Source organism: Vidua chalybeata, chromosome 26, assembly GCF_026979565.1.
Source record: "Vidua chalybeata isolate OUT-0048 chromosome 26, bVidCha1 merged haplotype, whole genome shotgun sequence".
Taxonomy (NCBI): domain Eukaryota; kingdom Metazoa; phylum Chordata; class Aves; order Passeriformes; family Viduidae; genus Vidua; species Vidua chalybeata.
The window spans coordinates 3,335,673-3,440,440 of NC_071555.1; the positions used below are offsets into that span (position 1 = coordinate 3,335,673).

A 104,768-nucleotide genomic window follows, 5' to 3' on the forward strand; every position below is an offset into this window, starting at 1 on the left:
ATGGGCTGATCACACTGGGGACTGGCATGTGGGAAGCAGTACGTGCACTGGCAGGTCACAAACAAGTTACGCTGCTGTTACGGAGACGTGCAATTTCTTTAATTCTAGGTTAGCTTTAAGCTGCTGCAGGCTCCTTTTGGAGAGGGTACATGAACAATTCCATGGTGTGTGTGGCCCCCAAAGATCCCTCATTGCTTTTCAGCAGGCAGCTATTGACACAGGTTCTGGCTCTGCAGACTTAGTTAATTACTCTGCTTCCTGAAATTCCTGCTGCAAGATGAAGGTGGATTTAGGGCTGTTTTGCTTATTCTGAAACAGAGCTCTAAACCAGAGCTAGAAAAGTCCAGCAGAAACAGACAGTACTAAAAAACTTGGTGTCAGACAAGGCCTCCATGGCACAGACTCTGCAGTGGGGCAGAGGCAGTGCAGAGAGCTGCCGTCCTTATCCAGCAGCCCTGGGGTGTGTGCTGTGGTTGGTTTGTCATGGGGATGTCAGTACAGATTAGGGTTTCTCCTTCTTTCCAAGCCCCCAACATGCAGAGAGCCAGGAGTGTTCCCACAATCTATTTCTGGATCTCTCTCAGCCCAGCTGCAGGGTTGAGTTGTGATTTGTGGGGCAGGAAGGCCTGTGGAGTTTTCCTAAACTACTGCTGTGCTGCTTGGAAAGGGCCCTTCTGTAATTGCAGCCTGTGCCGTGGCTTTCAGGAACTGGAGATGCAAACCCAAGGGGCAAAGTCAAACCTGAACGATCTCTTTGTGTGCTTCTCAAAGGAAAGGTCCACACGAGCTTTGTTGTGCAGCCATGGAGGTTCTGCTGCAGTCTCACCTTGGCTGTGCTGGTGTGTGTGGCAGCAGAAACACTTGTCCCATTCCTGGGAGGCAGCAGGCATGTCCTGGCTGTACTCCAGACCTGACCCAGGACAGCAGTGCTGCTGCTCTGTGCTCCAAACCTGGACCAGGACAGCAGTGCTGCTGTTGTGTGCTCTGTGTGAAATGGGCACCATATTCCAGGCCAAAACCAAAAGGGAATTTTTCTTCCAAGCCTAACCCCAGGTAATCCTTGAAGCCTCACTGACTTCATGGATTGAAAGACTGACTTAGAAATCAGTGCTGCTTTGCCTTGTTTGGGATTACTCAGAGGCATTTGATTCTGCTGCTGGGAGCTGATGAGAGCAGGTACTTCTGCCACCTATGGCTGCTGTGTCCCATGCAGCCATGGCTCTGTGCTCTGTTCTGTGTGCTGTCCCTGCCCATTGCTGTGTCCGTGCTGCAGTGAGCCCCTTTGCTGGCACTGTGACTGTGGCAAGCGAGTGCTCTGGCTCTGAGGCTCTCCTGGCGTGTTGGCAGGCGAGGCAGAGCCCTGTGTGCTGGCACAGAGAGGACGAGTGTGTCCCTGGCCTCACAGCTGCAGCCTGCCCTGAAGAAGGCTGAGGCTGCCAGTGGTGGTGAGGATAATGGAGTGTGTCCCACGGCTACGTGGCCTTCTGCCTCCCAGCGTGGTGTCTGAGCACAGGGGAGCAGAGAGGGGCTGAGCCCCAGGCAGGATCTGCTGCAGAGGAAGAACCAGGGGTGGTGGGCGCTGTCTCCCATCAGGAAACTGATGCAAGGAGAGGAGAAGAGGAGGGTGAGGTGAGGTGAGGTGAGGTGAGGCTGGCAGCAGGAGTGGAAATATTGGGTTGAATCTCCAGCCCTGGTTCTCTTGGAAGCCTTGTTCTACTCAGCACCAGCTCCGGGACTGTAGCCAAGGTGGTGCGTCTTGTCTACCCCAAGCATCTGCTGCGTGGCAGGAGGGAGCACCAAGTCCTTCTGGCTGCCTTGCTCTGCCAGTGCCTGTGAGCAGCACTGCGAGGCCAGCAGGGACTGTCCTTGGGGTGGCAGAGAGCAGCTGTGGCTGCCCAGCCTGGGCACTGTGGCTTGGCAGCACTGATAGTGGGCACTGCCCTCGGTTGCTGCCAGGTGCAGGTTCAGGGTACTGTCCTTGAGGGAACCTCTTGGCAGCTGCACCTCAGTTTGTCTGTGAATTGGAGGCAGAGACAAAGGCTGGATGATCCTGTGGCAGTGCAGTGGATTAATTGACTCAGAGCTGTTCTGAGGTGCAAACTAAGAGCTGTTTGTTCACAGCACGTTGGGGCCTGATTCTCATCCTGAACTACATCTCCATCCCTGCCAATGTTTTTCTACTGCTACACAGAAGGATGTGTTTTCAGCAAAGGCTTCCATGTGGAAGACTGAAAAAAAATTAAATAAAAATCAACTCCAAGCTTGGAATGGTATTGCCAGGGAGAATGTTTACAAGGAAGCAGCCTGATAAACAAGGAAAATCGGTGAGTTGTAAAGAGGTGAAACTGTACAGTGTGGCAACAATTCCCAGCTTGTCAGAGCCTCACAGTGGTCACAGCCACCTCAGGCTGACTGCAGAATCTCCGTTTTTACAGGCAGCCTCAGGAAAGCAGGCTGGACTGAGAAAGTAACGGAATTATGTGGAACTTGTCTGAGTCACTGACCCTACATCTCCACAAATTCTTTCAGGGCACTGCCGTGAAGGAGGACAGAAGAGGCTGCAGCTGAGAGGCGATCTGCCCTTTCTGGTCACCAAGGGTTTCAGATCTCCTCCCCTAGCCTCTCCCAGTCTTTTGTACTTTCTGTGCTAATCCATCCAGTGCAGCATACACTGACAGAGGCAGGAGCTGGAGAGCCTGCTCTGAAAACCTCTGAATGCTGCTGGACCAGCCGCAGGCATGAACTTGAAAACTGTGCTCATCATCCTTGGTCTGGCGTTAGCCACGATCTTCACCTTGGTCTGTGTGTTGCTGACCAGAGAAAGGACCCCCAGAAGCTGCCAGCACCTGCCCCCAGAGCAGGAGAACACTGAGGATGGCCAGAGCCTGGTGTTTGCTGACCTGACACCTGAGGAGATGTCCCAGGTGGTGGGGTACCTGCAGGGACACCTCGGGGTGCCGCTGGTGGACGCCTCCCGTGCCAAACCCTCGGACAACTGCATCGCCTCCGTGGATCTGCAGGTCCCCGGCAAGGCAGAGGTGCTGCGGTTCCTGGACGGCGGGGGGGCTCGTCCCCCCCGGGAGGCTCTGGCTGTGCTGTACTTTGGGAAGCAGCCAGAGCCCAACATCACCGAGTACGTGGTGGGGCCGCTGCCGAGGCCAGCGTACCACCGAGACGTGACGGTGCAGAAGTACGGGGGGAAGGTGCCCTACCACCGCAGACCAACGCTGGCTGTTGAATACAAGCAGATCGGAGGTTTTCTGAAGAGCCAAGTGTTCCCCTCAGCTCCAGCTTTCATGCAACAAGTTATGGAGTATGATGGAACCAATCTTGCAGTTGTGACAGCTGCTCCCCGTGGATTCCAGTCTGGAGATCGTGTCACCTGGTTTGTCCTGTTTCAGAACGTGAGTGGGTTCTTTGTGCACCCGGTGGGGCTGGAGGTGCTGGTGGACCACAGCAGCCTGGACATCTCGCAGTGGGCGGTGAGCAGGGTGTTCTACAACGGGCAGTACTACAGGGACATGGTGCAGCTGGAGAGCGCCTACGTGCAGGGTCGGATCAGCGTGGAGAAGGTGAGGAAGGTGCCGTGGGACGGGGACTTCTCATCCATGAGGCCTCGAGCGCCTGCGGCCGCGCAGTTCCCGGTGCAGTTTGAGCCGCAGGGTCCCCGCTACAGCGTCAGGAACAACCATGTGCTGTTCCAGGGCTGGAGCTTTGCCTTTGGGATGAGCGTGAGCACAGGCCTGCGGCTGTTTGACATCCGACACAAGGGGGAGAGGGTTGCCTATGAGATCGGCGTGCAGGAGGCGCTGTCCGTGTACGGCTCCAACTGCCCGGGAGGGATGTCCACGCGCTACATGGACGGCAGCTTTGGCCTGGGGCGCTACACCTCCCCCCTGGTGCGAGGGCTGGACTGCCCCTACCTGGCCACCTACGTGGACACACACGCTCTGTCTGACAGCCTGAGGCCCGAGAAGAGGAAGGCTTCGCTCTGCATCTTTGAGCAGAACCTGGGCTCCCCTCTGAGGCGCCACTACTCCAACTTGCAGTCGCTCTACTACGGGGGGCTGGTCAACTCCGCTCTGGTCATTCGGTCCATTGCCACCGTGGGCAACTACGACTACGTGTGGGACTTCATCTTCTACCAGAACGGGGCCCTGGAGGGCAAGGTGCAGGCCACGGGGTACCCAAGCTCATCCTTTCTCCATGGGGATGGCCTGAGATACGGCAATAGGCTTTGGGAGCACACCCTGGGTACGATACACACCCATTTTGTCAACTATAAGGTGGACTTGGACGTGGGAGGTAGGTCTGGATCTCCTTTTAACGTCTGCCATTGTTCGGATAAGCCCCAGAGCTTTGAGGTTTGCCTCCTTGTCCTTACAGTCCCTAATAACTGACATCCCAACTCTGCTTCTTTATTCTCCTAACCTCTTCTTTCATTGCAAAATTATTTTTCGCTATATAAAACAGTCTGTCAAGGTCATAGAGTGGAAGGCAGTGGGAATTTCTGGGAGTTCTGTGTTCAGCTCAGGGAAAGTATGAAAGGTAGCAGCTGAAAAATGTTTGTGTTTCCTTGAGGCCTCACGTCTGGCATGGTGTGTGTTGCTATAGGCATGGGCGGGCAGACAGGGAGTTGGCCCTGTCTGAGCACAGACAGAGTGAGCCTGCTTTTGCAGGGCCTGGTCCTGCTCCTGGCACTCCTTCTCCCTTGGGAAAATCCTCCTAGTGTCTCACTGCCCCATGTAAAGAAGGGCAGCTGTCCTGGTGCTCCGTGGGGCTGGGCTCCTGCAGATCTCTCCCCTTTTTCTCTTGGGGACACACTTGGGCATTGGATCCTGAGTTGAGAAGCCGCTACAGTGACCCAGCGAGTTCCTGTAGTGAAGTCACAGTCTGGCACTGGATGTCTGCAGAGCGTTATTGGAGCCCAGGAGCAGCCCCCTGCTCACCGTGAAGTGCTGGCAGCCACCCTGGAAGTGCAGGGATGCTCAGCCTCAGGGGCACCTCTGAGTCCCCCGGAAGGCGATGGCAGCACCTGCAGTCTGGGGACAGTGGGGCCACACACGGTGCCTGTTATTGAAAACTGCCTCTATAAAACGCAGAGGGAAAATGTTTTACATCTGCACGGGACCAAAGAGGTCGCTGGAGGGCAGTGGCTACGTCTGAACCAGCCCAAAGAAAAACACAGCCCCAGGGATCCCGGCTGCCTCCTGGACTGTGGAAAGTAACTTCAGGGCTATGTTGGTCAAGCTGCAGCTAACCCCAGAGCAAGAATTTGGTCCCAGCATGTGTCCTCCTGTGATACAGGGGTTTGTGTGGCCTTGAAAGGTTGCTGCTGCTGTTGTTACGGTCAAAATCAGGGCTGATGCTGGTTCCCTCCTGCAAGCAAGGCTCGAGAATGTGCTAAAATACAGTTCCTGTTTGGGGCAAGGCCCCTTTCTGTGACTTCAGTGTCCCTCTGCTTACAGATCCTGAGCCCTGGCTGCTGTAAAGCACTCTGGAGCAGAGCTGTGTAAATCTCAGCCTTGTTCCCTGCGGTGACAGGGGAGCCGTGCTCAGGCAGGAGGGCTCGGGGCCGTGCAGGGAGCTCGGGCAGCTCCCACAGGAGCCGCTGGCTCAGCTGTGCCACAGCCAAAGTGGGTCATTGCCCACACAGGTTCTTGGATCCTGATCTGAGGCTGCTGTGGGGCTTGCAGGGAAAAGGGGCAATTATTGCCTAGTTGGACGTGAGAAGGAAATCCTAATTCGTGAATTAACACAAATGCAAATGGAGTAAATTGCAGCAGTGCTGTGGTGGTTCTGGCCCCTCCTGCCTGTGCCTCAGATTCTCCCCAGCAGGAGAGCCCTGATCTCCAAAAATCCACCCTGTTTGGTGGGCCCTGATCTCTAAAAATCCATCCTTGCTGTCCGTGTGTGTTGCTGCCTTGCGTGGGACCAGGAGCCATGGGGGAGCCTTGCAGGGGCTGGTGGCCCTGCGGGAGCAGCTGCCTCGCAGCATTTCTGTCCAGGGCAGCTCTTGTGCAAAGATCACCTCTGCTGGAATGGGACAGGAGTGGTTCAGCAAGTGCTGCCCTTTCTCACCACGGAGCTGCCTCTGGTCTGCCCACAGCCAGAACCAGGCTGGAGCTGCCAGGTCCCTTCCTTCAGGGCTGGGAAGGGCTTGGAGGCAACAGAGAATGGTGACAGGAAGAACTGGCATGTAGAGATGCTGGAGCCAGCAGGTCTCAGGCTGTGCCAGCATGGACTGGTCCCTCAGGGCAGTGGGGCTGGTCTGGGGGCAGTGGGTCCAGAAGGACCAGGCTGGCTGAGCCTTCTCCGTGGCATCACCATGATCCAAGAGGAGAGAGAGGTGGAGCATCCTGGGAGACAGTGAAAGAAACAAATGCCCCTAGGACAGATGAGACTAGGGCTCTTTGTGGTGTCACCCTGCAGCAGAGAAACCCATCAGTAGCTTGGTGAGTGAGCCAGGCACTGGCTCCCAGGCTGGCTCCTTTGGTGCATCTGGGGCGGGGAGGAAACAAGCCGAACTGGCTGGGACCTGTGATCTCCTCTCAGAAACCCATGGGACCTACAAGTTCCCTCCCCACCTCACAAGCGTTGCCATTACGCCCACAGTTGCAAATGAATAAAGAGCCTGGTCTGCAGGTGAGGGACGTGCTCTGGATCCTTCAGCAACGCTGCATGTGCTGCCACTGCACTCGGCGTGATGAACCCCAGACTTCCCTACGTTCTCCTGGCTGGGGCTGCAGTGATAATCTTCATTCTCTCCTGCATGCTGCTGAGCAGGGGTGGGCGATCGCCCAGCTGTGAATCCCAGCCCAGCGTTGTGGAGAAGACAGGATCCATGAGCCAGAGCCTGGTGTTTGCTGACCTGACACCTGAGGAGATGTCCCAGGTGGTGGGGTACCTGCAGGGACACCTCGGGGTGCCGCTGGTGGACGCCTCCCGTGCCAAACCCTCGGACAACTGCATCGCCTCCGTGGATCTGCAGGTCCCCGGCAAGGCAGAGGTGCTGCGGTTCCTGGACGGCGGGGGGGCTCGTCCCCCCCGGGAGGCTCTGGCTGTGCTGTACTTTGGGAAGCAGCCAGAGCCCAACATCACCGAGTACGTGGTGGGGCCGCTGCCGAGGCCAGCGTACCACCGAGACGTGACGGTGCAGAAGTACGGGGGGAAGGTGCCCTACCACCGCAGACCGATGCTGCGCGGTGAGTACGAGCAGCTGCGAGTGTTCCTGGAGACGAAGGCGTTTGCTGCAGCACCGACCTTCCTGCAAGAAGTCCTTGAGTACGACGGAACCAATGTGGCATTTCAGAGCACAGTCCCTCATGGATTCCAGTCTGGAGATCGTGCCACCTGGTTTGTCCTGTTTCAGAACGTGAGTGGGTTCTTTGTGCACCCGGTGGGGCTGGAGGTGCTGGTGGACCACAGCAGCCTGGACATCTCGCAGTGGGCGGTGAGCAGGGTGTTCTACAACGGGCAGTACTACAGGGACATGGTGCAGCTGGAGAGCGCCTACGTGCAGGGTCGGATCAGCGTGGAGAAGGTGAGGAAGGTGCCGTGGGACGGGGACTTCTCGTCCATGAAGCCTCGAGCGCCTGCGGCCGCGCAGTTCCCGGTGCAGTTTGAGCCGCAGGGTCCCCGCTACAGCGTCAGGAACAACCATGTGCTGTTCCAGGGCTGGAGCTTTGCCTTTGGGATGAGCGTGAGCACAGGCCTGCGGCTGTTTGACATCCGACACAAGGGGGAGAGGGTTGCCTATGAGATCGGCGTGCAGGAGGCGCTGTCCGTGTACGGCTCCAACTGCCCGGGAGGGATGTCCACGCGCTACATGGACGGCAGCTTTGGCCTGGGGCGCTACACCTCCCCCCTGGTGCGAGGGCTGGACTGCCCCTACCTGGCCACCTACGTGGACACACACGCTCTGTCTGACAGCCTGAGGCCCGAGAAGAGGAAGGCTTCGCTCTGCATCTTTGAGCAGAACCTGGGCTCCCCTCTGAGGCGCCACTACTCCAACTTGCAGTCGCTCTACTACGGGGGGCTGGTCAACTCCGCTCTGGTCATTCGGTCCATTGCCACCGTGGGCAACTACGACTACGTGTGGGACTTCATCTTCTACCAGAACGGGGCCCTGGAGGGCAAGGTGCAGGCCACGGGGTACCCAAGCTCATCCTTTCTCCATGGGGATGGCCTGAGATACGGCAATAGGCTTTGGGAGCACACCCTGGGTACGATACACACCCATTTTGTCAACTATAAGGTGGACTTGGACGTGGGAGGTAGGTCTGGCTCTTGTCTCTCCTATTTAAAAAGTACTCTCCAAATACTTTTAGACTCAAAGTACTTTACTTTTTTGGTGGTTATACAGGTTTTCCTTTCCACTTGTGGGGCAGGGTGATGTGCTTGCAGTGGGGCGGTGGCAAAACTGCAGGAACAGGGAGAAGGCAGATGAAATCAGACTGTCACTGTTTATGCTGCCCGGGGAGGTGTGGGCTTAGAAGTTTTGTTCATGTGAGAAAAAGAAAGGAAATCAGCTCAGCCATGTATGGATCTTCTGTGGGGCTCAAAGCTTCACAGATGGCCACAGGTTCAGCTCTGAAATGGCTTTTATGAAAGCTGAGAACTCACGTGTTAAAGGAACAGAACACAGAGGGGCTTCGTGGTGGGACAGGCAGGAGGTGCTGAGCAATAAGCCCTCTGCCAGACCTGCACAGGCACTGGCCATCAAAGGCTCTCAGCAGCCTTTTGCCACCTTGTCCCCAGACTGATTTGATCCCATGCTACTCCTATTGCTCCAAACCTTGGGCCCATGTCTCTTCTTTGTGGCAGGGCCTGAGAACAGCACAACACTGCTCTTGTCTGTGATGTGCAAATGTGTGCAGCACCCGGGCTGCTCCAGGTGCCTCACCGTGCAGGATGAGCAGAACAAAGCTCGTGCTCCAGTTAATTAGACTATGCCTGCATGGGAGACAAACCTGTTCTCCTGCCCTGGGGTGAGGCTCATCCCTTGTCCCCTCTCGCCTCTCATAGCATCTGCTGTGGAGTGGTGCTGCCCAGCTTGGACAAGTGTCCAGCCATAGATCTACACATGGGCTGTTGTGATGGCATGTGGAGCTGCAGAGGAGCAACTGCTCCTGGACAGGGTCGGTGCTCAGAGCCCAGGGTGCAGGGAGGAAGAACAGGGGGAGCAGGCACTCTGATGTCCTTGGGGAACAGGGCACTGTGGGGACTCTCCTCAGTGACTTTGTTTTGGCTTCGCAGGGGTGAAAAACTCCCTCGTGGCCCATGACATGGCATTTGAGATGGCACGGGCTCCCTGGAGCCCAGAGCAGCAGATAGAGCGGCCACGACTCACCAAGAAAGTCCTGGACACAGAAGACCAGGCTGCCTTCCGACTGCAGTCCAAGATGCCCAGATACATCTACTTCGCTGCCAACAGCAAAAACAAGTGGGGCCACCAGCGCGGTTACAGGATCCAGATCAGCAGTTTTGCAGGGGACCACATCCCTGAGGCCAGTTCCATGGAGAGGGCCATCAGCTGGGCAAGGTCAGGCTGTTCTGGCTGGCATGGCAGGTTCTCAGAGACCCCCTCAGCCCTGCCAGCTGGGAAGGCATTGCTGGATGTCCTTTGATGGGAGGCAAAGGGAAGCACTCTTCGGGCTTGCTCCATCCGAGCAGGCCTGTGCTCTGCAGACTTTCAGGAGTTGATTTAGCTCTGCCCTGCCTCGGGGGGGCTGCTCCCCTCTCTTTTCTTGTCCTCAGGTACCAGCTGGCCGTCACCCGGCGGAAGGAGGAGGAGCCCACCAGCACCAGCATCTACAACCAGAATGACCCCTGGACACCCACTGTGGCCTTTGCTGACTTCATCAACAACGAGACCATCACCAACGAGGTAAGCTGGGGTCCCTGGGATGGAATGTGACACCCAGCCCAGGCTCAACAGGAGCCCCAAGGAGCAGAGAGACTCCAGCACCAGCCCTGGGACAATGGGCCCAGATTTGAGAGCAGCAGCCCAGAGGAAAGAGGAAAGTGGGTTTGAGCATCCCCTTCTCTGTGTGTCTGCTTGGTACTTTGGTCAGAGAACATAGAGAGTGTGTGCAGAGCAGAGAGCAGAAGCTTGAGTGGAGAATTTCTCTATTTCAGTGGAGAAATGCTGGCAAAATGTCACAAAAATCTTTGTGAGGCCAGAGTGAGGCCATGGAGGTCAAGGCAAAGGCCCTTCCACTGGGTGGATATCTGCAGTCATGGCTGTGGCAGGTCTTTGGGGAAAAGAGGAGCTCTTTCCCAGGAGAGGGGGGCTTGGTGTGTGGGAATGCAGCCGGCTTGTGCCCATTGAGGTCCTCCTCCTTCTCTTCTGTCACTCCCCACTGCCCCACGTGTATTTTGGTCACTGCTGCTGCAACTTCTGAAGTAACCCTGGGCTTGTGGCTCTTCCCTGCCTAGGACCTCGTTGCCTGGATAACTGCTGGCTTCCTTCACATTCCACACTCTGAGGATATTCCCAACACTGTGACCGTGGGAAACTCGGTTGGTTTTCTCCTGAGGCCCTACAACTACTATGACCTGGACCCCTCTATATACTCCAATGATGGTGTGTTTTTCACCAGCGAGCAGGACTTTACAGCATGTGAAATCAACCCTCTTGCCTGCTTGCCCAAAACTGCCTCTTGTCTGCCAAACTTCCCCCCATTCACCTATGATGGTTTTCGAAACATGAGCAGGCTTTAATGCTACAGGATGGTGAGGAGATGTGGTCAGAGACACCAGGCTGACCGCTCTGTCTCAAATTTCCAGCTTTTTAGTGAAGTTGTCTACATTTTCAGTTGCCCAGTGACTTCACGTTTTATCATGGCTTTTGAAATAGTGCTCTCGAAAAGGGAAACATGATTTTCCTAGTATGATGTGAGATGGAAGTCTCTGTTATCTGTTAATTCCTGAATTTGAGTTTATCACCAGAGGAAAGTCAGGAGAGAATCCTGTTCCTCTGCTGTAGAAGCAAGTGCTGTGTAGTGCATATCTCAGGTTAAAATAATGAAAATGGTGCTGGTCCAATGCTCTCAAGTGTCTCTTTCTTACAACTTACAGCAGCATCTCCTGGGGGGTGATGCTGGCTTCTGCCATGTTCCCTGTGCCCACAAAGCAGCCCAGCAGCGTGGCTCTGGGTCTTGTCAGGGCACAGGGATGTCCAGCTGGAGGGCAGAATGGACAAGCTGGGGTGGAGGTGGGCACTGGCACCAAGCCCTGTGGCTGTTGAGGGGAGGCTTGTCATGGCTGGGTCATGGCCAGGACTGTGTGGGTTGTGGCTCTCAGGCCCTCAGTGCCGGACACAAGGGGGGATCTAAACAGGACCTTGCAGGAAGGGCTCTCATTGCTGCCACTGCCTGTTTGCCAGGATGCTGGCTGGGCTCTGGTGCCCCTGTTCCCCTCCTCACAGCCCCATCAGTGCTAGGCTGTAACTCAGGATCAGTGGGCACCTTTGCAAGGTGACAAACAGCTGTCCCCTCTCTGCCGGCTGTAGGACCATGGGGATGTTGGCATCAGCAGTCAGTGCTGCTTGGTGATGGCAGGGCTGTGTCAGGATGGGGCAGTGGTGCTGTGTTTAGCACTGCTCTGCACAGGGAAGGTTTCTCTCTACAGCCACTGCTGCCTGCCCAGCATCTGCGGGGTTAAGAGAAGGAGGAGAAGGGAGAATGTGCTTATTTCCCCTACGTGACTGGATCCATCCACTCCAAGCTCTGGGAGTAGGATCTGGGACCAGAGGGGAAGGACAGATGTACAGACATTGAGTTTACTTAAAATTATGGCCCTCTAGGGAAGCAGAGCAAAGTTGCCTTTTATAGTTCCCAGCAAATCCTGACAGTGTGTGAGAACAGCCCCTTGCACCCTCCCTGCGAGTAGCTCTGGGCTGTTCCCTGCTGAGGAAACAGGGGAGGAAAATAAACCCGAGCCAACCCAGCCCCTTGTTCTAGTGAGTGGCTGGGAGGATTCCACAGCTGGAAACGTGTCCTGCCAGACTGCGGGAGCGCTCAGTGCCCCAGCAGGCATGAGCCTGAAAACCGTGCTCGTCCTCCTTGGTCTGGCATTAGCCACGATCTTCGCCTTGGTCTGTGTGTTGCTGACCAGAGAAAGGACCCCCAGAAGCTGCCAGCACCTGCCCCCAGAGCAGGAGAACACTGAGGATGGCCAGAGCCTGGTGTTTGCTGACCTGACACCTGAGGAGATGTCCCAGGTGGTGGGGTACCTGCAGGGACACCTCGGGGTGCCGCTGGTGGACGCCTCCCGTGCCAAACCCTCGGACAACTGCATCGCCTCCGTGGATCTGCAGGTCCCCGGCAAGGCAGAGGTGCTGCGGTTCCTGGACAGCGGGGGGGCTCGTCCCCCCCGGGAGGCTCTGGCTGTGCTGTACTTTGGGAAGCAGCCAGAGCCCAACATCACCGAGTACGTGGTGGGGCCGCTGCCGAGGCCAGCGTACCACCGAGACGTGACGGTGCAGAAGTACGGGGGGAAGGTGCCCTACCACCGCAGACCCGTCACTGGCAAGGAGTACGCGGATATCAACGCCCTCATTCAGAGGGAGCTGAAAAAGGCGCCGCGCTTCCTCGCTGCATGCTGCGAGTCTGACGGGACCAACCTGGTCACCCTCACCACAGCCCCGCGGGGCTTCAAGACCGGTGACCGCGTGACCTGGTTTGTCCTTTTCCACAATGTGGCTGGCACCGGCTACTACCTGTCCCCAGTGGGGCTGGAGGTGCTGGTGGACCACGGGGACCTCCACGTCTCCCGGTGGCAGCTGCACAAAGTCTTCTACAGCGGCCGGTACTTTGCCGGCACAGGGGATCTGGAACGGGAGTTTGTGGCCGGTGCGCTGGAGGTTGTCAGACTCAAGCAGCCGCGGGCTGATGCAGTGCTGGGCTCAATGAAGCCCCGGCGCCCGCCCGGGTCCCCGGGCCCGCTGCAGTTTGAGCCGCAGGGTCCCCGCTACAGCGTCAGGAACAACCGCATCACCTTCCAGGACTGGAGCATCGCCTTCGGCATGAGCCCCAACACTGGCCCGCGCCTCTTTGACATCAGGTACCGTGGGGAGAGGATTGTCTATGAGCTGAGTCTCCAGGAAGCCTTAGCCCTGTACAGCTCCAACTGCCCTGGGGGCATGTCCACCCGCTACCTGGACGGCAGCTTTGGCATCGGCAGGTTTGCCTATGAGCTGCTCCAGGGCCTGGACTGCCCCTACACAGCGACCTACGTGGACCGGCACTACCTGGCAGAGACAGATACTCCCAAAACCAACCAAAACTCACTCTGCATTTTTGAGCATGACTCTGCCCTCCCTCTGAGGCGCCACTTCTCCGACTCACAGTCCTTCTACTACGGCGGGCTGCGGAAAAACACGCTGGTCATCCGTACCATCTCCACGCTCATTAACTATGACTACGTCTGGGACTTCATGTTCCATGCCAGCGGGGCCGTGGAGGTCCGGGTGCACGCCACTGGCTACATCAGCTCCTCCTTCTTCCACGGCCGAGGCATTGACTATGGCAACAGGGTTGGGCCCCACACGCTGGGGACGATGCACCTCCACCACATCCACTACAAGGTGGACCTGGATGTTGACGGTAGGTCTGGCCACCTTTGTGCACGGCTGTGGTTTACTGTGGCCTGGGGTGCAGAGCTTGAGAGGGTTTTCTCTTCTGTTTCACAGGGCAGCTGAACTCCCTGGAGACCCAGGATATGGAGTACGAGTTTGTCAAAGATCCCTGGAGCACACAGAATACCATTGAGCGGCCATACCTCCGCAGGGAAAGGCTGGAGAGGGAGGATGAGGCAGCATTCCCCCTCAATGTCCCCATGCCCCGCTACCTCTCCTTTGTCAGCCCCAATCCCAACAAGTGGGAGCACCCACGCAGCTACCGGATCCAGATCATCAGCTTTGCTGGGAAGCACCTGCCCACCAACAGCTCCATGGAGCGCTCCGTCAGCTGGGGCAGGTGGGTGCCAGGGCTCCAGAGCCTGAGGCCTCAGCTGCTTCTGCTCCTCGTGGAGGGAGGCTCTCAGCCCTGGGCAGGCCTGCACGAGGCTGCAGGGAAGGGTTAAACAGCAAACATGCATAGCTTTTGGCTCTGAAATTTCCTTGAGGTGTTGCTCAATAACATCTGCTAATGGTAGTTCACAGGCAGGAGTCTGAGGCCCTTGTTGTAGGGGGTTGTAGGCCCATTTGAGGGGAAGTAGGCTGCAGAATGAATTCCTAAGGGAAGCACTGGCATTGCCAGGTTGTGGTATCTTCCCAGGAGGACAGAATGCCTTTTGGAAAATGCTTGGGAAAAGCACAGACCAGTCTCACTGCCAGGGTGAACTGATGGAGCTCATGCTGGGGAAGTCTGTGTGGGGGAGAAGTAGCTGTGGCTTAAGGGAGTGCATTGGGCATTGAGTGGCAGTGTTTGCACCTGGATCCATCCATGGTTCCCAGCCATGCTGGGAAAGCCACAGGCAGTAAAGGATCCCCCACAAAGCTTGGAGATGCTGGGGCTGCTGCCCATTACTGCCCTCTTGGTCCTTTCCCTCCCCGCCCCAGGGCAGACCAGGGATGTCCAGCCCCAGTTTGGCAGTTCATCCCAGCAGGCAATGCTGGCACACCAGCTGGCTGCTGTGGACAAGCCCCTCTGCCCCCTGTGCTGGCAGGTACCAGCTGGCCGTCACCCGGCGGAAGGAGGAGGAGCCCACCAGCACCAGCATCTACAACCAGAATGACCCCTGGACGCCCACTGTGGCCTTTGCTGACTTCATCAACAACGAGACCATCACCAACGAGGTAAGCTGGGGTCCCTGGGATGGAGAGAAGCTGAACCTTGTGGGGGCCATCCTGGCTCCTGCCCTGGAGAGAAGCTGCACCCGTCCCAGAGCCAGACTGAGCAGCTGCTGGGCTGGCAGAGTCCTGCTCAGCCTGACGGATGCCTCGTTCCTCTTCTCGCAGGACTTGGTTGCCTGGATCACTGTGGGGTTCCTGCACGTCCCTCATGCTGAAGACATCCCCAACACAGTGACTGTGGGGAATGGTGTCGGCTTTTTCCTGAGGCCCTACAACTACTTCAACGAGGACCCCTCGGTGGATTCACCTGACAGTGTCTACTTCAGCAGTGAGCAGGATGTGGGGACATGTGGGGCCAATCCTCTTGCCTGCCTGTCCTCTGCTGCCACCTGTGCCCCCCGCCTGCCCCCCTTCCACTTTGGGGGCTTCCTCAACCTCAGCCTGGCACCGCCTCTTGGCGGGCTCTGATGGGCCAGGGGCTGCTGCTGGCTCTCGGGGGGGTGCTCAGAGAGGCTCTGTCCCACAGCAGGACCTGCCCTCCCCCTGCCCAGGCTGTCCTGTGCTCAGGGTCAGGTTTTGGGAGAAGCTCAGTTCTTGTTTCAGCACTGCCAAAGGAGGACCCAAAGCCTCTGGAAGACAGCCCCTGGGAGTGATTTTTAAATTTCATCCTGGATGTCACCCTGAGTACTGTGGGGTGCCCATAGCTGCTCCCCTCCTCTGGGATGGGGCATCCACCACCTGCCCATCATCGGTGCACACAGGGTGACAGTGCTGTGTGCCAAGGCTGCCCACAGCACAAAGCTGCAGCTGCCCTTGGAGCTGTGCTCCACCCGAGGTTTTGCCCACAGTGGCAGGACTGAGTGCTGTGGTGTAGTTGTGGAACAGCCTGTAGTTGCAGGATGCCCCAAACGCCCTCCCCAGCCGCGCAGCCATTGCAGCATCAAGGCCACTGGGCCCAGGCACCGCCAAGCCCTGGCTGCTGCTGCAGGGCCAGCTCTGCAGAGGGAGGGCACGGGGGCTGCCTGGGCACGCAGGTTCCCATTGCACTGGGCTCGCTGGGAGGCTGCTGGAGGAGCCCACGGCTGGGCCTCCGGATGGGCACTCCCCGGGCTGGGCTGCCCCGTGTCTGCCCTTCCCAATAAACAGGCACTTGAGTGCTTTTCCTGAACAAACTCATGGGTGCTGCTCTGTCTCCTGTGACCGGGGCTGGTGCCCAGCACGACTGAAGCTCTGTTAGGGATGGCCCTGGCTCAGCTCTGCGGGGCTCCAAGGGCCGTGGGGCCACCCCAGTGCCCGGCACAGTGCCCGGCACAGCTATGTGAATTGTCCTGGCGATGCTCCTGGACCCCGGTGCTGGCGAGAGGCTCCAGCCAGGGAATATGGAGCAAACAAGGGAGTTAATGTTTAACAGTTGTTCTGAGCTGTGTTAATCAGTTCTGGGCTTGGCTGCTGCCCAGCCTGCTCAGCCCCCCTGTGTGGGGACCCTTGATTCTACTCCCCTAGCTGCATGTGCAGCTCTGGGCTGCAGGATCCCACAGCCCACAGAGCCCTCCCCACCGTGCCAGGCTGGCATGGGGACACCAAGAAGCTTGGTGAGGCCAATGCCAGCCCTGGCCCATGGCTGCATATGCTAAACACTCACCAAAGTGTCCCTGGGGGCATGGTGGGTACCCATCCTCCCTGACCCCTCGCTGTAGTGGATGGGTCTGTCCAGAACACGCTGTGAAGGGCTTGAGCAGCCCTAATGGCTGTGGCATGTGCCCTGGGAGCCAGCTCAGCTTGCTGCAGCACATGGGACAGGTGATGGGAGGAGAGGGCAGCTCAGGCCACGGCTCAGTGTGAGGTTGCAGTGGTCCCTGGGGTGACAGCAGGGGCTGTGCCCAAAGGAGGAAGGTTGTGTCCAGCCAGCTCCCTGCCTACTGTGTGCCCACATGTGCAGTGCTGCCCAGACTCTGCTCTGACGCAGTGACCACGCTGCCACAGCCCAGCCTGGACCTTGCAGCTGTCAGGGAACATTCTGGACCAAACACGGGCACTCCACGTGGCACGTTACAGCCCCCACTGGCCAGAGCTGCATCCAGAACCTTGGGAATCACGGGCACACCGTGTCCCAGGGCCAGCTGCTGCCACTGCAGTCACACAGCTCCGGGGCTGCCAGCTGCTCCTGGGCCTGCTGTGCACAGACCCAGGGCAGAAATTGGGTTCCCCCAGGCTGGCCCCACTCCTTCCCTGGGAAGGCCAGCCAGCCCGTTTGCAGTGCACATCCCCAGCGGTGCTGCTGGCAGGGCTCACGGTGCAGGGGACGAGTGGGACCCTGAGCAATTGTCAGACCAGCCAGAGCACAGAACCCTGCATGCCCAGGCAGGTCCTGCTGCCCTGCCCTGCCCCACGTCCACACAGTGACTTTGGGGCTGGGGATTTATCCACAGGGCAGCGCATGGAGCAGCACTGGGACCGTGTGGACCCTGGCACCTCCGGCACAGTCCTGACCTCTGGCACTGCCCAAACACACTGGGGTACTGGGCTGAGCCACTCTGTCCTCTGCTGGGAGGGAGGAGGTGACTGCTTCCATCCTGCCTCCTGCCCTCTCCCCATTATGGCCCCAGTTTTCCCACAGTGACTTTTTCCTAGGGGACTGGAGTGCTAGTCCCCGTCGCCAACACTTTTTGCCCCAGTTTCCGCTGTGAAATCTCCTGTGAAGGATTTATTGCTGATAATTTCAAAATATTTTTGGAACAGAAGCCAAGTCTGTTGCATTCCTTCACGCCGGCCAAAGCCACTCTCAGTTGAAGACCCTGGAATGAGCTGTTGGAGAATTTGTTTTGCAGGAGTAATTCTGTTTCTGTGCAAACTTCTGTTTTGTTGGAATGTTTTGCAGGTCAGGAGCTCAGTCCAGAGTCTGGGACCACCTTCCTTGAGTGCAGCACGGCCAGGCTGGATAGGACATGCCTACAGCAGGGCTGAGTCTGTGGCCTTTGCCTGCTTTCCTCCCAGGCCATCCATGCCCATATCCCAGGGAGCAAGGTTTGCTGGTGTTTTGCCTGTCAGACCCCGTGGCTCCCTGGGCTCTGCATGGGCAGAGGGGCAGGATGAGGCCTGTAACTCCTGCTGTTTGTCAGCAGGACTCAGCACTGGACACAGCTCTCACAGAGACAAACAGCATAGGGCAGGGGTTCAAGGATCCTGACATGAATTTTCTCAGGAAGGAGATAAGTGATGCATTTCACTGGCTGTTGATCATTAATGCCTTGCTGTCTGCTCAGCTGTGCTGCTGCTGGCTGGGCACCCCGTGCTGCTGCCACAGGGCAGTGTCCAGGCACTAGCAGCTGTGGATGTTAAGGTTGCAGTGCCAGCACTGCTACCAGGGACAGCAGAGTGCAGCTGGGGTGGAGGGGCTGGCCATGGGCACCACAGGATGAGTTCTGTGTTTGGCTCTGTACCCACAGCTGGGGTCTGATGGGGCAGGAGGGATTAAACCAGTGGAGCAGTGCTGGGAGGAGAAGTGCAGTCCCTATTTGCAAAGGTCCTTCAGCCCCCCAGTAGAGATCAGAGGAACACGATTGGCAGCCAGGAGCATCCCAGGCCTGGCTGTCTGGGACTGCAGGGACCTCCGGGAATGGCTTTGAAAGTTTCCCATCATGCAAAGTCCTGGTTAAATTAGCCTGGCAAATGAGGAGGGGATGGGCAGTCTGCCCTCTGCTCCATGCACCCACTCCATGCTCCTGGGCATCCTCGCCATGCTCCGGTGGTGATTCACGGGGGGGATGGCAGAGAGACCAGAGCAATTGTCAGCCCTGGACATGGCAGCTCTGCAGGACTGTCACACACAGAGGGTGGCATAATGGAGCAAGGGCTGCGGGTCAGTCAGAGCAGCTGAGCTGTTGTACTGGGCAGCTGGAGGAGCCAGGGCTGCAGGATCCCTGAGCAAGGGGATGGTGAGGGGCAGGGGATGGGTGTTGGGGTTGGAGCACTGCACTCCACGTGCTCTCGAAACCTGTTTCCCCTTTTACGTAAGCTGTTCCAAACATGTTTGTTACAACCCCCTGGTGATGTACCTTTGGAAAGAGTGGTTTTGGGTCCAAAGATCAGTGCTGGGACAGTGACCTGCCTGCTGCAAACAAGACCCTGCAGAGTATAAAACCCCAGTGGCACAGTGGAGTACGGGACAGCCAGAGGCACGCCGAGGGCAGCAGAGGAGGATGGAGGCCAACATGAACCTCCTGCACGACATGGGCATCCGGACCACACACTGGCTGCAGCAGCACTTCCAGGGCTCCCAGGACTGGTTCCTCTTCATCTCTTATGCTGCTGATCTCAGGAATGCTTTTTTTGTCCTCTTCCCCATCTGGTTCCACTTCAGTGAAGCAGTGGGCATCAGGCTCATCTGGGTGGCTGTAATTGGAGACTGGCTCAACCTCGTCTTCAAGTGGTGAGTAGCCCCCAGCCAACACTCCCACCGTGTGTTGGCACACCTGGATTAATGTAGGCCTGATGGGTGCTCTCAGCCCCAGTGCTGGAGTAGAACAAAGACCAGAGCTCAGCCCCAGCTGGGCAATGACAATGGTCACACCTTCCCAAGCCATGCAGCAACAGCTCTCCCCCTGTGCTCCAAGCAGAGATGGAGCCTCCTGCAAACAGACCCTCCCATCAGCCAGGGCTGTGATGCTGAGTGGGGGGATCTTTACAGAGCCCCTCACCACAGGAGGTCATATTGACCTGCTCCCAGGAAGTTCTTGCTCTTCCCCCTCAGGGCTGGGGATGGGGACATGGACAGGCAGAGTCAGCTGTCAGAACCAAGCAATCAGCTGGGTGCTGTGTCTGTCAGGATGCCCTGGACCACTTGTGGGTCCTTTGCTTCTTCCATGTCCCAGGACAGATCTAAAGCTGCAGTTGTGCCCTGGACCTCCCCAGATCCTTTCTATTTTCTTTTCAGGATCCTCTTTGGGGAGAGACCATACTGGTGGGTCCTTGACACAGACTATTATGGCAACAACTCTGCACCAGAGATCCAGCAGTTCCCTCTCACCTGCGAGACTGGCCCCGGTAGGGTTCCCCAAGCCATGGAAGGGGCTTGCATCCAGGGGCAGGGGGTGCTTGCCCATGGTGACCTGCACACACAAGGAGGGGGGTGCTGGCCTGGCCAGGGCTGTGGCTGGCAGCCTGCAGGGAGCACATGCCCCTGGACAGCTCTGGAGAGAGGGCCCTTGCTGCTGTGCCTGCAGGGGAAGGAGGCAGAGCAGCCTCTGCAGACCTTCGCCCTTGGTGAAGCTGCGGTGGTTCGGCACAAACCCCTGCGGGTGCTCAGCTCTGGCCCATGCAGAGTCTGACCTGAGTCTCTCTTCTTGCCCAGGGAGCCCATCTGGCCATGCCATGGGTGCAGCAGGCGTGTACTATGTCATGGTGACAGCCCTCCTCTCTGCTGCTGGGGGAGAGAAGCAGTCAAGGACACTCAGATACTGGTAAGCTGTGTGCCAAAACCACCTGTGCCAGGCAGAGGCAGCTCCAGCACTGACAGGCACAGCCAAGCCCATCAAGGCACAAGGCTGTGGACTGACAGCTGGGGTCTGCATGGGGACAAGCTCAGCGACAGCCAGGCATTGTTTGGAGTACATGATGGCAGTGCCACGGGCAGTGCAAACTGGCCCTGGCACTGACATGGCCACCTGTCCCTCACAGGGCGCTGTGGACAGTGCTTTGGATTGGGTTCTGGGCAGTTCAGGTCTGTGTCTGCATGTCCCGAGTCTTCATTGCTGCTCACTTCCCCCACCAGGTGATTGCAGGGGTTTTCTCAGGTGAGTGTATCAGTCCCCCCATCCCTTTCCTACAGCAGCACTGTGCTGGACTGCAGTACCTGTGGCACTGACCAATGCTCCCACTTTGTCACTGGCAGGGATTGCTGTGGCCAAGACCTTCCAGCATGTCCGCTGCATCTACCAAGCCAGCTTCCATCGGTACCTGGGCATCACCTTCTTCCTCTTCAGCTTCACCCTGGGTTTCTACCTGCTGCTGTGGACATTCGGCGTGGACCTGCTCTGGACACTGGAGAAGGCACAGAAGTGGTGCAGCAACCCTGAGTGGGTCCACATTGACACCACCCCCTTTGCCAGCCTCCTCCGTAACCTGGGCATCCTCTTCGGGCTGGGGCTGGCCCTCAACTCCCACCTGTACAAGGAGAGCTCCCAGCTGAAGCAGAGCCAGCAGCTGCCCTTCCGCCTGGGCTGCATCGCTGCCTCCCTCCTCATCCTCCACGTCTTCGATGCCTTCAAGCCACCCTCCCACATGCAGCTGCTCTTCTACGCCCTCTCCTTCTGCAAGAGTGCGGCCGTGCCGCTGGCTACTGTCGGCCTCATCCCCTACTGCCTCTCCCAGCTCCTGGCCACGCAGGACAAAAAGGCTGCCTAAGGCAGGCAGACAGCCCAGGGGTGTCTCAGGGGCAGCTACCAGGCCCTGGGTGCACCTCAGCCACTGTTTGCTTCCCGCTGAATCTGCACAGGCTGATCCTGCACTGGGAGCAGACCACGGAGGCTGGGCTAGTGGTGCTGCTGGGTGGCTCCCACAACACGGACCCACAGTGCCAGTCACGCTGGGCTGGGGCTGGCTGATGGCACAGAGAGCCCTGCATGCCCAAGACTCCCCTGCTGTCCCTCCTGCACCCACAGGTGGGGGTCACCTGCCCAGGACCCAGCAGCAGCAGCGGGAGGTTCTGCACTCCCTTGCAGCCCATGGGGACAGGCCACCTCCACGCTGCAGAGCTGGGGACAGCACCACTGGCAGCAGGGCTCTCACCTCGGTGTGCCTGGGGTCTGCTGAAGAGGCAGCTCTGTGAAAGGAAGGGCAGACTGTGACACGGAGATCAAGTGCCAGTGTGAGGGAGCCCCAGCCCTGGGACGTTTGGTGTTCGCCTCAGTGTGATCAGTGTGGGGTGCACACACGGCCCTGTGTGTACTTGCATTACATGTCTCTGTGCACACATCACATGGGGTGGGTGGGGCTGTGCACAGGAGGTGTTTTATTAAAGCTGAAGGTTGTTTTGCTGGTGAGTTTGAGTGTCCCGCTGGCCAGCGCCATGGGATGGGGGATCAGCTCCTGGATGCAGGGTTGTGGCATGGCCTGCAGATGGTAGAGGAAGGACATTTCTCCTGGGGGCTGAAGACCCTCAACACCTGCAAGACATGTTCAAGCCACTGGGAAGGGCACTGCCTAGTGCCCTTCTTTTGCCCTGAGGTGCAGCTGAACACTGACAGCACAGGGGGGGGCAATGAGCTGCTTTTTGTGCTGTTTATCCAAGGTTTATGGGTGCACTTTGTGCCAGGAACAGGGACAAACTTGTGTCACCTCACTGCTTACAGAAACAAGCTCAGCTTTGGGGCCAACTGGCTCAGCTGGGGCTGTGCTGAGCCCTCAGGGTGTGGGGGACAGACCTGGCATTTCACCATGGTGTGGGGCTGGGGTCATGCCCCTCTCACCTCAGTACCCCAGCTCAGTGCTCACCCTGCAGCAGGAAGTCCTGCTGCCCTCCAAGCTGTGCAGGCTGTACAGCCCAGCTATCAACCTTTTCAGGAAACATCCTCGCTCAGTCTGAGATAGTCCAAAATACACAGGGAGGTGCAGATACTTTCTTCCTGCCAGACTCTGCGTGCATGTGTAGGATTGCTCCCAAAGCACCAGCCCCTGCAGCTCTGACCCCACACCCAGTTCCAGGCCTCAGTGGTGGTCCCTGTGTTCTGACACCATCCCAACAGCTCAGCCAAGGCTGTGGCCATGCAGCAGTCACAGCAGCCATGGCTGGGAACCCAATCTGCTGGGGCTGCTCCCATCCCCATGTTCATGACAGATGAATTTCCTTAGGATAGAGGTTTCTTTTATTCTGTTTCTCTGTTTATTACCAACACCTGGGGTAAACCTGTTACACCATTTCTAGCAAGAAAGGGAAGGGTAAATTCTCAAATTACCTGTTGAGCCCCTTGTGGCTCCAGAGCGCCCATAAGTTCCTCCAGAGGAGACTGCAGCAGCTCCAGGGCCTGCCTGGGCAGGAAAGGTGAGCTGAGGGAACACCAGGGACAGCTCTGCCTGATCCTGAGGGAGTTTACAGCTGCATCAGCTGAAGAAATCACCGATGGTCAAAAAACGACCAGTAACAACTGCACCCCACCAAGGGAAAGGACTTGGTACGTGGTGAGGAATGATCTCCTGCCTGTGGGGTACCTGCTCTGCCTTCCAGCTGCTCTCTGCCCTTGCCCAGCCCAGCTGCCTCTTGCTTGAGTGTTCGTGCCAAGCAACTCCTCCTCAGCAACTGGCACAAAGCAAAATGCCCCAAAGTACTGCCAGCGGGAGGCCCCTCCTGGGTTTGGGAACCCTACAAAGTCGTTAACTAAGGACTACTTTATTCCCTGCACCATTTGTCCTGAGAAATGAGCCCTTGCAGCAAAGCCCTGATGGCAGATCCCCTCCCCATTTCCGTGAGCAGCCCACGCAGAGCATGTGCACACCAGCTGTTGGGTTCAGGTCTTTATTCTCTGGTAGAGAAGCTAGTGGAGTCTATGCAAACAAATATATGACAAACCTACTTTGAGAATTGTTTCTTATGCTCCTGGGTTTTGATGGCTAATGAATTCCTGGAGCAGAGCTTGCACTTCTCCTCGCCGGCTCATCTTGGCTGCCTTGCCCTGGAAGCGGCCGCGCTTCCCAGCTCCTTTCCCACCCAGCAGTTCTGCCACCCTGCAGCAACAACAGCACAGGCTGGAGCCCAGCCTGCTCCAGACAGCACACACGCATCTGTGCCTGCAGCACACTGTGCAGCTGCTCAGTCTGCAACATCAGAATTCTTACTTCAGTTAAACAAATCACAAAACATGTTACCTGGGACCTAAATTTTCAACTGTTTCAACAGGTCCAGCTAGAAGGAAGAGTCCTGCTTCTTTTTCATCTCCCACGGTCAGGAATAGCAGGGTTTCCTGTGGACAAAGATGGGCCTTGCTCCAGATAAGTCAGTGCTCTCCTCATTCAAGAAGAGGACAGGCACTGGCCAGAAGACAAACAGCAAACTGACAATTTGGAAGTCTAGGTACTTGAGACTGAGACTTGACACTTGAGACTGCTTGAAAAAAGTAAAAGGGAAGTGGTATCTGAGCCTTTTGTGCCCAGTCATGTGCTGTTGGGATGGAACAGTACTGGGGTATCCCAAGTTAAAAGGATACAGTTGGCAGTTGAACTAGGTGATTGTGACTGAAACCTTCTTTCTATTGTACTCCTACCTAATCCTATCCTAACCTATGAGCCAATGAGGCTCTGTACAGCTCTTGGGGGCTAAGGCTCTTCTCCAGTGCTCTGAATTCTCACTGTTGAGGACCGCCCTACAGGCTGAGGTTGCTGGGGACAGGTAACCTCAGGTACCTGTCAAAGGAATGAGATCTGCAGATCATGACTGTGGCAGGAAGAGCAGCCTGGCCAGCCCCTGTCCGTGTAAAACTGGGGTGAAAAAACAGTGGTGCCAGTTTAGTCTTCATCAGTGACTCACCTCTGTCCCAATCTCATTAGCGATGATGTTCATAAATTCAGAATCGCCCTCTTTCCTGTATGGATGGATTTAAAAAAAAAACACTTCAGAAAGAAGCAAAACCCCCCACTAGAGTACAAAATCTCAATCAGAAACCAAGTGCCTGATCAGGATTTTGGCCTTTTGCTCTTATTTGTCTATATATGTAAATCCTCGCTGGGCACTCCTGTGGACACTTTAGGAATTATGCAAGTGTTATTTTTAAGAAATAGAGCTCCCTGGTTTTATTTGAAAATATCAAGTGCAGAGGGAATTGGATGGACACAGTAATTTCTCAGCTCCAGCACCAGAAGAATTCAGTGACTGAATTACAGATTCCTTTAATTGCACAACTTTGCAGCAGGCCAAGGCTGTTTAATATTCTATTTACTTTGTTTCATTCTTCCTTGAGAAAACAAGCTGCACATGTGTGAGAGATCCAACTGCCATAAAACGTGTGGGATACTGTTGGCCCCTCTTGCCTGAGCTCCCCCATACCTGTGCAATACAAACAGCTGCTTTGGAGCAGGTTTGCTCTTGAAGTCCCGGGCTATCAAAACAGCAATGTCTCTAAGCAGGTTCAGGTTATTCTGAAAGAAAAGGAAATGAATGTACTGCAGCAGGAGAAGTCAGTGTGAGCACAGCTGTGTTCCCAGTTTCACAATATCCACAAAAACTGAAGCCAATGATTTGACTCCCAGTTACCACAACTAATGGTCTACAGGGAATAGTGACAACCCACTTTTCCCAGCTGTTCTTGTACCTTCTGGAGCAGTTTCACAGAGCTCTGCAGTCTCTTCACAGCCTCTACGTGCTCACCTGGTCCATTTCTGAAAGAAATGGGAGACTTTGGATCACTACTCTGAAAGACAAAAGAAGGATTTCCTAAAGGAGCAAAACAGGCAACATCATACACAGCCCCACAACATGTACCCTGAGGCATATGTGGTATCTCTCAGGAGGAAGAGTGAAGATGAAATAACAGAAGTGGAAAAAGCATTACTTGAGCAGGGAGGTTAGAGCCTTCTCAGTACTGTGACTTTGTTCAATTGACTTCAGCACTCTGTTTCCCACCAAGAAGACCAAGTTGGTTTTGTTCTTTTTCCCTTTTTCCACGCCAAGGAGTTTAATAACCTTAAAAAGAAAATCAACCTGGTCAGAACAGTATTTTGGTAATTCACATAGGTGGTCAGTTCCTGCCAATTATGCCCTGTGGTGAATTTTGACTCTCTGCTAGTGAAAATAAATAGATCAAAATCAGCCATAAGGTCAACGTACAAAAAAAAAGGGATGGTGGTACAGTGGAATTTATGCCATCTTCTAACCATGGGATGTACTCTACAGGCATCTGGATGTATCTGCTGGGAAACAGACTCCAACCAATGACTGAGAAAGTACAAATGCTTAAAAGCAGGTCTAGGATTTTATCACCATTTCCCTGCACAGAATGATTTCTCATCCATGATGAACACTCAAAAATATCAGAACTTTAAGCAGAGGGAACATGGCCAACACCCCTGGCAATGCAAAAACGTCATTGCTGCACACTGGGCTGAGTTCTGCACCAAGGAAACAAAAGCACCCGTGGTGCCCAGCCCATGTGTGACCCTCCTGGGGCTCCCTCAGCCTGGGGCTGCTGCCACCCCCTTCCCCATCAGCACAGTCTGGAGCAGCCTGTGGATCCCAGGGACTCTGGCTGTACTTCACGTGGAGTGTGGCTCCCAGAGGCAGCCCAGCTGCAGCAGCCCACCTGGAGGTCACTCAGGTTGGAGACGTGAGTCCCACAGCACAGGTTGGAGTCGATGTCTTTGATGTCCACCACGCGCACTGGCCCTACGTGGTCATCGGGCAGCCCCCGGCTCCTCACCTGGCAGAGGAGAAGGGTGACAAAGAAGGTGACATCTGTGCTCGGTTATTCCGGTCCCACGAGTACCATCAGTTCTGTCCCACCACTCACTGTTTCAACTTCAGGGTCATCTGCAGCCAGTTCCCTCACTGTTACAGGGACCCTGTCCCGGATTTTCTCGTTCACGCTCTTCTCCAGGGCCTCGACCTGCTCTGCTGTGACCAAGGGGGTGTCCAGCTCAATGACACTTCGCTGACGGCCCAGCTCCCTGCACCAAGGAAGAACATCTGCTGCTGTAGCTGAGACCAGCTGGGAGATCCCTTTGTGCAGCACCAGCATCCCACTGCTGGGAATGTGGTGACTGAAACAAAACAGACTTCCCTCCTCTCCCTGTTATGTTCAAAGTACCAGGTGTAAACCAAACACTTAAGGAGGACAAGACAGAGCAAACACTTTGTACAGCTTCTCTCCAGGTCAGTCACCTCTCCTGCAATGTCTGAGATCAAATGAAATATCTAAATTGCTTATGGTGTTTCAGTGTTCAGGCTCTGTACAGGGTAGCATGGTGGCACATGCCAAATGGGTCAAAAGGAACCTTTATCCTGCTCACCATGAAGTCGTCTTGAATCCAAACATCTGTTCTGCAATGGCACTGATGAGATGCTGTCCTGGAAGAGATGTGCAAGCACTAGCTCTGAGTGCCACTGGTATTTTCAGTCAGGCCGTGTCTTTCCTGTTGACGTTCTCCACGACAGGCATGTGCTGGGCACTGAGGGGCTCCTGCCAGTGCTCAGGAGAAGCAAGGCGACAGCTCTGGCCTCGTGAGCCTCGGCTCCTGGCACTGCAGCACACGCTGGGGCTGCAAAGCAGGTTGAACTTTCTCTTCCAAACCTGTTTTCAGTGCGTTTGTTTACAAGACAAGGAGAGCTCGCAGAAGGGCACCTGCTGCCCTCAGTAGTCCCGGGAACAGACTGTGCACACAGCTGTCGGGTTTCTCTCTACCCTGACCAGGGTGCGGACACGCTGGGCACTGACCGCCCCTGTGCCCCATCGGCACGCCCCGCGGGGTGTTACCGGGCTCCCCCCGGTACCGGCACGGACCTGAATGCTGCTGCATGTGGTCGAAGCGGCGCTCCCAGTCCAGCGACAGCTGCACTTCGGTGCCCGGTTCCAGCGCGGCCGGCACGAAATGCACGGCCTCGGCGCCCCGCCGTGTCACGCGCAGCACCGGCACGTCCCCGATGAGGCCGCGATCATCCGGCTGCGGACACGGGACGTCAGTGCCGCCGGCCCGGCCCGGCCCCGGCCCCGGCCCCGGCCCCGGCCCCGGCCCGGCCCGGCCCGTACCTGCCCGCCGCCCTCGGGGAAGAGGATTGTGTCCTCCAGCACCACCTGGAACCCGCGCACCGGCTCCCCGCCGCCCTCGGGCCGCAGCTCCGCCGCCCGGCACGACACCACCCTGGTGGTGAACTGAGACAGAGACAGCGGCACCGTGAGGGCCCGCCCGGGCCTGCCCCGCGCCCCGGGCCCGGCCCCGGCCCGACGCTACCTGCCGGGCCCAGCTGTCCCGCTGGCACCGGAACACCATCACGACCGTTCGGCACGAGCGAGCGGGACTGGCGGCGAGGGCGGCCGCGGAGGAACGGGGACCGGCGGTGGCGGCCGCCGTGCCGCGAGTGGGCGGGGCCTGCACGGTGACGCGCGGGCGCGCTCCCGCCGGCGGCGCGCTCTGCCGGGGCCGGTGCGGGTGAGCGGCTCCCGGTGCCCGGCACGGCGGCGGCCCGAGCGCACGGCACACGGCTGCGGCAGTTCACGTTTATTGCCCCGTGCCGTGCCAGGGTAACGGGCTACGGGAGACCGGACCGCGTCCGCCGCTCAGGGTCGGGAGCGCTGCCCGCGGCGACGCACGAGCTGAGGCGGCCCCGCTTCCTCGGAGAAGCCTGCCCGCGCTGCTCCCCGGTGCGTGCTACCGCTGCACCGGCTGGCCTCCTGCGGCCGCGGCGTCCCCAGGGCCCTGGGCGTCAGTCATCCTGCGGGAGGGAGGAGCGAGGTGCCAGGGACTGGGCCGAGACCGCGCCAGCCCCGGTCGCAGCGGGTGGCGCCAGCCGGTTGTCCCGGGGAGCGTTCCCTCGCTGCCTCCAGGACAGGCTGCCCGAGGGGTGCAGCAGGAAGTGCTGCCGGTGCCTCGGAGCCGGCGGAAGGCTGAGGCTGGGTCGTGCTCGGCAGGGCATCAGGAAGCAGCTGGCAGGTGGTACTTACATCCAGGTCATCCATGGCTGGTGGGGGGCCTTTGTCTGTCACCTTCTCCAGCATCTGGACGGGAAACAAACATCTGGATCCCCAAATGCCCGGCGTCCCCCCATCCCACACACCCGATACGGTGTGTCCCACGATCCTGAGGCTGGTGGCCCAGCTCACCTCTGCGTACTGTTCCACCATGGCCCTCTCCACCTCCTCGTCCCCTTCCCAGTCTCGCCAGTTGTCAAAGTCCACGGAGAGCCAGGCTGGCTGTGGGCACAGAGAGCATTTCCTGAGTGGGGGGAGCAGCACTGCAGGAACCTGCAGCCCAGGGGCAGCTCCTGCACAGTCAAGAAGCCTTATCAGACTGGGCAGGAAGGAGGAGTCCCTTTGCCTGCAGGCACTGGTCCTGATCCTGAGAGTGTCAAGGAAAAGGGGTGCCACATCCTGGAGGGCAGAAGTCTGTGGACTAATGGTGATTATCAGGTAGGGCTTTTTGGGAGCTCTGTCTTAGGTCCCCTGTGGGGGCTTCTGTGTCTGTCCTGGGGGCAGGGTGGTTCCTAGGAGCCTCGAGGTGCTGAGTGGGGATAGCACATGCACTGAGGCACCAGGCACCACACACACCTTGATGTTCTCCTTGGTGATGCGTGGCCAGGCCACTTTCTCCTTCCACTTCCTCATAAAGCACGTAATGGAGCGGTCAGAGCGCTTCTCCCGTGAGTCCTGCCAAGAGATCAGGGGTGCCTCAGTGTCTGCCAGACTCTTCTCTGCACAGGGTTAAAGCTCAGCCCTGTGCACGCTGTGGGGTCACAGACCCACAGAGACAGGTTGTTTCTGGCCAAGGCAGCAGTGTATCAGCCCCCAGGGCTGGGGCTCTCAGGCTCACCCCACTGACACCCTCAGGATGGGCAGCATTCAGTGTTAAGCACTGTTGCTCAAGACTGCAGAGATTGGCTCTAACTCTGAGCCTCACAGGCTGTCAGAGAACAGTTTGTTGGCAGCAAACCTCACCTTGGAGTTGACTCTGGCGTACAGGTCGATCTCGTTGTAGAACTCCACACCGTCTGCATTTTTGCAACTGCCAAAACATCGTAACAACCGGGCTTAGGAGAGAGCTGAGGCCACGCGTGCTCTCCTGTCACAGAGTCCTCCCGGTCCTCTGAACCACCCCCAGAGCAGGGCCGTGTCGGTCGGCAGGGCAGCGGCAGCTCACCTGAACACCAGCCGGTGGTCCTCGATGACGACCTTCACGTCCCTGCTGTCCTCGACACAGAACTCCAGGTACACGTACCGCGGCCGGTCGTACCACAGTGTCTTTGCGGGTTGCCTTGGGGAAGAGCAGAGCAGTGGCTATCAGCAACGGGCATTTCCCGGTGTCCAGCAGTGCTCAGCAGGGCCCGCCCAGGGCATGGGGCCGGGGGCGAGGAAGGGGCCCCGGACACGGGCTGGGCCGAGCCCCAGGACGGGCAGTGGGAGCCGGGCGGGTGCCGACCGGCCCGTGGGTAGCGGACACTGGCCCCGTGACTCTCCCCTCTGCCGTCCCGCACGGCCCTGGCCGGGCAGGCGGCGGGGCCCGGCTGGCCTGTGTCCGCTCCCCTCTGCCTGGCCCGGCGCCGCTCCCCGCTGCTCCAGGTCGGAGGGTCCTGTCGAGCGGTGCATGGGCGCCGTGCATGGGTTCCGGGCGCCGCCTGTCCCGTCCAGCCGTGCTCACCTCGCCATGGCGGTGCCGACCCCGCCCCGCGCTATTTCGGGCCGGGGGCGCGGCTGCCGGGCGCGGGCACCGGGCAGGCCGGGCCGGGCCCGGGGCAGCCAACCCGCGGCCCCGTCACCGCCCCCCGGCCCCGTGCGCGCCCCCGGGGCCGCCGCCGCGCCGGGCCGCGAGGGGGCGCGCTGGCCCCGCCCATGGCCCCGCCCAGCCCCGCCCCGCAGCGCCAAGATGGCCGCGGCGTCGCGGCGCCGGTAGCGGTAGCTATGGAGGGAGAGAGCGGCTCGCTAGGCCCCGGCGAGCGCTGGGCGCCGGTGGGCGCCGTGTCGGCGGAAGAGGACGAGGACGAGGAGGACGAAGAGGCGGCGGCCACAGGGGGAGAGTCGCCGGAGTCGGTGCCGCGGCTGCGGGCCGAGCGGCGCCGGCTGCACGGGGCGCTGCTGGCGCTCGCCTCGCACTTCGCTCAGGTGCAGTTCCGGCTGCGGCAGGTGGCCCGGGCCGGCCCGGCCGAGCAGCAGCGCCTGCTCCGCGACCTCGAGGACTTCGCCTTCCGCGGCTGCCCCGCGCCGCTGCCCCACGGCCTCGGCGCCGCTCCGGTGAGTGCCCGCGCCGGGCTGAGGGGAGCCTTTGCTGGGCATAGCCCCGAGGTCGGTGCGTGGCCTTAACCCCGCCTGAAGCCCATTAGCGGCTGCGATCCCGCTGCCGGGAGGGGCTCGGCGGCTGCACTGCCCGCGGTGCTCGGGTTTACACAGGGCTCAGCACCAGACGTGCACAGGCTCCTGGTGACTCGGAGCCAGCTCGCAGGGATGTGCCCTAGAGCCCCGAGTGGCGTGTCACCGCTCCACGCCCTGGTACAGCACGGCTGACTCAGAGGATCTGCGATATGTACATGTTATTTGGCCACTTTCTTCCTGGATCCTGGCCTTGTGGGACAGGACATGGGTGCAAGTGGTCTGGAGAGATGCTTCCCCTCCCTTATCAGATGAGGTGATGTAGCTGGTACCTCTGCTTGGTGCTCACATTTCTCTCTGACTGGTTTGCAGTGCTGATTAGTGTACGTGAGTACATGAGCTGCAGGAGGTACTCCTCACGTCATAATCCTGTTCCCTGTGGCTTGGGTATGACAATAAGTCTTCAATTTTATTTACTGATAACTTTTTTTCAGGGTGAGCGAGAGAAGCAGGAGCAAATTGAGGTCCAGAAGGAGAAGCAGAGAGAGCTGATCCTGCAGCTCAAGACACAGCTGGATGACCTAGAGACCTTTGCTTACCAAGAGGGCAGCTATGATTCTCTGCCACAGTCTGTGGTTATGGAAAGACAACGGGTAAGGCTCACGAATCCTCCTGCTGTATTTCCTAGCCCTTGTGAGTGTCTTACAGACTGTCATCAGTCTATTTCTCAACAGCAAGTACAATAGAGTGTCAGGAGTTTGTCTACACGTGGGAACCTGTCATGTGTCTTTTGCAGTTATTTCTGTGCAGCAAAGGTATCTTGTTTCTGAGGGAACCTCTGGGAAAGGAGTACTTGAAGCTCCCAGGCAGCAGTGCCACATGGTGAAGTCACACTGCTCACTTGTGTTTTGCAGATGATTATAAATGAGTTGATAAAGAAGCTGGACATGGACTTGAGCGAAGATTTTGCAACGCTCTCTCCAGAGGAACTGCGGCAGCGGGTGGATGCTGCCATAGCACAGATTGTGAATCCAGCCAGGGTGAAGGAGCAGCTGGTGGAACAACTGAAGACCCAGATAAGGGACCTCGAAATGTTCATCAACTTCATTCAGGGTCAGTGATGAGTTTTTGAATGAGCAGACTGAATTGATTTGTAATTCCGTGATGTAGTCATGAGGAGGAAGGTCACGGATGTCAGGAGATGCAGGAACAGCTTCTGGGTCACAGGAAAGTAAAAATATTTCTACCTCTCTACACTGATGGTGAGGAAAAGTATTGATAGAGTGACAAAAGAGGTCCAGAGGGGTCTGAGGAATGTTGACCTTAACACTGGGGATATGCAGCTGAAATTCACAAATGTGAAATATTGATGTGAAATCCTTTTTGTAGATGAAGTTGGAAGCTCTGGCAAGGCAGAAGATGGCCACTGTGACTGTGGAGGCTCCTACAAACCCAGCACCCGGCCTTCTGGGAACAGAGGTGGGCACTGCTGGGCTGAGCACTGTCAGCAAAGCTCCAGCTCCTCCCTGGAGCTCTGATGAGCACGAACCAGTCATTGTGTGCTTTTTCCTGGCAGCTGGTTTCTGTGCTTTGGCACTCCCTCTGCTGAAGGCCTGTGTCCTGTTCCTTTACCCTCCTTCTATGGGATCCTCAGAGTAGTCACAGAGCCTGAGCATGTGGCATGGAGGGTGGGCTCTGTCCTCAGTGGGGGTCACGAAGAGACTGCTGATACTTGGTACAAAACACACTGTAATTTGTGCTCTTCAGGCTCTGAGCTCTGTGAGCAGGTACAGTGAGCTGGGGGGGATCCAGTGTTCTTTAGAGTCTGAGACCTCCCTACTTATCCCTTGAACCTGCTGTGAATAAAATAATGTAGCATGAGGCATCTGCTGCTAGTCAGAATGCTACCCTGAAGGGATTTTCAAATATTTGCTCTCTCTTTGTGTGAATGAACAAGCAGAGTTGTTGACTCCCTAATGAGAATATGTTTTTCTCTTTTCTAACCTGGTCAGTGAACCCAGAAGATGCCAGAAGGATGCAAGAAACGGGCCTGCAGCTCATGCGCCGTGTGCTGGCCGTGCTGCAGATCTTTGCTGTCAGCCAGTTTGGCTGCGCCACGGGTCAGATCCCTCGCACCCTCTGGCAGAAGGACCAAGACAACCAGGACTTCTCCCCCTTAATAGAGAAACTGGAGCTGTCGGTGGAGCGGGTGAGGCAGCTTGCCCTGAAACACCAGCAGGCAGAGCATGTTATCTGCTCCTCTGAGCTGCAGGACGTTCCCCTGGGAGGCAGAGACGAGCTGACTCTGGCTGTGCGCAGGGAGCTGACGGTTGCTCTGCGGGACCTGCTGGCCCACGGGCTCTACGCCTCTTCCCCAGGCATGAGCCTGGTGTTGGCCCCCATCGCATGCTTGATTCCCGCGTTCACGCCCTCGCCGCGGACCATGCACCCCTGGGAACTCTTTGTCAAGTATTACAATGCTAAGAACGGACAAGCCTTCGTGGAATCCCCAGCTCGCAAGCTGTCCCAGTCCTTCGCCTTGCCCGTGACAGGAGCAGTGGTGGCTACCCCCAAGCAGAGCCTGCTGGCAGCCATCCACACGGTGCTCACGGAGCACGGCCCCTTCAAGCGCAGCGCGGACTCGGAGCTGAAGGCGCTGGTGTGCATGGCGCTGAACGAGCAGCGCCTGGTCTCGTGGCTCAACCTCATCTGCAAGTCTGGAGCTCTGGTTCAGTCTCACTACCAGCCCTGGAGCTACATGGCCAACACCGGCTTCGAAAGCGCGCTCACCCTCCTCAGCCGCCTGAGCAACTTGAAGTTCAACCTCCCGGTGGACCTGGCTGTTCGGCAGCTGAAAAACATCAAAGATGCGTTTTGATGTGTTTTTATTGCAATTCATCCATTTTTTCCACTAGTAGGCAGCTGTTGGGCTCAAGAAGCCTGGCTTTTGTAAGACCAAGTTTGTCTGTCTGGGATTTGCTTTTAGGGAAATCGTAGGGTGTCATGGTGTTGGCAGTGTGTTGTCTGACGCTGCCCCTGCAGAGCGGCTGGAGGCCGCAGGTTGGGCAGCACCTCGCCCTGCCCACTCCCCGCTGCTCTTGGGCCAAACTGCCCTGCCCAGTGGCCAGTGACCGTTCAAGGGTGGGGGGCAGAGGCCTGGCCACGGGACCTGCGGGTGGGGGGAGGCCCGTGGGATGTGCAACCGAGCTCCTTTGTGGTTGTTTCTCAGTCTCTGCTCTACACCTTGCACACACGATCCCTCATGGAGGAGGGAGCTGGCAGGTGTTGAGGCACCCTGGAGGCTGCCCGGTCACATGGGACTTGTCCTCCTCCGCTAGGAGATGGGGGCCGGTGCCCGGCGGGGCAGTCTGTGTCTTTTGGGCTGCCGGGCCGCTTCGTCCATCGGTTCCAGCTCTTTGTTCCTTTTGTGGGGGGTCAGCGCAGCCCGGTGTCCCGCGGGGTGTATTAAATACCGCTGTACTACCTGTGGGCTGAACCCGCCGCCGTCCCGTGTGCTCTGTGCTGTGACGTGGTGCCCGCCGTGCCCGGGGGGGGCGGACACCGGCACCGTCGTGCCCGGGGAGGGGGCGGGTGAGGCGGGCACGGCACCGTCGTGCCCGGGGAGGGGGCGGGTGAGGCGGGCACCGGTACCGCCGGGGCGGGGGTGGCTGAGGCGGACTCGGCACCGCCGGGGCGAGGAGGGGGCGGGTGAGGCGGGCACCGGCACCGCCGTGCCCGGGGAGGGGGCGGGTGAGGCGGGCACCGGCACCGCCGTGCCCGGGGAGGGGGCGGGTGAGGCGGACACGGCACCGCCGGGGCGGGGGTGGCTGAGGCGGACTCGGCACCGCCGCACGGTGCCGGCAGCCGCTCCCGGCGACGCGGCGGAAGTGACGCAGGGGAGCCGAGTAAAACCCGGGCGCAGCGTTGCCTTTGCCTTCCGGCCCAGCGCCATCGCCGCGGAGCCTCGGTGGGTGCGGGCGGGCGCGGGATCCGCCGCCATCCGCGGGGGTGGCGGCCGGGGCGAGGGTGGCGGGCACGGTCTGACTGCCGGCTGCTGTCTCCGCAGAGATGGGGAAGTTCATGAAGCCGGGGAAGGTGGTGCTGGTGCTGGCCGGCCGCTATTCGGGGCGCAAGGCCGTCATCGTGAAGGTGAGCGTTGGGCTGGGCCGGCGGGGTCGCGCCGTCCTGCCGGGGCGAGCGGGAGCCCGGGGGGCGGTACGGGTGCGGGGCCCGCGGGGCCCCGGCTCCTCGGTGCTACCGCCGCCGCGGCCGGTTTGTTTCAGAACATCGACGATGGCACCTCGGACCGGCCGTACAGCCATGCCTTGGTGGCCGGCATCGACCGCTACCCGCGTAAGGTGACTGCTGCCATGGGCAAGAAAAAGATCGCTAAAAGGTCCAAGATCAAGTCCTTTGTGAAGGTTTACAACTACAACCACCTGATGCCCACCCGGTGAGTGCTGCTGCCGGCAGGGGTCTTGGCTGCTTTCGTGGTTCTTGTATTCTCTGCTGAACACTGAGAGTTACCAAGGCTGTTAGTGCCGTGGTATTTGTGCCGTGAGTGAATGTGAGGCTCAGGCTCTGCAAAAACAGGGAGTTGGGGTCTGAGGCTGAGTGGAAATATTAATGAACTTTTGGGATGAGGCAGCTGGCTCTTATTTCAGCCACACTGATCCTCCCTTTGCTCAGGGGGTGTTACAGCAGGTGAGCAGTTTGAGACAGCTGCGAGGGTCTGGAGCCGGCAGAGCCATTTCTTACTGTGCCTCAGAGCTCCCAGAGCGGCTCCCAGGCACCACATGGAACAGAGCTGCATATCCCTCAGAAAGGATGTGGCTGTTTCTTTTATAGGCTGAACTGAGACTGCTTTAGTGGTTTGGTGATTCCTGAACTGAGGAGACTTAACGAGCTGTAACTCCTTGACCGAGCACTAGAATGAGTGTTTGACAGATCCTGGCTCCGCTTGGTTTTCAGCCCTGTGCCAGGTACCATGTCCCTTTTGAACTGTTCTGCTCTCTCCCAGGTATTCTGTGGATATTCCCCTGGACAAAACAGTGGTCAATAAGGACGTGTTCAGGGATCCCGCTCTGAAACGCAAAGCAAGACGTGAAGCCAAGGTGAAATTTGAGGAGAGGTGAGTTGGGAGTTTGTCTCTTCAGTGGTGTTGGTGCTCTTAGCCAGTATGAAAGGTTGGTGTCGCTGTGCTGCAGTCTGCATTTCCAAGTTGGCACTTCCAACCCGGCTTCTTTTTGTGTGTGTTTGTTGAGTGTGTTCTTTTTATCTCTGTGTGTGTGTGCACCATCGTGCCACAGGATGATGTGACAGGATGCTGCCAATTCATCCTCTCTCTTACCACTGGGCTGGGTGGGCCAGGGTGGTGCTGACGCTTTGTGTGGGAGTGCTTGGGTTTCTGCTCTTTCTTTATGGTTTTCTGTTCAGAAGCTCCTTCAGAGGAAGGAGCTGTGTGGCCTCAGTGGGACGCAGTGTCTCAGGCAGCCCCTGAGCTGTTCTCCAGGGGCATCTCCCCCTGCCACACAAGGTGTCCAGTGGGATGGCCGTGTCCTGTGCTTGTGCCCACTGAGGTGGAAATTGCCACAGTGCAGGTGTCCTTCATGAGAAATCTGGACCCTGAAATCTGACTTTTGCTGCCCTTGGAATTTCAATATTTAAAGTGGATTTAGTTGTAGCCCAGGCCATAGAGCAGGTGAGTTGCCTCTGGGTGAGTTAGGTGCTACATTCTGTCTGTCTGGGGCAGCTCAGGTACAGGTTTGGTGCTGTTACCTGCTAGTGCACGTCCTGTAACCTGTGTGTTCTCTTTCAGGTACAAAACTGGCAAGAATAAGTGGTTCTTCCAGAAGCTGCGATTCTAAGGGTGTAACGAGGTTGCATCAATAAATGTTTATTAAAAATCGTGTATTTTTTTGTTATTTAAAAACAAGCACTGGCCTTTGTGGTGTGGTCATGCTTGCTCTGTGTCTCTAAGAGCTGAGAAGGCCATTTCAGTCCAGGTGAGCGTCAATACGTTTGTGAAGCCTTGTGCAGCCCGAGCCATGGGTGCAGGTGTCACCTCTGGGACTGCTCCAGGTGTGGCCAGGGCTGTGCTTCCCTTCTGCAGCTGCAGGGTGCTTGATGTTCCTGCCACAGCGCAAATCTCTTATTCCCAAAACTGGGGTGATCCCTGTGAAAAAAAGGATGAGAGAGGGAAGGCAAATGGGTGATTCCGGGTTAGGGCTGAGTGTTGAGTGACCTTTGTGTGTTGGATTTCAGCTTCCCAAAGGGCGATGCTGGCTGCTGCCCGCCCGGGGAGCAGGGGCTGGGTCGAGTTTGTTTCTATATTTAGTAGCTGGTCCTTTCGGAAGAGCTTATTTCCGTGTTTAGTAGCTGGTCCGTTGCTGGCAGGCCAGGTGGGTGCTCACGGAAGGCGAGTTAGGCGGGGCGGAGATGGGGGAAGAGAGGGTGATGAGGTAGGTATCGGACGGGGCTGGGCGGGCCCGGCCTTCCACCGCCGGCGGGGCTGCGCTCGGAGGGGCCGGGGCGGGGCGAGTTCGCGAGAACGAAAGCGAAAGGCGAGAGCGGACGCGGGGTACCCGGTAGCACGGTCCCGGCGGCCAGGGCAGGACGGGGCTCCCCGCGGGACCGGGGCTCCGGGCCGTGCTGCCGCCAGCGCCGCGGGGATGGATTCGGAGGAGGTGAGGAAGAGCCGAGCCACGGGGACCGGCGGGCGGGGCGCGGCGCGGCGCGGCTGAGACCCCTCCTGTCTTTAGGAGTCCTTCGTCCGGTTGCAGGACGTCGGCTCGGAGAGCCCCGAGCAGCTCCGGCAGGAGATCGAGCGGTGCAAGGTGGGTCTGGCTGCGCCCGAGAGGGGTTGGCCGGCAGCATTCCAGCTGGCCGGGTTCCCCCCGGTCGGCCCTGGCCAGGAGCTCGAGTGTCTTCTCCAGGACTACGAGTCAGAGGCGGCAGAGAGGAGCAATCCCATGGAGAGGGGAGCCTGTTCGAGGGTCCAGGCTCATTCCCACAGGCACAGCCTGTGCCGGGTTGGGTGGCTGGTGGGGGTGACACAATGTTGTCAGGGTCTTGCTCTTTGATGGTGCTTCTCACAGGAGCTTTACAGTGTTCTGGAGCAAGAGCGTGCAAAGCTACAAATGGCCAAGGAAGCTGCACAGCAAAGGACACAAGAGCTAAAGAAAGAAGGAGAACTTCATAAATTTTTTGAGCAACAACTGTCTTTAAATGGAGATGAAGAAAGAGCTCACCAGGTCAGTGTTCAGTGGATATCTTAGGTTTGGAAGAGTGGCAGGGGCTGCATGATGCAGGTCACTGCTCTGAGATCACTTGCTTGAGATCCAGTGGAGATTTCATGGGAAGCATAAGGCCTTTGCCGAGAAGTGAGACAGTGCTGCAGCGAGGGGAGGGCAGTCCTCAAAGGAGAGGAACCAGGGCAGAGCTGCAGGCAGTCAAGAGCCAGAGAATGGGCTGGAGCTGTGTGCCCAAGAACAGTGCTGTGCTCAGAACAGAAGTGTACTGCAGCCCCTTCTGTCCTGGTGTTCCCTACTTCCCACTCTTTCCTTCTTTCCTTCCTACCAGATTTTTGCAATAAAGGAGGAGAACAACAGACTGAGGCAGGAGAAGGAGGTTCTGAAAAATAAACTGGAAGAATTGAAGAAGAGGGCCCTCTGGAATGATCCTGTGATGGTAACAGAGTGTGTGTGGGCACTTGGGTCTGCTGGCAAGGGTGCAAGCCTGGCTGGAGAAGCTGCAGGTGAATGCAGCTGGGCACTGTGTGATGACTGGGACAGCTCCTCTGCCAGGGCCAGGAGCTCTGCTCATGGCTTTGGGATTTCAGGCACAGCTAGGAGAGACTGCTGAGGTTCTCCAGCTGTTAATTTGAGCCATGAGTTTATTTCTAATCCGTGGATTGGCAGGGACATGCCCTGTGCAGGGTCCGGTCTCCTCCAGGTGCTGTCTGCCTTGCCGGAAAAGAAAATGATCTTTAAAGGACTCACAGCAAACAAGGAGGACATGAACAAGCTGATGCTCACCCCCTTGATCCACTACCCTCTGCCAGGGGGCTCAGCTCTCATCACCTTTGAGGAGGCAGAGGGTAAGTGTGAGAAGAGCACTGCTCCGGCCAGGTGTCCTCGATCATTTTGGGGCCTGTCCTTTGTTCCCTCCCTGTGCCAGAGTTTGGCACTGCCCCTCTCCCTGCCTTGTGTGGGGCTGTGCCGTGTCCTGTCCTGGAAAGTGCTGGGAGTGGGCAGTCACTCCCCTGTGCTGGGGGCTCTCCCTGCCTGCAGTGGCCCAGAGGATCATGGAGATGAGGGAGCACACGGTGGAGCTGAGCTGTGGGGAGCTGGAGGAGCTCGACCAGTGCAGAGTACGAGTGCAGGCAGTGCCAGTGGACATCCTGCTGCCATCTACCCTGGAGGTAGGGCCCGCAGGTCCCCATGCCATGGGGCTGCCCTCACACACTGCTTCCCCCTCTGAGCCTGCCTCGACCGGGGCACTGCTACCGGCCACACCCAGCACTGCTCCCCTGAGCTCTGGGGCCAGTCCTGCCCTGGCACTGACTGGCTGGTGCCACCCACAGATCAGGCTGACTCAGAGCAGCAGGAGCATCCTTGTGTCTGACTTGCCCAGCCTGGACATCTCCAAGGAGGCACTGCTGGACAAGCTGGAGCTCTTCTTCAGCAAGACAAAGAATGGGGGCAGCGAGGTGGAGAGCAGGGAGTTCCTGCAGGACTCTCACCAGGTGGTGCTGACCTTCACACAGGATGGAGGTGCGGAGGGTGTGCTGAGCTTGGGTGGCTGGCAAGGGTGAAGCAGCCTGACCTGCTCTGGGGGAAATCTCCTGAGAGCAGATGAAGCTGTATTTGAGGAACAGGGAAGGTAGAGTGAGCCTCAGGCTGTCCTGCCTCCCCCAAAGTGCTGGTGTGGGTGAGCTGAGCAGTGAGCTTGGCTGTATCAGCCTTGGTGCCTATGCCAGGGACAGAACCTCCCCTGGAGCTTACCTGGGAGCTGGGCAGCTCAGGCCTTTCCTCTCCATATGCAGTGGCAGAGCCGCTAATTGAAAGAGGACATATCCAGGTGCCCATCGGGAAAGGGAAATACACAATCAAAATATCACCATGCATGAGTGGAGACATCTCTAACCTGCAGGTAAGGACGTGAACCCTGTGCAAGCAGCACCTACCAGCCTGGCTGGGGGCAGCACAGGTCGGGGGGCTCCTGAAGCCCCTCTCCCTGCGCTGCTCTGCACCTCACCCCCTGCTCTGCCCAGCTGCAGCCTTCCCGCTGCCCCAGGACCGTCCTGCTCCTGGGCATCCCGGATGTGCTGAGCGAGGAGTCCATGAGAGACGCCCTGGAGATCCACTTCCAGAAGGCCAGCCGCGGCGGCGGGGAGGTGGATGCCCTCGCCTACGTCCCAGCGGGGCGGACAGGGGTGGCCGTGTTCGTGGAGAGCACGGGCTAGTCCTGGCCAGCCCCGTCAGCCCGAGGCCGAGGAGCTCCGTGCGTCCGTTGATCCGCGGGCACGGGGGAAATTAAAGTGTTCGTTGGGAGCACCCACCGTGTCTGTTGTGTTGGGCCCGGGCGCTGCCTGCAGAGGCCGGGGGAGGCCGGGCGCTCTGAGGGGCCGGGGCGGGGCAGCCCCGCTTTCGCTTTCGTTTCCTCGCGGCGGCGGGGCCGGGGCGGAGGCCGGAGCGGAGCCGAGGCCGCAGAGCCGCAGTGGGAGCGGGCAGCGAGGGCCCGGTGTGGCGAGGCGCGGCAGCCGCCGCCGGGGCTCCCGGGAGGCCCTGCCGGTGTGGCGGGGCCCGGGCAGCCGCCGCCGCGGGCATGGCGGGCCGCACGGTGCGGGTGCAGGGCTTCCCCGCCGAGCTGCCTCCCGACAGGGCGGCCGACAAGCTGACCATTCACTTCCTGCGCTCCCGCAACGGCGGCGGGGACATTGCCAACGTCCGGGTGCTGCCCGGCTCCCTGCCCTGCGCCCTCATCACCTTCGAGGCGCCGGAAGGTAACGCTCGGGGCCTGGCCTGTCCCACCATCCCCAGTCCCACTGTTCCCTCTCCCACCATCCCCAGCCCCCCCTTCCCTGCCCCACCATCCCCAGTCCCACTATTCCCTCTCCCACCATCCCCAGCCTCACTGTTCCCTGTCCCATCATCGCCAGGCCCCCCTTCCTTGTCCCACCATCCCCAGCCTCACTGTTCCCTGTCCCACCATCCCTAGTCCCACTGTTCCCTGTCCCACCATCCCCAGCCCCCCCTTCCCTGTCCCATCATCGCCAGGCCCCCCTTCCCTGTCCCACCATCCCCAGCCCCATGTTACCTCTCCTGCTGTCCCCTGTCCCACCATCCCCAACCCTGACATCGCCTTGCCCACCATCCCCTGTCCCACCATCCCCTGTCCCACCATCCCCTGTCCTGCTGTCCCCAGCCCCACCCTCCCCTGTCCCACTGTCCCCGGCCCCTCCGCTGTCCCTTGGCTGGGCTGACACAGGTCCGCGTGGCTTTTCCCACCAGTGGCCCAGAGGATCCTGAAGGTGAAAAACCACGTGCTGGCAATCGGAAAGACACGGTACCCGCTGGAGGTGACACCACACGCTGCAGAGCTGAGCCCCAATGAGGTACTGAGGGGACATGGCAGCCCCAGCTGCTCCCACACAGACACTGTGCCTGGCAGACAGCTTGAGAAGGGGGACCTCACTGTCTCCTTTCATCTTAATTACACTTAAATCCACTTTCATTCATATTCAAATGAAGATTTTTTTTTTCTGTGCTAATAGCACAGGGACAGGCAGGCAGCTCAGTCATCTGGCATTTGTGCCTGTCAAATAGAGGGTAGTCAGGCTGGAAGAGAACAGGCACTTTTCCCCAGTCCATCTGGTGCCACATGGGGGATCCTGTTAATGCCTCTGCTGTGTCATCAGCTGGACTTACAGTGAATTGTTCCTCTTTCCTTCTCAGGAAAGCTTAGCGTACAGACATGCTGGTGTCTAGGGAGCACTGGAGAGTTCTTGTCTCTTCCTCCAGTCTCAAGAGACTGTGGCTGTAGCCATGTGTCATGTTTTCATGTCTGAGCCCCAAAAACAAGGGCGTGGGAATTAGCCTGGCCTTGCAGACCTTTTTGCAAGCCTGTGGTGCCAAAACTGCTTGAAGATCTGGAGCTGAAGGTCTGCAAAGGCAAGAAAGCAACTTCATTTCAGATGCAGAAACAATAGTGAATTTCTTGGGTTTGGGCTTTTTGAAGAGCTCCCAGTGTGTAGAAATGTGGCCCTATCTCTGTGCATTTTCACCCTTGATTCCTTGTTTGCAGAAAGCTTTTTACAAGTGCACAAGGTCAAGGAGTTACTTAGTCTGGGTCTTTTGGTCCTGTCTGTGTCAGGGTCCATCTCTCTTGAAAGCAGGATGCTGAGGGAGAGAGGTGGAAGAGTGTGTCATCTCTTCTGTCACAGTGATGCAGGGGCCACTTGCCTTCTGTGCCTTTGAAAGGGGTTGGTTTTGGTCCTTGCTCTCTCACTCCCTTGCTATCTACTTGCAGATCTTCATACATGTGAACATGACAATTGACTATGGCAAGCTGCCCACGGGCAAAACCCTCCTGAAGGACTTGCACAAAGAGTACAGCAATATACAGTTCAGCTTCGACTCACAGAATATGCAGTGCATAGTCCAGGGACCATTCACTGAGCTGCAGACCTTCAGCAGAGACCTGCTGGGCAGCCTGAACCTCAAGAGAGATGCCACTGGCCAGATCCTCCTGCCAGCTTCCAGCTGTGAGGCCAAAGGGATGGGAAAGCATGATCACCAGCAAGTGCCTGACTCCACTGAGTCAGCACAAGAGACAGCAAAGCTGCCAAACTGGGACCAGGTGCATGAAATGGCAGCTAAAGCCCCATCACCTCCGAGCTCACTGGGTGGGAAAGCTGTGGAACTTTCGGGGAAGCTGGAGGACTTTTCCCTGTCAATGGACTCGGACATTTACATGTACATGCAGAGGTTCTGTGCTGCTGAGTACCAGGGTGTGCTGCACCAACATCGCGTGGATGTGGTGGATGTCAGTGGCGATGGCATTGCTGTATTGTACCTCCACCCATCTGGAGGTGTGTCTGGGGACACGGATGCCTTGCGACAGGCCCGCCTGGCCCTGCAGCAGCTCTACCAGCAGCTGGAGGTGAGCCTGCGCAAGGAGAAGATTGCTAAGGAAGGGCTGGGAATGGACAGCCAGGCACTCAGGGCTCTGACATGTGAGCTGCAGAAGCTGTATCCCCAGCTGCTCTGCCACGAGGATGTGAAGCAGCTTTATCTTGTCGGAAGCCTTGTTGATGTGTCCAAGGCCAAGGAGTTCCTTGAGGATTCTTTCACCAGGAGAGGTGCTGCACACACAGTTGACATGCTGAGCAACTCCCAGCCCTCTGGCACCACAGAGGCTGCACTAGACCTGGCCAAAGCTCCTGTGCATACTTCAGCCACAAGGCTTAGCCCAAGCAGACCGGAGCTGAAAGGTGAGTTCAAACTAGCTGCCAACTTCAGCACCCTGAAAGCTGACAGGTCTCAGGCTGGCCAGGGCCTCCTGATAAATCAGGACTCTCCACCAGTGGGACAGGTGCAGCTTTCTGGGAAGCATTCATCAGAGATAGATGCTCCTGGTCAGAGTGACCCAAGGGCAGTGACCCAGCAGTCTCAGCCTCCCACCCCTATGACAGATAAAGTTCTGGGGTCAGCAGCAGAGCCTCAGCAGAACGACCCCACAGAAAGGGGCCATGTGGAAGGAGGTGCCAGACTCTCAGGAGAAAAGGTGCTCTTGCCCTTTTCAGGCAAAGAAAACAGCACTTTTCAGCATCCTGAATTCTCTAAAGGCTTAGGTCCCATTGGGTACGACTCCCTCGCTGGCATCAACAGCAACTGTGATGTGACATGGACCTCTTTTGTTTTAGGCTGCAAACCCTCTGCATCCAGCCCTGTGCTGCGACGGTCCAACAGCTTCTCCCTACCAAGGTTAAAGGAAAGCAACAACTCTGAAGACATCAGCAGCAGGTTGAGTGAGGAGATGAGCCTGGACACTCTGCAGTGGTTTTACCTGAAAGATGTCTGCCAAGCCACTATTGATGAGCTGTGCAGGGCTGGAGGGGTGCACATCTTGGAGCGCTACTCTGGGGACTGCACAGTGCTGACGCTGCAGGCAGAAGACAGGAGAAGGCTGCTCCGGGCTAAATGGAAGGTGGAAGATCTTGTGCAGAAGTGCCCTGACTTGGTGTGTCAGAGTGTGAGCTACTCAGAGCTTGCTGTCAGTGGTCCAGATGACAGTGACCTGAATGAACTGTGCAGCCTCTTGCGAGGAAAATCCTTCCAGGTTGGACTCAGCAAAGACAAGTACAAGCTCTATCTTGCCTGCCCCAAGGAAATGCTTCCAGGAGTGGCTGAGGCCTTCCACATGTTTTCTTCTAGGAGGCTCTGTGCCATGAAATCTTCATCCATGTCTCCTGGACCAGAGAGTACAGGGAAATCAAGTGTTATCCAGCCAAGCAGAAGCCAGGACCCAGTGCTGGATGCGGCCCTTCCTGGCAGCCTGAATTCCTTACAGCACCTGAACATCATTGATAAAGTAGACTCTAAACCTGTGCTCAGGGTTTCCTGGTTGCCAGAGGCTGAGGAAAAGAGGTCCCCCAGTCCTTGGAGGTTCCAGCAGGCTTGGGGGCAGGAGGAGGCCAGGGGCTATATTGATTCTGGGTCTGGGAGAGGAGGAAGCAGCATTCTGAGCCTTGGTACATGGGATAAGCCAAGTCCTCCTGGCCTGAGGGAGTTCCAGGAACAGCGGAAGATAAAACTGTCTCTGGGGGAGCCTGACAGCACCCGGCTAAAACAACTCTTGCCAGACAGATTCCAGTTTGCAAGAGACAAGAGCAGAGGAGGCCATGATGAAGCAGTGGGACAGCAGCACTGTCCAGTCCCTGCAGCTGACGAAGCTCCTCACTCTCTGCCCACCTGGCTATCTAGGGCCGTGGCTGCTGAGCCACCCCCAGCTGTGGCCCAACAGGCACCTGCAGCAGAGCCCACAGATCAGGGAAGGACCCAGCTCCCAGGGGGCAGGAGCAATGAGCAGGAGGAGCCTGACCTCCCATCACAGCAGAGAAGAGACCCCAGCCTTGGACAGAAAAGCAGCACGATCCCTCTGGACCAGTGTGATGTTTGCCAGGGCTCAGGTGTGACCTGCCAGGGCTCCTGTGGTGACGCCTTGTGCAGGACATGTTTTGCAGCAGACAGTATGCAGCCAGCTTGCTGTGGATCCTCCTCAGCTGCCCCAGGCTGCAATATCCTGGGGACACTGAAGATCTCCTCCCTGTCTCAGAGCCTGCCTGGATACTATCAGGACCCAACACTTCAGCTTGCTTACAGCATCCCTGATGGCGTGCAGGGGGTAGGTACCACCACAGAGCTTCCCCATCCCGCTGCAGCCCACACGGGGAGATACCTGTCAGGATTGTTGGGGGGAAAAGAGCAGCCACAGCTCCCTGCCCCTCAGGCAAAACAGCAGAGATATTAACCTATGAAAGGCAAAAAGCTCCACAGCAGGTTTTGGAGCAGCTTCCTGCTTCTCAAGAGCATGTGTGACCTCTGGTTTTAGTTGACAGTGACTATCAGCCCATGGGGATCATGGTCATCAGTGTAGTTTTCAAGCTAGACAAACCTTAGAACTCCCCTCTGGAGTCAAAGCACTCCAGCCATTGTTTAAAATGTCTTATTCCTGTTCTAAGGTTGGGCACCCTCGCCCAGGACACCCTTACAAAGGGGGGAATTTTTCTGCCTTCCTGCCTGCTAACAAGGAAGGGCGGAAGACAGCAAAGCTGCTGAAGAGAGCATTTGAATGTGGGCTGACATTCCAGATCAAGTCCTGCAATGGAGAGGAAAGAGTAACATGGGGCCTTATCCCCCACAAAACCTCCTGGGATGGAGGCAAAGCCAGGTATAGCCCAGCTCATTCTAAGCTTCTGGGTGTGGTTGTGGGTTCTTTAGCAGTGGGAGGAGGAGAACCATGGGCTCCAGCTCAACAAATCCTGGCAGGGATGGGTCTTCCACCCTCCTACAGTGGCAGAGTTGGTGCTTCCCTTTGCTTCAGCTTGCAGGGCAGCTATGGCATGGCAAACCAGCCCTGGCACTCTCCAGCTGGAGCAAAAGCCCTTGCCCATCCCACATCCATAAGTGGTGTGGAAACCTGTAATTCCCCATGGACAAGAACTGTGGGCCCTGTTCACTTACAGCCTTTCCCATGCCAGTGCTGGGTATGAGCTGTGCCTGCAGGCAGCAGGACTTCCCCTCTCAGCCCCTGCTGAAAGGGTGGGACAAAAAGAAAAGGCTGCTTCCCACTGTGGTTTTGGCACATCAGCAGGATTTACAGTGCTTCCTCTCTGTCCCACAGGAATGGCTACCCGGATGCCCAGTACCTCCATGAGGTTGGCACAGTTCTCAATAAACTGGGCCTTGTGTGATTCTCCCACAGCCACAACCTGTGGATTCCCTTTGCCTTCTTTTCCTGCTGAGAAAACTGCAGGACAGAGAGAGCTCAGGAAAAAGCAGGTGTTTGTCAAAGGAGCTCCTGCTTTCCCCAGATGTAGCCAGAACTCTGCACATTAGCAAAGAGCAGCACCTCCATCCCTGCTCAGCATGGATCCGTGCTTCCCAGAAACTCCAGCTCCTCTTGGATGCATGTCCTGAAATCACAGAGCTGGTTGCAGGCTGAGCCGCCTTTGCCTTTCAGCAGCAGACACAAACCTGGGCAGGAGTCTGCACCTAGTCCAGCCCCAGCTTCTGGAAGTCTCTTCCACCTCCTGCCACTACAGAGAGGTTCCAGCTCAGCTGCTGCCAGAGCTGGGTCGGAGATGAACTGTCTTTACTGTCAGCTCTTCACACTGACAGCTCAGGCCCCAGCAGACAGCCCCATGCTCCAGCCCCTCCCCAGCACCTGCTCTGAGGCCAGCAGGTGACCTGGTGCTCTCTTGAGGAGAGCATGAACAGCTTTCAGCACCCACAGCAGTTGCCTCCAAGGGACAGTCTCTGTGCTGACAAATAAACAGGATTTATTCTCATGTTTGGTAGTGGCTGTTCATGCTGTGTCTACCCTCAGCCCAGGCACCCACTTCAGTCCCACCTGGCTACTGACACACCCAGATATGAAGTGCAGAGCCCAGCTAAAGGCTTCACAAACAAAACCCCCCATGGCTGCCCTCCAGGACGAGTGTCAGGAACAACACTCAAGCCAGCAATTAACAGTTGTCACTGAGAGCAGAGGCATCTCCTCCTGCTGGGAGCATTACACTTTGTCAACTGAATCTGCTGCGGGCAGAGGGTTCATGACAACAGAAACCTGAGCAGCATACTGTGGAAGGTTTTGTTATGCTTTTAATTAACATTTGAAACACATAAGGCATATGGTAACATTTGACAGAGGAGCAGTACACATTGTAGTCATGTAAACAGCAGTGGCACAGTTGTCTTCTGTCCAACTTGGTTACACGCACAAAGCGAAATACATTTTTTTAAACAAAAGATTTGCTATGTGTCTGTAGGATGAGCATCACTCATATCACAAATCTGCAAATCAACACAATTCAGACAGTACAGACCAGACCATATGCTGTAAGAGGCTCACTCAGAGTCTAACACATTTCACATCATGCTCATGTACTACTTGCCAATAACACTTTGCCATCACAAGGGCTCAGCACACCAGAGACTTCAGGCAACCCGAGTGGTTTAACACCTATGATAGCAGCTGTCAGCAGGCCAGGATCCTGCACCAGCTGAAGCCTCACACATACAGTGCTTCTTACTTCTCCCTGGCCAATCAATTCTAGTTTAATACAGGTATCTGAAACAAAACATAGAGCTGAACTCCTTCCCAGAACACTTGGCAGGGGCCACACTCCTCTGTGCAAGCAGAGGCCACCTCTGTTCCCTTCCCCTCCTGCAGTCAGCTTGCAACACAAGAGAGCTTCAGAGAGTCAAAAAATGTGGCAACTGCTGCCTGGTGATAGCAAAGGAGTTGCACTTTGTGCAAGACCAGCAGCACCAGGCTGGGAGGCCACTACAGCAATGACAGGAGAGGCACTGGCACCAAGCCCCCTGCAGCAGGCAGGGCCCTGGGTGCCTCCTCCACTCATCAACTCCTTACACTTCCACTTGGACTCCTCATGGCACAACCTTTAAGTCAAGACAATCAGTAAAATAAACATTAAATTGCACTTCTGGAATGGCACACATGATTAAGTACAGGAATCTCCCAGTTCCTCAGTAGCACAACTTTGCCCTAAACAAGCAACATTGAAAGGAATGATTTTTATCCTAGGGTTTTGTTTTGGTTTTTTTGCTTTGGTCCTTAGTATACAAACTGGCTGGTTAACTGGATTAAGACACTTGAAGTTGTTTTACATAGGTTCTATACTTACTGGCCCATAAAAAAGAAAAGTAAAAAACCAAAACACAACCACCACACCCACCTAGAGCAGAACTTTGAGTAGGGGCAGAGGATTGCAAGGTTACATTTAATCTTCATCTTCCTGTAGAAAACACTGTTGCTACCAAGAGACACAAAATAGTCAGTGCTGACCTCGAACAGGCAGTAACTGCTTGGCGTTCCTGCCTTGATAAGGACTTCAGGAATTTCTACGTAGAAGACATGTGAGAAGACAAAAAGAGCCAGGATTGTTTCTAAAGAGCCAAGGCTGGAGCAGCTGATCAAGCTTCACTCTGGAGCCAAACAGCTGCCCTGGGAAAGACAAGGGCTTTACAACAGGTCTTATGGACTGGGGGGTACAGAACCACCAGGTCAGCCCCAGAAAGGCTGGAACACCTGGGGAGAGAATAGCTAATTAGTGGAAAGTCCAACAACATCACCAGAGTTCACAAAACAGAGCTAATAAGAGTCAAAACAGTGTTTTGGCAATACTTTGAAAGTCCAGAATGTAAAAGGCCCCAGTGACTTCCTAGTCATGTAGCAGAAGGCACCGAGATGCTGTTTCCTGTGGCACACAGGAGGCAGCAGGGCAGAGGGGTCTGATGGGGAGCTGTGAGAGCCCTGCCACACTGCCTGACCCAAGGCCATCCAGGTAAGGCACTGAGCACGAGACTGGCTCAGAATAAAGCAGGGAGAGAGAGGATGTTACTATGAAACACACCGTAACAGCTTTCCCTTTTACAATCATGCAGAGCCAGAAGATGTGCAGAGTTGTGTGCCTTTTGATCAAGCTGCCCTGGCCTCAAGGTGAAGTCCAGTTTCTCAGAGGAACAGGTCCAGACCTTCCGTTTCAGCAATTTAGACAGTCCTTCTGTTTTCACACCTGGTAAAGCAGCATTAGACACTGTTGGATTCAATCTAAATTAGCACAACAGGGCAGGTTGAAAGAAGCAGCAAGATTTTGGATTCAGAAAGGTAAAAAGTTGTGCTTGAGAGTTCCATCAGCCTGTGTTTATGAAGTTCAAGAGATGAGCTGACAAGGATCTGTGAGAGGACTCCAGCACTCCTCTGAGGTTGTAGGGAACAGGATTGTTGCAATGTTTAAAGTTAGCCAGGGCAAGACCCCAGGAAGCTGTGCCAGTGCATTTCTAAAGAACTCTGGACTGAGCCTAAGCACCTGAACCACAAGCTGCACTGGCAAACACGAGTCCCACTGGAGCAGGCTAAGGGAGAAGCCAGAGAGGAACTCCAGCCCTGTGTGGCATGGGCTCTCTTGGGTGGTGATGGGGCTGCGTGCCCAGCCCTGTGCCTGGCGGGTACCTGCCCTCCTTGGGCCCTGGGCCCTCCCTGTGGGCTAGTTAAGCAGGATTCTAGTCTCAAGGTTTTGCTTGTGAAGCACAAGTTCTTCCATGATGGGCAGCTCTTCTTAGTGCCCTTGGGTTTACCATTTCAAATCCAAAATGAAGCCCAAAAGCCCACCACACCTACAATCCATGCCAAGTAAGCACTGACAGCACCAGTGCTGCAGGCAGGGTCCAGTGGGAAGGACAGCATCACCCAGGGCTCAAGGTGCTCACAGAGCTGGGCTTGGGTCTCTACACACAGCTCTGTTTCCAAATGCACACAAGGAAAGAAAAGTAGAAGAGGAAACAGTTCTGGTATAGGGAGGAGCATCCCAGGCAGCTCCTGAACCCTCAGCACTGGAGCCCCCAGACACAGATTCAGGGGAAGAAGAGTCAAGCCCTGCTGCAGCAAATGAGCTAGGACACAATGGGAAACTGCTCAGAATGTGCAGCTCGAGAGGCTTGACACACAGCTGGGCTGTTTACCATCTAACTGCTACCCTGGCAACAGCTTTACTAACCCGTGTGCCACAGCCAGAGCCAGCCCAGGCTACTGGGCAGCCAGCCCACAGGAGTGGCTCTTGAAAGTTATTTCCCAAACTGCAACACCTCCTCAGTGCACAGGGCACTGCACAAAGCATTAACAGGGGATTATTTTGTTTCCATCTCAGCGAAGTCCAATTCAATACTGCAGCCCTTGGAAATACAAAGACAAGGGTGAAGCCCTAACAATACCAACTTGGAGCCCAACATAATAAAGCACAGAGCCAACATCAATTGTTCCAGTCGTTTGAGACACAGTCGTTAGAGTCCTTACGGTCTCTAAGAATCAGACACTGCTCAGATCTCTCTATACAATTTGGAAATAGAAAATGGACAGCATCAGGTTATCTAACTGAAACTTTTCTTCTGTAGTCAGACATATCCCAGCCCAGCCTGTCTGGGTATTTACAGACTGCACAGAGAAGTGACTGCAAATGAAGTAAGATCTGCCACAGACTCCAAATTGCCAGGATGGTCAAGGCAAAAACAACATGAGCTGTTACTATCTGGCTGTGTTAGTGGCCTACAAAAAGCAGAAGGCATAGAGCCAGGTTAGTGTGAACAGAAGAGAAACCTCTGCTTGAATTAAACTAGGCCAGCTGTGGTTTTCCTTTGGCTGTGGAGGAAACAGCCTACATTTGGCCAATCCTCTGCTGAACAGGCTTCCCAAAGCTGACAGTGCAAATGCTTCAGCAGGGCTCAGTTTCTGCAGAGACACTTGGCAGTTGTTACAGTACATTGTGCCGTGACTTTACAGTGACAGGCTGTGCAGTTGTTAGTCACCAACTGCTTGGGAAGCTTCAGCCTCACTGCCAGAGAAAAAGAAGGTTAGTCTGGAAATTCAGTGGAGAAACGAGTGGTTAGAAAACAGGATGAAATAAACGGGCTTCAAAAGAGAGAGCAGGAGGCATATCTGGCAAAGGGTCAGTCACAACAAGAGCATGCAAACCTCGTCTGAATGATAACCATGATGTTCTTGTACTGGTGAAAGATGGAAGATACTGATCTGTCCATTTCCAGGTCCCAAAGAGATCAGGGAGTTAAACCATGAATTCATAATCTATGCAGATTATGAATTGCATAATGTATACACATCTCTTCTCCTTAGTTCTCTGCTTTTTTAGATTCTTCCTTGGGTGCTTCAGGAACCAGGATGACTTTTCCAACATTCTTCTTTTCTTGCATCTGCTTCATAGCCTCTGCCACCTGGAAGCAAAAGGAATCTGGTAAGACCTCCACCCACTGCAGAGGGCATCCATGCCCTTCCTGGGCCCCTCAGCACCCACAGACCAGTCTGGTAACTGGGAGGCAGCTTTCCTGCCAGTTCAAGCAAGTCCCAAGCATTCAGGTGCCTCTGCACAGCTGTGTTTTGAACAGACCTGGGTCACTACCCCAGAAGGCCTATAGGAAACTACCCTCAAGAATTCACACAGCCCAACCTTAACACATACAAGGAGGCTCTGCTCACACGAATGTGGAAGTGCAGTGTGTGCCACCACAGCTTCCTCTCCAAATGGAGGAATCCAGCCACCTGCCAGCAGGACAAAGCCTCCACCAGCTACACAAAACAATATATTCACAGAATTGTATCATTATTATAATAATTTTTAAGCACCTGGGCCAGGCCTGGAATCAAAGCTTTCCTTAAGCCTTTGCATCAGACTAGTTCTCAGGTATGAACACTGACTATCATCACTAAGTTCTTTACTCCCCTGCAGCAGGTCCTGCCCAGCACAGGATTCTCAAGGGAAGAGCCTGACTCTGCCTGGACACATCAATGCAATAACCCCGAGCAGAGCAGAGCTGCTGGAAAACCTGCTGCTCCCTTCTAATATCCTCATTCTGCTTCACTGCCTGGGCTCTTTTGCACTCTTGGAAGGGCAGCAACAACCTCCCCATCTGTCTGCTTAATTACAGGGTACAGACTACTCAGGGCAAGCTGCAGTCTGATGTATAACCCAGCCCCCCTCCTGGCTGCTGCTGCCCATGGAGCACAGCTGAGCACCTGCCCTGCTCCACAGGGACACTGTCTGGCATTGCCCAGCCCTGTGCATTGGAGCACAATAGCCCAGCCACTTTACTCAGCCTTAATATTTTAAAAGGAATAAGGCACTGACTGTCTGAGGACAGATGGTTATTAGACATTTTCAACAGTTCAGGCCCCATGCACAAGGTGCTCACTCTGTACCACTGCCTGTATGTTAGCTCAGACTCACCTGATCAAAGGGCCACACAGAGTCTATTTTAGGCTTGATTTTGCCTTGACCATACAGGTTAACCAGCTTGGCTACAACGCTTCTGAGAAGCTCAACTTCTTCATCCATATATCCAAGATGGTAGCCACACACAGCCTTGTTCTGGTGTAGGAGCTGCAAGGCAGTGATGCTGAACTGGTTCCACCAGGTTTTAGCCATAGCCATGAGGTTCTTCTTCTGCCCAGTGAGCAGGTTTGCTACACCTGAAAAGAAGGCAAGCCACAGGTAAGCAGGAACACAACACAAGAGGCAATGGGCATCCATGCAACAGCTCAGACCAGGCACAGGGGAACAGCCACTGAGCATAGTGAGGGACAGCACTATAGTGACCACAGCAGAACCTGCCCAGTCGACCTTCAATGGAAACAGGCACCTGCCTCAGCCTCAAGATACACAGAATCTGGATTATCAGCACTCACGTGGCAAAAATGAAGAACAACTACTCTCTTTGGCCCTCCTTAGGCAGCAGCAGTGCAGCTAGACTGAAGGGCTGGCAGAGGTAAGAAAGGGTTACAAGTGACATCCAGCCAGGCTGGCAGGACAGCTTCCCCCTTCTCCTACAGCCCTGCTTCTCCAGGGGAATCACACGCTGCAGTGGCTGGGACAACCAAAGCAGCACACTGGTGCAAGTGTCTGGAATCCCACTGGGAGTTGTGTGAGGGCTTTGTCTGTGGGACAAAATCACAGTGTTCCAGAGCTGGGGAATGGAGAGATAAGTATTCAGTAGCCTCAAACCTCATCTCCCACACATCCTCTAAAAGAAAAGCAAGGCTGTGCATTAACTCAGCCTAGACAAAGCAGCTATGCCAGTATTCCTCCCTGAGGACATTCCAGCTTCCCCTGCAGGCACCAGCTTTTACTCCAAGAGAGATTTCACCATGGGAGGGAAGAGCCTTGCAGCCTGTGAACACAGCTCTGGGGACAAGACACAAATCTCACTCCCCCTCAGTGTCTCACCAAGCCAAAGCATCCTGAAGACCTTAATGAAATAACAGAGCTACAGCACAGGGCGCAGTGAGGAACAGTGATGGTTCCTGCACCCAGACACGGAGCATTCCTGTGTGGATCCCATTCCACCATCACACAGTCCCTGGGTTTGGGCACCTTGCTCACACTCACCGTAAGTGATGAGTTTGCCCATCGGCTTCAAGAGGTTAAAAGCTTTGGACGTATCAGATCCTCCCAGAGGGTCCAGGACAATGTCAACACCTAGAGAGGGAATTGGAAGTAAACAGAAGTTTCTGTGTAATTGAAAGAAATCAAGACAGCTGCAGAAGTCCTCCACCACATCATACCTTTGGGAGAGATTTTCCGGACCTCCTCTGCGTAATCCATCGTTCGGTAGTCAATGGGGTGAGCAACCCCACTCTCCTTGAGTGACTCGTGCTTGGAGGCAGATGCTGTGCCAAAAATGGTGACATTTTCCACAGTCTTGCACAGCTGGATGGCAGCAGTTCCCACACCACCTGAAAATCAGCAGTAAGAAAGATTCAGAAGCAAACGGCCCCAGCAGTCAGAAAAACCTCTGAACAGGTAAATCATCCCCGCCTGTACCAATCACACAGCACAGCAGCCAGGGAATAGAGGCTCTGCCTGGTGAGGTTGATGCCCGGGACACATTGGGAGAGACTGATCCCAGCTGCTGGGAAATGGGACCAGCATGAAACCTGCATCTCTGCCAGGTGACATTTTGTCAGTCCAGCCCATTCTGATCATTTCCTCACCCATGTCACTCTTATTCAGAAGTTGCACGGTGAAACCAAGAGTCTCAGCATGGTCTGGCAAGAACTATTTACCTGCAGCCATGTGGATGAGGACACTCTGGTTGGGTCTCAGGTTTCCAAAGTCAAACAGAATCATGTAGGCAGTGATGTAGTTAACAAGAAGAGCAGCGGCTTCCTCGAAGCTCATCCCCTCAGGCATTGGGAAGGTGTGACTGGCCGGCACATTCACCACTTCTTGCCAGAGCCCTGACCTGGCCAGGACCATTACCTTATCACCAACCTAAAATCAGAGGACAAGGTGGTCTGAAACAAGCCCCCAAGGCTAACAGAAGCCATCAGACCCTTGCCCTTGGTATGTCAGAGCTATGCATACACACTGTTCTCTGTGCAGAGGTCTGCAGGGACTGCAGCACCCCTGGACTCAGGCAGGAGACCACAGCCTGCTCCCTCCTCATCGGGAGGCTGCAGCACAGCACCTCTCACCACAGACCTGGGCTCACACCAGGCACCTCAGAGTCCACAGGCACCCCAGGCTCTGGCTTTGTAGAGGTACCCAAACCCAAACTGTGGTTGCCCAAACCAACCATTGGATCCATGCTACATCCCCAACAACACAAGAGGGATGAGGACCGTGTCCTGCCCTCCTTGCCCAAGCTGGGAGCAGAAGTCTAAACACCGAAAAATATTATTGCTGCTCCCTGTAAGGATCATCCTGCCAAGAGGCAGGAGACTTTGAGAAACGGTTAGTAGCATCAAGCATGGAAAATGCACGTCCAAACTTAAAATCTCCTGAATCTAAGGCACACGGCCGTCCCCAGCACCTCCCCGCGGCTCCGGCCCGTCGGGTGGCAGCGCTCCCGTTCTCCCGGAGCAGCAGGGCCGGCCGGGGATGCCTGCCCGCCCTGCCCCTTTGTCCACGGCCTTTGTCCGCCGCCGAATGCTCCGCGGGTGGGATCGGTCGGGTCCCCGGCGGGGGCTCAGCGCTGCCGGGGCCGACCGGGAGTCCCGACCCCGGGACGGCCACGGCGCGCCGGGGGAGCGGTCGGGCCGCGGGCAGCGGGCTCGGCCAGGGGCGGGGTCGGCCGGGGCCGCACCTGCGGGGCGGTTCGGGGCCACCGGGCCGGGCCGCCCTCACCTGTCGGTCGCGGACGCCGTCGCCGAGGGCGCGGACGGTGCCGGCGCACTCCATGCCGGGGCAGACGGGCGGCGGCGGCAGCCGGTCGTACAGGCCCTGCCGTGCCATCAGGTCGGCGAAATTGAGGCCGCAGGCGCGGACGCTCACCGAGACCTCTCCGGGCCGCGGGTCAGCGCCGCGCCGCGCCTGCACCTTCACCTTGTCGTAGCCGCCGAACCCCGTCAGCACCAGCGCCCGGTGCTCCGCCGCCTCCCCGCCGCCCGCCGGCGGCTCGGGGCCGGGGACCGGCTCGGGGGCGGCGGAGGCCGGGGCCGGCTCGGCGGACATGGCGCTGCGGAGCGGCGAGAGCGGCTGCGGGCGCGGCGGCGGCGGCGGCGGGCGGGGAAGAGCCGGGGCGCGGCCGGGGGCGGAGCGGCTCGGGCGGGCAGCGCGGAGCGGCGGCGGCGGGCGTGGCGGCGAGCCCGGCCGGCCCCCGGGCCCGCTCCCCCAGCCGTACCCAGCCCCCGCCGCCTCGGAGCATCTTCTCCTCCACGCTGCCTTTTTTATCTTTTATATTCCTTTTACCTTTTTTTTTTTTTTTTTTTTTTTTTTTTTTTTTTTTGCTAAATGATTCCTTTCGAACAAATACGCTGCTTGCGTCCTTCCTGGGGACATGGTTGAAATGGCAGTTTTGCTGGAGCATCATTTCCCTGAGTTCCTTCTACAATTTGTAGTGTGGAAATCCTGACACTTGCGAGGAGTTTAGTGGCCGTGGATCTGCGATGGCTGCGGACCACAGGGAGGAGGCACGGGCTGCACAGAGGTCGGAGGGAGGAACAGAGTTCTAGTCCTGCAACTAAACACAAATAAATTAGGCAGCGGGTGCAGACAGATCGCTGGATCCAGCCTCTCTTTCTGCCAGCAGACATCAGCCTCCTCCGTGAGCTCACCAGATATCACACTGGGAATGTGTGAACACTCCCGTATCCATCGGGAATGCCGATTCGGTGCCATTTTGTGTGTGCAGAGCATAACAGAATTCACACCTCACTTGTCTGGTCTTGGTGAGCCCATCCCTAACAACCCACAGTCACTGCAGGTGATTGCTCAAGTGAGCAAATCAGAGAGCCCCTGAAACAGAGAAATACCCATGCCCAAAAAGAAAACACAAACCACCTAGAGGATAATCAGTGTGCTGGGAAATTCCCAAGCCAAGCAAAACCCAGCACAGTGCCTGCACAGGGCAGGGCACTGCCAGCCCTGTGACAGCTCTGGCTGGCCCACGGATCAGCAAACCCGGGCATCTCCAGGGTTTTGCTGGCTGCAGGAGGCCCAGGAGCTCTGCATGGCTGGGGCTGTCTCCTGCAGGGCCACAGCTCCGGGCTGGGCTGCCCTGACCCTGGCAGTGTCTGGGACTGCTCAGGAAGAGGAGCACAAAGACAGGAAAGGAGCCAGGAGGACAGAGCCTGGGGCAGGCTGCACATGATGTGTGGCAGATTTATGGGTGTTGGGGTGACTTCAGTGGGAACAAGGAGGAAACTCATGTCCAGTTGCACGGCAAGATCACAGTACAGCTTCACCCTTTGTTTGCTGTTGGTCATCTCTGAGAAATACAGATGTGCCTTCCTGATGTGTGGGCATGTCCCACACCCCAGATTAGAAAGAAGCAGTCAAAACAATCCTCTATCTTCTATTGCTCTTCCTAGGAGCTTTCCTAGCCTTCCTCCTTTCAGTGCTTTATATTCACAGCTGTCAGGGCTCTTGTAGTGGATGAAACCAATGGTGGATGCTGGCCCAAAGGGAGCCACTATTGACCCCAGAGTTCAGGGGATGATCCCCAGAGACTGAGTGGTCAGTGAAGGCAGTGGATTTGGGAAGTCAGATTCCTCCTCTGTGAGACTGCTCCAGGTGTGTGAAGCTCTGAAGCAGATTGGACAGGACAGGGACATTTCTGCACAGTGGCAGGTGCCTGTGGTAGGGCAGGATGCTCTTTCTGCCTTGGTCTCTTTTGTGTTTCTGAGTCAGATTTTCCTTATCAGCTCAGTCAGTAACATTGTCCCTGTAAATCCTACCCACGTCACTTTGTGTCCTGCTGGGGGGATTTCTCACTGTATTGAAGCAGCAGGGTTAAGGTCAGTCCTGGCTTGCTGCTGCTCTGGAACTGGTGTGAGTGAGGCCGTTTTGGGGAGCAGGCAGGGAGGTGCTGGTGTGCAGGCATGGGCTGGGCATTTGCAGCTGGCACACTCTGACCTGGGACCCCTGGCACGTCAGGGCACTGCCCACTGAGGACAGGGCACTGCTGCACAACTGCAAGGGAGCATTAGCCAGACAAAACTCTTTTTCCCAGTGGAATTGCTGCTCACTGCTCTAGCCCGTTTTCCAGCAAGCTCTCCAAATGTGAGCTTTTGCTGCCCAGAAGCACACAGACCATTCTGAATGGTGCTGACTTGTGATTTACAGCCAGAGGTGGACACAGGCCACCGAGGTACCTGTTGTCATTCTCTCTCTGCCAGACACTCAGCTTTCCAGCAGCCCTGCACCTCCCTGTAAGCTGCTCTCCTGCTTTTTCCAGCCTCCTGCAGTCCCCCCAATCCCCTGAAAGGGGTTGAGGAGGATGTGCCACAGTAGGAGCACTGCCAGCTCCCCTGCCTAGCCCTTTATTCCTTGTCCTTTTATTTCTATGAAGGGCTCTAGCACTCCCTCTCCTCTGCTCTCAAGGACATTTGAACAATGACCAGGCAGAAGATAAAAAAACCCCAAAACTGGCAGCAGTTTTCTTGTCAGCAAGCAGCTGCCTGTGCCAGCTCCCAGGGCTCTCTCAGGACAGAACCGCAGAGGCTCAGGCCCACAAAAGCCTTACCCTGCAGGGCAGGGCTCCCTGAGACCCCACTGGTGGCCAGGGGCTGCTGATGGACATGGTCCACACCACAGATGGGATGCTTGGACCTGGGGTTCCCCATTCCAGCTCTGGCCCTGACCTGGTGCCACCATTCCCCTCTCCTGCTCTGCTGGTGCTGCCCATGTTCCTTGAGCCCCCCTGCTCCCTGTTCCCCCAGCTGCAGGCCAGGGCAAGGGCTCAGCTTGGGAAGCAGCTGTGGGGCTGCTGTCAGCCCCCATGGGGTGCTGAGACCCACACATACCCTTTTGGGGCTCTGCAGTTTGGTATCCTGGCTCTACAGCAAGTGCTGATCTCGATCCAGCTACCTGGATTTGTTGGGAACTCAAGGGAAAGATTCCTCCTGCCTCTGTTCTGCCTGTTCCTCACCCATATGTGCAGTGTGTTAGGATGCACACCCACCTGCATCACACGTAGCAGGAGTGCTGTGCCTCCTGGTGACACTTCCTGTGCCTGTATCACAGTAAATGACATTTCGGTTTGACAGCTGGAGCAGCAGGTGGAAGAGATCTGACACAAGCCCTCAGACATAGCTGCCACTCACAGCTGCAGTTCCCTGCACTGCTGTTTTGATCACAGACAAATTGAGGCAGTTGTCAAGTGCTAACTGAAGCTCAGTGGACGGCGCTCACTCCTCACACTGGCAGCAGACTGAAGAAATGCACCCAGCACAGAGCATCATTCCCACAGTGCATGGGCTGTGGGAATTCTCCAGCCTCTTCCCCTGCACAGCCCCAGAGCAGAGGCTGTGGATGTGCAGCAGAGTGAATGGCATGAGGCCAGATTCCAGGAGTGCACAGAACAGCATCCCACCGTGTCCTCCTCTGGAAGGAGGCACTTTCTCCACTGCAGTCCTTGGAGAAATCGTGTGAAATGAGAATCAGTCTCCTTAGCATCAACCTATTGCCACAGCATCAATAATTTACTGACAATTATAGTCCCCAAATCACAGATTTAGCACATCCACATGCTGTGCATGCATGAGAGCCCCATTATCTGGTCAGCTGAAAATGCACACACTTGCCTCTGTGTGCTGAGGCTTTCGGGGGTGCAGAGGCAGGACTGGCAGTGTGGCTGTGCCTTGGATCAAGAGCTGGTTTTCTCTGCTCCACCAACACCTCTGCTGCTGTCCGAGGGCCCTGGCTGCTGGCAGGTTCTGGCACTGCTGTGCTTCAGCAGCACCAGCTGCTCGGTGCTTCCCTGGCTCACCCCAGGAACAGGAGCAGCTCTGCAGAGACAAGCGAGGCTGGGACTGAAACGCATCAGGGCACAGCAGTGGGTCTGCAGAGGGAAGGGCCTCACCTGAGCCCAGCCTGGCTGGAGCAGCCCCATCCCTCAGGATGCAGCAGGGACCTTCCCACCAACCTGCAGCTCCACAGGCACACACAGCCTAGAGGATGCTGCCTCACTGTGCTGGGCCTGCAGAAAGGAAGAGTTTAAAAACTGCTTTTTCTCCAATTTGTGTTTAGGATATGCAATTATTTTTTTTAATTAAATGGTAAAGAAACAAAAGGTTTGAGGGTTTATTTCTGTTCATCCCTCGTCCACCCCACCTCCACCACTGTCCACATGAAGAATTGTAAATCAGTATGATTTCAAATGAAGACAGTGGAGATCACTCCTACTGCTGAAGAAGCCATTTCCACTGAGCACCTCTGCCAGGAACACTCAGCTGGGCTTGCTCTGCCACCCTCAGAGCTGGTGCTGTGTGCTGGAGCTGCAGCCCTGGCAGAAAGGGAGTGATGGGAACGATGTGTGGGTGCTGCACTGCTCCACCCAGAGCCAGGCGAGGACAAGGGCAAGGCCAGCACAGCTCTGGGAGCTGCAGCTCGAGCAGCTGGATCCAGCCCAGGACAGGATGTGTGTGGCAAGGAGGTTTCCACATCCAGCAGAACAGAATCAGACATTTTCCTCCTCCCATCCTGAGTCTGTTTTTGTGCCTTCATGCTGCAGTGCCCCTCCAAGGAGCCTCCTGTTCCCTGGAGGAGAGAAACCAGCTGTGGCCACCCTACAGAGTCCCCCAGACCCCCCATTTCTGTCCAGCTGCTACTGGGCCTGATGAACCCTGAGGAGAGATGTCTGGAGAGAGAGGGGGGGAGACAAGGGAGCTGCACACCTCCAGAGGAGTGCTTCAGAGGCTCAGATCGCTGTCTCCATACAGAGAAATCCGCAGCAGTAACTGAGGCATTGTGCTTCCTCAGCCTCCAGCACACATGCTCCCACTGCAGTCTTTCCAGCAGAAGCCTTGGCACTTGAATGCCTCCTTGCTTTAATCCCTGAGATTGCTGAAGGATGCTGCTTTCATCTGATAGCATTTATGGACTGTTATAATGAGCTTTGGCTTGCTGAGATAAATTAAATTGCTCACCCAGAGGTGCAAACTTCATTAATGCCAGCAGTGAGTCAGATCAGCACTATTCTAGCCCAGAATGTAAACAGGCTGGACACATGAAAGGGGATTTGGTTGGGATTTTTTTTTCTCTTTCTTTTTTTAACCTTCCTAATTGCTGCTGACTTGTATTTTTTTTGTTGCATCTCTATTGTTAAAATAAATCAGCCGAGACTCCATTTTCTTCATGCAGAAAGCCAATTCTTTATTCACCAAGCTCATATTTGTAGGAAAGATCAGAAGGCACTGTGTTAAACCTAATTGGTCAGCAATGCAGTGAAACTCAGTTCATTCATATTGTATATGTCTATCAAATTTTCTGTCTCTAGATACGTTTACATTTTATCTTTGTGGGTTCTCATGGGACAAATTTCATTGTTTACACAGGTGCTTTTTTTTTTCCACCCTCAGAATAGATTGCTGTGTTAAATAAACTTCTCATTTGCAAAATAGCTTCACATGGCAACTTGCAAATTGCTTGTTAGCTGCACTTAGAAGAAATGACAGGCCAGCTTTGGCAATTGTAGCAGAGCTAGGCCTGATTTCATAAGGCCTTTCTTTCATAATTCTTCTACCTGTTTATGACATCTCACCCTTTTTGTTAATTTAAAAAAGGCTCATATGTTCTGATGTTAAAGCAGCTGGCTCTTGTGAGGGTATTATCTCATTAAGGCTATCACTGGTTATCTATTAGGTATGGGATAAGATACATACAAGACCGATTACAATCACCAAAACTTACCAAATTCTATCATGTCATTGACACAGGGTTTTGCAGCATGAGCAAACAAAAGAATAATGCCCAATATCTCTTAGGGAAAAGGAAATAAATGACCATTGTTTTAAAGTCCAAATAGCTGAGACTCAGGAGAAAGTCCATTAGCTGGAAATGTTGATCTTTGACATCACTGATTGTCCTCCTGGATCCTGGAACAGGGAATAGCTGAAGAAGGTTAGTAGGAACACTACACCATGATGATGAGATTGGGCTTTTGTTGGCAAATTGCCTCTGCAGTTTGCAGACACAGCTGTTTTTTCAAAACAGGTGACTGCTTTGAACTTGCTGCTGAAAAAAACACAAGCACACCCTCTCTTCCAGTCAATTAATGATATTTTTTCCAAATTTCTAATACAAATATTGCATTATTCAAAATTATTTGAAAAAATTTCTAACGTATATATTACATTATTTGGATGTTCTTAAGGCACTAAATTCACCTTCTTTTTGTGTTTTTTAAAATGAGATGCATGTCTTTGGTAATGAGCATGAAGAAACATCAAAGCAAAACGTTACATGTAGTGAACAAGAAACTGCCAGCAATCAGGAATAAGTCAGGTACAACAATTAAGAATATTTCAGATAATACACATAATTAATAATACATGTGAAATCAAGTAATTAGGAATCTCTGAAATACTGTACCATCATCCCAGAGTCTGTGAACAGCTGACAAACCTCAATTTAGTGAGGGTTTGGATAATTATTTCCAGATAACAATTCCCAAGCTTACTCTAAAAATAGGTTCAGCTGTCACATATAAAGGGTCAAATTGCCAAGTCAAAGTGACCTGAATCTAGTTTTGATGCAGAAAACATCTGGGTTTATTGGCAAATTCTCCATCCAGGTAGAGCCAAGGCCTGGCCACCGCTGAAGCTCCAAATGGGAGGTAATTCCCTAAACACATTTTAAAACAAGGCTCCTAAAAAATCGCAGTTATGAGTAAAGGCCTTGGGATTAAAGACTAATCAAACCATCCAGTAGCTGGATCCCTCCGAAGTTTCCTTCACGACAGAGATGCTTCAAACACAGCACACTGCTGGAGTGCTTCTGTAATAATAACTGGGGAAAACCACCAGACTAGCAGTTCAGAGAAGACTTTTAACAAAGCTCAGGTATCTTTTCTTGGAACTCTGAAAAATACTTAAAATTGTGAGACAGCATTGGGTTAAACCACAGACCCAGTGCAGGGATTAGCCAGAGAACTCAGCTAGTCTAAGAGATACATAAACAGCTAGAGAACAAAAAAGAAGCATCCTGAAATGGCACATGTCTTTTAGATAATTACACAAAGAGATGTTAAAGCATATAAGAAGCCAGCTATAAATACAGTTATAGCATCTTATGGATAATACCTATTATAAAATCAGTAAATTTACATCATGTAATCAATACATAAGCAGTAACTGTCTTAGGAAGTTGAGATAACACCTTTCTAAACAGTCATGTATGACAGCAAAATGAAACAGAGGAAAATGCTAAAACAGCTTACAATCAATAACAGCCATAATGCAGAATCATAAGTGACTCTCCTGTGTTATCTATGGAGGGTAAAACAGCAGAGATTGTAACAAGCAATAGAATCTTTGATAAAATCAAGAGTGAACATGCTGTATTGTCTTTATCCACCAGGTGTTTACCCGTGTTTCATCACAGCTGTTTTAGTCAGAGTCATCTCTTAAAAGAAAACAACTATACATCTTACAATGTAAAAAAGTGGTATTTAACTGTCTTGCATTGCAATGCAAGATGTAACCAGGAGTATATCTTCTGTCACCAGCTGTTAAAACCAGGTGGGGCAGTGTTCTTTATCTCTTCCATGACCCATTCCTCATAGCTCTGGGGGGAAGCTTCTGTTAAAGGGCCAGCTGTTAAAACCAGGTGGGGCAGTTTTCTTTATCTCTTCCACAACCAATCCTCCCTCCAGGAGATATCTTCTGTTCATGGCCATTGAGTGTCCCTGCAGGGCTGATAAAATTCCATCATCCCATGGGGAGATGCTCTGCCTAGGGGGAGGAGCCAAGCATTCCTACCTGGATACAATCTGACATTTGGAACACAACAGCAGCCTTTTCCCACTGCATTCACAGAGGAACACTAGACCTTTCTATACCTCCACTGGCCCTTCAGAGGAAAACTCCGCCCTTCTACAGCATCACTGCTTCAACAGAACTCCACCTGCCACTGCAGGAGGGCTGCAGCCATCATTTATTCAGACTTCTACCAACACCTGACTCACAGGGTGTCAGGTTGTAGTCTGACTTTATCTGCTTCAGCTGTAATTTTTTTTTTTTTTGTGAGTTAATTATTTCTAAACTTTAAAGAACTGCTACAGATAAAATTCAAGGTTATGGGACATAGTTAAGATCTTGAAATTAATTGCTGTAAATAATCTTGGGAGAAGAGGAGAGTGCAGCCACACAGGGGAGTGAGGTGTTGTGGGGCAGTGCTGTGGCCTGGCAGGAAAAAACCCAAATGGCCTCAGGTGCAGGAGTGACAAATGATGTGAGCCTGGAGGAACCAAAGAAGATGACGAGGGAAGATTGGAGGAAAAAGAAAGAATCAGAAGAGCAGAGAAAACTGGGGAATGCACCTGCTGAAGTGGATGAGGAAGGACAAGATATCAACCCTCATATTCCTCAGTACATCTCCTCTGTACCATGGTACTTAGATCCTTCTAAGAGACCCACACTAAAGCATCAGAGACCTCAGCCAGAGAAGCAGAAACAGTATAACTCCTCTGGAGACTGGTACAAACGAGGAGTTCAGGAGCACACTGTGGCCATGAGGTACCGCAAAGGAGCCTGTGAGAACTGTGGGGCACTGACGCACATAAAGAAAAACTGCATGGAGAGACCCAGGAAAGTTGGAGCTAAATACACAGGCATGAATATTGCCCCAGATGAACACGTGCAGCCTCAGCTGATGTTTGATTACGATGGGAAGTGAGACTGGTGGAATGGTTATGACCCAGAGGAGCACATGAAAATTGTTGAGGAATATTCCAAGGTTGATTTGGCCAAATGTGCACTGAAAGCACAGAAGCTTCAGGAGGAGTTGGCGTCAGGGAAGCTGGAGCAAGTGAACTCCCCAAAACACCAGTGGGGAGAAGAGGAATCAAATTCATAGACAGAAAGAGATCATAGCAGTGAAGATGAAGACAAATACGCAGATGACATTGATATGCCTGGGCAGAACTTTGACTCTAAAAGACGCATCACAGTCCAAAATTTACGTATTTGGGAAGATATTACTAAATACTTGAGGAATCTAGATCCAAACTCTGCTTATTATGATCCCAAAACAAGAGCAATGAGAGAGAACCCTTATGCCAACACAGGCAAGAATCCAGATGAAGTTGGTTATGCAGGTGACAACTTTGTTCACTACACAGGCGATGCCCTTTCAATGGCACAGACTCAGCTCTTTGCCTGGGAGGCTTATGACAAAGGCTCTGAAGTTCATCTTCAAGCAGACCCTACAAAATTAGAGCTCCTTTATAAATCTTTCAAAGTGAAAAAGGAAGATTTCAAAGCACAGCAGAAAGAAAGCACCCTAGAGAAGTATGGAGGACAAGAACATTTAGATTCCCTTCCCCAGCTGAACTGCTGTTATCTCAAGCAGAAAATTATGTGGAGTATTCTAGGCATGGAACAGTCACCAAAGGAGAGCAGAAAGCTACTGCTTGTTCTAAGTATGAAGAAGATGTGAAGATCAACAACCATACATGCATTTGGGGCTCGTACTGGAAAGAAGGCAAGTGGGGTTACAAGTGCTGTCACTCCTTTGTCACTCCTACTGTACAGGAGAAGCAGGGAAAGAAATTGCTGATACAGGGGCAAGTTTAATGGAAGAGCAGCCTGAGGAGGAAGAACACATGACAAAACCCAAAACACTGATGGAGATCCACCAAGAGAAACACAAAGAGAAGAAAAAGAAGCAGCACAAGAAGAGCTCAAATTCCAACAGTGAGGGTGAAGAGAAAAAGAAGCAAGAAAAACTAAAAAAGGCCCTAAATGCTGAAGAGGCTCAACTTCTCCACATCAAAGAAATCATGCAGTTAGATGAGAGGAAGAGACCATACAACAGCCAGTATGAAGCCAGGGAGCCAACAGAAGAGGAGATGGAGACCTACAGAATGAAAAGGCAGAGGCCTGATGACCCCATGGCCTCTTTCCCTGGGCAGTAATCACAGGAGACATCACTCCAGTACACACTGCTTTTCCCACGGTTGTTTACAACTCTCTAGACACTTAATTTTGCACATGTCTGAAATGGCAGAAAACTTTTTGTGCTCTGAAAAAATCTGTAGAAGCTTTTTTCAGCAGACATGAGCAGCCTAGTGGTTACTGGAGTTTTGTAAATGTGTATGTATACAAACACAGACACATATATACACAGATATATAACATATGTATAGATCAAATACATACACCTACTCTGTAAGTTCTTGAAGGAGATCTGACTGAAATCCTACATTTATTTGGCCAACTAATACATAAAGTAACAAATATACATATTTGACCAACTAATGCATAAAGTTGTGATACAGTAAAACTGACTAGACAGAAGAAATGGTCAGCAGGTGTCAATATACAACAAAAATATTTGACAAAAATTGACACAACTACTACAAGAGCTTCTTACTTGTAAAGCCTGTCTCACAACTGTAAAAAAGTCCCTACTTTCTTGATCACTTTGCAGTGGAATATCCCTGTCAGAGATGAAATATGAAATTTCACAAATCAAGCAGCAGCATGGGGAAGCAAACCAGGAGAATATCCAGCAAGACTTTAGTGACTTAATCCTGACTTGTCTGGATAAAGACATTCTTGTGCAGCACATGTTAAAAAACTACAAACCAGACACTTTGGAGATGCTGTGTCTGTAGACACCTCTAGTTGCAGTTGTGTGAGGTGGTAAAAGGGTATTTCTGTCGTTTCTTTTCCTTGTTTTAAGTTCTAGGAGGAGGTAGGGTGGACTCAACATCCTGTTCAAATGTATCACAGGCACCATTAAATGTACTGTGAGTTGTTCTGTTTTTTATATACCTAAACCAGGAGCTCTCGTGTTGTTATGTTTTCCCCTATGCCTTTAATAAATCTTGTTTTGCTAAAAAAAAAACAAAAACAAACAAAAACAAACAAAAAAAAAAAAAAAAAAAACAAAAAAGAAGAAGAAAAAAAAAAACAACCACGGAACAGAGCTGCAGCGGCCAAGCCATATCTACAACAGGTCTCTTAGATGAACAGCAATTAAATATAGATCAGCCAGTGCCAAGTGATGGGCAGGCGCCGCCCCAAAAAGGGTAGAGGGGGCTGAGCCGCTGCCGCCAACTGGGGAACGGAAAGCTCAGGGCACCGTCCTGCGCCGCTGCACCTCTGTTCTGCCCGCTAAAACACTTGTGGGTTGAAAAAGAGGGGAAAACCAATAAGAAACAAACCCTAAAAACTGCACACCGTAAGGGGAAAAATACCAAAAGACTAAAGTAGAAAACGCTAGAAAGGCACAAAGCTCCCGCGGCTCTCCTGTTCTGGAGGCTGCGAGTTCCGCGGGGACCAGCCCCGGGGGGCCGCTGCGTCCGGAAAGAAGCTTTGCTACAAAAACACTCTCCGGGCCCGCCGGTCCTGCAGTTTCCGAGTTCTGCTGGAGGACGAGACCCGCTCAGAGCCGCCGGCACCCGCGGTCGCCGCGGTTCCCCACGGAGCGGCAGCCGGCCCGCCCCGCGCCGCCTCTCCGCGCTGCCGGGGGGAACTTAATCGCGCCGGGGGTAATCTTGCAAGAGCAGGCAGCTACCTTCTCGTTCCAAGGTCCTGGCTCTTACTTTGTTTCTCCACGCGGTTTGAGTATCGCCGCCCCTACCGCCGCGTCCGGCCTCGGGATAGAAGGGAAAGTGAGCGACACGGGGCTGCGCGCTCCCGAGCATCGCAGCAGGGACACACAGACACAGACAGACAGACAGGCGCTGTCCCGGAACCGGAGTGTAGTCTCGGGCTCCACTAAATACGTTTTTCGAATCGTTGACCAGCCTCTGGACCACACAACACAGTAACAAAGGTATCAGCACATACTTATCGTACTTTCTCTCTCCTTTTCCCAACGTATTTTGCCTCTTCTAACTCACAGTTGGGCTTTCTTTCCGTGACGCGTACGTTTCCGCGTGCCGTTTCCACGTCACGGTTCTATCCTGCGATTTCTTCCCCACACCTTAGCAGCTGACCGTCCACTCACCACTGCTCTTGAGACCGTTGTCCCCAGGACTCGCTGGGCGCTTCTTCTCTCCTCGGCAGCTCCGAGACCGCCTCACCTTCCGCAGCTCTCCTTTGGCTGCGCATCCTCCGCGGTTCAGGACCGCGTTTGCAGCTCGCAGTTCTGTTCTCAGCGGGCGCTCGCTTTCTCCCAGGTGTTGTGTACATTTCTGTGCTTTCCACGCCGTCTGCGGCCCCGTGCACTCCCCGTTCGGTTCCGCTTCACTGGCTCTTGCCTTTGCTTGCTCCGCGCCGATCCCGCGGCTGACTGCAGCCGTAGCCTTTTGCTACTTTGCATATTCGCTGCTTGAATTTCTTTCCGTGCTGATCCTGCGGCCAGTGCTGTGTCTGGTCTCGCTGCAGGCTGCTGTTCGCTGCCGCCTCGGCCGTACTCGGCTGCAATTTTCCTTTTCTGACTTTGTATATTCCGTCTCTAAATCCTGTTTCGCCGCCCACTCCTGTGTGGTCGGCTTGGCTCATTTCACCTTCTTCTTTTGTGACAGGCTGTTCGTGTCGCGTCGATCACATCTTCAGATCACCGTATGTTGGAATAAAGCACCCGAGACTCCATTTTCTTCATGCAGAAAGCCAATTCTTTATTCACCAAGCTCATATTTGTAGGGAATATCAGAAGGCACTGTGTTAAACCTAATTGGTCAGCAATGCAGTGAAACTCAGTTCATTGGATGGTAAGGGCTAGTGTAAATATCTATAAAATTTTCTGTCTCTAGATATGCTTACATTTTATCTTTGTGGGTTCTCATGGGACAAATTTCATTGTTTACACAGGTGCATTTTTTCCACCCTCAGAATAGATTGTTGTGTTAAAGGAACGTCTCATTTGCAAAATAGCTTCGCATGGCAACTTGCAAATTGCTTGTTAGCTGCACTTAGAAGAAATGACAGGCCAGCTTTGGCAATTGTAGCAGAGCTAGGCCTGATTTCATAAGGCCTTTCTTTTATAATTCTTCTACCTGTCTGTGACATTCTACCTCTTTATCTTCTAGGGGAAAGCATCAAATAACACCTCTCTGGGCTGAATTATGTAACTCCAAGTGTTCATAGTTAGCAATACTCTGCAGCTTGGCCTGGGTGGTTCCTAGCTCTTTCCCATATTTAACAAGTCCAAAAAGATCTGGTGAGACACTAAAGTGCATCCCTTATCTGTGTCCCAGGCTGGGAAATAAGACGTTGCGCACTGAGACAAATGCCAAAGAGAAGATGGATAAAAAGTGAACAATCATTATAAAAATGCAGGAAACTTTCACTGCACGGTGTGATGAGCAGGAGCTCTGTCCCTGATCCCAGGGTGACACCAGTGCACCTCTCACCAGGTGTGTCTGTGCTTCTTGCAGGGACCATGGCCATGGGACAGACTCCAGGACATTGCTCACTCAGTAATTCACTTGCAAACCACGTTTGAAGTTCAGTCCAGAGCCTCTGATTGGCTGTACAGGGCCAAACTTTGGGGCTCTGCAGACCAGAGCAAGATGTCACAGGCTCCAAGTTCCAGGCTGCGGGTCCTTTAGTGAAAATTGGCTTCACACAGTATATTTTCCAAGTGCAGAATGTCTTCCAGTTTCTTTGTACAGAAAATGGCATCAATATAACACATTGAATTTAATTCATAATAGCAATTAAGACCCCGAGAGGGTGGATCCACAAGGGAGGATCCAAGCCACTGTGGAAGCTCTTCCAGGAGCAAATGTGTGAGAGCCATCTGTCGCCTCTCCACACACAGTGACAGTCACAGCATGTCTCTGCAGCCTACTCAGAAAATTCACACCATGATGAAGGGTTGTTGAATATATTCTGCAAGTGTTGCCTGCCGAGGGCTGCTCTGCACTGAAGGGGATGTGAGGCTCAGCCATGATGGTGCCCAGCAGCTCTGAGCAGGAGGGGCAGCTTGCTGAAGGAGAATGTGGCTGTTGGGTTTGCAGAGCTCTGAGTACTCCCTGCAGAGAGCGTCCTGCCTCCACTGGAGCAGGGTTTCAACAATCTGATGGTCGAGAGCAAAAATCAAATTCCTATTGAGAAACATGGTGAACTGCTGTCAGAAAGGGGAAAACCTTGCTCCAGGTGACACTGATGAATACCCTGCACCCCTTTACCTGCAGTCAAAAGACAATGAACTTTCCATTCTTCTGCATAAAAATGGAGTGACATGTGCACATATAAGAAGGCAAAAAAATCACTACAGGCCTTATAAAACCTGTCAGTGCTGCACAGGCTCCTTTCCCCAGGGAGAGTTGGAGGAAACAAGTATGAGACAGTCACTCATCATTTTGCTTAAAATAAGGCTGGGAGGCCCAGGGATGCTCCAGCAAACCCCACAGCAAAGCTGCAGAACAAAGAACTGACTGAGCCAGCTCCTGACCCACAAAATGCAGGAATCAGATCAGTTGAGGACAGGAGCTGCAGGGATTCCAGGACTACCTTGGACCACCTCATCCCTTCAGTTTTCAGGTCTTCTCTGGTATGTGAGGATGAGGTGAGACCTTAATTCCCATTTGGCCAGCTGAATGTGCTTCAGACACACCTTTAGCCCTGCTTGCACTTGGCTGCTGTCCCAGGGGTGCACCCTGAGACGTGGGACCTGAGTGGCTTGTGATCACGTGAAGGCATCCAGCTCACCAAAGTGCTGACTGAGGCTGGTGTGTCCCTGGGGGCTCAGCTGGCAGGGGTGTCAGAAGGCCAAGATGCACCTGAAACCACTGGGTACCTGCATGGCAACCCCCCATGCCACACACCCTGTCTTTGCTCTTTACTTGTCCCAACACCACACACAGCCCCAATATTTATGTACATAATATGACTGTGATTTCAGCAAAAACAATCTGCCCCCTCAGTCCATTAATAATGTTGTTTCGCTGCCAAAACATTTTCATTTCCTTTTCTCCAGGCCTTCTTTGTCTTCCTTGTGTCTATTTTTACTGCATTTTGTGACAGTCAGTTTGCCATTTAGGTGACTCTTTCTGCAGTGTGGCCAGCAAAATACTAGCAGCAGAGAAGCCTGCTAATTAAAATCACTGCCTGTAATTTATAGATGTGCTGTCTGTGCTCAAGGAGGGATGGAGAGCAGAAATCGCTGCCCTCTCTGCAGAGGGCTGTGAGGCCAGCCTGGGGTCATGCAGCTGCTGCAGAGACTGGTTCCCTGCCCCTGCTGATGTCACTTGGCCGTGGACATCGGGGATACGGGGCTCTTTGAACGCACGCGGGGCGGGCCAGAATGCCGGCTGTGCCCGTTTCTGCCGAATTCCTCAGGGAACAGCTCCCGTTCCCTGGGCAGCGCCGGAGCTGGGGGCGCCGGTGAAAAGGGCATCTCCCGGCCGGGGGAAGCAGCGCGGGGCCGGGGGGAGCACCGGGGGTGCGGGCCCATCCCGGGCGGGGACCGCGGTGCAGCGGGCACCCGGAGCCTCCACCCGCCGCGCCCCGGGGCCGGCGGCAGCGCCGAGGGGACGGCCCGAGGGGCGGCGGGGCCGGCGGGGGGCGGCTCCCGGGGCCGCGGCCGTGGCGGCGCGGCCCTGCCCAGCGCCGGCTCCGCTCCGCGCCTGGTTGGTGCCGTCGGGGCCGGGGGCGCGGCCAGGCCGGGGCCGGCCCGGTAAAGCGGCGGCGCGGGCGCGGCGGCCCCGCACCATGGAGGGACACCTGGCGCGCTGCAAGATCGTGGTGGTGGGGGACACGCAGTGCGGCAAGACGGCGCTGCTGCACGTCTTCGCCAAGGACTGCTACCCCGAGGTGCGGGAGGGCGGCGGGAGCGGCGGGAGGGCGGCGGGAGGGCGGGCCGGGCTCTGCGCCCCGCATCACCTCACCTCACCTCACCTCTGCTCTCCCCTCCGTCCCCCAGAGCTACGTGCCCACCGTCTTCGAGAACTACACGGCCAGCTTCGAGATCGACAAGCAGCGCACGGAGCTCAACATGTGGGATACCTCAGGTGGGCCGGGGGCTGCGCGGGGGTGGCGGGGCCGGTCTCATCCCTCCGGCAGATGGGCTCCCCGTTCCCGGAGCCGCCGGGCCGGGCCGTGGCTGGGGCAGGGGCAGCGGCCCCGAGCCCTGCGAGCCTCCCGGGGGCCCCGGGCAGCGCCGGTAGCGCCGGGCGGGCGCTCCCTTGTCCCGCAGCCGGCGCGGCTCTGCGGGGCCTCTCGGTGCTGCACCGGAGACAGCGAACAGCGGGAGAACCGGCTGCGGCGAGGCCGGAGGGGAGCGGGGAGGAGGGAGAGTGCTGCTGGAGGAAGCAGCCCTCGCCTCGGGAGGGATGCCCTGGCGCTGCCACAGAGCCTCTGGGGTTCGCTGGTGTCTTTTTGGCTTGGTTTGGTTTTGCCTCTTTGTGTCCTCCGTTGTGGTTCTGGTCAAAGCACCGGGCACAGCTGTCCCAGCCCACCAAGACCCGTCCCAAAGTTTGTGCCTGCTCGTGCCTCAGTGGAGGCATGAGTTGCAAGAGAAGTGTGTGATGCAGGGCTAATAGAAATATTGGCATCTCACAAAGTTCACATGCACTTTCTATTTTACCTTTGGATCCTTTTGTACAGGCAGTGTAGCTGAATGCTGTGCTCTGCTGATGAATATACATTGTGTGCTTGCTGATGCTCTTTCCCCATGTTCTCATAATTTCTGGAATCCTGATGACAAATGAAGTCCTCTCAGTGTCCAAGAGCAGTAGTAAATGAAAACATGACCTAGGACTTTCTTTTCCTCTTGTTCATTCAGGTTCCTTGCTGCAATTTCACATTCATTAAATGACAGCTATCGGATTAGCATAGCTCTACCTAGAGTAGTGCTTTACTGAGTCTTGGACTAGCCTAAACATGTAAAATATGTTTGAGTCTTCTTCTGGAGCTTCCTGAACCAGGAGACCTTGCTTTGCTGATTTTTATTCCCTGAGACAAAAAGGGAATTAGGTTCAGCTTTGTTGGCAAGCTGTGTGCTGTGATGTGAGCCGTGAGGACACTGGCTGCTGGGGCAGGGGCTGGGGATGAAGTGCTGGCTCTTGGTGCTTGACCAGGGGCTGTGCTTGAAGCACAGAGTGGTGATTACATGGAAGCCCTTGCAGGGTGGTTGCTGCTGGGCTGGTGTGTGTTTGGAGACTCTCAGATGTGGCCACAGTGAAACCATCCTGGCTTGGTCCCAGGCTGCAGAGGGCTCCTTGAAGCTGCTCAGGGTGTGCCAGGACTCAGGGGTGGTCGACCTCACGTGTCACTGGGGTGCACATGAGTGTTCACCCTCCACTTGTTCACCCCCACGGCTGGGGGAGTTCAAAAATTGGGCTTCTGCAGCCTTGGAAGGGGATGTGGTGGGTAATCTTTGCTAGGCACTGAATGGCTTTGCTCTTGAGTATCTGTGTTTGATATAAAAAGCTTCACCTTTGCGGGGTGTAGAAGCATGTTTGAAGCATTGCTTGCTTTTTAGGAATCCTTCAGAATGATGTGCTTTAGTCTTACAAATGTTTAAAGAAAAGGACATGATAAAAAGTCCTTTAAGAATGTATCTGGCACCTGCATCTGATGCTGTCACACCTTAATTTCTCCCCTTGCGACAAAAGATGTTGTTCCAATATTTGCCTCTGCAGCCAAAAAATAATGGATTTTGATTCTTTCTCTTTTCTCCTGTGAAAAATGTCAGACCTTTTTAACAGCTTTGCTGTAGATAGAGTTCATCAGGTGGTTTTCCAGGTAAATTCTCTTTGATTTGAAGTACACAGGAGCTAGTTCTTAATAAACAATCCTGCAAAACACTTCACAGCAGTTTTCCCTGGTAATCAAACTGAAATTTTTAGCTGTAGACTACAAACCACTGTTGAGTTTCCACTAGCCTTCAGAGGCCCTTAAGAATGGCAGCTCTGGCAGAAGAAGTTTTGCACCATAGTGAGTTGAACCAGCTGAGCTGAAGGGATCAGGAGTAGCTCATTGCCCACCCCCACTAAGGAGAATGACAGGCATTGGTGGGCACTTCCCCTCCTCTCTGGGCTACCTTACTCTTTCTTTTAAGCTGCTTTTCATATAGGAGTTTATTGTTCATGATAAATTCCATCCTAGCAAGAGTGAAAAAGGAGATATTGAGAAAGGGTGATCCTGACATGAGGAGGGGAACACTTTCTATTTTAAATGCTCTCCATCTCTTAAATAAGTGATTTGAACTGAAATTCCCTGAGAAATCAGCAGAGACCTGGAGAGAGGAGGTGGATCTTGTTTTTTACTTTTTAATTAATTTCCCTTGCCCCATACTTAGTTGAGGAAGCAGTTGGAGACTCTGGAAGCTGCACAGAGCGAGCTGAGTATCACTCAGCAGTGGGTGATGGGGAAAGTGCAGGCTGGCCTGGAGAACTCCCTTGGTGATGACTGAGTGTAGCTGCAGTCTACCTGGCCACTCAGCCATCCCCCTGGTAAGCCCTGTACAGCCCAGGGTGTTGCCTGCTCCCTGTTGTCCTGGCATCCTGGCTGACAGCAGTGTGTTGGAAAACGCAGCCTTTGGAGCTGAATTGACCCCTCCTGCTAAGTGGCAAAGGCAGGCTGTGACAATGGCAGCTGGCAGGCAGGAGCTCTCATTAGAGGAATATTGACATCGAGCGGATGGACGTGGTGGAGAACGGAATGGCTGCCAAATTGTATTGTAACCTCTGATTTTCTTTAAATGTCTTTTAACTCTTTGTCCATTGACAAGGTTTTCTGGGGCTGGAGGGTGACTCTGGAGAGTTTCCAGCATTGAGAATCCTTTGCAGGGTGAAACCTGTGGTGCTCTGGCAGGGCAGATGCTGGGACTCTGCGCTGTCTCAAACGTGCCTTAGATCCAGGAACGTATCAGGGAGAAAAATCCCCTTGTCCGACATCTGCTGGTTGCATTTTGTGTTTGTTTCCGTTTGTGTCCCAGCTCAGGGCAGATCATGGGAGTAAAATTGCTTCAGGTTCCATTTCACAGCATGTCAGGAATGTCCCATGCCTCCTGTCCCCAAGTGCTACACACTAGAGCCTCCATTGAAAAGCAGTTTGACATCCTTGTCTGCGAGGAAAGGGGTGCAGAGCCTGGATGGGGTAGGCATGGCTGCAGCTCCAGGGAGTGGCCATGCCCTGGCACCTCTGCTCGTGAGCCTTATGCAGGACACGGTGCTTTGCTGCTCTTCTCGTCCCTGTTCCTGTTCTGGCAAATTCTTTTGGCTGCCTGTTGGCTGAACACGCTCAGCACAGAAACAACTCCTCTGCACAGGGCTGCTATCTTGTGGTGGGGGAAACTCCTGTTCAGTGGGATGTCTGATGGCTTGGGAGTGCTGTTCCCAGAGGGCTGGGAGCCTCCCAGACCCGGAGTGCCTGTGCCCCGGACCCAGCGGGAAGAGCTTTGTTCGTCGCGGCAGGTGGAGGAGGGCGGATGGCTGGTGATCATTAGCCATGCTCTGCAAGGAGTGGGCGAGTTTCGAGTTTCGTTTGAGTGCGTCAGGTCTGGGAGGGAGCACTGTTACCCCCAGGCGTGCAGGGGCAGGGAGCTTCTCCTCAGCAACGCAATACTTCTTTCCCCGTGGGATCAGGGAGTGTCCCCGGGTCTGCCCAGCTCCGTGAGGTCTGGAAGTGGAACCACTGAGCTGCTCGGCAGGTCTCTGGCAGAGAGAGCCTTCAGTGAGCAGCCTGCCCTGCTGCCCGGGGACTGTGCTTGGAGTGTGTCCCACCATGACCTGGCATTACCAGGGCACCCTCTGCCCATGCTGGGCTGGCCCAATGCCCTGCCTGTTCTGCAGCGTTTCCCTGGCACTGAGTACAAGCAAGGGGAGAGAGGAGCTCAAGCCATGCTGTGCCCAGTGCCTCGGCAAGGCCGGGGTTGGCAGCACTGGTGCTGGCAGGTCTGAGGCTTTACCCTGTGTCTAGGTGGACTTTTTGTTCTGTTTGCAATAATAATGGGGAAGTGCCTACACTGTTCCTTGCAGCCTGGACTGAGTTCTTTGCTTTTGGCTCACGCCTTCTATGCTGGGAGGCTCTGCCTGGTGTGCCTGTGACCTCAAAGTGCAGGCAGGCAGAGCAGGGAGTGACCTGAGGCCTTTGAGCTGCTTGATGCATCTTTTGCTGGTGCAGATTCAGCTGCAGAGTAGAGCTGCCTGCTTCTGGTAGGGACATCTTTGCTCAGTGGGAGACCCAGGCTGGCACTGTGCCTTGCACAAGGTCATTGTTGCCTTGGACAGCTGCTGGAGGGGTCTGTCCTTTGTGGGCCATCAGGATGCAGCGTGGTGGAGAGTCGCAGTGCCTGCTGCAGCCTGCAGTGTTGCAAAGGTCAGTGCTCAGGTTCAGCAGTGCCCTGCTCAGCTCAGAGCAGAGGAGCTGTGTGCCTGCCAGCCCTCCACAGCCACTGTCTCTTCAGCAGATGTGCTTTCAAGACAAGAATAATGCTGTGAATTGCAAATCCCCTCCGCCTTCCTCTTTGCCTGTGCTCAGCAAACACAGTCTGCCTTGGAATGGCCTGTGTGGGAACCCACAGGCTGTGATAACAGATCCTTCTTTTAAGGGAGCTACTGAGGAATGTTGATGAGATTAGAGAGCTGAAAGGGGCTGAGTTTAGCAATGGCATCTCCATGGATGCTGTGGCTGTCTGTGCCTGGATTCCCAGTGTGCAGCTCCAGGATTGCCATGGCTGCCTCTCCCAAAGTGTAAGAACAAGCTCTGTCTCAGAAAGACTTCAATGCTACTTGCACTCCGAGGCAGAGAGAAAATGTGGAGCTGCCCTTCCCATACCAAAAGAGCTCCTCCCATGCTTCCTGCTCAGACTGAGAGCCTAAAACCAGCATGCTTGTGTTGTGCCTCAGCACAAATATGTAGTTAATCCTAAAAATACGTGCAGCTGGGTCACATTCTCACACAGGTCAGTAACCAGTCAGACAGAACTTTAAAGGCTTGCAGCAGAAATGCTGATACTGAAGTGGGTGGAGGATGGACCTTGAGAAGACATGACAGGACAAGACAGGGCAGTGCCCAGGAGGATCATCTCTCTGGGCTGTGCACAGTGTGGGGGGCATGCTGCAATGCTCTGTGGCTCAGGGATGGAGGCTGGTTCTGCTCTGATGATCCTTGTGGCATCATCCATCCTTTGTCCCCTACAGATCTGAGAGGCTCAAGCCTTTGTGGGGCCATGAGATGTCCTGGGAGTTATGGGGGTGCTGAGGAGCATTGCCTTTAGTGACAGCTGGCTGACCCTGCTGGCTGCTGTGACCTCGTGGCCTTCTGTGGGGTGGGTTTGTTCCCAGCTCAGGTGCAGGCCCCTTTCCCACAGCCCAGAGGTGATCTACTCTCTCCTATGCTCTGCTCTCCCTGCTCCTTTTGCCCCAGATTCTGAAGATAAAATCTCCACTCCATTAAACTTTGCAAGTGTACAGGCCCAGCCTTCCCTGTGGGAAGAAGCCTTATCTGGCAGCCAAATGCTTGGGGAGGGATCTGATGCCTGTGAACAGTGAACCTGAAATGTGCAGCACTGCACCAAGAGAATTGTGTTCATTCAGCCCTCAGCCCTGTTCCCTGAGGGCAGAGTGTGTGCTGGCTGTGCTGCAGGAAGCTGTGGCCACTCTAGGTCCCTGTTGTACCCTGTAGAAAGGATGACAGGCAGGTTGTGGTGATGCCAGCTGTCCTTGTGACATGGCAAGAGTGCCAGGAAGGGGCTTGTGATCCCCATTTGTCTCCCTGGTCAGCTGCTGCAGGCATGAAAAGGCTGGGAGGGCCCCTCAGCTGCATCTGCTGACCCAGTCCTGCCGTGCCAGACACCCCATGGTGCTCCCCCAGGAGCCAGCAGGAGCTTTCAGGGGCTCCTCACAGTTGCTGGAGGGAGGTTTGCATCTGAGCAAGCTTCTCTGGGCCACAGGTAGCTGCATATGTGAGGCAGGACACAGGACAGGATGAGGCAGAAGCGCTCAGCCTGAGCTGGGGATTCCTCCACTGGTAAATCCAGCAGAACAGCCTCCTCCTGAGGGGCAGGCTTCCAGTAATAAGATCTGGAGAAGGGCCCAGAAGTGCCACCTCAGCCTATGCAAATACTGTTCCCTTCATCCTGAAGGTGTGCCAGCTGGGCTCTTTAGTAATTCACTAATTTTTGTACGTGCATTGTAAGAATTAGGAGCAGAAGGTTAATTGTCCAAACTGATGAGCTGTTTTTTTTCTGGTTGTGCACTTCCCAGAAGAGTTTATTCTATGCCACGGAGCAGTTTCCTCCTTTCCTATACTTCAGGGGTTTGCAGTGATGTTGCACAAGCAAGACAAAGGTCCAAGTTCAGCCAGGACAGAAGGTTGTGGAAGTCCTGGGGCTGTTGACTTGGTCCTGCTTTGGCAGCTTTGTCCTCTTACCCAGAGCTTGGCTGGACCCTGGCTGGGATCTGTCTGGTAGAGTGGACATTGTGGACATCCTCTGTCATCTCTAGAGGCTGGTGCTCATCTGGCACCTCTGTGTGGGGAGGTGACCCAAAACTCTTTGTTTTGTCAGTGTAGCCCTCCAGAAAGCTGGGATGAATTTGTGTTTCATTCTGCAAAGGCTGCTCTTGGCAGTCCCTGCAGAAAGCAGCATGTGCCTCAGCATTGCTGCCTCTTTGGGGAGAGTTTACAGTGAGCCCCCCAAGACAAGTGTGCTGCTGAGAAGTGGAGGTCTTGGCAGTGCTCATCTCTGTTTGAAGCCAGAGCTGGGCTGTGGGAGCCCCTTGCAGAGCAGATCATGGCTCTGCAAGCAGTCTGGTTTTCCTGGTGTGTAAAGCCCTGTTGCTGGATGGAGGGTGCCTGTGTGAGGAGGCTCATCATCTCTAGAACAGCTCACAAGGAGCAAATGAAGATTAGCACCATGTTGGTATAGATGAAACAGCATATTTCTGTCCCCTGCCCAAGAGTGGCATCTCTGAGCTGCCCTGCCAGGCACTCCAGCCAAGGGGAAAGAGGAGCCACTCATGCTTGTATCCACCTCTGAATTGTAGACAACAATGTGAATTTTATTTTTAAACTGGTTATAGGCTTGCTCCAGTTTTCTCTTTAATCATGAACAGATGCACTTAGATCCTGTTTCTTGCAGACCTGGATGCCAAGTGGGAGAATGACTCATGCAGTAAAGGAAGGCTGAATCTGCAGACACACCAGCCTTGGGCTCCTCCGTGTGTTTGGAATTGCCAGACTGTGGGTCTCTGGAGTGTCTTGCTGGAGGATCTGTGAGGTGTCAAGTGCTCATAATCCATAAAACTGAGGAGCTAGAGTTGAAGTCTCTGGATTTTTTTGGGTTGCTTAGGTGAGGTTTTGGGGGCTGTTTTGTTGTTTTGGATTTTTTTTTTTAATTGTCATATACAATGAAAAAGTAATAGATGCAAAACCTAGAAGACTAATCACCCAAACAATTTCCTGAGTCAGTAGAGATGTCTCCAGAGCAAACTGGGGATTACCTTGGCTGGGAGCAATGCAGCTCTCCTGCCCCACAGGGCAGCACTGGCTCTGGGTCCCCAGGGGTTTCTGTCAGTCTCCTGAGGTGGGCAGAAGCTGCTGCTTCTGGCTGGGAGCTGAATGCCAGCTGAGGTGCCAGGGGTGACTCCTGCCCTTTGGAGCTGGAGCAGAGAGTTAATGAATATGAAGCAAATCTTGATCACATTTAAAAAGATAAGGTTCTTTACCTCGTGCTTCCCTTCCCTCAGCTCCTCCTGCCAGCACAGGAGTCTCTCCTGTGGTCCCAGGTGATGAGAGCAGGATTCCTGGCAGGATTCCTGGAACTGGGGTGAGCCCGTGGGGGTTCTGTGGGGCAGTGGGGGGCTGCAGCAGCGCCCTGGGCTCTCTGCTGAGGGGCTGGCTGGCTGCTGAAGAGCAGCAGGTTGCTATGATACAGTTTGCTGTGGCAATGTCTGTGCTGAATGAGCCAAAGCTGCCCCTGCAAAAGGAGCATTCCTTGGCTGGGAGGGGGTAGATTTATCTGAAGTGTTTATGTAAAACTGAGAAGCTGCAGGGAGAGGATGTGCGTGGGAACGTTTCCTCCAGCTCCAGGGCCCCTGTCTGGAGGCAGGCAGCTCTGTGTGCATGGGGGAGAGGGCAGGGCTCAGATAAAGGACCGGGCTAATTCAGGCATGAGGATCAGCCCTGGATCTCCCGTCCTGTCCTGTCCTGTGCTGTCAGCCCATGGCAAACATGAGACTGAAGAGCCTGTTCAAAGGGGAGCTCAGCACTGCTCTGCTTGGTGCTGCCTGTGAAAGCAGCCCCGGGCCGAGCAGGGCTGGCTCATCTGGCTGTGACTCTGCCAGGTGTGACTCTGCCAGGTGTGACTCTGCCAGGTGTGACTCTGCCAGGTGTGAGCCTGAGGCGAGGTCAGAAACCTCTGTGCTCTGCACACTGGGTCACCCTGGCTCACCCTGCCTGCCTGTCTGGCATCTCTGTCCCCAGAGCTGCCCAAGATGCCACAGGAACTGGCTCCTTTCTGTTAGAGAGCATGACTTTCCCTCTAGGAAGAGGGCTGGGCTCTGCAGAGGTCAGGGTCTGTTCCTTCTGTGCTGATCCCAACCCCTTCCCTTCCCAGTGCCTTTGCAGGGACAGAGCCCCATCTGTCCCCAAGAGGAGCAGGGGGTGCAGGTGCCTTTGCTCCCCTGGGCTGGCTGTAAGAGCTGGAGACACCTGTAGCCCATTTTGCTGGGAATCCAATTGCACATCAAATCCAGGGCACCTTCCCCTGGCTGCCTGGGAGTGGCAGGGGCTGGGCTGGTCCTAGCCCTGGAGCTCTGCTGTTGGTACCATGGTCTGAGCTGCATGGCCAGTCTCTGGCACTGGGCAGGGTTTGGGAAGGCTCCACAAAGCCCTCAGCCTGCCCCATGTGGGCTCTGGGCAGAGGCAGGAGCATCAGGCTCTGCTCCCCAGGTGTTTGCAGAGCTCCTGCTGTGCTGGGGGACTGTGCCCCACTCTGCACCTCAGCTGGGAGCCCCTGTGCACACAGGACCTGGGATTGAAGCTCCTGCAGAGAATCAGCCCGTTCTCCTCTGGTGCCCAGCCCGGGCTGATTTCCATCCTCCCTGAAACATAAGCCACCATCATCCATAATTCATCAGGTGCTGAACTTCATCAAGGAGCCACCTGACACCTGGGCCCCACCCTTCTCCTGGGGTGGGAAAGTGCCAGGTCCAGACATCCCAAGGAGCTGCAGCAGGAAGCAGGTCTGGCTTCCTCAGCCTAGGGTGGACAATCCTGCTTTTGGAGGAGGCAGATTCAGCAAGGACTCTGGTGTCTCTGTTTCCTCTTTCCATAAATAAAATCTGCTTCTCATCCCTCCAGGAAGTTTAAATCATTTGTCTTTGCTATATAAAACCAAAACAGTGTTTTTAAGTAGCAGTGAGGCTGATTGCTCCATGACTGTTTGCTGAGGTGTCTGCACTCACCAACAGAGTGCAGTGCAAATAAAAACGCTATGGCAGTGTGACTTTAGTGCCCAAAATTTGCATTGAAGGGGTGTGTGTGTGCTCATGTGTGTAGCAGAAGCCATGGAGGATTCAGGCTGGGCTCTTTGCCTGCTCACAGTTCCTGTGGAATGCAGAATCATCCCCTTCCATTTATAGCTCGTTCACCAAATCCTGTCACTTCTTTTATATACCAAAAAGAATCTGTCTGACTTTTCCCAGCACGAATCCAGAAAGAAGGCAATTCATTTTTACCTGTCACAAATTCTCACAACCTACGTCAGCAAGCTGCCCTGCATAAAGATAGCAAGGGAGGATAAAAACCAGCAGTAGCATTTGCTGTCTTTTCTCAGCCACACCTTTCCACTGTGAGGGATGCAGCACTGGCATGACAAGTGGTGGAATCCAGGCGTGAGTGGAGAGCCAGGCATGTGCAGTGCTGAGCCCTCCTGCGTGAGCAGCATCCCCAGCAGCACTGTTCCACCAGCACTTGCCAGATGCTCACCAGGGAGGGAGAGGGATGCAAAACTTGCCTCTTCACTCTGTCAAGGGGTAAATATAAGAAAACAAGGACAAAACCTCTGACTTCCATGCCTAAACAAAGTAACTAAAGTCCTCTGCCAGTCCAACTCTGCTGAACCTTATGGCGTGTGGTCACCGCTCAAAAGCTCGGGTTAACGTCCTTTGTCTTCAACAGAGTGCTCTGCATGGCTTGGCAGCGTCTCCAGTTGTTACTGGAATGAAAGACCTGTGCCTGGCGGAGAGGGCTGGGGGTCCCAGGCTGCCCCTTGGCCCAGAAGCAGTCCTGGGATGGCACTGCTGACCCCGCTCCTCTCCGCAGGCTCGGCCTATTACGACAACGTGCGGCCCTTGGCCTACCCGGACTCGGACGCCGTGCTCATCTGCTTCGACATCAGCCGCCCCGAGACCCTGGACAGCGTGCTCAAGAAGGTGAGTCCCAGCAGCCAGAGGGGTGCTCTGCCCCACCACGGCCTCCCTGTGCCCTGAGGTTCCCGGCAGGGCTCAGAGCTCTGCGGCCTTGCCTGGAGTTCCTGTGCTCAGAGCAGGTCAGCTGCTCTGCTTGGTCTGTGCAGAATGCAAAATATTTCCATTTGGAAGGAACCTAGGGCATGGTGAAGCTCACAGCAGCTTGCAGCGTGTGTGGGGGGGTCTGTCTGTGTCCACATGTACAAATGTGGGGACACAGAGAAATGCTGGGCATTTGTTCTGTTTTCCATCAAGACCTTGGAGGATATTATGGATCTCTGTCAGCAGAACCACCAAAGGCTGTGGATTGCCTGCAGCAGCTGGGAAGTAGCCCCTGGTGCTTGTTTCCAAGCAAGCAGAGTGCTGTTTTTTGGCTCTCCCCTCAGTTCAGCATCTGCATAGTAAGAAAAGACAGCAATCAGTTCTCTATAGCTTGTCAACAGAAATGATGAGCTGTGGTGCTGAATTTGAAGTGAATTAATAAGATGAGGTGGCACAATGCCACTGGCCTGGAGAGCAGGCAGGGCCCTAAGCCTGCCCTGGCACAGCTGAGTGGCCGTGCTCTGTGGGAACAGCTGAGAGTTTTCTACCTGCACCTTAGTGCCTTTCAGCACAGCTGATATTCCAGCTGGCAGGTCCCAGAGAGCCTCACAGGGCTGGGGATCTGCTGTGGAGCACCCCTGGCTAGTCTCCAGTGGGTCTCTTCTGCGAGAAGGTGAGGTTTTGGGGGGGTGTTTTATTGTTTTGGATTTTTTTAAAATAAAGCCCACACAAGGCTTTGCTCTGAGGTGAAGTCCAGCAACTGGGAGTGCTGCTCAGAGGAGTGAGGGTAAGTGGCTTCCTGATTGCATCCCTTGGTCCTGGCTGTGCCCTGCTTCCTTCCATGCATTCAGGGAGCTGTGGTTCTGCTGTGCAGGAAAGCATCTGGCAGCTGCATCCTGTCCTGGGGGGCTGGCATCTCATTTGTGACACTCTGAGACATCAAGGCATGAAAAGCACCACAGAGCAGCAGCTCCCGTGGCTGTTCTCCTCAGAGAGCCCCAGGGCTGGAATGGCCACGGCCTGAACATGTCACATTGTGCTGGCTGGCCTCTTGGCCCCTCCACATTTTGCCAAATGTTGTGCTGAAGCAAGTGCCTCTTACTCAGCTGCTGGCAGGGCTGAGAAGTGGATCTTTGTCTCAGGAGTGTCCTGGTGAGGGGACAAAGACCCTTCAGATAAATTGGTCAATGGCTCAGTGTTGGCTTCCAGAGCAGGTCCTGGGTACCAAGCAGGCTGGGTGGAGGGAGGGTGTTTCATGTGGACTCAAAGAATTCACTGCTCAGCTTGGGAGTCAGCAGAATAATAATGCAAGTGAATCACTTAGACCTTAATGAAATACAAACCTCTCAATAATGAGGTGGGGCTGGGAGTTATTTGTCTCTCTGCACACTCTTCATGTGAGTCCACCCTGCTCAGTGCGTGGCTTTCCCTGTACAGCCTCACAGATGTTTTGAGTGCTGCTAGGCAATATTTTTTTTGATATGGTAACTTAAAATAAACCCTAAATCCCAGGGGATTTCTTAAGTGCCTCTGAGTAGATGCCTTGTTTCCTTTGGTGCAGGCTCACAGCCTTATGGCAGTGAGGAAAATTCCTAAGACACCATGAAGTTGAAATGGGTTTTAGCTTGTGATATCAGACAAATAAGGAAAATAACATTTCCTGTTCAAGCCTCAGGCAAAAATTCAGCAGAGGAAATCTTTCTTAATGCCTCCCCTCTGATGCCTGGGCTGCTGTACAGCATGTACAGTTGAAGGGGCAGAGGCATCTGAGGGAGTGCAAGCAAGCAGCTCTGCCTTTCATGCAGAGCGAGATTTCATGGAGTGGTGCCTTGGTTCTGACAAGTCTTGATAGCACAACAGGTTTTGGGCTGCCAGAGGTGGCAGGCAGGCAGGAAGAGGGTCACAGCTCTCTCCACAGACCAGGGAGCCCTGTGTCACCACAGAGGCTGTGACCTCTGCCAGGTGTGAGCACTTGTAGCTCAAATCCTTCACGTAAATTAGGGTGCTTGAATTCCAGCTCCAAAAGAACTGGATGTGTTCATTGTGGGGTTGTGTAGGCCTTTGGTGCTCTGTGGCTGCAACACCATCATCTCCAGCACGCTGCCCAGGGGCTGGGGGTGTCTGAGTCCTGGGGAACCAACCTCCTTGGCAAGCAGGTACCTGAAGATACCCAAGACAATCTCCTGATAGAAGATAAGATTTTTCATATTTTGCAGTTGCTTTGGTCTGATACTGGTTGAATGACATTTGGGTAGTTCTTGGCACTCCCTTCCCCACGAGGTTGTGGACACTGGGTTTGGTGGCTTGGTTTTCTTTCTGCTTCCAATTGCCCAGGGTATATGCTTAACCCTGAGTTATGGTAGCAGGAAATTGCTAATTCCAAGTGACACTTCAGCTGGGGTAATCTCTATTTATTATCTGCTTTCTACTTCAGCACCACTAGATAAGTAGCTGGGGCATTGACATGCTGATGGAGCTGTGCAGGTCTCCCCCAGGGGAGGTCACAGGTGATGGATTTATTTACTGCTGCAGACACAGCTGACATCAGGCATTCACTTTGGGAGCTCTGAGAGGAGTCTTTTATATGAAGGACATGGATGTTTGCCCTGGCCTTCTCTTTCCATTGCTTCAATTCTTAATTTCCCTGGCTATAGCTATGCTCTGAATATCATAATGTCTCTAACAGGTGGTTCCCAGTAATAAATAGTGTGTGAGTGTGCAAAGAGCTCTCCACTGGCTGTGTTGACCCTTGTGGTCCCAGCTCTGAGCACCAGACTGTGTGGCTGTTTTTCCACAGCCAGGGCTGGCCTCCTGTGGCCTTGCACAGGGGACCACACTTGGATGGGGCAGGTTTGCAGGGCATAATCTGGAAGAGGTGAGCATGAAGTTGTCCAAGGGGTACTCTGGCCGTTCCCATTCTTGACCTTGGCAGTCATTAAAGAGCCCTGATATGCTAACCAGTGTTTGAACAGTTGTGACACCCCATTTGGAAAAGCCACACACACACCAGAGCCTCTCCTTTCCTCTGCAGTGGCAAGGGGAGACGCAGGAGTTCTGCCCCAATGCGAAGATCGTGCTGGTGGGCTGCAAGCTGGACATGAGGACAGACCTCAACACTCTGCGGGAGCTCTCCAAGCAGCGCCTCATCCCTGTGACACATGAGCAGGTGTGTTTGGGCAGTGCCCAGGGAGGGGAGAGCTGGGCTCTGTGACCACTGCACCCAGGCCTTGGTCTGCAGCTGGTTTGATCGTGGCTCGGAGCTGCTCGTGTTTCCACCACTCTTGTCCCCAGCTCTGGAAGACCCTGACTTATTCCTGATGCTCTGCTGAGCAGCCACCCAGTTAGTAGCCCAAAAAGTCATTCCTCAAAGCAGGTGGAAGTGCCTGATTTGACAAGCTGGACTGGCTAAAGGGGGAGTGTTGTCCTTCTGCATCTCCAGTTCAGTGCAGCTCTTTCTGCTCCCGGTGACTCCTGCTTGGGTTCTGTGTAGGGGCAAAACTGCAGGAGGGAAGAAGCCACGGCTGAGGGGCTGATGAGGGGCTGCTGCCAGTGACCTCCAGAGGAGCCAGCAGTGTCTCCAGGCTGGCAACAGACCCAGACTGGTGCAGGGGCAGCTGCACTCTGAGCTGCTGCTGTGCCTGGCTCTGTGTTGTGCAGAGCAGGTGACTGACTGTCCAGGCAAGGGGGTTGCCCAGGTGTCTCAGCTGCAGGGGTGGCACTGTGTGAATGACAAAGTGCCAGTAACCCAGGGCCACATGGTCGGCAGCACCATCAGCTCAGGAGGCTGCCCTCACCTCTGGAGCTCCCACAGAGCCTTGCTCTGCTGGGGAACCGCTGTGTCCCCATGGTGCCACCATGCTCTGGCAGGGCTGTGCCTGTGTGCGAGGCTCCTTGGCCAGCAGGGTGTCCTGACCTTGTTCCCGTCCCTCCTGTGTCTCTGGCCTGCAGGGCAGCGCGCTGGCACGGCAGATCGGGGCAGTGGCCTACGCAGAGTGCTCCTCCAAGGTGTCGGAGAACAGCGTGCGGGACGTGTTCCACGTGACCACGCTGGCCTCGGTCAACAGGGTGCACAAGAACCTGAAGCGCAGCAACTCCAAACGGGGACTGAAGCGGGCGTCACAGATGCCTGGCAGGACAGACTTACTGAGTGACACAGAGATCAGGAAAGACCGAGCCAAGAGCTGCTCCATCATGTGAAAAATGGGCTGTAAATAATGTGTGTGTGTTGTCCATTTGTACAGTAACTGGCTGAGACAAGGGCGTGGTGCTGGCTGCAGGAGCTGGCCTGCCTTTCCAAAGCCTTTTTCTCAGTCTCTAGGGCTGAGCAAAGGTCCCAGCTGCAAGCAGGGCTGCACGAGTCACCCTGCACTGTGGAGAATTCTGGGCTGGCTGCTGCTGTGCAGATTGCTTGGGATGAAGGAACCACTTGGCAGAGGAGTATTCAGGTGCTGGAAGGTCTGTGGCTGGGTGAAACAAAGTAAAAGGGAGCGATGCCATGTGTGTGCCACCCTCCTGTGCCCACAGCCCAGGCCCTGCAGCTGTACAGCTCACACAGTGTGGGGTGGGGGCTGTGTGGGACCTGGGCTGGAGGGAGCAGGGGCATTGTGAGCAGCAGAGTGCAATCAGGAGAAGGTATTCTTCCAATGTTCCTTTAGAAGGGAAATGATGTTTGAGGTGATGCTGCTTGGCCAGGTTGGACAGCAGGTGCCATGGAAGGTGCAGGTCTGGGAGGGAGGGCACACTGGGAAGGAACCTTAACCTGATGAGACACCAGAGCAGTCCACTTCCTGCAGAGAAAACACACAGATGTCTCTTCCCACAGCAGTTCAGATACTCAAACTGTATTTGAAATGCAGCCAAGTGGATCTGGCTCTAAGGGAGAGGTATGTCCCACTAGATGCATCCTGAGAATCGTGGTTCCCTTCAGCAAGCAAATGCCCCTGGGGAGCTTTGCTGACAGCTGGGCACTCCCTGGGCTCTCCCCCTGTCCTGCACACACGGCTCCCAACAAGAACTGCAATAACAATCCATATCCTGCTCCCCACCCACTTCCAGCTGCAGATTGTGTTGCATGGTGCTGTGTTTGTCTGGTATCGATGAGAAAAATGACTTTCTGCATATCTGCACCCTGTCTCTGCTGTGGCAGTGGGAGAGGAGGTGCTCCCTGCCCTTGTGCCTTGCTGTCTGGCCTCCTCCCAGCATCTCCCATTGCTTCTGCTGCTGCCCCCTCTGAACGCCTTTGATGACAGTATTAGCCTGGGCTTAATGTCACATGGACACTTTATGGAAAAACAGAATCTGCTCCGTTGCCAGATCCAACTGTGTCTGTGGGCTACAGGAGAAATAAACATGATTGGAAAATCTGTGGTGCTTGGCTGTGTTTGTTTTTAAGTCAAACCACGCATCCTCTCAAAACCTCTTACTGCCCAACTTACCTTTGTATCCTAATGTCTCTCTCTAGCTCTTGAAATACACTTGTGTACCCCCTTCAGTGAAAAACCCAGAGGATTTATCTGCGTGTATTCATTTTGGAGCTGAAACACCTGCCTTGAATAGCTTCTCCCACTGTCCTGACTCCTGACATTTTGTGCAGCATTTGCAGGTTGTCTATGCCTGATTCAGCAGCCTGAGCTGCCAGGAGCTCTGTCCTCACTACAGCAATAGCTTTTGACTCAATATTTTGTGTCTGCTCTCACACACAGGTCTGAGGCTGCAGCTGCACAGTGAAGGTGTTTTGGGGAATTGGAGCTGCTGATTTACCAGGACAAGAAAAGCTCCCTCAGTGCCTGGACACTTGTGCTGTGTGCAGGTTGCAAGAGCATGAAGATGCCCAGCTGCAGTCTGGGAGGAGGAGGAACTGAGCAAGGCAGTGTGTCGAGAGGAACCCTCAGCACCTTGATGCTTTTCTTGCACACTCCAGGTTCCCCAGAGCCCTTGCAGACATTGCTGAACAAACCAGATCCCTGCTTGGATCGTAGCACTCAGTGGCACACAGGAGTCACTGCCCACTCCTCAGAACCTGTTTGCATTCTCACCATCCCCATGTCACACAGCTGCTGTGACTTCCTTCTTTCCATGTACACACAGCAAGTACATTCCCTTTTACTCTAGCAACTTTCCTTTTGCCCTAGCAACTTCCAGGCTTTTGAACTGAATGTGGCAGTCCCTACAAAAGCAGTTTGGATTTAATGTGGCAGTCCCTACAAAAGCAGTTTCTGGGTCACTGATCAGTTTAAACTTGTGGCTCTACCTTAACTTGTTAGCTCACCCTGTAAGCAAATCTTAGTTCCAGGCTCCATCCTGAGGGGCTGTGCAGGGCAGCACCCCCTCCCTGGGGGCTGCACCTCGTGCTGCAGAGTTGGCACAGCACATCAGGCTCAGCTTCCCCAGGCCCAGCTCAGGGAGCTGTGGGAGCCTCAGCAGCAGTTCCAGTTCAGGGAGCTGTTCCTGCCTGCTGGGGGAGGCTCAGGGCTGTCCCTGGGGGGAAAGCAGGACAGATGAGAGCTCATGGAGACCTGCAGCTCAGTAAGGCACTCATGAGCAAGGTTGGTTACAGTCAGGGGAATCTCCAGTGCCCACTGCCACAAGATGCTCCCCAGTAAGGGGAGCAGGACATGGAACTCTGAATTGCCTCAATGAGGAGGCAGCTGCATTCTCCATGGTCTTCCCTCTGCTTTCCACGGCCACGTGGCCTCTCCCATGCACACCCAGGTGAAGCTGCAGTGCCAGAAAAGCAGCTGCTGTTTGGGGTTACACAAAAAGGATGGGATCTTGAAATCTTCTTGTTCTGATTTCATTAATTTATTTTCTGTGCTGGAGGGAAATGTCATTTCTACCCACCTTGCACCCCCTCAGCACAGCTCTAACTGGCTGGAGGCCCGTGGTATGAAAATAATGTTATTGGAGTGAAAGTAATTTGTGTCCAGCTGCTTCAAGAACAGCCAAAAGAAAAAAAAGATGAAAAAGAATTTGTATCAGCCAAAAAAAGTGCATTCTGCCAGAGTGAGCAGGACCAGACTCAGATGCAGACATGTCCAGAGTAGGTTTGGACACAGAAATGTGCAGCTCCTGAGAAGCTAATGAAAGCCAAAATGCAAATTCTGCCACAGCTGAGCTGGACCCAAAGCATTCATCTGTCACCCTTGTATACAACCCAGACATGGACTGTTGGAAGCCTTCTTTGAAGGCTTGGGCTTGTGGCTTCAGAGTGGGATTGAATTCTGGGCAAATGAGTGTCCCTGTCCCCTTCTCTGCCCCTCCTCAGAGGACTCCAAGCCTGCTCTCTGCAGCCACAATTCAGCACACAGCTTAATATTCTGGCACTTGCTTCTCCACCAGCTTTCTTGTCTAATAAAGAGTGTTTGGACTCCCACAGTAGCTCATTTAACCAGACTTTTCAAAGGAGCTCCTCTCCCTCATTCTCCTTCTCTACAGAGGAATAAACAAGACAAAACAGGAAGCAAAATCAAAAGAAGAATAGAAAAGGAAAAAAAAAGAATAAAATCTGAAGCAGGAAAGGAGAGCCACAACCACAGGACAGATCAAATGAACCCATTGTTGAGTTCCTTCTCCTCCAAACCAAGCCAGAGCCTGCTGGGAGAAGTTTGGGAGTCTTTTGTGTGTGTGTATACATACATACATACATACATACATACATACATACATACATACATACCTATATATATAGTATGTATATATATAATATATATTCTCCTATATATATGTGTATATAATATATATATATATATATATATATATATAAAATACTTATACACATGCATATAGATACACAATATATATAGTCATATATCTATCTATATGTATATAAATACATAAATAGGAGTAGATAGAAAAGTAGTTAATGGAAGTTTTGGGATTGTCAGCATGGGAACAGCTCCAAAGCACCTGCTGAAGTTAGTGGCCGGTAATTTGGGATAAAAAAAGCAGCAATAGATGTGTGGGGTTTGTGGCCCTGGCCCTCACTCCCAACCATCAGAGTTCTGTTCAAAAGCACCAGGTAACCCAGAAATGTCATTCGGGGCTCCCACTGCATCCCAGGGTGTGGGACTGTGGCTTCTGCAGCCATGGAGAAGGCTCAGAGCCTGCTGTGCCTGCTGGGGGCAGGGAAGGCGCCCAGGGCAGCCCCTCTGGGTGTGAGGGAGGCTCCAGCCCGCCTGGAGGGGACAGAAACTGCCCTGCTTGCATGTGGGAAACCTCAAGGTCAGCTGGGGATGGAGTTTTCCGGGGAGACTGGATGCCCTGAGCTCCTGCATCGCCAGGGGAGGGGACCAGGCTCCCCAAAAGAATGACTCAAATAGCCCAAAGCAGCTGCTGCTCTCAGCTCCAGCCGTGGTCAGCTGGCAGTGCTGGAGCTGCTGAGAGCTGCCTGTGGCTCACAGGGGTGCAGTCCCTGCTCCCCCTGAGCTGCCTGAATGCCAGCTCCACCCCGTGCCCGCCTGCCCTGGCCTGGGCCAAGCCCTGGACCCGCAGTCAGGCAGGGATGGGGGAGCTGCTGCTGCAGAGCTCCCCAGAGGCACAGCCAAGGAGCTGCCTGGCTCGGGCAGATGAGTCAGCGCAGGAAAGAGAGAAACAAAAACAAGCAGATGGAAGAAATGGAACTGACACGTGAAACACACAGCAAGTGAGGAGGACTTGAGGCCCCTAATTAGTGCCTGCAGAAAAATTAATGAGCAGCACTGCCAGTGCAGGTGTCCTGCCAAAGAAAGCATTCCCCATCCAAGGGGAGCAGAGCAGGGACAGCCAGGGACAGCCAGGGACAGCCAGGGACAGCCAGGGACAGCAGCCCCCTCGGTCTGGGTCACAGCAGAAATTGTTCTGCTCCCAAGAGTGGTAACCTGTGAGTCCTCTTGCAGCCCCCGTGTCTGTGCAGCCCTGGCAGGGCAGCAGGGGCTGAGGATGGGTGCAGCAGTGCTGATGGAGGGAGGGAATGTCCTGGGAAAGCAGGGGCAGGGCAGGGGCTGAGTGATGGGAGCCAGCACCAGGGCTCAGGGAGGGGCTGTAAGGCCCTGGGTCACCAACTCCTCAATAGTGCTTTTAGAAGGTTACTAATGAGAGATAATCACTATCATTGTCACTGCTAGAAATGAAGGGATGGGGCTGTTTTCAAGCTCAGGATGATTTATTGCTCAGACAAACATCAGTCTCAGGGGCTGTGAGATTTTAGAGGAGCAAGCATGTGGCCACAGCCCAAGAGCAGTCACAAGTTTCTCTGTTTCAAGGCAATGCAGAACTTTCTAACCCAATGGACAGTTGCCACAGGGTGTATTTTGCTTTTCTAACCCATCACCTTTACTCACTTCTGCTGCACTGCGGGTACTTTTGTCCAATGGGCTTCGAGCTCACGTGCACACATTGGCTTCTGTTATAACTTGTGAACTCTCAGCTTATTCCATACAGCCACACCCTTACACTGTAACCCTTCACCACCTCACCAGTGCAGTTTGGCACCTACTGAAGGCATATTCTCACCTACAACTGTGGAAACATAAGTTTATGATTTTTCTGCTTAATGTCTGTGTATTGTATTTTTACATCAATCCAAGCTTCTTGCAAGGCTGCAGATCAAATCCTTCAGTGTCTGTGGAAGTTTCTGTTTTTCTGATTGCCACAAATCACTACATGTGAGATGGTAAGAAAAAAACCCTTAATACTCCAACTTGGGCTTTAAGTGTTAATTAATGGACATCTTCCAAGTCAGGATAACATTACAGTGACAATTCCCTGTCAGCAATCCCATCTGTACTAACTGATCTGGTGTTTAATGTAATAGCTTTGACCATAATGAGTTTAAATTATTGAAAAGAAATATATAAAGCCTTTATTAATAACTAACAATGTCTTCCCGGTGTGTTATTTTAATAAAGCTCCATGACCTGTAAGATTAACTGTCAGGGGACCCAAGGGAAAAGGAAAGAGAATGGGTGATCAAATAGGAAGAAATCAAAAACAGCTAAGAGTTCATTTCTTCTGCAACTGCAGCAACAGGAGTTAGAACTGAATGTTTGATATGTGTGTATATAATATATGTATACAATATATACAATATAATATATATATAACATATATAATATAATATATATATATACTGCAACTGCAGCAACAGGAGTTAGAACTGAATGTTTGATACGTGTGTATATAATATATGTATACTATATATATAATATATATATATAACATATATAATATAATATATTTTATATATATATATATACTGCAACTGCAGCAACAGGAGTTAGAACTGAATGTTTGATACGTGTGTATATAATATATGTATACTATATATATAATATATATATATAACATATATAATATAATATATTTTATATATATATATATACTGCAACTGCAGCAACAGGAGTTAGAACTGAATGTTTGATATGTGTGTGTATATATAATATTTATATATATATATTTATATACTGATACATACATAACCAAATGTAAATCATCCCTCTGACTTCACCCATGCAGTTCTTTATTGCAGATCTGAAATTTTTAGCATGCGGTTCTTCCAGTATTAGAATGCAACTTTCTTCAGTGTATTTTGTAATGTTTATATCCACTTCCAGACTGTTTAGACTTCTACCCTTCCAGGAATGAAATGAGATCACTTGCTCCAAAACCATCAGCCTCACAATTTTTGTTCTGATTTGACCTTGCAATTTCCACACTCTGTAATTTAATGATGTATTTTTTAGCAACGACAGGTGCCCCTGTACCTCTGGGTACATGCATGTCGTGCTTAAAATCACAGAATCACACGGCTGGGTGACACCACGGAGTCTGTGAGCTTTAGAAAACCAAATGTTCCTGGTCTGGCTTCCACTGTGGTGAGTTACCAGTGATGAAAAGTCTTTCCAGGAGCCCTCGAGTCCATTACCAGGACCCAGGGTCTCAGCCCTCTCAGAGTGGTGCCTGTGCCTGGTTTGTTACTAACTGTGACCTTCAAAGTCACAGCTTCAGCTTTGATTTGGGTTACTGGAATGTTATTATGTCCAAGAAAGTCCAGAAATTAACAGACTAAAAGTTTGTTCACAGAACAACTAAATATTCTCACAAAAAGAAGTTTGTCACCAGAAATTCCAAGCAAAACTCAAAATATTTTTCCTGTCTTTATTTTGTTTTCCTTTGGTTATGGAAAAAAAAAAAAAAGAAGGGTTTTATCATACTTACTGTCACTTGGCATAACAATCACAGTATTTAATAATTTCAGAAATATATACTTTAAAATTATTTTAAACCTCTGAAAAAAATCTTCATAACATAATTTTGTAGTGACACTGTGGAAAGAGGATGGTGCTGTGCACTGAAAACACACCATCCACCCAGAGGTGGATATTAATTATTTTTGATTCTCAAAGCATGTGCAGGAGCAGTCAAACAGCAAAAATCACAGACTAAGGGCTCAGGATTATTTGCCTGTGATTTGTTGCTCTTCACTTCATGGCAGAACAGCCGTTTTTAGCAGTTTTCAAGTGTAAAACACATTGATAGCGTGCCTTGGTTGAAATGCAAGAAAATAAAAGTGAAGGCATCCAGCTCATCTGGGCTCCCCGAGCAGCTCCAAGAACAGATTTGACCATGGTCTTTGTCTGAAGAAGGAATGTCAGTGTGAGAAGCTGTGTAATTGCTGTCAGAAATGGTTTAGCTCATTAAATGAGCTATGAGCTACATGAGGAACATCCTTCAGTTCCTGGTGCTGCTAAGTGAGTTTTAAGGAAATTAAAATCCTAGGACTTTGTAGTCATGCTTAGAGGCAGTTGGGGATAATTTGTGACCACTGTTAAGCCAGGATGAGTTTCCATGAACTGAATGTTAATGCTGAAGCCAGAATTAACCCCAAGGGTGGCAGAAGAGCAGCACTGGCACCTCTGAGGGAGGAGCAGCTGGAAGCAGCTGAGAGCAGAGGGCTGCAGAGACCCCATGGGCTGGAAAACACAGAGTGCTTTCAGCTACAAAACAGGCAGCTCTCTCCTGAGTGTATCAGTGCTGCTAACCATTGCAAAGCCATGAATTTATCCTTAAAACCCCTCTAGAGGTGTTTTCCATGCCTGTTTCCATCTGCCCTACTGCCCTACCTACACCCACTCTGTTTGTGTCTGGTAGTAAATGTTTGCTCTATACAGCTTCTCAAGCTGGGCTTTTCCCTTTCCACCTGGCCTACCCTAGGACTTAATTCTGGGTTTAAGGTCTCTAATTAATCACCAGTCATTTGATATTTATATGAAAAATGTCAAGTTCTCTTTCAGAAAGAAAGAACAGCAAGAAAGCTCTGCAGGCACAAATAGGTCGAGGTTCCTACTCAGACAATTCTTTTCAGAGGCTCCTCGAGTGCAGGGCAGTCCCCCCTGTCTGTGTCCCCTGGCAGCCAGTGCTTTCCTGTGGGACATGGCGAGTACAGAGATCCCACAGCAGCTGCCAGTCCCAGGAATCAGGGATATTAAGCTGGTTCTTGGCTTCTTTTCTGCCTCTGTCAAGTTCGGGATTGAAGCGTTCGAGACAGTATTTCACGTTCAGACTCAGGTGTTTATTATTGCTTATCTATGTTACAAGTCTACAGCATTCCACTAACAAGCTACAAAATGGCTAAAACTATCTTTCTATACAAGGTCTTTTAAGGCTAAACTATCCAATTAAGAAATGACATCTCAATTATTTTCACTTTTAACCCAATAACTGATCACTCGAAGTCTGCAATGCAGACTTTTCTGTCCAATTACATAAAACCACCCAAACCCATGGAGAAGAAGGTGAAGAAGGAGGACCAGCCTCCACCTTAAAACCTCCATCTTGCTTTATATTACTATATTCTAAACTACTATATAAACTACTAAACTACTACTATATTACTATATTCTATCTATTACTATATTCTAAAACCTTAAACTCTAAGTTTCCCACCCTGTGATATCACACACTTCTAATCAATGCCACACCCACAATCCCAGTTCTATCACTCAATTTTGGAAGCTTCTCCACAGCCTCAGGTCAGTGCAGTGTTCTCCTGGGGGTCAGTGCCTGGCAGCACAGAAAGTCTGAAACTCTCAGCATCCAGGACTCCAACAGCACTGGAGCAGTTTCACCTGTTTAGTGTTCAGATGATGACCAAGTCAGAGCTCTGGGAGGTGCTGAGGGAGAAAGAGACGTGGCAGGAGATGGTTTTGGTGTGTGGGAACAGTGCTGCAATTTCCATATGCATGTGGATGGGAAGGGAGCAGTACAAGAATCCAGCATTGTTCCCACCTCTGACCATTAAGCTTCCATAGTCATGAGAAAAAGAAAATGTCAGGCAGAGCTGCCCAGTTCAGTGTGGATCTGAGGCCACAAGCACAGAGGAGACACCTGGCAATGGCCCTGCTTTGTTTTTCAGTGATCTCTGCCATAAATTTCTTTCCTCTGTCACATCAGTGCCCTGTTCCAATCAGGTGCTCAAACCCCCTATGCAAGAGATTACAAAGAACCACTAATGTAAGGTGAAAATAAACTGAAAATGAACCACCTGTCTTTTCCATGTGTTTACTCTGACCCTAGCTGATTTCTACAGCTGTCAATTAATCACTTTATTTCATTTAATCAATCAACCCATTGTAATCAATTGAAATGAATGTATGTATGCAAAATGGCAAATGCTTCCCTCCGAAGGGGCCTCAGGGGAGTGTGCTGTCAGCAGCCATGCTCTGCAAAGCTTGTTTCATTTATATAAGCCAATAAATACAAATGCTGAGGACTTCAGGACCTGAATATTAACGCAGGTAATTAAACATGTTTTTTCTGGCAGATGACTTCATGCCAGGCCCTGGCCTGGAGAGGCTCCATGAGCAGAACCTCCTCCCTGAGTCTCTTGCTCTTGCCTGCCTTGCATGAACAGATCCTTGGCCCTTGGTTTATCCCCACAGAAAGGTGGGAAGGGGAGGCACAAAGGACATCCTTAGGAAAGACAGTCACGTGCAAGACACAGATAAAATTCCCTCCTTCTTTTTGACTGTGCTTGTTAATATCAAGGTCGTGGAACAAACCCAGTGTGGTTTGAAATTGTAATTGAGCCTGACCCGTGGTTCCTGCTGCCTGTAGTTGTGGTGTTCATGGGCTCAGTCTGGCTGTGAGCAGCAGGCAGAGCAGCCCCCAGCCCTCTGCAGTTCACCCTGGGACCCTTCCCAAGGAAATCTCACCCAGGGGATGTCAGCAGGACTGGGCTTGGAGCACCTTGTCCACCAGAGTCCTGCTGGGCTCTGGAGTGACACCTCCCCTGCATTTCTGGAGTGACACCTCCCCTGCATTTCTGGAGTGACACCTCCATTACAGCTCTGGAGTGACACCTCCCCTGCATTTCTGGAGTGACACCTCCACTGCATTTCTGGTGTGACACCTCCCCTGCAGCTCTGGAGTGACACCTCCCCTACAGCTCTGGAGTGACACCTCCCCTGCATTTCTGGAGTGACACCTCCCCTGCATTTCTGAAGTGACACCTCCACTACAGCTCTGGAGTGACACCTCCACTGCATTTCTGGTGTGACACCTCCACTACAGCTCTGGTGTGACACCTCCCCTGCATTTCTGGTGTGACACCTCCCCTGCAGCTCTGGAGTGACACCTCCACTGCATTTCTGGTGTGACACCTCCACTGCATTTCTGGTGTGACACCTCCACTGCATTTCTGGTGTGACACCTCCCCTGCATTTCTGGTGTGACACCTCCACTGCATTTCTGGAGTGACACCTCCACTACAGCTCTGGAGTGACACCTCCCCTGCATTTCTGGAGTGACACCTCCCCTGCAGCTCTGGAGTGACACCTCCACTGCATTTCTGGAGTGACACCTCCCTTGCAGCCTGCAGTACTGATCCCTGGCTGAGAGGAGCAATACAGGCTTGGGCTGCTTTGTTATAATCCTCTAAAATTTTGGAGAGTTAAAGAAATGCCCTACAGGTCAGGCTAAGTCTGTCTTTACCCATGTGTGTTTTCCCCACCCCCAGTGAGATTCCAGCTCCTCCTTTCTAACAACAGAAAACATTTTCCTTGCTGTGGGACCAGGGAAACTACAAGCGCTGTAGTCTGGGTGCTAGAGTCAAGCTAGGATTAAGAAAGGGTCAGTGGTTTTCAGAAAGCTGCGTGGTGATCAGCAAATTAATGAGCTGCTCCCACAGCCCCGAGCTGTCTGTGCAGGCTCTGCCAGCAGTGCTGTCATTAGTATTGCCAGCACACACTTGCACAGATGCACTGCTGCTTGCTTGGCTAAGGGTTGAGACAATTCACTCTCCTTTCCCCCTTCTCTGCAACTCTCAAGAGAAATATTAGCTGCAAGGCTCACCACACAGATCTCTCTTAAATTCACTGTCTACATAGGAGCTTTAGTTTATAATTTAAAAGTTAAAATTACTATTTCTGTGCTTGGCTGTTCTCAAGGAATGGGTACAGGACTCTGCTTGATGCACTGAACAGCCTGCACCCCTTATGGGGAATGGCACTGAGTTTTCTCCCTACAACAAGGGAAAATAGGTTTTCTTCATTTGCTAATCTAGAGAAAACGTCTGGCAAGGAAAAAGGGCATCCTAGTGGGCAATGGAATTGGGTGTATGAGCTATAAAAACTTGGTTCCCCAGAGCAGCACCAGGAATGCAGCTTTTCCACAATCAGCCTCTGCAATTCTGTGTGTCACAGCCCCCAGTCCAAGGAAAGGCTCTGGTTCCCTGCCTTGACAAATAACCACAATCACCAGGTGAGAAACAGGTTATGGAGAATTATTTGGTGTTTTTCTTCACCCACACTTGGTTCCAGCCAAGATAACAGTCTGTCAGTATTTGGCTCCTGGTAAGGCTTCCTCTTCCTCTAAAGTATAAATTTTGATCTGTGTTTGTCTAATCCTGAACTGGTTTGAGGTGTTTATCTCACCAGTACTGCTGATTTTTCTGCAAGAGATTTCTTAAGCTGAAATAGAGCCTCAGTAAATCAAAGTCTTTCAAGCCAGGAATGAGAAACATGTGAAAGTGCAAGCAGGGCAGGAAAGCCTCCACAGAGCTCCTAGGAAAGTTTCTGGAGAGGTTCTTATGAACAGGGGAAGATGAACAAAGGAATTAGGAGCTGGTGGGAAATGGCTGACCCAGCATCCCTGCAGGGGTATAAATAGCTGCCCTGATTCACTGCATTCCCTTTGGACCAGTCTGCCCTTTGTCAAATCCTGCCTGGTAAGTGCTTGAAAAGGATCTTGGCAGCAGCTCTGCCAGCTTCAAGAGAGGCTCATTTTAACTCTGGGATTTCTTCCTTCTCTGCACCTTGGCAGCACAAGGGCTCCTGGAGCTGGTGTGGCTGGCAGCCCCGGGCCAGCCCAGCCCAGCTCAGGCTGCTGGAGCCCTGCAGGAGCAGCAGAGCTCACTGCAAGCAGGGAGCTGTGCACACCACAGCTGGAGCTGAAACGCTCTGATCTGGCCTCCCCCTGGCATTTTAGCAGCATCCCCCAGCAGGACACAGCCTCGTGCTGCTGGCTCTTCTGCCTCTGTGAAGGTTTTCTGGCACAGTGACACACATTTGGCTTTCCAGCCCACACAGACTGCCCACAGCTCGCATTTGCTGTGGCTTCCATGACTCCCCAGGGCAGGGCACTGCTCTGGTTCTGGAGCCTGTCGTGCAGGTGTGTGCTCAGCTTGGAAAGCCCTGCAGACACAGGTGAGTGCACTGCACACACCTGCAAGGGCCGTGCATGGAAATGCTTTGGGAATGAGGCAGCATTTGTATTTCTGGACTTTCTGGTTCAAAGGGAAGGGAATTTGGAGGCTGCTCGGGCACAGTCACAGATTTCATTGGCTGATCCAGGCTGTAAATGAGGTGAGGGCAGTGACTGCATCCTGCCAGATGGAAGCACAGCACACCTGGGACAGCTGGTTCTCCAGAGAGGCAGGAGAATTACCTGTGCACCTACACAATTTTTTGTTGAGCAGTAGCACAGTTCAGCAGCTCCAGGGAAGCCAGCTCTCACACTGCATCCCCACAGGGATCAGAAGGAAAGAACTGCTCCTCTGTACAGCTTGATCCAACTAAGCACAGCCTTTCTTTTGGGCTTTTCACCCACGAATTAGGTACTGACCTGGGGAAGAGAAAAAAATCCAGTAAGATCAAAGGTTGCAGTAGCCAGACTTGTAGGTCATTTAAAAAAAAAAATCTATCAAGAGTTTCTCCTTCAACCTTTTAACTTCTGATAATTTCAGTACTGGAATTGTTCCACTGCAGCTGGGTTAAGGCATAAGGATGTCACCCTAACATCCAAAGCCCATGCCAAGACAGATGACTGCCTTGAATTCTGCTCAGGCCTCCAGCCCCTGCAGAGGCTGAGTGCTGCAGGATTCAGCAGGGATGGCAGTGAGCAAGGAGGAAGAGAGAGAGCCTGGCTGCTGATCTGAAGGTGTGATTGTGTCACATCCTGCTGTAGGGAAAAAGACTTTGTGTTCTGCTGAAAATCTGAACTTTACAGTAAATCACCACCCCAAAGCTTTTTTGGGTTATTTTTTGTTGTTAATTAGATGTTACAGCAGCCCTTGACACATGAATAAGCCCCAGGCTGTGGAACATGCCCTTCCTCAGGTGCCTGTGAAGATAAGTGCCTGTTGCCTTCCAAATCTTACCAGCATTTTCAACATGAGAGGCTCAGAGCCTGATGGGTTTGGATGCCTTTGCTTCCCAGCAGGACAGGGAGCTGCCCTGCAGAAGTGCTCTTTGCATTAAATAAACAAGGAAACAAGAACTGATGCTTTTCCAGTCTAAGCTGAGGCTTAGAAGGGGCTGGCTGGCAGCTTCACCACTTGGCCTCAGCTCACACCCCCTGTCCTGTGAGCCAGGTGAGGTCATGGGCATTTCCTACCAGGAGGGATCATTAGAGATTATGCACAAGTGTTTTATTCATAACATCAGCAAATAAAACTGACACCAGGCCCAAGATGAAAGCAATCCCACAGAAACAACAGAACTCATAAAGCAGGGACAGCAAGACTCACCCTCAATCAGGAGGAAATGATCAATCCCACCTGTAAAAGGTTTTAGTACCCACCATTTACTGGGATTGCTGTGTGGCTGACCCTCACAACGTGGGCAGTGCCAGCACAGCTCACCTGCCAGCATCCTGATCCTTCAGTCAGCTCACACCAGGGCAGAAATGGCTCAGGCACTCTCTAAATCAGGGAGGTCTCATCAATCTGTGCTCACTGTGGGGCTGTGTAGAGAAAGACCCCAACCACACAGTGAGTGCTGCAGCCCTGCTGGAACCCAGCTTTCCCTCGTGGAAGTTCTGTGCCATAGTAAGCACACACCCCAAATTCTGCCATCCATCCCACGAGCAGGGAATTCCCACTCACTCCTCTGAGGGAAGGAGGTAGGAGAGTTGGAGTTCCAATAAATTAAAGATGTGCTTTTGCACTAATTTCCCTTTCCAAACCATAATGGCCTGTGAAGTGTCACAGCGGGGAGTGGAGCATAGAGAGCTCCTCCACCAAATCCCTGAGCAGGGAAGAGAGCCTGCTGTGGGAATCCCAGCTGCTGTTTCCTTCCTTTGCCTCCTACATGATAAATGGATTTGCCACTTTCATATTCTTTTAGAGCAAGTCTCACTGCTGCTCATTTCCCATGCATAATGATGAGTGGATGTGTTTAAAATATCTCCATTACAGCAGAGAGACCAAGCCCCTCTCAGAGAATTCCCAGAATCACTGGGTTGGAAGAGACCTTCAAGTTCACTGAGTCCAACCCAGCCCCAACACCTCAACCCAACCCTGGCACCCAGTGCCACCTCCAGCCTTGTTTAAACACCTCCAGGGGTGGTGACTCCACCACCTCCCGGGCAGCCATTCCAGAACTTTATCACCTTTCTGTAAACAACCTTTTCCTGACATCCAGCCTAAATTTCCCTTGACACAGCTTGAGACTCTCCTCTGAGCAGAAGCTGCTCTCCATAACCTGCCAGGGATGTAAAGGGTTTCCTGCAAACCACCACAACCACCTTTACCTTGTGTGCTGAGTCTGTGAATCAGGATGCAGAGTGGGGAAAAGTGTGCTGGCACCACCTGCACGTTCAGGCTGGATTGAACACTGACATAATTTGGCAGAGGTCTTACAGATTCTCAAGTGTCCCCCACCCCCTAGTGCTTCATCCTTCTTCAGGCCAGGTAAACCAGCATGTGGGTTCTTGCAGCACATCTGTCTCCGGCGTGCTGTGCAGCAGCTGTGGCTGCAAGCTTGAGAGTTCTGAGCAAGGAACAAGGAGGGCAGAAGAGAAGCAGCAATATGGTTCAGTGTCAGGCACAGCAAGGAGAAAGGCAGGGAGGCACTGCTCAAACATTTCAGACACAGATGTGCTCCACCCTGGTCCAGGAGAAAGCCTGTTTGTCCTTCTAAAGGGCACAAACTCTCCTTGAGAAGCATTAGAATCCTGTGACAAAACTCAATATTGCCAAAGGCAATATCAAACTATCAAACTATTAACTATCAAATTATTTTTACTTTGCTCTTTAATTACCCCCTCAGCCCACAAGCTTCTCCCCATTGCTTCAGTCTGCAGCCTTCACAATAGTTATGAGCAAAATCAATTACAAATTTACCCCAACAACACAACTGGAACCCAAGTGAATTCTCAATGCTCAGCAGCAAAATGTAAAGGAAGTCTGAACTGGGAACGGGCTGCTGACCTCCACATCATCACAGCTCATAACAATGCAAGATAAAGTTATGCCTAATTAATGGACATTAGGAAAAAAGTTGTGGACAGCTTCTGCCTCCCTGTACCCAAAGCTTGTTAAATTTCTGGTAGGGTAAGACAGTCCCATAGCAATACTTCAACTCATTTCTGCTGCCGAAAAGGCAGAAACAAAGCCCCAGAACATCTCAAAAGCTTTGGGCTGTGCCAGAACTCAAGTGCTACACCAGACAAGATCCAGGATAAATATTTCTGAAGAGCCTGCCTGGTACTACAGGTGATTGTTACTCTGCACAGCTGAAGGCTTTGGGAAGTGAAGGACAGCAGAAAAAGGCACAGCCCAGCCAGGCAGGTAAAAACATTCTGGTGAGGATCAGGTGCCAGGGATTTTGACCAACACCTCAGGGGGAAGGAGACACGGGCTGCAGCAATGCCAGGCAGTGGGTCCTACACAAAGGCAGCCCTGCCCTGTGCAAGGTTCACTGTCATTAGCTCAGGATGGACTTTTGTGCAGAAAAATCAGGCTAGGAAAGGCAGTGTCCATAAAGGGGACAGAGCAGTCCTGCAACTTCATTTGAGTGCAGGGAGAGAGGCCAGCGGGGCACACACCCGCGGGGTTTTCTCTCTCGGGGTTTCAGAGGACTCAGCCTCCCTTTTATCCTAACTCCTGGCAGCACGGTGCCCTGTTCCTTTCCCCACTGCTGAGGTACCTGGAGGGTGCAGCCTTCCCAAACCGCCCAGCCCATATCCCCCCTTGAACCTGGCATTTTACCCCAAAGTTCAGAAACTCATTGTCGTGGTTTGGAAAGACAGGTGTCTGCCAAGGAAGGCAGGAGCCTCCCCTGAAATGGAAAAAAAAAAAAAAAAAAGTAGACCCCCTCCCTCTGAATTGTTATAAATTTGAAATTCAGGGGGGCTCTCAGGCAAAAATATGGGAGCAGGAATAACAGTTCTTTATTAGGGAAGAAAATAATAAGATAAAATAAACAATGCAGTGAATCAAAACTACATTGACAGAGTCAGAACACAACCTGACACACTGTTGGACACGGTGTTGGCAGCAGTCCAATTGGGAATTATGGCTGCAGTCCTCCTGGAGTGGCAGGTGTGGTTCTGTTGGAGCAGTGATCCTGTAGAAAAGCGTGCAGTCTTCCTGCAGTGGAAGAGGCAGCTGTTCCTCTGGGAAATCCAGCGCAGGAAAAGCCGTGCTGGTGTTCCAGAAACTCAAGATTATATCCAGGTAGGAATGCTTGGCTCCTCCCTCTGGGCGGAGCATCTCACAATATGATGCTGCAACTTTTATCAGTCACGCAGTGACATTCAATAGCCCATTAACAGCAGGTGTCTCCTGGAGGGAGGATTGGTTTGTGGAAGAGATAAAGAAAACTGCCCAATTAAGAGAAGATAACTGCCCCACCTCTAACAGATGGCAATTGAATACATCCTGCCTTGCAATCTAGGACACTCAGCCTTGTGCAGACCCTTGCCCGTGCCAGGGGACAAACTGCCCCGACTGTGTAACAAACCTGCTGAAGAGCATAGAGACACTAACACCTGGTAGAGTTCTAGATACTAAGAATTTTAAACTTTCTGTGCTGACAGACTCTAACTCCCAAGAGAGCATTACATTTGACCTAAAGCCATAGAAAAGGCTTCCAAAATTAATTAATAACACTGAGATTACGAGTGTGTAGTTCATTAATATCACAAAGTACAAAACTTAGAGTTTGACGTTTTAAAATATAATATATATATAGCTATATATAATAATAAATATAGAACTAAAATAGAAGTTTTAGAGCAGTAGCTAATCCTTCTTCTTCACAAGTTTAAATAGTTTTTTGTCATTAAACAGAAAAGTCCACATTGTGGACTTCAAGTAATTAGTTATTAAGTTAAAAGTAAAAATAATTTAAGTGTAATTTCTTAATTAGAGAGACATTAACAGCCACCTCTCACCCATCGAAGTGTTTGTAAAGACATTAGCACACATTTTCTCGGTTGCCCCAAAGTAGCCAACTCCTCTCCTTTTCTTTAGACACGAGTTAAGCAATTAACAGCTTCGAGAGCAGGCAAGGAAAGAATTCAATGGCCCCGGTGTAGGTTTGATAACTCGGCACAGCCGAGCGGGACCGAGCCGCGCTGGCTCCTGCACAGCCAGGCAGAGCCGGGCAGGAAAGGCAGGGGCCAAACCCCGTGTCCACCTCACTCCTCCTGCAGCTGGACCCCAAACAAACGCCAGCATCAAACACAGCAGAACTCAGGCTTCTTCCATTCCACCGATGCTGCTGCATGGAGGAAAGCTTGAGTTGCAAACCCAGAACAGTTTTGAACAAAGACGTGGCGCTTTTCTGATGGCAAAGCCTCAGGCAAACACAGCAGGCACCGACCTTGGGTTCCCTCCAGGGCATAGGAGCAACAGCCCGAGCTGCTGAGGGCAGTGGGCAGCCCAGCCACATCTGGAAACTGCACTCACCTCAGGCTTCCTACCCTGCAAAGTGTCACAGATCTGCTCTGGCATATGAGCAGAGAAATGGAGCTCGAGCCTGACATACAGAATGACCCACAGAGTGCTCTGAAACTCCAGGTGCTGGGGCTTCATTGCCAAAGCTGGAAATGTGACTGGAGAAGTGCAAATGGTAAGCTCCCCTGGAAGCGTTCCTTGGCTTTAGCTGTTTGGAAGTCATTTCACTTCAAATCTTACAGCAGATGGAGATCACTGGGAAAGTTCACAGATAACACTTTATAGAAACAGAGTTTCCACAGATCTAGTCACCTCCAAGGAGGAACAGCAGCACCATGAGTGTCATTCCTGTAGACAATCATCCAGCTGGAGCTGGTACCTGACCTGATAAAAAGAATCTCTGCATCGATATCTGGGGGACAATTTCACAAAGGCCAAAGCAAAGCCGTTTTGCTTGGCCTTTTCCTTGCATCCAACAGGCAGTATTTAGTCCTTGCCTCCAGCTGTCCTTTGAAATGTAGATTATAAAATACCCACTGCCAGCATGGGCTGTAGAGATAAGAGAGCACCAGGCTGAAAGGGAGGCTGTGCTGAGCAGCCTGGTAGCTCTGGAATATTGTCACACAGGAGGGAACAGCAGCGTGTGGCAGCTGAGCAAATGCTTCCAGCCCTCACACTGCCAGCAGCAATGCTTGATCAGC

General features: G+C 53.5%; 11 protein-coding genes, 2 long non-coding RNA genes and 1 pseudogene across 22 annotated transcripts; 11 read left to right on the plus strand and 3 right to left on the minus strand.

Annotated features, from left to right (window-relative positions):
* Nucleotides 1-2,500: 2,500 nt before the first annotated feature.
* On the plus strand, nucleotides 2,501-5,588 carry LOC128800267 (membrane primary amine oxidase-like). Its single transcript, XM_053965374.1, has 2 exons — nucleotides 2,501-3,572; nucleotides 3,705-5,588. Exons 1-2 carry the CDS (start codon nucleotides 2,739-2,741, stop codon nucleotides 4,398-4,400), a joined length of 1,530 nt encoding a protein of 509 aa, XP_053821349.1. The 5' UTR covers nucleotides 2,501-2,738; the 3' UTR covers nucleotides 4,401-5,588.
* A 71-nt stretch (nucleotides 5,589-5,659) lies between these two features.
* On the plus strand, nucleotides 5,660-11,257 carry LOC128800263 (membrane primary amine oxidase-like). 2 transcript variants are annotated; one of them, XM_053965356.1, is made up of 5 exons: nucleotides 5,660-7,543; nucleotides 7,676-8,276; nucleotides 9,259-9,544; nucleotides 9,760-9,889; nucleotides 10,441-11,257. In XM_053965356.1, exons 1-5 carry the CDS (start codon nucleotides 6,707-6,709, stop codon nucleotides 10,723-10,725), a joined length of 2,139 nt encoding a protein of 712 aa, XP_053821331.1. In that variant the 5' UTR covers nucleotides 5,660-6,706; the 3' UTR covers nucleotides 10,726-11,257. The 2 variants fall into 2 exon arrangements, with proteins under 2 accessions (XP_053821331.1, XP_053821330.1); XM_053965355.1 differs by having other exon boundaries at nucleotides 5,660-8,276.
* A 704-nt stretch (nucleotides 11,258-11,961) lies between these two features.
* LOC128800262 (membrane primary amine oxidase-like) lies at nucleotides 11,962-17,968 on the plus strand. Its single transcript, XM_053965354.1, has 4 exons — nucleotides 11,962-13,610; nucleotides 13,697-13,982; nucleotides 14,674-14,803; nucleotides 14,966-17,968. Exons 1-4 carry the CDS (start codon nucleotides 12,041-12,043, stop codon nucleotides 15,266-15,268), a joined length of 2,289 nt encoding a protein of 762 aa, XP_053821329.1. The 5' UTR covers nucleotides 11,962-12,040; the 3' UTR covers nucleotides 15,269-17,968.
* Nucleotides 17,969-18,941: 973 nt separating this feature from the next.
* Nucleotides 18,942-21,840, plus strand: G6PC1 (glucose-6-phosphatase catalytic subunit 1). Its single transcript, XM_053965392.1, has 5 exons — nucleotides 18,942-19,229; nucleotides 19,734-19,843; nucleotides 20,151-20,259; nucleotides 20,477-20,592; nucleotides 20,691-21,840. The coding sequence occupies exons 1-5, from the start codon at nucleotides 19,000-19,002 to the stop codon at nucleotides 21,200-21,202; spliced, it is 1,077 nt and encodes a 358-aa protein (XP_053821367.1). The 5' UTR covers nucleotides 18,942-18,999; the 3' UTR covers nucleotides 21,203-21,840.
* A 42-nt stretch (nucleotides 21,841-21,882) lies between these two features.
* On the minus strand, nucleotides 21,883-30,248 carry PTGES3L (prostaglandin E synthase 3 like). 6 transcript variants are annotated; one of them, XM_053965390.1, is made up of 17 exons: nucleotides 30,131-30,248; nucleotides 29,633-29,746; nucleotides 29,431-29,497; nucleotides 29,044-29,142; nucleotides 28,600-28,689; nucleotides 28,441-28,494; nucleotides 27,529-27,651; nucleotides 27,283-27,442; nucleotides 26,792-26,849; nucleotides 26,293-26,449; nucleotides 26,086-26,202; nucleotides 25,339-25,469; nucleotides 25,099-25,165; nucleotides 24,834-24,925; nucleotides 24,318-24,372; nucleotides 23,660-23,754; nucleotides 23,296-23,518 (listed from the first exon to the last, which is right to left on the minus strand). In XM_053965390.1, the coding sequence occupies exons 1-17, from the start codon at nucleotides 30,136-30,138 to the stop codon at nucleotides 23,383-23,385; spliced, it is 1,623 nt and encodes a 540-aa protein (XP_053821365.1). In that variant the 5' UTR covers nucleotides 30,139-30,248; the 3' UTR covers nucleotides 23,296-23,382. The 6 variants fall into 6 exon arrangements, 5 of the variants coding, with proteins under 5 accessions (XP_053821361.1, XP_053821363.1, XP_053821365.1 ...); XR_008434944.1 differs by lacking the exons at nucleotides 28,441-28,494; nucleotides 28,600-28,689; nucleotides 29,044-29,142; ... (1 more) ...; nucleotides 29,633-29,746; nucleotides 30,131-30,248 and adding exons at nucleotides 21,883-21,963; nucleotides 22,753-22,876; nucleotides 27,731-27,889 and having other exon boundaries at nucleotides 23,368-23,518; XM_053965386.1 differs by lacking the exons at nucleotides 28,441-28,494; nucleotides 28,600-28,689; nucleotides 29,044-29,142; ... (1 more) ...; nucleotides 29,633-29,746; nucleotides 30,131-30,248 and adding exons at nucleotides 21,912-22,876; nucleotides 27,731-27,889 and having other exon boundaries at nucleotides 23,368-23,518.
* An 81-nt stretch (nucleotides 30,249-30,329) lies between these two features.
* Nucleotides 30,330-34,291, plus strand: RUNDC1 (RUN domain containing 1). Its single transcript, XM_053965376.1, has 5 exons — nucleotides 30,330-30,720; nucleotides 31,290-31,448; nucleotides 31,710-31,908; nucleotides 32,185-32,274; nucleotides 32,808-34,291. The coding sequence occupies exons 1-5, from the start codon at nucleotides 30,391-30,393 to the stop codon at nucleotides 33,671-33,673; spliced, it is 1,644 nt and encodes a 547-aa protein (XP_053821351.1). The 5' UTR covers nucleotides 30,330-30,390; the 3' UTR covers nucleotides 33,674-34,291.
* Nucleotides 34,292-34,656: 365 nt separating this feature from the next.
* On the plus strand, nucleotides 34,657-36,703 carry RPL27 (ribosomal protein L27). Its single transcript, XM_053965427.1, has 5 exons — nucleotides 34,657-34,762; nucleotides 34,862-34,944; nucleotides 35,079-35,248; nucleotides 35,816-35,926; nucleotides 36,614-36,703. Exons 2-5 carry the CDS (start codon nucleotides 34,864-34,866, stop codon nucleotides 36,660-36,662), a joined length of 411 nt encoding a protein of 136 aa, XP_053821402.1. The 5' UTR covers nucleotides 34,657-34,762; nucleotides 34,862-34,863; the 3' UTR covers nucleotides 36,663-36,703.
* A 260-nt stretch (nucleotides 36,704-36,963) lies between these two features.
* On the plus strand, nucleotides 36,964-40,354 carry IFI35 (interferon induced protein 35). The gene is made up of 9 exons (XM_053965377.1): nucleotides 36,964-37,481; nucleotides 37,557-37,631; nucleotides 37,893-38,048; nucleotides 38,377-38,484; nucleotides 38,749-38,893; nucleotides 39,087-39,217; nucleotides 39,380-39,569; nucleotides 39,842-39,948; nucleotides 40,070-40,354. The coding sequence occupies exons 1-9, from the start codon at nucleotides 37,074-37,076 to the stop codon at nucleotides 40,259-40,261; spliced, it is 1,512 nt and encodes a 503-aa protein (XP_053821352.1). The 5' UTR covers nucleotides 36,964-37,073; the 3' UTR covers nucleotides 40,262-40,354.
* LOC128800340 (uncharacterized) lies at nucleotides 38,656-40,139 on the minus strand. 2 transcript variants are annotated; one of them, XR_008434949.1, is made up of 4 exons: nucleotides 40,054-40,139; nucleotides 39,801-39,942; nucleotides 39,539-39,656; nucleotides 38,656-38,755 (listed from the first exon to the last, which is right to left on the minus strand). It is a non-coding gene; the product is annotated as an uncharacterized LOC128800340 (long non-coding RNA). The 2 variants fall into 2 exon arrangements; XR_008434948.1 differs by having other exon boundaries at nucleotides 39,801-39,852; nucleotides 39,983-40,072.
* Nucleotides 40,355-40,550: 196 nt separating the features above from the next.
* Nucleotides 40,551-46,870, plus strand: LOC128800259 (uncharacterized). 3 transcript variants are annotated; one of them, XM_053965344.1, is made up of 5 exons: nucleotides 40,551-40,801; nucleotides 41,310-41,413; nucleotides 42,328-45,204; nucleotides 45,542-45,750; nucleotides 46,204-46,870. In XM_053965344.1, the coding sequence occupies exons 1-5, from the start codon at nucleotides 40,624-40,626 to the stop codon at nucleotides 46,271-46,273; spliced, it is 3,438 nt and encodes a 1,145-aa protein (XP_053821319.1). In that variant the 5' UTR covers nucleotides 40,551-40,623; the 3' UTR covers nucleotides 46,274-46,870. The 3 variants fall into 3 exon arrangements, with proteins under 3 accessions (XP_053821319.1, XP_053821320.1, XP_053821318.1); XM_053965345.1 differs by having other exon boundaries at nucleotides 42,328-43,291; nucleotides 43,724-45,204; nucleotides 45,542-46,870; XM_053965343.1 differs by having other exon boundaries at nucleotides 45,542-46,870.
* A 295-nt stretch (nucleotides 46,871-47,165) lies between these two features.
* VAT1 (vesicle amine transport 1) lies at nucleotides 47,166-55,564 on the minus strand. The gene is made up of 6 exons (XM_053965391.1): nucleotides 55,238-55,564; nucleotides 54,175-54,382; nucleotides 53,674-53,844; nucleotides 53,498-53,587; nucleotides 52,340-52,581; nucleotides 47,166-51,329 (listed from the first exon to the last, which is right to left on the minus strand). Exons 1-6 carry the CDS (start codon nucleotides 55,562-55,564, stop codon nucleotides 51,228-51,230), a joined length of 1,140 nt encoding a protein of 379 aa, XP_053821366.1. The 3' UTR covers nucleotides 47,166-51,227.
* Nucleotides 55,565-63,754: 8,190 nt separating this feature from the next.
* Nucleotides 63,755-65,468, plus strand: LOC128800019 (pre-mRNA-splicing factor SLU7-like; annotated as a pseudogene).
* A 1,419-nt stretch (nucleotides 65,469-66,887) lies between these two features.
* On the plus strand, nucleotides 66,888-70,512 carry LOC128800343 (uncharacterized). The gene is made up of 3 exons (XR_008434954.1): nucleotides 66,888-67,336; nucleotides 68,031-68,216; nucleotides 68,883-70,512. It is a non-coding gene; the product is annotated as an uncharacterized LOC128800343 (long non-coding RNA).
* Nucleotides 70,513-71,080: 568 nt separating this feature from the next.
* RND2 (Rho family GTPase 2) lies at nucleotides 71,081-87,274 on the plus strand. The gene is made up of 5 exons (XM_053965408.1): nucleotides 71,081-71,265; nucleotides 71,375-71,462; nucleotides 81,724-81,833; nucleotides 84,943-85,077; nucleotides 85,860-87,274. The coding sequence occupies exons 1-5, from the start codon at nucleotides 71,164-71,166 to the stop codon at nucleotides 86,106-86,108; spliced, it is 684 nt and encodes a 227-aa protein (XP_053821383.1). The 5' UTR covers nucleotides 71,081-71,163; the 3' UTR covers nucleotides 86,109-87,274.
* Nucleotides 87,275-104,768: the final 17,494 nt, after the last annotated feature.

Excerpts from the sequence above, each read along its gene's own strand:
- RUNDC1 (XM_053965376.1), top strand. The coding sequence starts at position 30,391 with ATGGAGGGAGAGAGCGGCTCGCTAGGCCCCGGCGAGCGCTGGGCGCCG. Across the intron at positions 31,449-31,709 it reads TGGTTATGGAAAGACAACGG|ATGATTATAAATGAGTTGAT; the intron begins GTAAGGCTCACG and ends TGTGTTTTGCAG. Across the intron at positions 32,275-32,807 it reads CCGGCCTTCTGGGAACAGAG|TGAACCCAGAAGATGCCAGA; the intron begins GTGGGCACTGCT and ends TAACCTGGTCAG.
- PTGES3L (XM_053965390.1), bottom strand. Across the intron at positions 26,203-26,292 it reads ATGACCCTGAAGTTGAAACA|GTGAGGAGCCGGGGGCTGCC; the intron begins GTGAGTGGTGGG and ends CTCCTCTGCCAG. Across the intron at positions 25,470-26,085 it reads CCAACCTGAGTGACCTCCAG|GTTATTAAACTCCTTGGCGT; the intron begins GTGGGCTGCTGC and ends TTTCTTTTTAAG.
- G6PC1 (XM_053965392.1), top strand. The coding sequence starts at position 19,000 with ATGGAGGCCAACATGAACCTCCTGCACGACATGGGCATCCGGACCACA. Across the intron at positions 19,230-19,733 it reads CTCAACCTCGTCTTCAAGTG|GATCCTCTTTGGGGAGAGAC; the intron begins GTGAGTAGCCCC and ends TTTTCTTTTCAG. Across the intron at positions 19,844-20,150 it reads CACCTGCGAGACTGGCCCCG|GGAGCCCATCTGGCCATGCC; the intron begins GTAGGGTTCCCC and ends CTTCTTGCCCAG.
- LOC128800263 (XM_053965355.1), top strand. The coding sequence starts at position 6,707 with ATGAACCCCAGACTTCCCTACGTTCTCCTGGCTGGGGCTGCAGTGATA. Across the intron at positions 8,277-9,258 it reads GGTGGACTTGGACGTGGGAG|GGGTGAAAAACTCCCTCGTG; the intron begins GTAGGTCTGGCT and ends TTGGCTTCGCAG. Across the intron at positions 9,890-10,440 it reads ACGAGACCATCACCAACGAG|GACCTCGTTGCCTGGATAAC; the intron begins GTAAGCTGGGGT and ends TTCCCTGCCTAG.
- RND2 (XM_053965408.1), top strand. The coding sequence starts at position 71,164 with ATGGAGGGACACCTGGCGCGCTGCAAGATCGTGGTGGTGGGGGACACG. Across the intron at positions 71,266-71,374 it reads CCAAGGACTGCTACCCCGAG|AGCTACGTGCCCACCGTCTT; the intron begins GTGCGGGAGGGC and ends TCCGTCCCCCAG. Across the intron at positions 81,834-84,942 it reads TGGACAGCGTGCTCAAGAAG|TGGCAAGGGGAGACGCAGGA; the intron begins GTGAGTCCCAGC and ends TTTCCTCTGCAG.
- LOC128800259 (XM_053965343.1), top strand. The coding sequence starts at position 40,624 with ATGGCGGGCCGCACGGTGCGGGTGCAGGGCTTCCCCGCCGAGCTGCCT. Across the intron at positions 41,414-42,327 it reads CAGAGCTGAGCCCCAATGAG|ATCTTCATACATGTGAACAT; the intron begins GTACTGAGGGGA and ends ATCTACTTGCAG. Across the intron at positions 45,205-45,541 it reads TCCCTGATGGCGTGCAGGGG|GTTGGGCACCCTCGCCCAGG; the intron begins GTAGGTACCACC and ends TCCTGTTCTAAG.
- LOC128800267 (XM_053965374.1), top strand. The coding sequence starts at position 2,739 with ATGAACTTGAAAACTGTGCTCATCATCCTTGGTCTGGCGTTAGCCACG. Across the intron at positions 3,573-3,704 it reads GTCGGATCAGCGTGGAGAAG|GGCTGGAGCTTTGCCTTTGG; the intron begins GTGAGGAAGGTG and ends GTGCTGTTCCAG.
- RPL27 (XM_053965427.1), top strand. The coding sequence starts at position 34,864 with ATGGGGAAGTTCATGAAGCCGGGGAAGGTGGTGCTGGTGCTGGCCGGC. Across the intron at positions 34,945-35,078 it reads GCAAGGCCGTCATCGTGAAG|AACATCGACGATGGCACCTC; the intron begins GTGAGCGTTGGG and ends GGTTTGTTTCAG. Across the intron at positions 35,249-35,815 it reads AACCACCTGATGCCCACCCG|GTATTCTGTGGATATTCCCC; the intron begins GTGAGTGCTGCT and ends GCTCTCTCCCAG.
- LOC128800262 (XM_053965354.1), top strand. The coding sequence starts at position 12,041 with ATGAGCCTGAAAACCGTGCTCGTCCTCCTTGGTCTGGCATTAGCCACG. Across the intron at positions 13,983-14,673 it reads CGCTCCGTCAGCTGGGGCAG|GTACCAGCTGGCCGTCACCC; the intron begins GTGGGTGCCAGG and ends CTGTGCTGGCAG. Across the intron at positions 14,804-14,965 it reads ACGAGACCATCACCAACGAG|GACTTGGTTGCCTGGATCAC; the intron begins GTAAGCTGGGGT and ends CTCTTCTCGCAG.
- IFI35 (XM_053965377.1), top strand. The coding sequence starts at position 37,074 with ATGCTGGCTGCTGCCCGCCCGGGGAGCAGGGGCTGGGTCGAGTTTGTT. Across the intron at positions 38,049-38,376 it reads ATGAAGAAAGAGCTCACCAG|ATTTTTGCAATAAAGGAGGA; the intron begins GTCAGTGTTCAG and ends CCTTCCTACCAG. Across the intron at positions 39,949-40,069 it reads GAGACATCTCTAACCTGCAG|CTGCAGCCTTCCCGCTGCCC; the intron begins GTAAGGACGTGA and ends TGCTCTGCCCAG.
- VAT1 (XM_053965391.1), bottom strand. The coding sequence starts at position 55,564 with ATGTCCGCCGAGCCGGCCCCGGCCTCCGCCGCCCCCGAGCCGGTCCCC. Across the intron at positions 54,383-55,237 it reads ACGGCGTCCGCGACCGACAG|GTTGGTGATAAGGTAATGGT; the intron begins GTGAGGGCGGCC and ends CTCTGATTTTAG. Across the intron at positions 53,845-54,174 it reads CCTCATCCACATGGCTGCAG|GTGGTGTGGGAACTGCTGCC; the intron begins GTAAATAGTTCT and ends GCTGATTTTCAG.